Genomic DNA, 122,500 nt, shown 5'->3' with positions numbered 1-122,500 from the left:
TAGAGTGATGGTGGAGGTGGTGATATGGCTCTGGACTAGAGTGATGGTGGAGGTGGTGATATGGCTCTGGACTAGAGTGATGGTGGAGGTGGTGATATGGCTCTGGACTAGAGTGATGGTGGAGGTGGTGATATGGCTCTGGACTAGAGTGATGGTGGAGGTGGTGATATGGCTCTGGACTAGAGTGATGGTGGAGGTGGTGATATGGCTCTGGACTAGAGTGATGGTGGAGGTGGTGATATGGCTCTGGACTAGAGTGATGGTGGAGGTGGTGATATGGCTCTGGACTAGAGTGATGGTGGAGGTGGTGATATTGATCTGGACTAGAGTGATGGTGGAGGTGGTGATATGGCTCTGGACTAGAGTGATTGTGGAGGTGGTGATATGACTCTGGACTAGAGTGATGGTAGAGGTGGTGATATGGCTCTGGACTAGAGTGATGGTGGAGGTGGTGATAAGGCTCTGGACTAGAGTGATGGTAGAGGTGGTGATAGGGCACTGGACTAGAGTGATAGCGGAGGTGGTGATATGGCTCTGGACTAGAGTGATGGTGGAGGTGGTGATATGACTCTGGACTAGAGTGATGGTGGAGTTGGTGATATGGCTCTGGACTAGAGTGATGGTGGAGGTGGTGATATGGCTCTGGACTAGAGTGATGGTGGAGGTGGTGATAGGGCTGGACTAGAGTGATGGTGGAGGTGGTGATATGGCTCTGGACTAGAGTGATGGTGGAGGTGGTGATATGGCTCTGGACTAGAGTGATGGTGGAGGTGGTGATAGGGCTGGACTAGAGTGATGGTGGAGGTGGTGATAGGGTTCTGGACTAGAGTGATGGTGGAGGTGGTGATATGGCTCTGGACTAGAGTGATGGTGGAGGTGGTGATAGGGCTGGACTAGAGTGATGGTGGAGGTGGTGATATGGCTCTGGACTAGAGTGATGGTGGAGGTGGTGATATGACTCTGGACTAGAGTGATGGTGGAGGTGGTGATATGGCTCTGGACTAGAGAGTGATCGGACTCCCTCAGTTGTAGTAAGCAACCATATAGTTCTGGGGAACAACTCGTACTCTGAGAACTAGGAGGGCCTTTCAGACTCAGGTTTGTGGATGACATTCTTGTACTCCAGTGTTGTCAAAGGTCAATAATTGATTGATTGATTGATTGATATTCTAATGAGGATTAGTTCAACAATAAGACAAATGTCTGCTTAGATATTTTCTGTGTTCTATGTTCATGTGTGAATCCATGTTCTTTCACAGGTAGGCATTAATAATACATTGAGTCTTATTGCGTAAGCATTTCTACATTTCAAACTGAATCCATCTTGTTCAGCATTAATTGCATGCTAGACTCAATCTAGACATGTTAGCATATATTTGCTTTTCAAAACAAATATACATCAGGGAAAAAGACGTTTCTTTGTACCAAATCAATCTTTAGATGGATGTCAAGATTGTTTGGAAGAAAAGGTAAATACTACAGTTGAAGGGGCCTGAGGACTTGAATGTAGTGTTTATACTGTAATTAGTCTTTGCAGAATGAGAGTTCCTGACAGAGTTTCAGGGACTGCGTGGCATGATAAAATAAACTCCAAGCGGCACTGTTTCAAGACAGTGCAGACCATAAACCAAGACAACCTCTATGAACCATAACTTTCCCCCACTCATTTTCAGAACGGGTGGTCCACTTCCCCTTTTCCCCCATATCTCTCTCCCTTTCTTTCCCTAGCTCTCCCCCTTTCCCCCCATATCTCTCTCCCTTTCTTTCCCTATCTCTCTCCCTTTCTTTCCCTAGCTCTCCCCTTTCTCTCGCTCCCCTCTGCTCTCTATCACTCCCTCTCCCCCCCCTCTCTCTCTCTCTCTCTCTCCCTTCCCTTCCCTTCCCTTCCCTCTCTCTCTCTCTCTCTCTCTCTCTCTCTCTCTCTCTCTCTCCCATGCCCCCTCTCTCTCTCCCTCCTCCTTTCCCCTCCCCTCTCTCTCTCCATCCCCCTTTCCCCTCCCCTCTCTCTCCCCCTTTCTCCACCTCTCTCTCTCTCTCTCTCTCTCTCTTCTCTCTCTCTCTCTCCCATGCCCCCCGCTCTCTCCCTCCCCCTTTCCCCTCTTCCTCTCCCTCCTCCTTTCCCCTCCCCTCTCCCTCCATGCACCCCTTCATTTGCTTGTTCTTTCTTCTCTGTGTTTGTCCTGCTGTTTCCTGTCATGATCCCACCCACAGTGGAGCCTCCTTCCAGCTCTCTCCTCTCCTCTCCTCTCCTCTCCTCTCCTCTCCTCTCCTCCAGACGCCGACTTGATGAGACAGTTCACAGCCATGCGTACAATGAGAGAGAGACATGTACTAGTCTGTGGTGACCTAAACGCCAGAACTGAACAATAACCTGACACAATAACCTGACACCTTCAGCACACAGGGGGACAAGCACCTACTTGGAGGTGACAGCATTCCCTCCAGAAGATGCGTCCTAGACACAACTACTATAAAAATGTGTCCTGCAGCTCTGTAGTACATAGTCAATGGTAGGCTTCGAAGGGACTCCTACGGTACACCTACAGCTCATCCCTTGGCAGTAGTACTGTACTACTTTATCACTGACCTCCATAGTCAATGGTAGGCTTCGAAGGGACTCCTACGGTACACCTACAGCTCATCCCTTGGCAGTAGTACTGTACTACTTTATCACTGACCTCCATAGTCAATGGTAGGCTTCGAAGGGACTCCTACGGTACACCTACAGCTCATCCCTTGGCAGTAGTACTGTACTACTTTATCACTGACCTCCATAGTCAATGGTAGGCTTCGAAGGGACTCCTACGGTACACCTACAGCTCATCCCTTGGCAGTAGTACTGTACTACTTTATCACTGACCTCCATAGTCAATGGTAGGCTTCGAAGGGACTCCTACGGTACACCTACAGCTCATCCCTTGGCAGTAGTACTGTACTACTTTATCACTGACCTCCATAGTCAATGGTAGGCTTCGAAGGGACTCCTACGGTACACCTACAGCTCATCCCTTGGCAGTAGTACTGTACTACTTTATCACTGACCTCCATAGTCAATGGTAGGCTTCGAAGGGACTCCTACGGTACACCTACAGCTCATCCCTTGGCAGTAGTACTGTACTACTTTATCACTGACCTCCATAGTCAATGGTAGGCTTCGAAGGGACTCCTACGGTACACCTACAGCTCATCCCTTGGCAGTAGTACTGTACTACTTTATCACTGACCTCCATAGTCAATGGTAGGCTTCGAAGGGACTCCTACGGTACACCTACAGCTCATCCCTTGGCAGTAGTACTGTACTACTTTATCACTGACCTCCATAGTCAATGGTAGGCTTCGAAGGGACTCCTACGGTGCACCTACAGCTCATCCCTTGGCAGTAGTACTGTACTACTTTATCACTGACCTCCATAGTCAATGGTAGGCTTCGAAGGGACTCCTACGGTACACCTACAGCTCATCCCTTGGCAGTAGTACTGTACTACTTTATCACTGACCTCCATAGTCAATGGTAGGCTTCGAAGGGACTCCTACGGTACACCTACAGCTCATCCCTTGGCAGTAGTACTGTACTACTTTATCACTGACCTCCATAGTCAATGGTAGGCTTCGAAGGGACTCCTACGGTACACCTACAGCTCATCCCTTGGCAGTAGTACTGTACTACTTTATCACTGACCTCCATAGTCAATGGTAGGCTTCGAAGGGACTCCTACGGTGCACCTACAGCTCATCCCTTGGCAGTAGTACTGTACTACTTTATCACTGACCTCCATAGTCAATGGTAGGCTTCGAAGGGACTCCTACGGTACACCTACAGCTCATCCCTTGGCAGTAGTACTGTACTACTTTATCACTGACCTCCATAGTCAATGGTAGGCTTCGAAGGGACTCCTACGGTACACCTACAGCTCATCCCTTGGCAGTAGTACTGTACTACTTTATCACTGACCTCCATAGTCAATGGTAGGCTTCGAAGGGACTCCTACGGTACACCTACAGCTCATCCCTTGGCAGTAGTACTGTACTACTTTATCACTGACCTCCATAGTCAATGGTAGGCTTCGAAGGGACTCCTACGGTACACCTACAGCTCATCCCTTGGCAGTAGTACTGTACTACTTTATCACTGACCTCCATAGTCAATGGTAGGCTTCGAAGGGACTCCTACGGTACACCTACAGCTCATCCCTTGGCAGTAGTACTGTACTACTTTATCACTGACCTCCATAGTCAATGGTAGGCTTCGAAGGGACTCCTACGGTACACCTACAGCTCATCCCTTGGCAGTAGTACTGTACTACTTTATCACTGACCTCCATAGTCAATGGTAGGCTTCGAAGGGACTCCTACGGTACACCTACAGCTCATCCCTTGGCAGTAGTACTGTACTACTTTATCACTGACCTCCATAGTCAATGGTAGGCTTCGAAGGGACTCCTACGGTACACCTACAGCTCATCCCTTGGCAGTAGTACTGTACTACTTTATCACTGACCTCCATAGTCAATGGTAGGCTTCGAAGGGACTCCTACGGTACACCTACAGCTCATCCCTTGGCAGTAGTACTGTACTACTTTATCACTGACCTCCATAGTCAATGGTAGGCTTCGAAGGGACTCCTACGGTACACCTACAGCTCATCCCTTGGCAGTAGTACTGTACTACTTTATCACTGACCTCCATAGTCAATGGTAGGCTTCGAAGGGACTCCTACGGTACACCTACAGCTCATCCCTTGGCAGTAGTACTGTACTACTTTATCACTGACCTCCATAGTCAATGGTAGGCTTCGAAGGGACTCCTACGGTACACCTACAGCTCATCCCTTGGCAGTAGTACTGTACTACTTTATCACTGACCTCCATAGTCAATGGTAGGCTTCGAAGGGACTCCTACGGTACACCTACAGCTCATCCCTTGGCAGTAGTACTGTACTACTTTATCACTGACCTCCATAGTCAATGGTAGGCTTCGAAGGGACTCCTACGGTACACCTACAGCTCATCCCTTGGCAGTAGTACTGTACTACTTTATCACTGACCTCCATAGTCAATGGTAGGCTTCGAAGGGACTCCTACGGTACACCTACAGCTCATCCCTTGGCAGTAGTACTGTACTACTTTATCACTGACCTCCATAGTCAATGGTAGGCTTCGAAGGGACTCCTACGGTACACCTACAGCTCATCCCTTGGCAGTAGTACTGTACTACTTTATCACTGACCTCCATAGTCAATGGTAGGCTTCGAAGGGACTCCTACGGTACACCTACAGCTCATCCCTTGGCAGTAGTACTGTACTACTTTATCACTGACCTCCATAGTCAATGGTAGGCTTCGAAGGGACTCCTACGGTACACCTACAGCTCATCCCTTGGCAGTAGTACTGTACTACTTTATCACTGACCTCCATAGTCAATGGTAGGCTTCGAAGGGACTCCTACGGTACACCTACAGCTCATCCCTTGGCAGTAGTACTGTACTACTTTATCACTGACCTCCATAGTCAATGGTAGGCTTCGAAGGGACTCCTACGGTACACCTACAGCTCATCCCTTGGCAGTAGTACTGTACTACTTTATCACTGACCTCCATAGTCAATGGTAGGCTTCGAAGGGACTCCTACGGTACACCTACAGCTCATCCCTTGGCAGTAGTACTGTACTACTTTATCACTGACCTCCATAGTCAATGGTAGGCTTCGAAGGGACTCCTACGGTACACCTACAGCTCATCCCTTGGCAGTAGTACTGTACTACTTTATCACTGACCTCCATAGTCAATGGTAGGCTTCGAAGGGACTCCTACGGTACACCTACAGCTCATCCCTTGGCAGTAGTACTGTACTACTTTATCACTGACCTCCATAGTCAATGGTAGGCTTCGAAGGGACTCCTACGGTACACCTACAGCTCATCCCTTGGCAGTAGTACTGTACTACTTTATCACTGACCTCCATAGTCAATGGTAGGCTTCGAAGGGACTCCTACGGTACACCTACAGCTCATCCCTTGGCAGTAGTACTGTACTACTTTATCACTGACCTCCATAGTCAATGGTAGGCTTCGAAGGGACTCCTACGGTACACCTACAGCTCATCCCTTGGCAGTAGTACTGTACTACTTTATCACTGACCTCCATAGTCAATGGTAGGCTTCGAAGGGACTCCTACGGTACACCTACAGCTCATCCCTTGGCAGTAGTACTGTACTACTTTATCACTGACCTCCATAGTCAATGGTAGGCTTCGAAGGGACTCCTACGGTACACCTACAGCTCATCCCTTGGCAGTAGTACTGTACTACTTTATCACTGACCTCCATAGTCAATGGTAGGCTTCGAAGGGACTCCTACGGTACACCTACAGCTCATCCCTTGGCAGTAGTACTGTACTACTTTATCACTGACCTCCATAGTCAATGGTAGGCTTCGAAGGGACTCCTACGGTACACCTACAGCTCATCCCTTGGCAGTAGTACTGTACTACTTTATCACTGACCTCCATAGTCAATGGTAGGCTTCGAAGGGACTCCTACGGTACACCTACAGCTCATCCCTTGGCAGTAGTACTGTACTACTTTATCACTGACCTCCATAGTCAATGGTAGGCTTCGAAGGGACTCCTACGGTACACCTACAGCTCATCCCTTGGCAGTAGTACTGTACTACTTTATCACTGACCTCCATAGTCAATGGTAGGCTTCGAAGGGACTCCTACGGTACACCTACAGCTCATCCCTTGGCAGTAGTACTGTACTACTTTATCACTGACCTCCATAGTCAATGGTAGGCTTCGAAGGGACTCCTACGGTACACCTACAGCTCATCCCTTGGCAGTAGTACTGTACTACTTTATCACTGACCTCCATAGTCAATGGTAGGCTTCGAAGGGACTCCTACGGTACACCTACAGCTCATCCCTTGGCAGTAGTACTGTACTACTTTATCACTGACCTCCATAGTCAATGGTAGGCTTCGAAGGGACTCCTACGGTACACCTACAGCTCATCCCTTGGCAGTAGTACTGTACTACTTTATCACTGACCTCCATAGTCAATGGTAGGCTTCGAAGGGACTCCTACGGTACACCTACAGCTCATCCCTTGGCAGTAGTACTGTACTACTTTATCACTGACCTCCATAGTCAATGGTAGGCTTCGAAGGGACTCCTACGGTACACCTACAGCTCATCCCTTGGCAGTAGTACTGTACTACTTTATCACTGACCTCCATAGTCAATGGTAGGCTTCGAATGGACTCCTACGGTACACCTACAGCTCATCCCTTGGCAGTAGTACTGTACTACTTTATCACTGACCTCCATAGTCAATGGTAGGCTTCGAAGGGACTCCTACGGTACACCTACAGCTCATCCCTTGGCAGTAGTACTGTACTACTTTATCACTGACCTCCATAGTCAATGGTAGGCTTCGAAGGGACTCCTACGGTACACCTACAGCTCATCCCTTGGCAGTAGTACTGTACTACTTTATCACTGACCTCCATAGTCAATGGTAGGCTTCGAAGGGACTCCTACGGTACACCTACAGCTCATCCCTTGGCAGTAGTACTGTACTACTTTATCACTGACCTCCATAGTCAATGGTAGGCTTCGAAGGGACTCCTACGGTACACCTACAGCTCATCCCTTGGCAGTAGTACTGTACTACTTTATCACTGACCTCCATAGTCAATGGTAGGCTTCGAAGGGACTCCTACGGTACACCTACAGCTCATCCCTTGGCAGTAGTACTGTACTACTTTATCACTGACCTCCATAGTCAATGGTAGGCTTCGAAGGGACTCCTACGGTACACCTACAGCTCATCCCTTGGCAGTAGTACTGTACTACTTTATCACTGACCTCCATAGTCAATGGTAGGCTTCGAAGGGACTCCTACGGTACACCTACAGCTCATCCCTTGGCAGTAGTACTGTACTACTTTATCACTGACCTCCATAGTCAATGGTAGGCTTCGAAGGGACTCCTACGGTACACCTACAGCTCATCCCTTGGCAGTAGTACTGTACTACTTTATCACTGACCTCCATAGCCAATGATAGGCTTCAAAGGGACTCCTACGGTACACCTACAGCTCATCCCTTGGCAGTAGTACTGTACTACTTTATCACTGACCTCCATAGTCAATGGTAGGCTTCGAAAGGACTCCTACGGTACACCTACAGCTCATCCCTTGGCAGTAGTACTGTACTACTTTATCACTGACCTCCATAGTCAATGGTAGGCTTCGAAGGGACTCCTACGGTACACCTACAGCTCATCCCTTGGCAGTAGTACTGTACTACTTTATCACTGACCTCCATAGTCAATGGTAGGCTTCGAAGGGACTCCTACGGTACACCTACAGCTCATCCCTTGGCAGTAGTACTGTACTACTTTATCACTGACCTCCATAGTCAATGGTAGGCTTCGAAGGGACTCCTACGGTACACCTACAGCTCATCCCTTGGCAGTAGTACTGTACTACTTTATCACTGACCTCCATAGTCAATGGTAGGCTTCGAAGGGACTCCTACGGTACACCTACAGCTCATCCCTTGGCAGTAGTACTGTACTACTTTATCACTGACCTCCATAGTCAATGGTAGGCTTCGAAAGGACTCCTACGGTACACCTACAGCTCATCCCTTGGCAGTAGTACTGTACTACTTTATCACTGACCTCCATAGTCAATGGTAGGCTTCGAAGGGACTCCTACGGTACACCTACAGCTCATCCCTTGGCAGTAGTACTGTACTACTTTATCACTGACCTCCATAGTCAATGGTAGGCTTCGAAGGGACTCCTACGGTACACCTACAGCTCATCCCTTGGCAGTAGTACTGTACTACTTTATCACTGACCTCCATAGTCAATGGTAGGCTTCGAAGGGACTCCTACGGTACACCTACAGCTCATCCCTTGGCAGTAGTACTGTACTACTTTATCACTGACCTCCATAGTCAATGGTAGGCTTCGAAGGGACTCCTACGGTACACCTACAGCTCATCCCTTGGCAGTAGTACTGTACTACTTTATCACTGACCTCCATAGTCAATGGTAGGCTTCGAAGGGACTCCTACGGTACACCTACAGCTCATCCCTTGGCAGTAGTACTGTACTACTTTATCACTGACCTCCATAGTCAATGGTAGGCTTCGAAGGGAATCCTACGGTACACCTACAGCTCATCCCTTGGCAGTAGTACTGTACTACTTTATCACTGACCTCCATAGTCAATGGTAGGCTTCGAAGGGACTCCTACGGTACACCTACAGCTCATCCCTTGGCAGTAGTACTGTACTACTTTATCACTGACCTCCATAGTCAATGGTAGGCTTCGAAGGGACTCCTACGGTACACCTACAGCTCATCCCTTGGCAGTAGTACTGTACTACTTTATCACTGACCTCCATAGTCAATGGTAGGCTTCGAAGGGACTCCTACCGTACACCTACAGCTCATCCCTTGGCAGTAGTACTGTACTACTTTATCACTGACCTCCATAGTCAATGGTAGGCTTCGAAGGGACTCCTACGGTACACCTACAGCTCATCCCTTGGCAGTAGTACTGTACTACTTTATCACTGACCTCCATAGTCAATGGTAGGCTTCGAAGGGACTCCTACGGTACACCTACAGCTCATCCCTTGGCAATGGTAGGCTTCGAAGGGACTCCTACGGTACACCTACAGCTCATCCCTTGGCAGTAGTACTGTACTACTTTATCACTGACCTCCATAGTCAATGGTAGGCTTCGAAGGGACTCCTACGGTACACCTACAGCTCATCCCTTGGCAGTAGTACTGTACTACTTTATCACTGACCTCCATAGTCAATGGTAGGCTTCGAAGGGACTCCTACGGTACACCTACAGCTCATCCCTTGGCAGTAGTACTGTACTACTTTATCACTGACCTCCATAGTCAATGGTAGGCTTCGAAGGGACTCCTACGGTACACCTACAGCTCATCCCTTGGCAGTAGTACTGTACTACTTTATCACTGACCTCCATAGTCAATGGTAGGCTTCGAAGGGACTCCTACGGTACACCTACAGCTCATCCCTTGGCAGTAGTACTGTACTACTTTATCACTGACCTCCATAGTCAATGGTAGGCTTCGAAGGGACTCCTACGGTACACCTACAGCTCATCCCTTGGCAGTAGTACTGTACTACTTTATCACTGACCTCCATAGTCAATGGTAGGCTTCGAAGGGACTCCTACGGTACACCTACAGCTCATCCCTTGGCAGTAGTACTGTACTACTTTATCACTGACCTCCATAGTCAATGGTAGGCTTCGAAGGGACTCCTACGGTACACCTACAGCTCATCCCTTGGCAGTAGTACTGTACTACTTTATCACTGACCTCCATAGTCAATGGTAGGCTTCGAAGGGACTCCTACGGTACACCTACAGCTCATCCCTTGGCAGTAGTACTGTACTACTTTATCACTGACCTCCATAGTCAATGGTAGGCTTCGAAGGGACTCCTACGGTACACCTACAGCTCATCCCTTGGCAGTAGTACTGTACTACTTTATCACTGACCTCCATAGTCAATGGTAGGCTTCGAAGGGACTCCTACGGTACACCTACAGCTCATCCCTTGGCAGTAGTACTGTACTACTTTATCACTGACCTCCATAGTCAATGGTAGGCTTCGAAGGGACTCCTACGGTACACCTACAGCTCATCCCTTGGCAGTAGTACTGTACTACTTTATCACTGACCTCCATAGTCAATGGTAGGCTTCGAAGGGACTCCTACGGTACACCTACAGCTCATCCCTTGGCAGTAGTACTGTACTACTTTATCACTGACCTCCATAGTCAATGGTAGGCTTCGAAGGGACTCCTACGGTACACCTACAGCTCATCCCTTGGCAGTAGTACTGTACTACTTTATCACTGACCTCCATAGTCAATGGTAGGCTTCGAAGGGACTCCTACGGTACACCTACAGCTCATCCCTTGGCAGTAGTACTGTACTACTTTATCACTGACCTCCATAGTCAATGGTAGGCTTCGAAGGGACTCCTACGGTACACCTACAGCTCATCCCTTGGCAGTAGTACTGTACTACTTTATCACTGACCTCCATAGTCAATGGTAGGCTTCGAAGGGACTCCTACGGTACACCTACAGCTCATCCCTTGGCAGTAGTACTGTACTACTTTATCACTGACCTCCATAGTCAATGGTAGGCTTCGAAGGGACTCCTACGGTACACCTACAGCTCATCCCTTGGCAGTAGTACTGTACTACTTTATCACTGACCTCCATAGTCAATGGTAGGCTTCGAAGGGACTCCTACGGTACACCTACAGCTCATCCCTTGGCAGTAGTACTGTACTACTTTATCACTGACCTCCATAGTCAATGGTAGGCTTCGAAGGGACTCCTACGGTACACCTACAGCTCATCCCTTGGCAGTAGTACTGTACTACTTTATCACTGACCTCCATAGTCAATGGTAGGCTTCGAAGGGACTCCTACGGTACACCTACAGCTCATCCCTTGGCAGTAGTACTGTACTACTTTATCACTGACCTCCATAGTCAATGGTAGGCTTCGAAGGGACTCCTACGGTACACCTACAGCTCATCCCTTGGCAGTAGTACTGTACTACTTTATCACTGACCTCCATAGTCAATGGTAGGCTTCGAAGGGACTCCTACGGTACACCTACAGCTCATCCCTTGGCAGTAGTACTGTACTACTTTATCACTGACCTCCATAGTCAATGGTAGGCTTCGAAGGGACTCCTACGGTACACCTACAGCTCATCCCTTGGCAGTAGTACTGTACTACTTTATCACTGACCTCCATAGTCAATGGTAGGCTTCGAAGGGACTCCTACGGTACACCTACAGCTCATCCCTTGGCAGTAGTACTGTACTACTTTATCACTGACCTCCATAGTCAATGGTAGGCTTCGAAGGGACTCCTACGGTACACCTACAGCTCATCCCTTGGCAGTAGTACTGTACTACTTTATCACTGACCTCCATAGTCAATGGTAGGCTTCGAAGGGACTCCTACGGTACACCTACAGCTCATCCCTTGGCAGTAGTACTGTACTACTTTATCACTGACCTCCATAGTCAATGGTAGGCTTCGAAGGGACTCCTACGGTACACCTACAGCTCATCCCTTGGCAGTAGTACTGTACTACTTTATCACTGACCTCCATAGTCAATGGTAGGCTTCGAAGGGACTCCTACGGTACACCTACAGCTCATCCCTTGGCAGTAGTACTGTACTACTTTATCACTGACCTCCATAGTCAATGGTAGGCTTCGAAGGGACTCCTACGGTACACCTACAGCTCATCCCTTGGCAGTAGTACTGTACTACTTTATCACTGACCTCCATAGTCAATGGTAGGCTTCGAAGGGACTCCTACGGTACACCTACAGCTCATCCCTTGGCAGTAGTACTGTACTACTTTATCACTGACCTCCATAGTCAATGGTAGGCTTCGAAGGGACTCCTACGGTACACCTACAGCTCATCCCTTGGCAGTAGTACTGTACTACTTTATCACTGACCTCCATAGTCAATGGTAGGCTTCGAAGGGACTCCTACGGTACACCTACAGCTCATCCCTTGGCAGTAGTACTGTACTACTTTATCACTGACCTCCATAGTCAATGGTAGGCTTCGAAGGGACTCCTACGGTACACCTACAGCTCATCCCTTGGCAGTAGTACTGTACTACTTTATCACTGACCTCCATAGTCAATGGTAGGCTTCGAAGGGACTCCTACGGTACACCTACAGCTCATCCCTTGGCAGTAGTACTGTACTACTTTATCACTGACCTCCATAGTCAATGGTAGGCTTCGAAGGGACTCCTACGGTACACCTACAGCTCATCCCTTGGCAGTAGTACTGTACTACTTTATCACTGACCTCCATAGTCAATGGTAGGCTTCGAAGGGACTCCTACGGTACACCTACAGCTCATCCCTTGGCAGTAGTACTGTACTACTTTATCACTGACCTCCATAGTCAATGGTAGGCTTCGAAGGGACTCCTACGGTACACCTACAGCTCATCCCTTGGCAGTAGTACTGTACTACTTTATCACTGACCTCCATAGTCAATGGTAGGCTTCGAAGGGACTCCTACGGTACACCTACAGCTCATCCCTTGGCAGTAGTACTGTACTACTTTATCACTGACCTCCATAGTCAATGGTAGGCTTCGAAGGGACTCCTACGGTACACCTACAGCTCATCCCTTGGCAGTAGTACTGTACTACTTTATCACTGACCTCCATAGTCAATGGTAGGCTTCGAAGGGACTCCTACGGTACACCTACAGCTCATCCCTTGGCAGTAGTACTGTACTACTTTATCACTGACCTCCATAGTCAATGGTAGGCTTCGAAGGGACTCCTACGGTACACCTACAGCTCATCCCTTGGCAGTAGTACTGTACTACTTTATCACTGACCTCCATAGTCAATGGTAGGCTTCGAAGGGACTCCTACGGTACACCTACAGCTCATCCCTTGGCAGTAGTACTGTACTACTTTATCACTGACCTCCATAGTCAATGGTAGGCTTCGAAGGGACTCCTACGGTACACCTACAGCTCATCCCTTGGCAGTAGTACTGTACTACTTTATCACTGACCTCCATAGTCAATGGTAGGCTTCGAAGGGACTCCTACGGTACACCTACAGCTCATCCCTTGGCAGTAGTACTGTACTACTTTATCACTGACCTCCATAGTCAATGGTAGGCTTCGAAGGGACTCCTACGGTACACCTACAGCTCATCCCTTGGCAGTAGTACTGTACTACTTTATCACTGACCTCCATAGTCAATGGTAGGCTTCGAAGGGACTCCTACGGTACACCTACAGCTCATCCCTTGGCAGTAGTACTGTACTACTTTATCACTGACCTCCATAGTCAATGGTAGGCTTCGAAGGGACTCCTACGGTACACCTACAGCTCATCCCTTGGCAGTAGTACTGTACTACTTTATCACTGACCTCCATAGTCAATGGTAGGCTTCGAAGGGACTCCTACGGTACACCTACAGCTCATCCCTTGGCAGTAGTACTGTACTACTTTATCACTGACCTCCATAGTCAATGGTAGGCTTCGAAGGGACTCCTACGGTACACCTACAGCTCATCCCTTGGCAGTAGTACTGTACTACTTTATCACTGACCTCCATAGTCAATGGTAGGCTTCGAAGGGGGACTCCTACGGTACACCTACAGCTCATCCCTTGGCAGTAGTACTGTACTACTTTATCACTGACCTCCATAGACCTCCATAGTCAATGGTAGGCTTCGAAGGGACTCCTACGGTACACCTACAGCTCATCCCTTGGCAGTAGTACTGTACTACTTTATCACTGACCTCCATAGTCAATGGTAGGCTTCGAAGGGACTCCTACGGTACACCTACAGCTCATCCCTTGGCAGTAGTACTGTACTACTTTATCACTGACCTCCATAGTCAATGGTAGGCTTCGAAGGGACTCCTACGGTACACCTACAGCTCATCCCTTGGCAGTAGTACTGTACTACTTTATCACTGACCTCCATAGTCAATGGTAGGCTTCGAAGGGACTCCTACGGTACACCTACAGCTCATCCCTTGGCAGTAGTACTGTACTACTTTATCACTGACCTCCATAGTCAATGGTAGGCTTCGAAGGGACTCCTACGGTACACCTACAGCTCATCCCTTGGCAGTAGTACTGTACTACTTTATCACTGACCTCCATAGTCAATGGTAGGCTTCGAAGGGACTCCTACGGTACACCTACAGCTCATCCCTTGGCAGTAGTACTGTACTACTTTATCACTGACCTCCATAGTCAATGGTAGGCTTCGAAGGGACTCCTACGGTACACCTACAGCTCATCCCTTGGCAGTAGTACTGTACTACTTTATCACTGACCTCCATAGTCAATGGTAGGCTTCGAAGGGACTCCTACGGTACACCTACAGCTCATCCCTTGGCAGTAGTACTGTACTACTTTATCACTGACCTCCATAGTCAATGGTAGGCTTCGAAGGGACTCCTACGGTACACCTACAGCTCATCCCTTGGCAGTAGTACTGTACTACTTTATCACTGACCTCCATAGTCAATGGTAGGCTTCGAAGGGACTCCTACGGTACACCTACAGCTCATCCCTTGGCAGTAGTACTGTACTACTTTATCACTGACCTCCATAGTCAATGGTAGGCTTCGAAGGGACTCCTACGGTACACCTACAGCTCATCCCTTGGCAGTAGTACTGTACTACTTTATCACTGACCTCCATAGTCAATGGTAGGCTTCGAAGGGACTCCTACGGTACACCTACAGCTCATCCCTTGGCAGTAGTACTGTACTACTTTATCACTGACCTCCATAGTCAATGGTAGGCTTCGAAGGGACTCCTACGGTACACCTACAGCTCATCCCTTGGCAGTAGTACTGTACTACTTTATCACTGACCTCCATAGTCAATGGTAGGCTTCGAAGGGACTCCTACGGTACACCTACAGCTCATCCCTTGGCAGTAGTACTGTACTACTTTATCACTGACCTCCATAGTCAATGGTAGGCTTCGAAGGGACTCCTACGGTACACCTACAGCTCATCCCTTGGCAGTAGTACTGTACTACTTTATCACTGACCTCCATAGTCAATGGTAGGCTTCGAAGGGACTCCTACGGTACACCTACAGCTCATCCCTTGGCAGTAGTACTGTACTACTTTATCACTGACCTCCATAGTCAATGGTAGGCTTCGAAGGGACTCCTACGGTACACCTACAGCTCATCCCTTGGCAGTAGTACTGTACTACTTTATCACTGACCTCCATAGTCAATGGTAGGCTTCGAAGGGACTCCTACGGTACACCTACAGCTCATCCCTTGGCAGTAGTACTGTACTACTTTATCACTGACCTCCATAGTCAATGGTAGGCTTCGAAGGGACTCCTACGGTACACCTACAGCTCATCCCTTGGCAGTAGTACTGTACTACTTTATCACTGACCTCCATAGTCAATGGTAGGCTTCGAAGGGACTCCTACGGTACACCTACAGCTCATCCCTTGGCAGTAGTACTGTACTACTTTATCACTGACCTCCATAGTCAATGGTAGGCTTCGAAGGGACTCCTACGGTACACCTACAGCTCATCCCTTGGCAGTAGTACTGTACTACTTTATCACTGACCTCCATAGTCAATGGTAGGCTTCGAAGGGACTCCTACGGTACACCTACAGCTCATCCCTTGGCAGTAGTACTGTACTACTTTATCACTGACCTCCATAGTCAATGGTAGGCTTCGAAGGGACTCCTACGGTACACCTACAGCTCATCCCTTGGCAGTAGTACTGTACTACTTTATCACTGACCTCCATAGTCAATGGTAGGCTTCGAAGGGACTCCTACGGTACACCTACAGCTCATCCCTTGGCAGTAGTACTGTACTACTTTATCACTGACCTCCATAGTCAATGGTAGGCTTCGAAGGGACTCCTACGGTACACCTACAGCTCATCCCTTGGCAGTAGTACTGTACTACTTTATCACTGACCTCCATAGTCAATGGTAGGCTTCGAAGGGACTCCTACGGTACACCTACAGCTCATCCCTTGGCAGTAGTACTGTACTACTTTATCACTGACCTCCATAGTCAATGGTAGGCTTCGAAGGGACTCCTACGGTACACCTACAGCTCATCCCTTGGCAGTAGTACTGTACTACTTTATCACTGACCTCCATAGTCAATGGTAGGCTTCGAAGGGACTCCTACGGTACACCTACAGCTCATCCCTTGGCAGTAGTACTGTACTACTTTATCACTGACCTCCATAGTCAATGGTAGGCTTCGAAAGGACTCCTACGGTACACCTACAGCTCATCCCTTGGCAGTAGTACTGTACTACTTTATCACTGACCTCCATAGTCAATGGTAGGCTTCGAAGGGACTCCTACGGTACACCTACAGCTCATCCCTTGGCAGTAGTACTGTACTACTTTATCACTGACCTCAACCCAGAGTCTCTCAGAGCATTCACAGTCAGCCCACTGACACCCCTACCCACAGCAAAAATAACAATCTATTTGAACAGAGCAATACTCAACCATGAGGTATTGAAGCTGAACCAACTGCATGCTATTAAGAAATGCTATAGATAGAAGGATGGTAGTGTAGAAACCTACCAAAAAACTGTTGGCCAACAAAAAATCCAATCCTTACTGTTCAACTTCCTGGAAAACATTTTTCCTGCAATAGTGAAGGTGTGGACTTAGCAGTAGGAAGCCTGAACACTATATTTGACCTATCAGCTATCATATAACATTTTAAACCAACAGCAATGAGAAATGGTTTGATGAAGAATGCAAAAACCCAGAAAACCCAAATGTACACCTTCACAATGGTGAAACACTAAAACAATACAGAAATACACTACGAAAAAAGAAGGAACAGCATATCAGAAATCAGCTCCATGTGATTGAAGAATCCATAGACTTAAATCACTTCTGGAAAAATTGGAACACACTAAACAAACAACAACACGAAGAGCTATCTATCCAAAACGGAGATGTATGGAGAAACTACTTCTCCAACCATTTTGTCCCTTTAACAAAGAACCAAGAACAAACACAGACATAATCACTAGAAAAACTTAGAATCAGCTTTAAAGACTACCAGAACCCACTGGATTCTCCATTTACATTGGATGAGCTACAGGACAAAATACAAACTCTCCAACCCAAAAAGGCCTGTAATGTTGATTATACAGTGTGTGCACCCTGCCCACAAAATGAGGTGGAATCTGAGCTGCGCTTCCTAACCTCCTGCACAATGTATGACCATATTATAGACACGTATTTCCCTCAGATTACACAGACCCCTCCAAAATTTGAAAACTTATCAAATTTTGAGAAACTCCCATATCTATTAGGTGAAATACCACAGTGTGCCCTCACAGCAGCAAGATTTGTGACCTGTTGCCACAAGAAAAGGGCAACCAGTGAAAAACGAACACCATTTTAAATTCAACCCATATTTATGTTTATTTATTTTGCATGTTGTACGTTAACTATTTGCACATCGTTACAACACTGTACACAGCTATAATATGACATTTGAAATGTCTCTATTCCTTTTAAACTTTTGTGAGTGTAATGTTTACTGTTTATTTCACTTTTGTTTATAATCTATTTCACTTGCTTTGGCAATATAAAAGCCCTTTGAATTGAATTGAATTGAGAGAGAGAGAGAGAGAGACCTGGGCCCTGACAGTAAATCTCAGTAAGACCAAAATAATGGTGTTCCAAAAAAGGTCCAGTCACAAGGACCACAAATACAAATTCCATCTAGACACCGTTGCCCTGGAGCACACAAAAAACTATACATACCTTGGCCTAAACATCAGAGCCACAGGTAACTTCCACAAAGCTGTGAACGATCTGAGATAAGGCAAGAAGGGCATTCTATGCCATCAAAAGGAACATAACATTCAACATACCAATTAGGATCTGGCTAAAAATACTTGAATCAGTTATAGAACCCATTGCCCTTTATGGTTGTGAGGTCTGGGGTCCGCTTACCAACCAAGATTTCACAAAATGGGACAAACACCAAATTGAGACTCTGTATGCAGAATTCTGCAAATAAATCCTTTGTGTACAACGTAGAACACCAAATAATGCACGCAGAGCAGAATTAGGCCGATACCCACTAATTATCAAAATCCAGAAAAGAGACGTTAAATTCTACAACCACCTAAAAGGAAGCTATTCCCAAACCTTCCATAACAAAGCCATCACCTACAGAGAGATGAACCTGGAGAAGAGTCCCCTAAGCAATCTGGTCCTGGGGCTCTGCTCACAAACACAAACACGCCCCACGGAGCCCCAAGACAAGAGCACAATTAGACCCAACCAAATCACGAGGAAACAAAAAGATAATTACTTGACACATTGGAAAGAATTAACAAAAAAACAGAGCAAACTAGAATGCTATTTGGCCCTAAACAGAGAGTACACAGTGGCAGAATACCTGACCACTGTGACTGACCCAAACTTTGACAATGTACAGACTCAGTGAGCATAGCCTTGCTATTGAGAAAGGCCGCCGTAGGCAGACATGGCTCTTAAGAGAAGACAGGCTATGTGCACACTGCCCACAAAATGAGGTGGAAACTGAGCTGCACTTCCTAACCTCCTGCCCAATGTATGACCATATTAGAGACACATATTTCCCTCAGATTACACAGATCCACAAAGAATTCCAAAACAAACCCAATTTTGATCAACTCCCTTATCTACTGGGTGAAATCCCACAGTGTGCCATCACAGCAGCAAGATTTGTGACCTGTTGCCACAAGAAAAGGGCAACCAGTGAAGAACAAACACCATTGTAAATACAACCCTTATTTATGCTTATTAATTTTACCCTTGTGTACTTTAACCATTTGTTCGTTGTTACAACACTGTATATATACATAATATGACATTTGTAATGTCTTTATTGTTTTGAAACTTCTGTATGTGTAATGTTTGCTGTAAATTTTTATTGTTTATTTCACTTTGTATATTATCTACCTCACTTGCTTTGGCAATGTTAACACGTTTCCCATGCCAATAAAGCACCTTGAATTGAATTGAATAGAGAGAGAGAGAGAGAGAGAGAGAGAGAGAGAGAGAGAGAGAGAGAGAGAGAGTCGGATAGACAGAGACAGAGACAGAGACAGTGAGAGAGGACGACTTGGGCTCATTTAAAAACCATGTCACTGTCCACCTGAGCAAACAGAGTCCCGGGGAACCAGGGAGGGGGGCAGAGTAGAGGGGGGAGAGGGGTAAGGAGGCGTGAGGATCCAATTGGTGAGGGAGGGCTGGCAAAGTGACAGCCAATGTACAATAACATTAGTCTTCCGCCTTGGCCCAGTGAGTACTCCTTCTGGACATCTCTCTCTCTCTCTCTCTCTCTCTGCTAGCTGCCTTCCTTTACTGTACTCTGAGCCGTTTCTTTCCTTCTCCTTCTGGACATCTCTCTCTCTCTCTCTCTCTCTGCTAGCTGCCTTCCTTTACTGTACTCTGAGCCGTTTCTTTCCTTCTCCTTCTGGACATCTCTCTCTCTCTCTCTCTCTCTGCTAGCTGCCTTCCTTTACTGTACTCTGAGCCATTTATTTCCTTCTCCTCCTTCTGGACATCTCTCTCTCTCTCTCTCTCTGCTAGCTGCCTTCCTTTACTGTACTCTGAGCCGTTTCTTTCCTTCTCCTCCTTCTGGACATATCTCTCTCTCTCTCTCTCTCTGCTAGCTGCCTTCCTTTACTGTACTCTGAGCCGTTTCTTTCCTTCTCCTACTTCTGGACATATCTCTCTCTCTCTCTCTCTCTGCTAGCTGCCTTCCTTTACTGTACTCTGAGCCGTTTCTTTCCTTCTCCTGCTACTTCTTCTTCTTTCTTTTCTTTTTCTAGCGCTGACGGAGTGACTCTCTCCAATGGAAACACATTCCTGTAATGCCTCACTGCTGTTCCCTGTTTAGATTTCTCATTACAAACAGCATTACACACATGGGCTGGAGCTGGCTAGGGCACATCCAGCCAGAGTCAGAGAGAAAGGGGCTGCATACGGACCTCAGCTCTCTGCACGCAGCGAGCCAGGGCCAAGGGGAGAGAGGTAAAAAACTAGGCCCTAGCTATCGCAGACAGACAGCACATGGAGGGGGAACAGACAGTCATCACAACTCACATTTTCCTCTATGTACTCAGTAGGCCCACTGTACTGAGCCAAATATCAATAACTCGCCAAAATAACAGGGATGCCTCTTCCAACAAGTTCCTCTAAGCACGTGGAATTCTTTGACATTATATCCAGGCCTGAACTGGTGTTTAACTTTGCGCTGGCTAGTATTGGTTTTCTGTTATTCAGTTATCTTATTATATAGGGAAACGGAAACCTTTCAAGACATCGGGATGCACTGTATTTCTTCCCTTTAGACATTCTAGGGTGAATGTGATTGATTTCATACTTTTCATACTTTTGAGATCAACTCCTTTGCCAAATATGACCATTTTTTTATTTCTGGGAATTTTCCTGTTGTTATATTGAAAAATGCCCCAAGCGCTGACTCTCGCTGACACGATTTATGCATGTGAAGTGGTTCTATCTCATATAGGACGCCAGGACTTTATGGAAAGCAGACCTTACCTCTCCTCCCTCTCCTCCAGACCCTCTCATCTTGCTCCAAGCCCAGCATCAGTGAGTTTCAGCTCTCATCTCTCCCCAGGAGGCTCTTGGGTGTTGCTGACTGACACCTGACAGGCTATTCCGTATATGGTGCACTACCCCATAGGCCCTGGTCAAAAGTAGTGCACTATATGTCAAAAGTAGTGCACTATATGTTAAAAGTAGTGCACTATATGTCAAAAGGAGTGCACTATATGTCAAAGGGACTGCACTATATGTCAAAAGGAGTGCACTATATAATGAATATGGTGCTATTTGGGACCCAAACAAAGATGGAGGGAGAGGTCTGACTAGTCACGATATCACAGCAGCAGTGCAGGAGACCTGGAAACGCCAGCGCTCTGGTTTACTCTCAGAGGTGTCATATCCTCTTAGAATAAATCCAAATGAGATTTGTTGAGAGTATGGAGTTTACATTCAGCTGTCCCATATTATGGACAATGAAGGGCCGTTCATTTCTTTGTGACTTGAAGAACTCTTTAGGTTGAGAGTCTGCGACTCTGCGGCAGGTGAAACCCAAGCCAACGTCTCACAGTGGGTTCCACCCCAAATAGAAGCAAACATCGTTTACTGTTGTGCTCAGCGTGCCACCTGAAGCCAATCCAAGATACCTTGCACAGTAAGAGGGCTTAGCCCTCATCCAAACACACAGAACACGAGCTCTTCCTGCTGCATTTCCCAGCCAGTAGTGAGGTGTTACAATCCTTTGTCAGAGTCCTCGATGCCAGAGAAAGGTTTGGAGACAATCTGTTATTGATTTTCCCTCAGTCCAAGGAATTGCATCATCTGCTCCAGCCAATTCTATAAATGATAACAACTGTGGACAGCAGGGTCTTTTAAAGATGTGATGACGCCATCTTTACAAAAGAGATGCTTCTGTTGTCTAACAGACAGGAATATACAGACTTAAATAATATCCGAGAGAACAGTCAGAGATCTGTGTTCTCCTTGTGCTCTTCAACACAGGTAACGTTAAGTGTGCTATTCTGAGTTGATCAAGCTCCACAGGTCTGTGCAATCTCAAGATCCAGATTGGGAAAATTGCAAAAATGCTCTCAAAGGATGTTATGACAGATGCATATTATGTATGTTATAGGTTAGTATATTTCACTATCATGCGTTTGACAGGTGCAAGAATCATGCCATTTTAATAGAACAGCGGAAACCATATGTATGGTAATGTAAAGAGTATCTAAAAACACAATGAACAATTCTAAAAACAGTCATAGTCAGTCACTAATATAAAAAGATTTGTAGGAAAGGATTTCATCTTTAGCTCACAATCTGGGGATACTATATGATTAGAAAGGTTAGAAATGTATCTAAAATATCACAGAACAATTGAAAAATATATGGAAACCAATCGAGGGTGGACTATGGTGATAGGTGGGATGGGCTGAGAGTGGCAGAGGGGTGGGATTAAAGAGCTGAGGTCTATGGTGATAGGTGGGATGGGCTGAGAGTGGCAGAGGGGTGGGATTAAAGAGCTGAGGTCTATGGTGATAGGTGGGATGGGCTGAGAGTGGCTGAGGGGTGGGATTAAAGAGCTGAGGTCTATGGTGATAGGTGGAATGGGCGAAGAGAGGCAGAGGGGTGGGATTAAAGAGCTGTGGTCTATGGTGATAGGTGGGATGGGCTGAGAGAGGCAGAGGGGTGGGATTAAAGAGCTGAGGTCTATGGTGATAGGTGGGATGGGCTAAGAGAGGCAGAGGGGTGGGATTAAAGAGCTGAGGTCTATTGTAATAGGAGGGATGGGCTGAGAGTGGCTGAGGGGGTGGGGTTAAAGAGCTGAGGTCTATTGTGATAGGTGGGATGGGCTGAGAGAGGCAGAGGGGTGGGATTAAAGAGCTGAGGTCTATGGTGATAGGTGGGATGGGCTGAGAGAGGCAGAGGGGTGGGATTAAAGAGCTGAGGTCTATGGTGATAGGTGGGATGGGCTAAGAGAGGCAGAGGGGTGGGATTAAAGAGCTGAGGTCTATGGTGATAGGTGGGATGGGCTGAGAGAGGCAGAGGGGTGGGATTAAAGAACTGAGGTCTATGGTGATAGGTGGGATGGGCTGAGAGTGGCAGAGGGGTGGGATTAAAGAGCTGAGGTCTATGGTGATAGGTGGGATGGGCTGAGAGTGACTGAGGGGTGGGATTAAAGAGCTGAGGTCTGTGGTGATAGGTGGGATGGGCTGAGAGTGACTGAGGGGTGGGATTAAAGAGCTGAGGTCTATGGTGATATGTGGGATGGGCTGAGAGAGGCAGAGGGGTGGGATTAAAGTGCTGAGGTCTATGGTGATAGGTGGGATGGGCTGAGAGAGGCAGAGGGGTGGGATTAAAGAGCTGAGGTCTATGGTGATAGGTGGGATGGGCTGAGAGTGGCTGAGGGGTGGGATTAAAGAACTGAGGTCTATGGTGATAGGTGGGATGGGCTGAGAGTGGCAGAGGGGTGGGATTAAAGAGCTGAGGTCTATTGGTGATAGGTGGGATGGGCTGAGAGAGGCAGAGGGGTGGGATTAAAGAGCTGAGGTCTATGGTGATAGGTGGGATGGGCTGAGAGTGGCAGAGGGGTGGGATTAAAGAGCTGAGGTCTATTGTGATAGGTGGGATGGGCTGAGAGAGGCAGAGGGGTGGGATTAAAGAGCTGAGGTCTATGGTGATAGGTGGGATGGGCTGAGAGTGGCTGAGGGGTGGGATTAAAGAGCTGAGGTCTATGGTGATAGGTGGGATGGGCTGAGAGTGGCAGAGGGGTGGGATTAAAGAGCTGAGGTCTATTGGTGATAGGTGGGATGGGCTGAGAGTGGCTGAGGGGTGGGATTAAAGAGCTGAGGTCTATGGTGATAGGTGGGATGGGCTGAGAGTGGCAGAGGGGTGGGATTAAAGAGCTGAGGTCTATTGTAATAGGAGGGATGGGCTAAGAGAGGCAGAGGGGTGGGATTAAAGAGCTGAGGTCTATTGTAATAGGAGGGATGGGCTGAGAGTGGCTGAGGGGGTGGGGTTAAAGAGCTGAGGTCTATTGTGATAGGTGGGATGGGCTGAGAGAGGCAGAGGGGTGGGATTAAAGAGCTGAGGTCTATGGTGATAGGTGGGATGGGCTGAGAGAGGCAGAGGGGTGGGATTAAAGAGCTGAGGTCTATGGTGATAGGTGGGATGGGCTAAGAGAGGCAGCGGGGTGGGATTAAAGAGCTGAGGTCTATGGTGATAGGTGGGATGGGCTGAGAGAGGCAGAGGGGTGGGATTAAAGAACTGAGGTCTATGGTGATAGGTGGGATGGGCTGAGAGTGGCAGAGGGGTGGGATTAAAGAGCTGAGGTCTATGGTGATAGGTGGGATGGGCTGAGAGTGACTGAGGGGTGGGATTAAAGAGCTGAGGTCTGTGGTGATAGGTGGGATGGGCTGAGAGTGACTGAGGGGTGGGATTAAAGAGCTGAGGTCTATGGTGATATGTGGGATGGGCTGAGAGAGGCAGAGGGGTGGGATTAAAGTGCTGAGGTCTATGGTGATAGGTGGGATGGGCTGAGAGAGGCAGAGGGGTGGGATTAAAGAGCTGAGGTCTATGGTGATAGGTGGGATGGGCTGAGAGTGGCTGAGGGGTGGGATTAAAGAACTGAGGTCTATGGTGATAGGTGGGATGGGCTGAGAGTGGCAGAGGGGTGGGATTAAAGAGCTGAGGTCTATTGGTGATAGGTGGGATGGGCTGAGAGAGGCAGAGGGGTGGGATTAAAGAGCTGAGGTCTATGGTGATAGGTGGGATGGGCTGAGAGTGGCAGAGGGGTGGGATTAAAGAGCTGAGGTCTATTGTGATAGGTGGGATGGGCTGAGAGAGGCAGAGGGGTGGGATTAAAGAGCTGAGGTCTATGGTGATAGGTGGGATGGGCTGAGAGTGGCTGAGGGGTGGGATTAAAGAGCTGAGGTCTATGGTGATAGGTGGGATGGGCTGAGAGTGGCAGAGGGGTGGGATTAAAGAGCTGAGGTCTATTGGTGATAGGTGGGATGGGCTGAGAGTGGCTGAGGGGTGGGATTAAAGAGCTGAGGTCTATGGTGATAGGTGGGATGGGCTGAGAGTGGCAGAGGGGTGGGATTAAAGAGCTGAGGTCTATTGTGATAGGTGGGATGGGCTGAGAGAGGCAGAGGGGTGGGATTAAAGAGCTGATGTTTGGTAGTGTATTATTGTTATGTGATTGCTTTATATAAAAGTACCATGTATGTAAAATGTGAATGTAAAATATATGTATATGTAGCAGAAAAGCTGTAAAAAACCAAGAAGATATGTGTCCTCTGAAGAATGAAGATGAACCTGGCCACGACATAATGAATGTTCTGGAAACTTTCACAGAACCAATTTTGGTTTTCTGGGTAGCCACTGCTGCACATTGTTCTGGGGGAATTTCCTCCCTGACTACTAACTTGTCATAGGATGAATGTGGAGGCTTAGAATGGTTCATTATGTTTTCAGAAACTATTTTCATGACCATAAATAGAGTTTGTATTGTTGGGGGTAGGAGAGAGAATGAGACAGAGAAAATGTAAAAACGACCCATAAGTTTATTTATTTTCCCATTTGTACTTGAACTATTTGCACATGGTTACAACACTGTATATATATATATAGCCATAATATGACATTTGAAATGTCTTTATTCCTTTGGATCTTGTGTGAGTGTAATGTTTACTGTTCATTTGACATTGTTTATTTCAGTTTAGTTTATTATCTGTTTCCCATGCCAATGAAGCCCTTTGAATTTTATTGAACTGAGAAAGAGAAGGCCAAAGAAGTAGAGAGAGAGAGAGAATGTGAGAGAGAGAATAATATATATACAGTCAATGGTTTTTCTTTATTTTGAATATTTTCTACATTGTAGAATAATAGAGAAGACATCAAAACTATTAAATAACACATATTGAATCATGTAGTTACCAAATAAGTTAAACAAATCAAATATATTTCTTCAAAGTAGCCACCCTTTGCCTTGATGACAGCTTTGCACACTCTTGGCATTCTCTCAACCAGCTTCATGAGGATAGTGTTTCAAACATATGATAGTGTTTCAAACATATGCTGAGCACTTTTTGGCTGCTTTTCTTTCACCCTGCGATTCAACTCATCTTAATTGGGTTGAGGGCAGGTGATTGTGGAAGCCAGGTCATCTGATGCAGCACTGGAGGTGTGTTTTGGGTCGTTGTCCTGTTGAAAAACAAATGATAGTCCCACTAAGCGCAAACCAGATGGGATGGTGTATTGCTGCAGAATGCTGAGGTAGCCATTAAGTGTCCCTTGAATTTGAAATAATTACTGATAGTGTCACCAGCAAAGCACCCCCACACCATCACACCTCCTCCTCCATGCTTCACGGTGGGAACCACATATGTGGAGATTATTCTTTCACCTACTCTCCATACCTTAAGACACGAAGGTCAGTCAATCCAGAAAATTTCAAGAACTTTGAAAGTTTCTTCAAGTGCAGTCACAAAAACCATCAAGCTCTATGATGAAACTGACTCTCATGAGGACAGCCACAGGAAGACACGGCGGTTGGAACCAAAAATCTACAATTTGAACTCATCAGACCAAAGGACAGATTTCCACCGGTCTAATGTCCATTGCTTGTGTTTCTTGGCCCAAGCAAGTCTTTTCTTATTATTGGTGTCCTTTAGTAGTGGTTTCTTTGCAGCAATTTGACCATTAAGGCCTGATTCACGCAGTTAACTCTAATGTGCAGTTAACTCTAATTAACTTATCTCTGGGTCTTCCTTCCCTGTGGCGGTCCTCATGAGAGCCAGTTAACTCTAATGAACGTATCCTCTGCAGCAGAGGTAACTCTGGGTCTTCCTTCCCTGTGGCGGTCCTCATGAGAGCCAGTTAACTCTAATGAACGTATCCTCTGCAGCAGAGGTAACTCTGGGTCTTCCTTCCCTGTGGCGGTCCTCATGAGAGACAGTTAACTCTAATGAACTTATCCTCTGCAGCAGAGGTAACTCTGGGTCTTCCTTTCCTGTGGCGGTCCTCATGAGAGACAGTTAACTCTAATGAACGTATCCTCTGCAGCAGAGGTAACTCTGGGTCTTCCTTCCCTGTGGCGGTCCTCATGAGAGACAGTTAACTCTAATGAACTTATCCTCTGCAGCACAGGTAACTCTAATGAACCTATCCTCTACAGCAGAGGTAACTCTGGGTCTTCCTTTCCTGTGGCGGTCCTCATGAGAGACAGTTAACTCTAATGAACTTATCCTCTGCAGCACAGGTAACTCTAATGAACGTATCCTCTGCAGCAGAGGTAACTCTGGGTCTTCCTTCCCTGTGGCTGTCCTCATGAGAGCCAGTTTCATCATAGAACTTGATGGTTTTTGCGACTGCACTTGAAGAAACTTTCAAAGTTCTTGAAATTGTCTGGATTGACTGACCTTCATGTCTTAAAGTAATGATGGACTGTCGTTTCTCTTTGCTTATTTGAGCTGTTCTTGACATAATATGGACTTGGTCTTGGTCCAAATAGGGATATCTTCTGTATACCACCCCTACCTTGTCACAACACAACTGATTGGCTCAAATGCATTCAAAAGGAAATCAATTCCACATATTAACTTTTAACAAGGAACACCTGTTAATTGAAATGCATTCCAGGTGACCACCTCATGAAGCTGGTTGAGATAATGTCAAGAGTGTGCAAAGCTGTCGTTAATGTAGAAAATAGTAAAATAAAGAAAAACCCTTGAATGAGTAGGTGTGTCCAAACTTTTGACTGGTACTCTCTCTCTCTCTCTCTCTCTCTCTCTCTCTGACTATATATATATATATATATATATAGTCGGAGAGAGAGAGAGAGAGAGAGAGAGAGAGAGAGAGAGAGAGAGACCACCTGTTCTGCAGTTACTTCCACACTGCTCTCAGCATAATGTGAAGCTTGTTCATGGAGGATTACCACCAGCCCAGATAAGGTGGGCAGTGCCAGCTGAACATCAAAACTGCAGCAGCAGCACAGTGTGGCATCCTGTGCATTTAAATCCGATAATCCCCATACTTGTATATTAGTGGAGACTGCTGAGGGGAGGACGGCTCATAGTAATGGCTGGAACGGATCAAATGGAATGGCATCAAAGACCTGGAAACCATGTGTTGAATGTATTTGAACCGTTCCACCTATTCCGCTCCAGCCATTACCACGAGCCAGTCCTCTCCAGTTAAGATGCCACCAACCTCCTGTGTTGTATCTGGCGATTTCCAGGGTCGTCAAAAGCAAAGCCCTGTCTGAAAAGACTTGTAGTGTCGTGCTCGAGAAGGGGCATACATTCTAGTCCAGGCGAGTCATGCATCCTTACATTAGTGTAGAACACTTGATTGAAACACTGGCAGGGCCATGGCACCAGGGTGAGGGTTGTGTCCAGTAGTAGTCATGCCCACTGTAGTAACATCCACGTGGGTATCTTGGAACAGTGTGAGCCCCTTGGTCATGGAGCTCCTGTTATACAAGCAAATGAAGGCGAACCACTGTTTTTACTCATTTACGTAATTTCCTATAAACTTGCTGCTTGGCTGGCTAACCAGATCCAAACTGATCCAGACAGATTCTCTTGGATCAACAGTGATGCTGCAGCTCCTATAGTCTTCCTAGGCAGACTGTTGCCTAGGGTCGGGTTTAGGAGACTGTGCAGCTCCTATAGTCTTCCTAGGTAGACTGTTGCCTAGGGTCGGGTTTAGGAGACTGTGAGCTCCTATAGTCTTCCTACGCAGACTGTTGCCTAGGGTCGGATTTAGGAGACTGTGCAGCTCCTTTAGTCTTCCTAGGCAGACTGCTGCCTAGGGTCGGGTTTAGGAGACTGTGCAGCTCCTATAGTCTTCCTAGGCAGACTGTTGCCTAGGGTCGGGTTTAGGAGACTGTGAGCTCCTATAGTCTTCCTAGGCAGACTGTTGCCTAGGGTCGGGTTTAGGAGACTGTGCAGCTCCTAGAGTCTTCCTAGGCAGACTGTTGCCTAGGGTCGGGTTTAGGAGACTGTGCAGCTCCTATAGTCTTCCTAGGCAGACTGTTGCCTAGGGTCGGGTTTAGGAGACTGTGCAGCTCCTATAGTCTTCCTAGGCAGACTGTTGCCTAGGGTCGGGTTTAGGAGACTGTGCAGCTCCTATAGTCTTCCTAGGCAGACTGTTGCCTAGGGTCGGGTTTAGGAGACTGTGCAGCTCCTATAGTCTTCCTAGGTAGACTGTTGCCTAGGGTCGGGTTTAGGAGACTGTGCAGCTCCTATAGTCTTCCTAGGCAGACTGTTGCCTAGGGTCGGGTTTAGGAGACTGTGCAGCTCCTATAGTCTTCCTAGGCAGACTGTTGCCTAGGGTCGGGTTTAGGAGACTGTGCAGCTCCTATAGTCTTCCTAGGCAGACTGTTGCCTAGGGTCGGGTTTAGGAGACTGTGAGCTCCTATAGTCTTCCTAGGTAGACTGTTGCCTAGGGTCGGGTTTAGGAGATTGTGCAGCTCCTATAGTCTTCCTAGGCAGACTGTTGCCTAGGGTCGGGTTTAGGAGACTGTGCAGCTCCTATAGTCTTCCTAGGCAGACTGTTGCCTAGGGTCGGGTTTAGGAGACTGTGCAGCTCCTATAGTCTTCCTAGGCAGACTGTTGCCTAGGGTCGGGTTTAGGAGACTGTGCAGCTCCTATAGTCTTCCTAGGCAGACTGTTGCCTAGGGTCGGGTTTAGGAGACTGTGCAGCTCCTATAGTCTTCCTAGGTAGACTGTTGCCTAGGGTCGGGTTTAGGAGACTGTGAGCTCCTATAGTCTTCCTAGGCAGACTGTTGCCTAGGGTCGGGTTTAGGAGACTGTGCAGCTCCTATAGTCTTCCTAGGCAGACTGTTGCCTAGGGTCGGGTTTAGGAGACTGTGCAGCTCCTATAGTCTTCCTAGGCAGACTGTTGCCTAGGGTCGGGTTTAGGAGACTGTGCAGCTCCTATAGTCTTCCTAGGCAGACTGTTGCCTAGGGTCGGGTTTAGGAGACTGTGAGCTCCCTCCTCAGAACCTCTTCAACTGATTCTAGAATGTTTGTCATCACTGCTCCTGACTCTGACTAATGACTGTGGATTGGATGGATTCAGGAAGTGAGTCAGGTTCTGGTTCTGTGTTCTGTCAGGAGACCACTGTTCCTGACTCCGACTAATGACTGTGGATTGGATGGATTCATGAAGCGAGTCAGGTTCTGATTCTGTGTTCTGTCAGGAGACCACTGTTCCTGTAAATCTTCTTTCTGCTTTCTCACACTGAACAGGACTAGACCCAAATAGCAACTATGATGGTGATAATGACGAGAGATATTTTCTCTGCAGATACTGTGTGCAGCTGTACTCTGCTTGAGCCTCACATTTGGCAAGACTCAATGTTTGATTAAACCTCAGAAAATAATGATAGTCAACACCTGTACAATGGGAGCAATTCATTTATAACTCAATTCAAACTCAAAGTTGAACTATGTGCGTTGAATGCCTTGCCAGGATATCACCAGCTCATATGTACATGAACTCATAATCTGAACACACACATATTGGGAACTTGATTAAACACATCTTTAATTCGTATAATGAGCTCTATGATATTCAGCCTTGTCTCATACTCTGGCCTTTCCTAAAGACTAAATAATGTGAAATACTGTTGAGTACATAATCATCACTGCTTTCAGAGGATGGATGCACAACATGCAGGAGAGTAAGGATACTTAGCTCATGGTGAATTGCCTGCCTGTTCCATGTCTCTTAGGGACAGGGATGCTCCAGGGCTCATGGTGAATTACCTGCCCATTCTATGTCTCTTAGGGGCAGGGATGCTCCAGGGCTCATGGTGAATTACCTGCCCATTCTATGTCTCTTAGGGACAGGGATGCTCATGGGCTCATGGTGAATTACCTGCCCATTCTATGTCTCTTAGGGACAGGGATGTTCCAGGGCTCATGGGGAATTGCCTGCCCGTTCCATGTCTCTTAGGGACAGGGATGCTCCAGGGCTCATGGTGAATTACCTGCCCGTTCTATGTCTCTTAGGGACAGGGATGCTCCAGGGCTCATGGTTAATTACCTGCCCGTTCTATGTCTCTTAGGGACAGGGATGCTCCAGGGCTCATGGTGAATTACCTGCCCATTCTATGTCTCTTAGGGACAGGGATGCTCCAGGGCTCATGGTGAATTGCCTGCCCGTTCCATGTCTCTTAGGGACAGGGATGCTCCAGGGCTCATGGTGAATTACCTGCCCGTTCTATGTCTCTTAGGGACAGGGATGCTCCAGGGCTCATGGTTAATTACCTGCCCGTTCTATGTCTCTTAGGGACAGGGATGCTCCAGAGCTCATGGTGAATTACCTGCCCGTTCCATGTCTCTTAGGGACAGGGATGCTCCAGGGATCATGGTGAATTACCTGCCCGTTCTATGTCTCTTAGGGACAGGGATGTTCCAGGGCTCATGGTGAATTACCTGCCCGTTCTATGTCTCTTAGGGACAGGGATGCTCCAGGGCTCATGGTGAATTACCTGCCCATTCCATGTCTCTTAGGGACAGGGATGCTCCAGGGCTCATGGGGAGTGCTGAATTCAGACCTCTTTTAAGCACTTTTCTCTCTACGTGTATTACAACTTTGAACTAAAGCATGAGAATAGCGTGGTATTCACCGCTAATCGGAGATCACTGGAGGTCAAATAAATGAAGGTGTGGCAGAGGTGTGTCTACAGATACGCCCTATTCTGACCTTGACTTAACTCCCTCATAATTACTCCACCTGAAACGGTGAACCTCGTCTACTTGATCTTTTCTGATAGAAATAACAGCATTCTCCATGCACTGTAATTTACAGATTGATAAGAACTATTGATAAGAGCGAGGTAAATGAGTAAGCTGTTTTGGTAAGGAGGTGGTAAATATATATTACAATTGTTTTAGATCTATTTTATCTTATGATCGCTGGAGACAAATGTGAAACCAGTCACATGGCAGCAAACGGATTAACTGAAGCATAGCAACATATCTATCACCTTTTCCACAGTGCAGCTTCTGAAATGCTGGCCTTGTTAACTTGCAGGGATAACATTTGGAGACCCAAGCTATAGGCTTCTGTAGCCAAGCGCAAATGACAGTATAGCGCCAAACCTACCGACTTGATTTGTGATTTTTAGAAGGTCTTCATTATATCCTCAGACTTTTTATTGTATTTTTACCATTTGTATGGTGTTTAATAATAGCCACTATCTGTAACAACAATCAAGTATACCCACATTGATTTAGAACTGTCACTTTAGTGTTAGTTTCCTGACATTTATAACTGTCACTTTAGTGTTAGTTTCCTCATATTTATAACTGTCCCTTTAGTGTTAGTTTCCTGACATTTATAACTGTCACTTTAGTGTTAGTTTGCATACATTTAGAACTGTCACTTTAGTGTTAGTTTCCTTACATTTATAACTGTCACTTTAGTGTTAGTTTCCTTACATTTAGAACTGTCACTTTAGTGTTAGTTTCCTTACATTTATAACTGTCACTTTAGTGTTAGTTTCCTTACATTTATAACTGTCACTTTAGTGTTAGTTTCCTTACATTTATAACTGTCACTTTAGTGTTAGTTTCCTTACATTTAGAACTGTCACTTTAGTGTTAGTTTCCTTACATTTATAACTGTCACTTTAGTGTTAGTTTCCTTACATTTATAACTGTCACTTTAGTGTTAGTTTCCTTACATTTAGAACTGTCACTTTAGTGTTAGTTTCCTTACATTTAGAACTGTCACTTTAGTGTTAGTTTCCTTACATTTAGAACTGTCACTTTAGTGTTAGTTTCCTTACATTTATAACTGTCACTTTAGTGTTAGTTTCCTTACATTTATAACTGTCACTTTAGTGTTAGTTTCCTTACATTTAGAACTGTCACTTTAGTGTTAGTTTCCTTACATTTAGAACTGTCACTTTAGTGTTAGTTTCCTGACATTTAGAACTGTCACTTTAGTGTTAGTTTCCTTACATTTATAACTGTCACTTTAGTGTTAGTTTCCTGACATTTAGAACTGTCACTTTAGTGTTAGTTTCCTGACATTTATAACTGTCACTTTAGTGTTAGTTTCCTTACATTTATAACTGTAACTTTAGTGTTAGTTTCCTTACATTTATAACTGTAACTTTAGTGTTCGTTTCCTTCATTCCATTATTAGTTTACATTTCTTTCCTCTGTCATGTCCGTGTGGTGGTTCCTCAGGATCGCTAACAATAGTGGAAGGATCATAATAGGTTGACGCATTACAAGCCTATTTCAATCATTATGGGATGCAGACCAGAGACACCAGTTTAAACCTGGACCCTGGAGCACGGTTCATTCCCACTGGACCCATTTCATCACAGGTCCATGATTAGTGAGGATTATTAGGGTAGATGTATAGGATTATTTTTCAAATCCCTATTGTGTACTTTTCACAGCATTCAATATTTTATGGATTGAACAATTGAATATGGCAACTTTCAAGATGAATCAAACCACTGTATTTTTTATTCACCAATAAATTCATAAAGACTCTTCAACCCTGTTTTTATTATTATTCATGAATACTTTCCTAACCCTAAATATTAAGCAAGATCAGAGTATTTTTTGTCCACCAATTGATGCTGAAAACGAGACAAATATGCATGTATTGACATGGCTTTCTGTCATTGATCCTAATATTCGGAACGTTCTCTCCATATATTCTAGTGAGCCTGTCGAGAAATTTCAAAGTATAGCCCTTTTCCTGCAGTCAAATGCGGTCTCATGGGTGGATCGTTTCATAATTTTGTAATTAATAAACATTATTGATTTTTTTAAACAGCCGAAAATTCTGTGTTTCTATGTCAAACGGTGTTGATATTTTCAGTCTTCTGTGATGTATATAAAGTGTAATATGGGGATGCAAACTCAAAATTGAGTACATTTCAACTCAATATCTGACATGGTACAGGTGTCTTCATTTTTTAAAGCCCATAACCATGTGTGTGAGGTGTATACTTTTGTTTCCAGGTAGATTTGTTTGACTAAGAAACACTCGGTATGACCCTGATTTAGCCCACTGCAGTAAAAGTGGTACACCAAATTTAAAGAGATGGCTTTATTTAAATGTACTGAAAACCCTATTAAATTAAAACTCCATTATACAATCTGTTGGCCAGCAAGTGGGAGGGTTTTCAGTGGTTGAATGACATTTATTCAGCGAGCGCAAGAGGACCACGCCTGCAAAGCCCATTAGCATCTGCATAAGACTGAATACCAACTACTGAGAAGTACCTAGTAACCGCATCTGCATAAGACTGAATACCAACTACTGAGAAGTACATAGTAAAGGCATCTGCATAAGACTGAATACCAACTACTAAGAAATACCTAGTAAAGGCATCTGCATAAGACTGAATACCAACTACTGAGAAGTCCATAGTAAAGGCATCTGCATAAGACTGAATACCAACTACTGAGAAGTACCTAGTAAAGGCATCTGCATAAGACTGAATACCAACTACTGAGAAGTACCTAGTAAAGGCATCTGCATAAGACTGAATACCAACTACTGAGAAGTACCTAGTAAAGGCATCTGCATAAGACTGAATACCAACTACTGAGAAGTCCATAGTAAAGGCATCTGCATAAGACTGAATACCAACTACTGAGAAGTACATAGTAAAGGCATCTGCATAAGACTGAATACCAACTACTGAGAAGTACCTAGTAAAGGCATCTGCATAAGACTGAATACCAACTACTGAGAAGTCCATAGTAAAGGCATCTGCATAAGACTGAATACCAACTACTGCGAAGTACCTAGTAAAGGCATCTGCATAAGACTGAATACCAACTACTGAGAAGTCCATAGTAAAGACATCTGCATAAGACTGAATACCAACTACTGAGAAGTCCATAGTAAAGACATCTGCATAAGACTGAATACCAACTACTGAGAAGTCCATAGTAAAGGCATCTGCATAAGACTGAATACCAACTACTGAGAAGTCCATAGTAAAGGCATCTGCATAAGACTGAATACCAACTACTGAGAAGTACCTAGTAAAGGCATCTGCATAAGACTGAATACCAACTACTGAGAAGTCCATAGTAAAGACATCTGCATAAGACTGAATACCAACTACTGAGAAGTACATAGTAAAGGCATCTGCATAAGACTGAATACCAACTACTGAGAAGTACATAGTAAAGACACCTGCATAAGACTGAATAATAACTACTGAGAAGTCCATAGTAAAGACATCTGCATAAGACTGAATACCAACTACTGAGAAGTCCATAGTAAAGACATCTGCATAAGACTGAATACCAACTACTGAGAAGTCCATAGTAAAGACATCTGCATAAGACTGAATACCAACTACTGAGAAGTACATAGTAAAGGCATCTGCATAAGACTGAATACCAACTACTGAGAAGTACCTAGTAAAGGCATCTGCATAAGACTGAATACCAACTACTGAGAAGTCCATAGTAAAGACATCTGCATAAGACTCAATACCAACTACTGAGAAGTCCATAGTAAAGGCATCTGCATAAGACTGAATACCAACTACTGAGAAGTACATAGTAAAGGCATCTGCATAAGACTGAATACCAACTACTGAGAAGTACATAGTAAAGGCATCTGCATAAGACTGAATACCAACTATTGAGAAGTACCTAGTAAAGGCATCTGCATAAGACTGAATACCAACTACTGAGAAGTACATAGTAAAGGCATCTGCATAAGACTGAATACCAACTACTGAGAAGTACATAGTAAAGGCATCTGCATAAGACTGAATACCAACTACTGAGAAGTCCATAGTAAAGGCATCTGCATAAGACTGAATAATAACTACTGAGAAGTCCATAGTAAAGGCATCTGCATAAGACTGAATACCAACTACTGAGAAGTACCTAGTAAAGGCATCTGCATAAGACTGAATACCAACTACTGAGAAGTACCTAGTAAAGGCATCTGCATAAGACTGAATACCAACTACTGAGAAGTACCTAGTAAAGGCATCTGCATAAGACTGAATACCAACTACTGAGAAGTCCATAGTAAAGGCATCTGCATAAGACTGAATACCAACTACTGAGAAGTACCTAGTAAAGGCATCTGCATAAGACTGAATACCAACTACTGAGAAGTACCTAGTAAAGGCATCTGCATAAGACTGAATACCAACTACTGAGAAGTCCATAGTAAAGACATCTGCATAAGAAAGACTGAATACCAACTACTGAGAAGTACATAGTAAAGACATCTGCATAAGACTGAATACCAACTACTGAGAAGTACCTAGTAAAGGCATCTGCATAAGACTGAATACCAACTACTGAGAAGTACATAGTAAAGGCATCTGCGTAAGACTGAATACCAACTACTGAGAAGTACATAGTAAAGGCATCTGCATAAGACTGAATACCAACTACTGAGAAGTCCATAGTAAAGACATCTGCATAAGACTGAATACCAACTACTGAGAAGTACATAGTAAAGGCATCTGCATAAGACTGAATACCAACTACTGAGAAGTCCATAGTAAAGACATCTGCATAAGACTGAATACCAACTACTGAGAAGTCCATAGTAAAGACATCTGCATAAGACTGAATACCAACTACTGAGAAGTCCATAGTAAAGGCATCTGCATAAGACTGAATACCAACTACTGAGAAGTACCTAGTAAAGGCATCTGCATAAGACTGAATACCAACTACTGAGAAGTACATAGTAAAGGCATCTGCATAAGACTGAATACCAACTACTGAGAAGTCCATAGTAAAGGCATCTGCATAAAACTGAATACCAACTACTGAGAAGTCCATAGTAAAGGCATCTGCATAAGACTGAATACCAACTACTGAGAAGTCCATAGTAAAGGCATCTGCATAAGACTCAATACCAACTACTGAGAAGTCCATAGTAAAGGCATCTGCATAAGACTGAATACCAACTACTGAGAAGTCCATAATAAAGGCATCTGCATAAGACTGAATACCAACTACTGAGAAGTCCATAGTAAAGACATCTGCATAAGACTGAATACCAACTACTGAGAAGTCCATAGTAAAGACATCTGCATAAGACTGAATACCAACTACTGAGAAGTCCATAGTAAAGGCATCTGCATAAGACTGAATACCAACTACTGAGAAGTCCATAGTAAAGACATCTGCATAAGACTGAATACCAACTACTGAGAAGTCCATAGTAAAGGCATCTGCATAAGACTGAATACCAACTACTGAGAAGTACCTAGTAAAGGCACCTGCATAAGACTGAATACCAACTACTGAGAAGTACATAGTAAAGGCATCTGCATAAGACTGAATACCAACTACTGTGAAGTCCATAGTAAAGGCATCTGCATAAAACTGAATACCAACTACTGAGAAGTCCATAGTAAAGGCATCTGCATAAGACTGAATACCAACTACTGAGAAGTACATAGTAAAGGCATCTGCATAAGACTGAATACCAACTACTGAGAAGTACCTAGTAAAGGCATCTGCATAAGACTGAATACCAACTACTGAGAAGTCCATAGTAAAGGCATCTGCATAAGACTGAATACCAACTACTGAGAAGTACATAGTAAAGGCATCTGCATAAGACTGAATACCAACTACTGAGAAGTACATAGTAAAGGCATCTGCATAAGACTGAATACCAACTACTGAGAAGTACATAGTAAAGGCATCTGCATAAGACTGAATACCAACTACTGAGAAGTCCATAGTAAAGACATCTGCATAAGACTGAATACCAACTACTGAGAATTCCATAGAGAGCATATGAAAGGCGTACATTTATGGAGTCCTGGTCAAAAGTAATGCACTTTATATGGAATATAGGATGCCATTTGGGACAGACTTAGCCCAGGGACTTGGCCAGGAGCCTCATACCGCTCAGAGACAGATGATGACCCTCATAATGGTGTTGGACAGACAGCCTTGCTCCGAGATGTTTGTATTAGATATTGAGTTAAGCACCCTAACATTCCACAGCTCTAGTTTTGATGTGACCTCTCTCTTACTTAGCTAAAGTAAACAATATTAAGGAAAAATAGAACGAGATTCAAACAAATATTTGGTGTAATTAGATTTTATTTCAGAGATAAAAAAATATGTATATTTAAGTGAAAAAGCTGTCCTCCAAGTCTACTCGTCATTCAAATTGGAAACAGGAAACCTCACAGAGTTTGTTGTACATTTTAAACATACTACAAAGAACCACTCAGTTTGGCACAGGCTGCATTGCTTATTTGAGAGTTTGACATTCCCAGTAGCTTGACAGAAACCCCACTCTGTCTATACAGTCTGTCTAATATTTACACCTCCGTACTAAAGATACAAGATATGAAGTTTCAGTACCTCTTGTGGGAACATACTTTTTATGGATATTTTATACACTTCACATAATGTGGAATCCAACATGAGCTATGGACATGGCTCCACAAGCAAGGGCTGCATCCCAAATGACACCCTATTCCATAATAGGGCTCTGATCAAGAGCAGTGCACTAAATAGGGAATATGGTGCCCTTTGGACCAGAAGACAGGGCCTCCTCTGTAATGTATTGGAGTGATGACGCAATTTGAACATTACACAGATGAACAAACATGGCTGCCAGTGACATTAATGGCCGTTGGAGCCCTGTATTTCCCACTGACCCTGTTAGAGGTTAGTCTACATGCACAACCACGCGCCTTACGTATCACCATACAGATGTTCACCCCAGAGATTAGCCCTATAGTGATATAGTGTGTAGCATGAAGGACAGTCAACTCCCCTGCATGCCATGCGGGACGGGGTGGATGCCTGTGGGACCTCTCCTGGGTCCTTTGTTTCATTTTCTCAATATATAGTGATAATGAGGGAATCCTTCACCCCAACCTTGAAAAATGTGCCTCGAGCTGAATTCCCCAGAGCCACTTAATAACATTACTCAAAACCTGTCTTAGATCTCCTCTAGAAGATCTGGAAATAACTGTATCCTATAGACTGAAATGCATTCTTTAGAGAAGTCAATGTGTAAGTGGCTATAGATACATAGTACCAGTGAAAAGTTTAGACACAGCTACTCATTCCAAGGTTTTTCTTTCTTTTTACTGTAAAATAATAGTGAAGACATCAAAACTATGAAAAAACACACATGGAATCATGTAGTAAGCAAAAAAGTGTTAAACAAATCTAAATCTAAATCTATTTTATATTTGAGATTCTTTAAAGTAACCACCCTTTGCCTTGATGACAGCTTTGCGCTTTCTTGGCATTCTCTCAACCAGCTTCACGAGGTGGTCACCTGGAATGCATTTCAATTAACAGGTGTGCCTTGTTAAAAGTTCATTTGTGGAATTTCTTTGATTCTTAATGTGTTTGACCCAGTCAGTTTTGTTGTGATAAGGTAGGGTTTTATACAGATGATGGTGCCGAAGAACATGGCTGACATTTTACATTCTCCCAACCAATTGTGCTATTTTGTTCATTTTTTTGTGTATTGCGTACTTATTTGTTAACTCTTACTTCTACCCCCTCCTTTTTCGAAAATTCTGTTAAAAATCGCGCAACTTTTCAGCGTCCTGCTACTCATGCCAGGAATATAGTATATGCATATGATTAGTATGTGTGGATAGAAAACACTCTGAAGTTTATAAAACTGGTTAAATCACGGCTGTGACTATAACAGATCGTGTGTTTCATTGAAAAACGCAAGAAAAACTGCTCTCTGAAAGCTAAAAATAATTTCCATAAGTCACTTCCACCAGTTGTTAAAAGAGAACAGAATTTAATATCGATCTGCCTGAAATTCATACAAATTCCGCACGATGGCGCCATTGTCCTCATTTTCAATTGAATTAATTGTTGGAAAATCCATCTATCTGACCTCCATTTTCCCAGTCTTCACCCGGATGCAGTTGAAGAAGATATTAGAAGCCATTGTTTTGCAAGTGAAGACCTATTGAAAAGACATCGCCCTGTAATCATTTTGATAGATTATAAACGTTTACTAATACCTAAAGTTGGATTACAAAAGGATTTCGAAGTGTTTTGTGAAAGTTTATCGTCGACTTTTTTAATTTTAAAAAATTACGCAGCGTTTAAAAACTATGATTTTTTCTGAATGACACAGCTTCCATACAAAGCTATTTTGGGTATATATGGACCGATTTAAACGAAAAAACGCAGAAAATGGGGCGCAGGAAATGGGGCCGCAGAAAAGACGCAGGAAATGGGGCCGCAGATCGAGATCCTTCTGAGAATCTGTCGGCGAGCGAGTTAACTCCCACTGCCATCCATTCTTCTTGCTAACGTGCAATCATTGGAAAATAAAATTGATGACCTACGATTAAGATTATCCTACCAACAGGACATTAAAAACTGTAACATCTTATGTTTCACCGAGACATGGCTGAGCGACGATACGGACAATATAGAGCTAGCGGGGTTTTCCATGCACCGGCAGAACAGAGACACTACCTATGGTAAGAGGAGGGGTGGGGGTGTGTGTCTATTTGTCAATAACAGCTGGTGCATGATGTCTAATATTAAACAAGTCTCAAGGTATTGCTCACCTGAGGTAGAGTACCTTATGATAAGCTGTAGACCACGCTATCTACCAAGAGAGTTCTCATCTATATTATTCATAGCCGTCTATTTACCACGACAGAACGAAGCTGGCACTAAGACCGCTCTCAACCAACTCTTTAAGGCCATAAGCAAAGAAGAAAATGATCACCCAGAAGCGGCGCTCCTAGTGGCCAAGGAATTTAATGCAGGCAAACTTAAATCAGTTTAACCAAATTTTACCAGCACATCACATGTGCAACCAGAGAAAAAAATCCTAGACCACCTTTACTCCTTACAGATCCATACAAAGCTCTCCCCCGCCCACCATTTGGCAAATTTGACCATAATTCTATCCTCCTGAATCCTGCTTACAAGCAAAAACTAAAGCAGGAAGTACCAGTGACTCGCTCAATACGGAAGTGGTCAGATGACGTGAATGCTACACTACAGGACTGTTTTGCTAGCACAGACTGTAATATGTTCCAGGATTCATCCAATGGCACTGAGCAGTACACTACCTCAGTCATCAGCTTCATCAATAAGTGCATCGATGACATCGTGCCCACAGTGACTGTACGTACATATCCCAACCTGAAGCCATGGATTATAGGCAACATCTGCATCGAGTTAAAGGCTAGAGCTGCCGCTTTCAATGAACGGGAGACTAATCCGGACGCTTATAAGAAATCCTTCTATGCCCTCAGATGAACCATCTAACAAACAAAGCGTCAATACAGGATTAAGATTGAATCCTACTACACCAGATCTGATGCTCGTCGGATGTGGCTGGGCTTGAAAAGTATTACGGACTACAAAGGGAAACCCAGACGCAAGCTGCCCAGTGACGCGAGCCTACCAGATGAGCTGAATGCCTTTTATGCTTACTTCGAGGCAAGCAACACTGAAGCATGCACGAGAGCACTAGCTGTTCTGGATGACTGTGATAACGCTCTCGGTAGCCGATGTGAACAAAACATTTTAAACAGGTCAACATTCCAAATCCGCTGGGCCAGACGGATTACCAGGACGTGAACTCAAAGCATGCGCGGGCCAACTGGCCAGTGTCTTCACTGACATTTCAACCTCTCCCTGTCCGAGTCTGTAATCCCTACATGTTTCAAGCAGACCACCATAGTCCCTGTGCCCAAGGAAGTGAAGGTAACCTGCCTAAATTATTACCGCTCCGTGGCACTCACGTCGGTAGCCATGAAGTGCTTTGAAAGGCTGGTCATGGCTCACATCAACAGCATCCTCCCGGACACCTTAGACCCACTAGACAAAAGGAACACCTATGTGAGAATGCTGTTCATTGACTACAGCTCAGGGTTCAACACCATAGTGCCCACAAACCCTCCCTCCCTTTTGTACGCTGCTGCTACTCGCTGTTTATTATCTATGCATAGTCACATCCCCCCTACCTACATGTACAAATTACTGACTCAGTACCGGTGCCCCCTGTATATAGCCTCGTTATTGTTATTCTTATTGTGTTACTTTTTACTATTTTCTTGCACTGTTGGTTAAGGGCTTGTAAGTAAGCATTTCGCGGTAAAGTCTACACTTGTTGTATTCGGCGCATGTGACAAATACATTTTGATTTGATTTGATTTGGTAAAATACCACATTTGGTAAAATACCAAATCAAATCAAATGCAACTTTATTTGTCACATGCGCCGAAAACAACAGGTGAAATGCTGACTTAAAAGCCCTTAACCAACAATGCAGTTTAAGGAAAATAAGTGTTAAGTAAAAAATAGATAAGTAAAAAAATGACCAAGTCCATATTATGTCAAGAACAGCTCAGATAAGCAAAGAGAAATGACCAGGTCCATATTATGTCAAGAACAGCTCAGATAAGCAAAGAGAAATGACCAGGTCCATATTATGTCAAGAACAGCTCAGATAAGCAAAGAGAAATGACCAGGTCCATATTATGTCAAGAACAGCTCAGATAAGCAAAGAGAAACGACAGTCCATGATTAATTTAAGACATGAAGGTCAGTCAATACGGAACATTTCAAGAACTTTGAAAGTTTCAACAAGTGCAGTCGCAAAAACCATCAAACTTTGCGATGAAACTGTCTCTCATGAGGACCGCCACAGGAAATGAAGCCCCAGAATTACCTCTGCTGCAGAGGATAAGTTCATTAGAGTTAACTGGCTCTCATGAGGACCGCCACAGGAAAACAAGACCCAGAGTTACCTCTGCTGCAGAGGATACGTTCATTAGAGTTACCTGTGCTGCAGAGGATAAGTTCATTAGAGTTAACTGTCTCTCATGAGGACCGCCACAGGAAATGAAGCCCCAGAATTACCTCTGCTGCAGAGGATACGTTCATTAGAGTTAACTGCACCTCAGATTGCAAAACAAATAAATGCTTCACAGAGTTTAAGTAACATACACATCTCAACATCAACTGTTCAGAGGAGACTGTGTGAATCAGGCCTTCATGGTTAATTGCTGCAAAGAAACCACTACTAATGGACACCAGAGTAGGTGAACGGATGATCTCCGCATGTGTGGTTCCCACCGGGAAGCATGGAAGAGGAGGTGTGATGGTGAGGTGGTGCTTTGCTGGTGACACTATCAGTGATTTATTTAGAATTCATGGCACACTTAACCAGCATGGCTACCACAGCATTCTTCAGCTATACGCCATCCCATCTGTTTCGCGCTTAGTGGTACTATCATTTGTTTTTCAACACTACATTGACCCAAAACACACCTCCAGGCCGTGTAAGGGCTATTTCACCAAGGAGAGTGATGGAGTGCTACATCAGATGACCTGGCCTCCACAATCACCCGACCTCAACCCAATTGAGATGATTTGGGATGAGTTGGACCGCAGAGTAAAGGAAAAGTGCTCAGCATATGTTGGAACTCCTTCGAGACTGTTGGAAAAGCTTTCCTCATGAAGCTGGTTGAGAGAATTCCAAGCGTGTGCAAAGCTGTCATCAAGGCAAATTGTGGCTACTTTGAAGAATCTCAAATATAAAGTATATTTAAATTTGTTTAACACTTTTTTGGTCACTACATGATTCCATATATGTTATTTCATAGTTTTGATGTTTTGACTATTATTCTCCAATATAGAAAATAGTAAAAAATAAAGAAATATCCTTGAATGAGTGGGTGTGTCCAAACTTTTGAGTGGTACTGTATGTGTGCAACTTAGTAGACTTGATGTATGACATCAGTGCTTCATGCTCTAATGGTTTAAGGTCAAATTCTAACTGCGGAACTGAAACCGGACCTGACGGATATTCTAGAATATTACACATTTTTTGGAACATGGAAACAATGCTAATTCTATAGTCATTAAAGGACATGCAGTTTGATGATGGAGATTTAATCAGGGCAGTATATTAGTTTACTCTGTCCCCTATCAGTTACGGCCTTTTTCCCTAACAGATATCATTTAGCATGCCATGTAGACCATGAGGTAGGTCCCGATGCTTCATGATCACACAGGCCACAAACGACTAGAGGAATTGAGCTGGAACTGGAAATGGCTTCTTGGCTTGGAGTTGGAAGAAAAACTCACAAGCCTTACGAGCCCTGGGGGTGTTGTTTCTCCTGGCGGTGCATTCAGGCAACGCTTACAAACACGTCCTGTCCAACTAGCCTCTGAGCCTCCGGGAGCGGGCCCACTTGCTTTATGGGCTCTGGAGCACCGGTGGTGTGAGGGAGGCAGGCACTTAAAAAGTGTCCTGGTCGCTGGAATCAAATAGAGAGGGGGAACAGGAGGCATCTCGGGGATGCCTGAGCCACAACGGTGGAGCTTTCTTTCTTTTAAGAGAAGAGCCCAGGGTTGCCAGTCTGTCCCACTCCCACCCCATCACCCCCAGATCCCACTTCTCTGGGCCACTGCAGTTCCTCAGAATCACCTATCAGCCAGGCCAATCATTGGGCTGAGATAAAGCAGTTCCTGGTGGGGCTGCAGTGTCTTTGAACACGGCAGGGGGATGCCTCCCCCAGGTCTCTTATCTCATTAAACTTGAAAAGGAGCATTAATCCTGGTGGAGCTAAGATAACAGTATGGATGACACCGCTCAAGGAGACAGAGGTATAAACCCCTGGACACTATCTATCTGACTGGCTTTGGGTGTTTCATCTCTGTCTGGAGAAGGAGAATAAGAAGGAAGAGAAGGGAAGAAGAAGAACATGGAAGAGACGAGAAGGTGAAGAAGAAAAGATAAGAAGAAAATAGAACAGAAGAGAAGTTGAAGAAGAAGAGAAGTTGAAGAAGAAGAGAAGGTGAAGAAGAAGAGAAGAGAAGGAAAAGAGAAGAGAAGAGAAAAGAGAAGAGAAGAGAAAACAGAAGAGAAAACCCCTGGTTCATGTGAGAGGAAGACCAGTAGTTACTTCTTGTAGTGATGGTGGTCTTTCAGAATGATTTGGGTTGAAAAGATGTATTTGTTTGATTTGAAAATCATGTTCCAAAATCGCATTAGTTGCAAAGTACATAAACATAACTAAATGTACTTTGAATAGGTATTAAAAAATAGAGAAGCTTTTGATTTATTCTCTTCACACCATATTACATATCTCATCATATATTAAATTACAGTTTGTCTCCAATGATGTCATGCCCACCAGCCCCACTGGACCAAACAAAGCTCAGTAGACAGACCATCAGGCTCAGCCAACTTGGAACAAACTTGAACAATTGGACGGTACTGCGAGTACATTTGGTTTGACGGTCTTGTGAAAATAACCTCAGCCCAAACCCTGGAGAACTGGGCACACAGAGGCCTCCAACATAAATGAGTCCACCACAGTCAGTCCCCAGTCTACCAGAGCACTATTTCTTTAAAGTTCCAGGTGGTCTTTTTGACACTAGCTAGCAGACAAACACAGTGTCTACTTTATTTGCTGCCAGTGGTGTCTCTGCTGTAATGTCAGTGTCCCACACCTCCAGCATTGGTACGAGCAAATGGAAAGAAAAACAGCCCGTTGTATTATAGCTTCCAAGTGGATGCCAACATCGCAAAAATCCCCTCACATCCACACGAGAAAGCTGGAAAACTTCAATGCTGTGCCGTACCATTAATCTGCTTCCATTTCAGCTGTGCAAGTGGCTTTCAAATAGCACAGGGTTTGATCAGACAACGGAGAATAATAAACAGGGTTTTAGTCAGGAAATAGAAACACAGGGTATAAGGTCTTCACCGAACAGCCAACTTTATGCTATCGTTAGCATGACAAGTAAAAACATAGACAGTTATACGAACTGGTACGATTGTGTGGCAATCATGCCTCATCTAGTTGATTTTTCAAATTAATTAATTCATTTTAGTTAACCTTTATTTAACTGGGCAAGTCAGTTTTAAGAACAAATTCTTACTTACAATGACGGCCTATCCTGGGCAAACCCTTCCCTAACCCGGACGATGTTGGGCCAATTGTGCACCGACCTATGGGACTCCCGATCAAGGCCGGTTATGAATCAGGCCGGGATTGAACCCGGGTCTGTAATGACGTCTCTAGTGATGCCGCTTTTAATGAAACCAAAGCTAATCAAATGAACTGAAGTCTCAGCCGCGGTTCGATAATCTTTTCTAACAAACTGACCCAAGGAACTTGGTTCCAAAAAGTTTTAATACAGGGGCCAATGTTTAACATATGTTTTCACACAGTTAGCTAAAACAGTTCTTAGTACCTTGCCTAAAATAAGCAAGAAAATTAACTTTTGCTATGAGTAAATGAAAGGAAATTACAGTAAGGTAATATTAAAACTTATTGATAAGAGAAGAAAGACGGACGGACGGACTGACAGATGGACAGAGAGAGAGAGAGTGACAGAAGCCCTGTTAACATGTGTCCCTCGCCCTGATCTTGTCCTGATCTTATTCGTTTACACTTACAATATCTGATCACAATCAGATCCCAATGCGTCTTTTAATCGTCTACACCGGTCTAAAAATGTGGGCAATATCACGACAAAGGCCTTATGCTAGAACAAGGTATGAACAGGGCTAGAGAGACAGAGAGACTGACAATAGTGTTGTAGTCCACTACTCTGCCTTCCTCCTGACAGCTGGACCTCAACCAGGATAGCCTTTCTCTGCTCCCAGCCAGGCGATGTCCCATGCCCTGCTGCCAGAGCCCCAGGAGGCAGGACTCCTCATGGGAACCCTCCAGATCATCATTTAGGCCTATCTAAGCACAGACAGAGGTTCTGTCCCATATCTTGCTGCCGGAGCCCCAGGAGGCGGAACTCCTCATGGGAACGCTCCAGCTCATTATTTAGGCCTCAGCACAGACAGGAGTTCTGTCCCAAATGGACCCTGTACCCTATATCAGGGATTCTCCAAGTGGGGTACTGCAGCTAGATCTCAAAATATATTACAAATGAATAGATTTTGATTTACATACAGTATATATTTTTATATGAACAGTACTAAGAACAAAAGATTAAACCAATTTTGGCCAAAGGATCAGTGGAATAAGTTTATTATAATACAATGTCACATATTTCATCTAAAATGTATGTTTTAACCCTGGGCAGCATGGGCTTGGGAGGCTCACAGGGATATTGGTATCTACAGTACTCCACCAATTCTACATTTTTCCACTCACTATGTCTTTTTTTATATATACATACATGCAATGTAATTGAAGCTTTAAAACTGCAACATTTTATCTCTGCCCCATAAAAAATTGCAGGATATTATTGTTAAAGCTGCAAAAACCAAAAATCTTTACTCATGACAAAATGTGTAGAATTACAGAAAATTTGCTTGAAAACTACAATATTTTCTCTCTGATGTCAAAAGGCAGGACTTTAAAATGTTCCATCCCAGGGCCCAAGATTTGGTTCGACCGGCCATGCACTGCCGAAGTCAAAGTCAAACGCCTTGTAGTAAGTAGTACACTATATAGGATAGGAATGCCATTTGGGAAGCACTAGGGACCAAATTCTGAGAATTTGAGGTGCTTTGGGAGAGATTAATTGACAGGAAGTGTATCATCATCTATCACACGCACACACACACGCACCCACACACAACATCCCAATCTTTAGAGCACACTATGCTCTCCTAATGAAGACCCCCCTGCACACTATGCTCTCCTTATGAAGACCCCCCTGCACACTATGCTCTCCTTATGAAGACCTCCCCTGCACACTATGCTCTCCTAATGAAGACCCCCCTTGCACACTATGCTCTCCTAATGAAGACCCCCCTACACACTATGCTCTCCTAATGAAGACCCCCCCTGCACACTATGCTCTCCTAATGAAGACCCCCCTACACACTATGCTCTCCTAATGAAGACCCCCCCTACACACTATGCTCTCCTAATGAAGACCCCCCTACACACTATGCTCTCCTAATGAAGACACCCCCTACACACTATGCTCTCCTTTTTAAGACCCCCCTACACACTATAACTCGGTGCGGAGAGGAAATAGGTATGTTTTCTTGCTTCCTCCCCTGCTTGGCCACCCTTTAAAAACGCTTGTTTGCTTTTACAACTGGGTCTGTGGGCACCTTGGGGAGGGCTGGTGCAGATAGATGGGGACTCCATTATTTGTTCTGCCTTTGTAACAGCTCATTTAAAACCACAAGGGCAAGAGGCCCCAAGACAGATGGCATCAACTTAAAAAATAATCAAGTTTTAATTTGACTCTGAATACTTCCTAATATAAGGTAACATTACACCTTTGTGAATGTTCCGGAAGAGGTATCTGGAAGCTTTGAGGGAAGAAGGCTGAAACTGAAAGAAGAAGAAATGGTTGCCCAATATTTACTACATTTGCAGCAGTTACTTTGGCTACAGAAATGTCACTGGAGACAAATAACAACCATCCCAAACAGGCTACCTTAAATTGCAGAAAACTGCTCAAGGGTCTGAGCTGTGATCTTTCCTATTGTCATTATTGCGTGTAGTGTGAAATATATCAAGTCTTACCAGTGCAAGAAAGAACTAAGCCTGGGTGTGAAATTGCTTAAGCTCAGTTTAAGTCTCAGTGCAAGTCATACCTATCACCCACTCCTAGCGTAGCCTCACCTAGTCTTAACTGCTGTAATGCTGCCGCTAGGAGCCTCTCTGCTCATCAAAGAGCTGCTTAGAAAGCCCCTTAAGCTCTCCTTTAAAGGGTTACACAGATCCCAGAGAAATGAGGAGCTGGCCTGTGTTTAGTGGGTTATGTGACTGAGTGTGGGAAAGTGGGCTAATGGTTTAGTTTAGGGGGAGACATCTGAGATGTACAATAACATGAACACAGTCTTGTGTTGGGTCTTGAATGTGAAAAATGAAAATCTATGTCCCAAAATAAGGCTATGAGAAGTTGGAAGTATAGACTCAAGCTGTATGACATGTTAGAAACATCCTCTACAAAGACCAGACAGTTGCACAGTAGGGGAATGAACTTTATTTTATAAAAGAAAGGTTTGTAGCACAAGGCAGAAAAAAAAAGAGAACAAACGCAAACAGCTATGAACAGAATCCAGGGCCCCCCCACGGGTAGAGAAGGGGCCCCGGTACAGCCCAATCAAAGAAGCAAGGGAACAAGACTGACATTGTTCGGATTGAAAGTGGTTTTTACACTACAAACATTAGAATGGGCTGAGCTAAATGTACAGTATGAGTCAGACAGGCAGACAGACATAGTTTATGTCTTTCACAGGAACCCAAACACAGAACCCCATAGTAATATTTTATACATTGACAAGACAAACGAAACAGGAAAAAAAAGTTACAGCTTTACATACATTGATTGACCACTTTAAGACCAGAGTCGACATGTTGCATGGGGCAATTTGAAGAGGGAGTCAGCGGTGGGGGATGGGGAGAAGGAGAGAGGTCCCATCTTGTTTTTTATTTTATTGAAGTAACATCAAACCTGCGTGTGGAGGTAAGCATGTCACTGGGGAGTACGAAGGAAGCGATTCCCTTTAAAAAAGGGTCTCCCTTAACCATATCCCCACTCGCTTTGTAATTCGCCTTGACAGTAAATCAATTCTCAAGCCTGGCCCCTTGGACTCCTACAACCCTGGGTCCTCCTCTCCCCTAACATTCCTGCACACATGAATCATTCCGACTCCTGGCTTCTAGAAGGCATTTCCTGCCCGCCCTCTACTCTCTCCTCTCCTTTCTCTCTCTCCCTCTCCTCTCTCGTTCTCACTCTCTTTCTCTCCCTCTCTCTCTCGCTCTCACTCTCTCTTTCTCTCGCTCTCTCCCTCTCTCGCTATTTATCTTCTTCTATTTCTCTCTCTCACTCTCTCTCTCCCCCCTTCTCTCTTGCTCTTTCTCTTCCCCTCTTTCTCACTCATTCTCTCTGTTAGTGAATCCTCTGCTGAAAGTTGGGTAGGAACCTGGCTGAGCTTTGAATTGGACCCAGATGGGAGGAGAAGGAGGAAGAGAAGGAAGAGGAGGTCGAGGAAGAGGAGAACGAGGAAGATTAGGATGACACGGCATCTCAACACAGGATGATTTTGTTGTTTTGTTCTTGCTATATTCCCTATATAGCACATAACTTTTAACCTGAGGCCTAAGGGATGCCCATTTGAGAAGCAGACCTGGTCCTATGGTCTGATGGAGCTGACTGCCTGCACCATCCATCCATCCATCCATCCATCATCTATCCATCCATATATCCATCCCTCCCTCCATTCATCATCCCTCCCTCCCTCCCTCCCTCCATCCATATATCCCCCCTCCCTCCCTCCCTCCCTCCCTCCATCCATCATCTATCCATCCATCCATCCACCATCCCTCCATCCATCCATCCATCCATCCATCCATCCATCCACTGATTTAGCGTTTGCTCCTCCACTCTGCAGTACTGTACATCAATAAACAGTCTCATTCCCAGTGTAGGCTGGCTGTACTCAGTCGTAAGGGTGGTCTGTGTTGTGTTAAGGTTGAACAATACATTCTCTCTCATACAGACATGAGCATGCTTCCTTATTTTCATGTCATTTTCAGAGACCACTGAACACAGAACATCACAGCTTTTTGGAGAACGGCGGAGAATATGACATTTGAATAAAACAACAACAGTCAGCAAGTCAAAGTTGAAGTGAATTGATGGCATAAATGTTACACTATGGGAACATAAAATGGCATTCATAAATTGTACAACGGTTAAACTTTCCATCCCTTCTAGAATATTCTCTTACGCTAAATCTACTGTATACATACATACTACATTCTGTCAATTGAGCAGAACCTGAAAACAATCAAAGCAGTTCCTTAGAAGTAAAAAAAGAAGGAGCACTCTTCTAGTAAATCTTCTCTTCATGTTATATACAGCACGGTGAAACATACTTTACATTACAGATCACTTCACAAAGTTCACAAACAGAGAGTCAGTCTGGTGGGGGTTTGGGGTGCGGCTGCACTTCACTGAGACAGCGTCACATCTCAGGGCAGGGAGAGGACTGCCTGGGGAGTCCTAGTCGGCTCTGTGTGTGTGTTGGCTGCAGTGTGTGTGTGTGTGTGTGTGTGTGTGTGTGTGTGTGTGTGTGTGTGTGTGTACGTATGCGTCTCTGAATGTCGCAGTGTGTGATCTCCTTCATCTTCTGCCCCCTCTCAGATCATAGCTCTTATCACCAGCTGACCTTTGACCTGGTGGAGTGAGGCCCTCTGCTCCGCCTCTAGGCTCCGACTGGACAGGGACTCGTCCTCGCTGTCGATTGGCTCCTCTTTGACCTTTATGACCCCCAGGCGGTGGTGGGCCTCTACGATGGAGGACAGTTCCCCGAGAGAGCTGTTGCTGCCACTGCTGTTGCTGGAGCGAAGGGTGTGTTTCTGGATCACGCCACCAGGGGGCATCCTGTCCTCCTGCATGTCCATCCTCTCATCCGCCATCCTCCGGGTGTTGTCCTCCTCCTCCTCCTCTGACTCCTGCAGGTGTGGGTTGACCAGGGAGCTGGGCTGACGGAGTTGCTCGATGGACTTGGACAGCAGCTGCAGAGAGGTACAGCATCAGAGGTAATTTAGTTATAATGCTCAACAGACAGATTCATTATTATTTCACAATTCATCTTTACGTTTTATTATGAGTTTGACCTAGCCAGTAGAGAGTAGGGTGTTCTGTGCAAAGCAGCACAAGTCAAATTCATCCAAATTAACACTACATTTCCGCATAAATAAGGCTACACAGAGAATGCAGTCACTGGTTCTTAAGTCCTTTAGAGCATGCCCCAGACAGTACTATGAGGCACTGCTATGGGTTTCATGTCTCAACATCTAGTCAAACTTTATTTGTTAGACAACAGAAAGTGGAGCAATCACTTAAACACCTTAACCATTGACAGCTGGTAAGATAGCACAAACACTTTGGCGTAAGAACGTAGGCCTGGTATAAATATCTCTCCAGCAGAGAATTAGCCTCTTTATCTTGGTATTAGTCAACGCTTTTTATACCTCCCTCTAAAATCCTCTCTAAGCTCTTGTAAATGTCCATTAGTGATTAGTGGCCCCTATTGTTGGTGTAAAAACCTTACAAAATACCAACCTTGCAAAACAATCCTGCGCCATAGTGCTACTGTTATTCCTACCATTACTGGTGCTGCTACTGGTTCCAATACTGCTACTACTGCTGCTGCTGCTGCTGTTACCACTACCGCTAATGCTAACGCTACTGCTGCTGTTATCACTACTGCTAATGCTAACGCTATTGCTGCTACTGTTAACACTACCACTAATGTTAACACTACTGCTACTGCTGCTGCTGCTACTGTTACCACTACCGCTTCTGCTACTACTGCTGTTGCTACTGCTACCACTACCAATACTGCTACTACTGCTGCTGCTGCTACTGTTACCACTACCGCTACTACTGCTGCTGTTACCACTACCGCTAATGCTACTACTGCTACTGTTACCATTACCGCTACTACTGCTACCACTACTACTGCTACTGTTACCACTACCGCTACTACTGCTACTGTTACCACTACCACTACCACTACTACTGCTACTGTTACCACTACCGCTACTACTGCTACTGTTACCACTACCGCTACTGCTACTACTGCTGTTGCTACTGTTACCACTACCACTACTACTGCTACTGTTACAACTACTGCTACTGTTACCACTACCGCTACCACTACCACTACTACTGCTACTGTTACCACTACCGCTACTACTGCTGCTGTTACCACTACCGCTAATGCTACTACTGCTACTGTTACCACTACCGCTACTACTGCTACCACTACTACTGCTACTGTTACCACTACCGCTACTGCTACTACTGCAGTTGCTACTGTTACCACTACCACTACTACTGCTACTGTTACAACTACTGCTACTGTTACCACTACCGCTACCACTACCGCTACTACTGCTACTGTTACCGCTACTGCTGCTACTACTGCTACCACTACTACTGCTACTGTTACCACTAGCGCTACCACTACCGCTACTACTGCTACTGTTACCACTACCGCTAACGCTACTGCTACTACTGCTGCTGCTACTGCTACCACTACCGCTATTACTGCTACTGTTACCACTACCATTACCGCTACTACTGCTACCACTACTACCGCTACTATTGCTGCTGCTACTGTTACCACTACCACTACCGCTACTATTGCAGCTGCTACTGTTACCATTACCGCTAATGCTACTGCTACTACTGCTGCTGCTACTGCTACCACTACCGCTACTACTGTTACTGTTACCACTACTGCTACTACTGCTACCACTACCGCTAACGCTACTTCTACTACTGCTGTTGCTACTGCTACCACTACCGCTACTACTGCTACTGTTACCACTACAACTACTACTGCTACAACTACCACTACTACTGCTACTGTTACCACTACCACTACCAATACTACCACTACCGCTACTACTGCTACTGTTACCACTACTACTGCTACTGTTACCACTACCACTACCACTACTACTGCTACTGTTACCACTACCACTGCTACCACTACCGCTACTGCTACTACTGTTACCACTACCACTGCTACCACTACTTCTACTGCTACTACTGCTGTTGCTACTGCTACCACTACCACTACCGCTACTACTGCCTCTGTTACAACTACCACTACCGCTACTACTGCTAATGTTACCACTATCACTACCACTGTTGCCACTACCACTACTATGTTTGAGATCAATTGACACTCTTTACCATGGCACTTTGAGATTTATTTTAAACTGTTCAGAAATGTGGTGGGTACTCTCTTCGTTTGCTGGACTTTATCCTGCTAACTGTTCCAGTAATGACTTGGTGCTGCCTATCTTGGCCAGGGCGCTCTTGAAAAATAGATTTTATTCTCAATGAGCCCTTCCTGGTTAAATAAAGGTTAAATAAATAAAATAAACTCTTACCACTACCTCTACTACTATCGCTACTACTGCTACTGTTACCACTACCACTACTACTGTTACCACTACCGCTAACGCTACTGCTACTAAATTAAATCAAATCAAAGTTTATTTGTCACGTGCGCCGAATACAACAGGTGTAGACATTACAGTGAAATGCTCACTTACAGGCTCTGACCAATAGTGCAGAGATATTTTTTTTTTTTAACTATGTGTGTGTGTGTAGGTAAGTAAAGAAATAAAACGATAAGATAAGAGTAGCAAGGCTATATACAGACACCTGTTAGTCAGGCTTGTTGAGGTAGCATGTATATGTGGGTATGGTTAAAGTGACTATGCATATATTATGAACAGAGAGTAGCAGTAGCGTAAAAAGAGGGGTTGGCGGGTGGTGGGTCACAATGCAGATAGCCCGGTTAGCCAATGTGCAGGAGCACTGGTTGGTTGGGCCAATTGAGGTAGTATGTACATGAATGTATAGTTAAAGTGACTATGCACATAAGATAAACAGAGAGTAGCAGCAGCGTAAAAGAGGGGTTGGGGGGGGGGGGGGTACACAATGCAAATAGTCCGGGTAACCATTTGGTTACCTGTTCAGGAGTCTTATGGCTTGTGGGTAAAAACTGTTGAGAAGCCTTTTTGTCCTAGACTTGGCACTCCGGTACCGCTTGCCATGCGGTAGTAGAGAGAACAGTATATGACTGGGGTGGCTGGGGTCTTTGACAATTTTCAGGGCCTTCCTCTGACACCGCCTGGTGTAGAGGTCCTGGATGGCAGGCAGCTTTTCCCCAGTAATGTCCTGGGCCGTAAACACTTCCCTCTGAAGTGCCTTGCGGTCGGAGGCCGTGCAATTGCCGTACCAGGCAGTGATGCAACCGGTCAGGATACTCTCGATGTTGCAGCTGTAGAACCGTTTGAGGATCTCAGGATCAATGCCAAATCTTTTTAGTTTCCTGAGGGGGAATAGGCTTTGTCGTGCCCTCTTTACGACTGTCTTGGTGTGTTTGGACCATTCTAGTTTGTTGTTGATGTGGACACCAAGGAAATTGAAGCTCTCAACCTGCTCCACTACAGCCCCGTCGATGAGAATGGGGACGTGCTCGGTGCCTGGCCATGCAGTCGTGGGTGAACAGGGAGTACAGCAGGGGACTGAGCACGCACCCCTGGGGAGCTCCAGTGTTGAGGATCAGTGTGGCAGATGTGTTGCTACCTACCCTCACCACCTGGGGGCGGCCCGTCAGGAAGTCCAGGACCCAGTTGCAGAGGGTGGTGTTTAGTCCCAGGATCCTTAGCTTAGTGATGAGCTTTGAGGATACTATGGTGTTGAACGCTGAGCTGGAGTCAATGAATAGCATTCTCACATAGGTTTTCCTTTTGTCCAGGTGGGAAAGGGCAGTGTGAAGTGCAATAGAGATTGCATCATCTGTGGATCTTTTGGGGCAGTATGCAAATTAGGGTAGGTCTAGGGTTTCTGGGATAATGATGTTACCAGCCTTTCAAAGCACTTCATGGCTACGGATGTGAGTGCCACGGGTCTGCTGTTGCTACTGCTACCACTACCACTACCGCTACTACTGCTACTGTTACCACTACCGCTAATGCTACTACTGCTGTTGCTACTGCTACCACTACTACCGCTACTATTGTTGCTGCTACTGTTACCACTACCGCTACTATTGCTGCTGCTACTGTTACCGCTACCACTACCGCTACAACTGCTGCTGCTACTGCTACAGCTACTGTTACCACTACTGCTACTGCTACCCTTTGCTATTACAGTACAACTCCTATTGCTACTGCTACTTCTACCCCTGCTGCTGCTACCTCTACTGCTACTACTACTACTGTTACTGCTACTGCTGTAAATGAATTGGGCCAATGGCTAAGATCCTTCTAAATAAACACAGAGCTCATCTCTGATTAGTAGACCTTTATAACCTCCTCTTAGTGAGAGAGGTGCTTTGGTCTAAAGTATCTACTGTTATTGACCTGAGTGCTCACATCAGGGGTGATAGGGTAGCTAGGGTTATTTGTTTAGATAAACATCCAATGCCCCTTCCTCCGGTCAATCAAATGCACCTTCAAGCTCAAGGAATGCTTGTGCATAGCACAACCTATTTTGAGTCACTGCATTATTTTTTTTGTATATTGATTAAGAGGGACTAGAATCAGAACTAAGGAAGTGTTTTAAACAGCTTATGGCATCATTGGGAAGTTTGACTGGGGAGACTTAAACTGTGTAGTTAGGGGACTTTTGAGGCCCTTCCTTGTTAGTTTTAAGTGAGATTGCGCGTCTTGTTGCTCTCAGATTCCCATGGCTGTTTGAGGGCTTGTGCATTGGGACAGATCAGTGTGAGAGCAACACAATGCTGCCTTTCACTGTGTCTCTCTGGCTGTGTCTCTGTATGTCCGCCACCTCAACCACTCACTTCCCGTGGCTGAATAATTGCACTCTGCCGATGGCACGGTCACCACAGCCTGCTCACAGAAACACAAATATTGCCACAGAGGAACAAAACCGTGTATTCTGGGGCCATTTGAATTTGGCTGAATTGAATTTCACAGGGTTTGCATGCGAATGCCACTGATGCCTTAAGCTATGATAACAGAATTAGTGCTATGGGAAGCATTTCTTCCCCTATTTGAAGTCAGGCTCAACATGTTTACTTAGCAGAAATAGCACAGGGAGGCTGAGCCGGGTGGAAGGGCTCTGTAAACACAAAGCAGCTACCACAGAAAGTTTGATAAGACTAAATATAGCCTCAGAATTTGTGTGTATAAACTGCTGAAATTAAAATCCCCACTGGGCACACACTTGGTGATTTTAATGTATAGGTTGCATGTATTATTTACAGGCGATATGGGGTCCAGTTACTCTCCGGGGATGTTAGTGTACAGCAAAAGTACAGTAAAGGTCAGTTAGCTGATTGATGTGGATCAGTTTAGTTTTCTACATCAAAATGAATGGACAGGGGGACCTGATCCTAGATACACACTCCTACTCTGCTGCTGGTACTGTTTCTTACCTTATTGATGTGGATCAGTTTAGTTTTCTACATCAAAATGAATGGACAGGGGGACCTGATCCTAGATACACACTCCTACTCTGCTGCTGGTACTGTTTCTTACCTTATTGATGTGGATCAGTTTAGTTTTCTATATCAAAATGAATGGACAGGGGGACCTGATCCTAGATACACACTCCTACTCTGCTGCTGGTACTGTTTCTTACCTTATTGATGTGGATCTGCTGCTGGTATTGTTTCTGCTTCTCCAGGAAGTGCTGGTGTTGCTGCTGGATGACCAGCTGAGCCAGGGTGCTCTGGGGCAGAGGGGCTGACTGGGTCCGGTTCAGGGGCCGGTGCTTGGGTAGCTTGGGTCTGCTGTTGGAGGAGGGCCTGTCCTTCATGGCCAGAGGGGAGTGGGGGTGGGTGGGCATGGAGCCTTGACCTGGAGGGGCAAGACGGCGGCACTAAGATTCAACGTTCTAAATCTACACTAATTCCAACTCATTTAATTCATGATCTTCATGACCACTTCTTCAACTAATTATAAGCAATATTTAATAATTCAATATCTCTCCCATTCAAAGTGGTGTAATTCTATTGCCCAGTAACCTGGTCAGATTGTAGTCTTGGACTGAAAAGTTCCACTGTGATTTTCCATTGAGTATGCTTTTTAGTCCAGGACTAAGCTTAATCAATGTCTGGGAAACGGGCCCTACATCTCGGTTTAAGTCTGTCTCAGTGTAAGGATAAGGACTCACCAGAGGAGGAGAGGATCTTCTGCCGTCTTATCTGCTCCTTCTGAAGGAGGTGTTGGAGCAGGGCCTGATGGCTGGGGGACACCTTGGTCTCCATGGAGGTCACCGTGGGCATGGGCACAGGCCCCAGGAGCTGCCCTGGTAGACCATGCCTGACCTCCCCAGTCTTCTCCTTCAGCCCGATGGCAGCCTGAGAGAACACAGAGACACACAGAGCAGGAGCTTAGAAATACAGCTGAGGACTAAAGTTCTCACAATATAATGGTGCTTCTATATATTCTATTAAGTTTTCATTCCAAAAAAACTGAGAAGGGTTGTCATTTTGTGCAGTCAGTTTTTTTCTGCATTATTTGCCAGAAACACTTGATATAATTTTGTTTTTGACAATCACCTCTTCAAATGGTTACACTCTTTCTATCCAGCTGATGTACCAGACAGGTCTCAATGTAAGGAATGTGTCAGGGAGCTAAAAGTGATGTATCATTTGGCCCTTATCTGGACTGGAGCTAGCTGTACTTGACCGGGCAAGGGGCCGCTGGGACGTTTTAAAAAGCTGTGATTAATGAGGTCATATAGAGAGAGATAAGAGGAGGCCTGACAACAGACTCTTAACAACATCTAACATTTAAGTGGAATAAAATAATCTGGGGTTAAAGGTCGTTGCCCTGCTGCCGTATGTATAATCCTGACAGCCACTGATGCTGAAGTCTTTCAACAGCCAGACAAGGCAGAGAACATCTCTCAAACTACACTTCCCTTTGTTTTTAGTGAAAACCTGACTTTGTTATCTAAGAGTCTATTGTTGGCTAAAACCTTTTTTGAACCACCTGGCTATGTATTACAAACGTGGTTCAATTAAAAGCGTTACAGAATGTTGTTCTACAAATGAAAGACTAGTTGATAGCTATCTACGTAACAAATTAGAAATCCTCTCTCCAATGGCCTGTGTTTGTGAGAAGGTGTAAAAGCTAGCCAGCTAGCTAACCAGGATCAGGTCAAGGGTGGCTGGTTGTACTAGCTAGCCAGGATCAGGTCATGGTGGCTGGTTGTACTAGCTAACCAGGATGAGTCATGGTGGCTGGTTGTACTGGCTAACCAGGATCAGGTCAAGGGTGGCTGGTTGTACTAGCTAGCCAGGATCAGGTCATGGTGGCTGGTTGTACTAGCTAACCAGGATCAGGTCATGGTGGCTGGTTGTACTAGCTAACCAGGATCAGATCAAGGGTGGCTGGTTGTACTAGCTAGCCAGGATCAGGTCAAGGGTGGCTGGTTGTACTAGCTAACCAGGATCCGGTCATGGTGGCTGGTTGTACTGGCTAACCAGGATGAGTCATGGTGGCTGGTTGTACTGGCTAACCAGGATCAGGTCATGGTGGCTGGTTGTACTAGCTAACCAGGATGAGTCATGGTGGCTGGTTGTACTAGCTAACCGGGATGAGGTCATGGTGGCTGGTTGTACTAGCTAGCCAGGATCAGGGCATGGTGGCTGGTTGTACTGGCTAACCAGGATGAGTCATGGTGGCTGGTTGTACTGGCTAACCAGGATCAGGTCATGGTGGCTGGTTGTACTAGCTAACCAGGATGAGTCATGGTGGCTGGTTGTACTAGCTAACCGGGATGAGGTCATGGTGGCTGGTTGTACTAGCTAGCCAGGATCAGGGCATGGTGTCTGGTTGTGCTGGCTAACCAGGATCAGGGCATGGTGGCTGGTTGTACTGGCTAACCAGGATGAGTCATGGTGGCTGGTTGTACTGGCTAACCAGGATGAGTCATGGTGGCTGGTTGTACTAGCTAACCAGGATGAGTCATGGTGGCTGGTTGTACTGGCTAACCAGGATCAGGTCATGGTGGCTGGTTGTACTGGCTAACCAGGATGAGTCATGGTGGCTGGTTGTACTGGCTAACCAGGATCAAGTCATGGTGGCTGGTTGTACTAGCTAACCAGGATGAGTCATGGTGGCTGGTTGTACTAGCTAACCGGGATGAGGTCATGGTGGCTGGTTGTACTAGCTAACCGGGATGAGGTCATGGTGGCTGGTTGTACTAGCTAGCCAGGATCAGGGCATGGTGTCTGGTTGTGCTGGCTAACCAGGATCAGGGCATGGTGGCTGGTTGTACTGGCTAACCAGGATGAGTCATGGTGGCTGGTTGTACTGGCTAACCAGGATGAGTCATGGTGGCTGGTTGTACTAGCTAACCAGGATGAGTCATGGTGGCTGGTTGTACTGGCTAACCAGGATCAGGTCATGGTGGCTGGTTGTACTGGCTAACCAGGATGAGTCATGGTGGCTGGTTGTACTGGCTAACCAGGATCATCAGGTCATGGTGGCTGGTTGTACTGGCTAACCAGGATGAGTCATGGTGGCTGGTTGTACTGGCTAACCAGGATCAGGGCATGGTGGCTGGTTGTACTAGCTAACCAGGATGAGTCATGGTGGTTGGTTGTCCTGGTTAACCAGGATCAGGGCATGGTGTCTGGTTGTCCTGGCTAACCAGGATCAGGGCATGGTGGCTGGTTGTACTGGCTAACCAGGATGAGTCATGGTGGCTGGTTGTACTGGCTAACCAGGATCAGGGCATGGTGGCTGGTTGTACTAGCTAACCAGGATGAATCATGGTGGCTGGTTGTCCTGGCTAACCAGGATCAGGGCATGATGGCTGGTTGTACTAGCTAACCAGGATGAGTCATGGTGGCTGGTTGTGCTGGCTGACCAGGATCAGGTAATGGTGGCTGGTGGTACTCACGCTGATCTGGGAGGAGGTGGCGGAGAGGCCCAGGGTGATGTTGGGTAAGGAGGGAGACGTGTATAAGCTCAGAAGGTTGGACATGGAGCCCTCTGGACGAAATAACCTAGGCTGTGATGGCCAGCGCTGAAATGACAGGAAAGAGAGCGAGGGAGAGATAGAGAGAGATAGATAGAGAGATTTAGAAAATCGGACTATGGAACATTTAAAAGAGCAACAAGAGCACTGTAATAAACATTAATGCACTAAGACGGACGACGTTCCGGCTCCCTGCAGTATAGCAGAAAGATATGCGCTATTACTGACGGATGATCAAAATGAGTGCCACTTAAAAGTGTGTCATCAAATTGTAGGATATTGTGAAGACAACATGATCAGGTATCGTTTAGCATCACCCCCCCGCCCCCATCCACCAGAAATCTACCCTTCTCTTCAAAAGATCTCTGTACCCCGTCCCTGGTCTTCCCATCCTCCAGCCCCAGGCCTCACCCTCCTCAGGCTACTCTCTCTACCAGAGAACATCAGTGTAGCTGGGGCATGCTTCCTGTACCCAGCAGGGCCAGCAGAGCAGCCTAGCAGCATGTGGTTCTGGAAGGGCCGTGTTTATCCTTCCAACCCCCTCTAGTATTCAGTGACCTGAACAGGGATATCCGGCCTGTATTCCACCCCAGGGACCCGTTCCCTCTGAAAAAGGATACCTAATGTAACGGTGCACAAACACGACTTGCTTTTGCAACAGGCATGAGGCCTTCGATTAGCCCCCGCCAGTTAGCCCCCACTAACAGTCCCGCCACAGTACGTTTCATGAGAGAACGAGTCTTAGCTTTGGGCTGATACAATAGCAATCCTGTGTGTTTATGTTGTTAGCATGTGGGTGGGTGTCTTTGGCTACCAGCGCCTGGGATATCAATTAAGCTCCACGGTTCCCCCCTCCTACCCCCCTCCACCCCAATGGCAGGCCTGTTACTCCCCTCTCAATGTCACTGAGGTCCCTGAAAGAGTAAACATCGCTGCTTAAAGAAAACACAGCTGCTCTGTTAAAGATGGTTCAGAGATGTATCATATCTGCCACCCGCTAGAACGCAGTGTTTTGTGAGGCTGGGGTCCTAGGAGAGCCCCTGCCCCCGGCTAGTTACTGAGTCATGAATCTATTGGGGAAGGCCTCAGAAGGAAGGGAACAACTCACAGGGCTGTGGTCAGACAGCTCAGTGACAGATATACTATGACACGCCAACAGAACGCTTAGCTTGGATTCTTTTAGACTGCTTTTGGAATATTTTTGTTGTTGTTGAATATGTGGATTCTATTGTAGCGTAGAGTAGCTAAATAAATAGCTTGCACGAAACGTGTTGAGCAAGGGAAAAAATCAAGAGGTATGAAAATTGTGAATCGAGATACTGGATGAGGCATTTTTAACCACAAAACCATAGGGAAACACACAGGGATCCAAGATGCTTTCTGCCCTGAGAATTTATAGAGATTGAATTGCAACAAAAATGTTGCTGCCAATATTGCCTCACCATAAGAGTTCATGCCATGAATATGCAAACGCTTTGCATTTCACCCTTTATGAAAAATAAGACATAAGAAGAAAAAGGAAAATAAATAGTAAGTAGAAAGAAATAAGTAAAGCAGGTGTGTATTACGTATGTCGACATTATGGGAGAGCTGTGTCTCTTTACCCTCAGTGTGGGGAGTCATTTCTACTGGACTGTAACAGACTGCTTAGAGACAGACGGCAGGGACAACTGACTGTTTTCATAGCTGCACACACACACACACAGACACACACACAGACACACACATACACAGGCAGGCAGGCAGACAGACACCCCGTGTGAGACATGACTTAAGAAGTTAGATTTTCATGATTCAGATTATTTATCTTGAATCCACTTGAATCAATTAAAAGTCACCGTAGTGTGTAGAGGATAAATACGAGCGGTCTGGCTACTGTTCTTTAGCTTTTGCTTTGGTTGCTCCTTGGGGTTTAAGCCGGGTCACTGTGAAGCACTTTGTGACAACTGCTGATGTAAAAAAGGCTTTATAAAATAAAATGGATTGATTGATGGTCTGGGTTCGTACCTCGGTTTTTGTGGTGGTGGGGAGAGAGGAGGGCCCGTTCTCGGCCCCCAGGGCGCTGGAGGCTCCGATGGGAGAGCTGGGTCCTGAGCCTGGGGCACTGTTAGTGACTGTAGAGTCTGTGAAAAGGACAGAGATAATGTTAGGGGCTGTAGAGTCTGTGAAGAGGACAGAGATAATGTTAGTGGCTGTAGAGTCTGTGAAGAGGACAGAGTTAATGTTAGTGACTGTAGCGTCTGTGAAGGGGACAGAGATAATGTTAGTGGCTGTAGAGTCTGTGAAGAGGACAGAGATAATGTTAGTGACTGTAGAGTCTGTGAAAAGGACAGAGATAATGTTAGTGACTGTAGAGTCTGTGAAGAGGACAGAGATAATGTTAGTGACTGTAGAGTCTGTGAAGAGGACAGAGATAATGTTAGTGGCTGTAGAGTCTGTGGAGAGGACAGAGATAATGTTAGTGGCTGTAGAGTCTGTGGAGAGGACAGAGATAATGTTAGTGACTGTAGCGTCTGTGAAGAGGACAGAGATAATGTTAGTGACTGTAGAGTCTGTGAAGGGGACAGAGATAATGTTAGTGGCTGTAGAGTCTGTGAAGAGGACAGAGATAATGTTAATGACTGTAGCGTCTGTGAAGGGGACAGAGATATAGATTGTTATTGGCTATAGAGAGGACAGAGATAATGTTAGTGGCTGTAGAGTCTGTGAAGGGGACAGAGATATAGATTGTTATTGGCTATAGAGAGGACAGAGATAATGTTATTGGCTGTAGAGTTTGTGAAGGGGACAGAGATATAGATTGTTATTGGCTATAGAGAGGACAGAGATAATGTTAGTGGCTGTAGAGTTTGTGAAGGGGACAGAGATAATGTTATTGGCTATAGAGAGGACAGAGATAATGTTAGTGGCTGTAGAGTTTGTTAAGGGGACAGAGATATAGATTGTTATTGGCTATAGAGAGGACAGAGATAATGTTAGTGGCTGTAGAGTTTGTGAAGGGGACAGAGATAATGTTATTGGCTATAGAGAGGACAGAGATAATGTTAGTGGCTGTAGAGTTTGTGAAGGGGACAGAGATATAGATTGTTATTGGCTATAGAGAGGACAGAGATAATATTAGTGGCTGTAGAGTTTGTGAATGGGACAGAGATAATGTTATTGGCTATAGAGAGGACATAAATAGACATAAAGGAGTGACAGGGAAACAAGCTCCTAACACCATAATGCGTCCTTTGGCTGCACCATCACAGCTCTCTCTGTCAATACAGAGTTATTCCACAGCAGAACTGCTACAATATGTGTCAACAATCATACCCATCATTTCTAGGGCCCTCTTCTTGTAGGGGGTCATGACGTTGCTGTCTTTCCTCTTCAGCAGTGGACTACTCCTCCTCTCTGCTACCTTCTGCTTCAGTCTAGACTTCACCTTCAGGTTGGGCTCTGAGGCTGGAGGAGGACAGAGAGAGGAGGGAGAGAGGGGATGGTTTAGTAAGACTCAGGCTAGAGGAGAACAGAGAGAGAGAGAGAGAGAGAGAGAGAGAGGGAGAGGGGGAGAGAGGGAGAGAGAGAAGGGGAGGGAGAGAGAGAGAGAGAGAGAGAGAGAGAGAGAGAGAGTGGTTTCGTAAGACGAGGCTGGAGGGGGAGAGAGAGACTATGGTTCAGCATAGTTCATACTCCATGTACTAGATCTATTTATATGCCTGTAGTGGTTGATGTTGGTGGCCACTGTCACTAACAGAAGACATCCACCAATCAGCTTGAGTTCCCTCAAAGAAATGTTTACCAGTGGGAGGGACTGTAGCTCACGCCTGACAGGATTCCAAAGATGGTTTTGATATATTGTAGACCCGACCAGGACAGAATGACACATACCTCCATATCTTTAAACACAATCCTAAAAATGAGGAACAACTCAGCAAGGTCAGAACAGTGGTCCTGTCAAAGTTGTAATACATTTAAACCTGTAAGCAGAAATATAGACACAGTTCTGGTGGTTTCTCTTCAACCAAATGACACCATTTCAGAGAGGAGAGGAGATTCTGAGCTGTTTGAGGAGATGCAATGAGTCAAGATTGGGCCCATTTCCACCTCATCTGGTCTAAATTAGGTTGAGCAACACACAGGGTCTCTCTAAGTGAAGTGGTCGCTACCTGCTGCCCTGGTGACCACAGCCTGATACAGTAGCAGCAGTTAAACTAAAACAAACGCATGGCAGATGTTTCAGATGCGTTCCTCACACCATCTCCACATTCCTAATGCAAACCAGAGATATCCCCCCCCACAGAGTTACACATAAACAAACATACAGCCAATAACACAAAAGAAAAGAAAAATATAAAAAAAAATGTATGTACAGTGTTTGGAAATGTAGAAGAGTAGGGAGGTAGGCAATACATAGGCTCTAGAGGCGAAAATAATTACAATTTAGCATTAATACTGGAGTGATAGATATGCAGATGATGATGTGCAAGTAGAGATACTGGGGTGCATAAGAGCAAGAGGTTAAGTAATAATATGGGGATGAGGTAGTCGGGGTGCTATTTACAGATTGGCTGTGTACAGGTACAGTGATTGGTAAGCTGCTCTGACAGCTGATGCTTAAAGTTAGAGAGGGAGATATAAGACTCCAGCTTCAGAGATTTTTGCAATTTTCTCCAGTCATTGGCAGCAGAGAACTGGAAGGAAAGGCGGCTAAAGTGTTGGCTTTGTGGATGACCAGTGAGATATACCTGCTGGAGCGCGTGCTGCGGGTGGGTGTTGCTATGGTGACCAGTGAGCTGAGATAAGGAGGGGCTTTACCTAGCAAACACTTATAGATGACCTGGAGCCAGTGGGTTTGGCGACGGATATGTGGTGAGGGCCATCCAACAAGATCATACAGGTCGCAGTGGTGGGTAGTATATGGGGCTTTGGTGATAAAACGGATGGCACTGTGATAGACTACATCCAATTTGCTGAGTAGAGTGTTGGAGGCTATTTTGGAAAAGACATCGCCAAAGTCAAGGATCGGTAGGATAGTCAGTTTTACAAGGGTATGTTTGGCGGCATGAGTGAAGGAGGCTTTGTTGCAAAATAGGAAGCCGATTCTAGATTTAATTTTGGATTGGAGATTCTTAATGTGAGTCTGGAAGGAGAGTTTACAGTCTAACCAGACACCTAGGTATTTGTAGTTGTCCACATATTCTAAGTCAGAACCGTACAGAGTAGTGATGCTAGTCGGGCGGGAGGGTATGGGCAGCGAACGGTTGAAAAGCATGCATTTGGTTTTACTAGTGTTTAAGAGCAGTTGAAGGGCCAGATGTATACAGAATGGTGTCGTCTGCGTAGAGGTGGATCAGAGAATCACCAACAGCAAAAGCAACATCATTGGTATATACAGAAATCTATTGGGAAAAAACCTTTAATATTTCAGTCAAATATCTATCTAGCATCACACAGTACAGACTGCCACTGAGTGTGTTGATATAACGAAAGGTTGTTGTTGTGTCTGAGTGTTTTTGAGGCGTGGCGGTGATGATGAGGATGATCCTGTCATGCCCTGAGGAGGAGTCAGTCAGTAGGCCATGTCAGCCTAGCTCAACTCACCCCAAATGACACCCTATTGCCTATTTAGTGCACTACTTTTGACCAGAGCCCTATGGGCGCTAATAATGTCTCCCTATGCCCCCCCCCCCCCCCTCTCTCTCTCTCTACAGCCCTGGAATCCCCTCCATTCACACTTTAACACTACTGACATCCAGATCAACACAGAGGTCAACCTACTAGTGCTGTAGGAGGAGGATCCAGGTCAACACAGAGGTCAACCTACTAGTGCTGTTGGAGGAGGATCCAGGTCAACACAGAGGTCAACCTACTAGTGCTGTACTAGGAGGATCCAGATCAACACAGAGGTCAACCTACTAGTGCTGTAGGAGGAGGATCCAGGTCAACACAGAGGTCAACCTACTAGTGCTGTAGGATCCAGATCAACACAGAGGTCAACCTACTAGTGCTGTAGGAGGAGGATCCAGATCAACACAGAGGTCAACCTACTAGTGCTGTAGGAGGAGGATCCAGGTCAACACAGAGGTCAACCTACTAGTGCTGTAGGAGGAGGATCCAGGTCAACACAGAGGTCAACCTACTAGTGCTGTCGGAGGAGGATCCAGGTCAACACAGAGGTCAACCTACTAGTGCTGTAGGAGGAGGATACAGATCAACACAGAGGTCAACCTACTAGTGCTGTAGGAGGAGGATCCAGATCAACACAGAGGTCAACCTACTAGTGCTGTAGGAGAAGGATCCAGATAAACACAGAGGTCAACCTACTAGTGCTGTAGGAGGACGATCCAGGTCAACACAGAGGTCAACACAGAGGTCAACCTACTAGTGCTGTAGGAGGAGGATCCAGGTCAACACAGAGGTCAACCTACTAGTGCTGTAGGAGGAGGATCCAGATCAACACAGAGATCAACCTACTAGTGCTGTAGGAGGAGGATACAGATCAACACAGAGATCAACCTACTAGTGCTGTAGGAGGAGGATCCAGGTCAACACAGAGGTCAACCTACTAGTGCTGTAGGAGGAGGATCCAGGTCAACACAGAGGTCAACCTACTAGTGCTGTAGGAGGAGGATCCAGGTCAACACAGAGGTCAACCTACTAGTGCTGTAGGAGGAGGATCCAGGTCAACACAGAGGTCAACCTACTAGTGCTGTAGGAGGAGGATCCAGGTCAACACAGAGGTCAACCTACTAGTGCTGTAGGAGGAGGATCCAGGTCAACACAGAGGTCAACCTACTAGTGCTGTAGGAGGAGGATCCAGGTCAACACAGAGGTCAACCTACTAGTGCTGTAGGAGGAGGATCCAGGTCAACACAGAGGTCAACCTACTAGTGCTGTAGGAGGAGGATACAGATCAACACAGAGGTCAACCTACTAGTGCTGTAGGAGGAGGATCCAGATCAACACAGAGGTCAACCTACTAGTGCTGTAGGAGGAGGATCCAGATCAACACAGAGGTCAACCTACTAGTGCTGTAGGAGGACGATCCAGGTCAACACAGAGGTCAACACAGAGGTCAACCTACTAGTGCTGTAGGAGGAGGATCCAGATCAACACAGAGGTCAACCTACTAGTGCTGTAGGAGGACGATCCAGGTCAACACAGAGGTCAACCTACTAGTGCTGTAGGAGGAGGATCCAGGTCAACACAGAGGTCAACCTACTAGTGCTGTAGGAGGAGGATCCAGATCAACACAGAGGTCAACCTACTAGTGCTGTAGGAGGACGATCCAGGTCAACACAGAGGTCAACACAGAGGTCAACCTACTAGTGCTGTAGGAGGAGGATCCAGGTCAACACAGAGGTCAACCTACTAGTGCTGTAGGAGGAGGATCCAGATCAACACAGAGATCAACCTACTAGTGCTGTAGGAGGACGATCCAGGTCAACACAGAGATCAACCTACTAGTGCTGTAGGAGGAGGATCCAGGTCAACACAGAGGTCAACCTACTAGTGCTGTAGGAGGAGGATCCAGATCAACACAGAGGTCAACCTACTAGTGCTGTAGGAGGAGGATCCAGGTCAACACAGAGGTCAACCTACTAGTGCTGTAGGAGGAGGATCCAGATCAACACAGAGGTCAACCTACTAGTGCTGTAGGAGGAGGATGGAGCACAAAGTTACATAAACGGCCATCTCAGTATTATACAATAACTAAACACCATGTTGTTTCAATTATTTATCCTTTCCTTGAGATCAATTATTGAGAAGGGTTGTTTTTGTGATGCGACCATACGACGTGATGTTGCACAAGGGAGACGAGGGGAGACGAGAACACGAGCGGGGGGGGGGGGGGGGGGGGGGGGGGGGGTTAGGGGGGGGTTGACAGGGCCAGATGCTTCTATTTTGAGAGTCCTGTCAAATACAGCAGCACCAGCCCCTCTCTTTCCCTGTCTATCAGCCATCCGTCCTGTGAGTGAGGGGTACTGAAAGAGAGAAAGAGCGAGAGAGAGAGCGAGACAGAGGGAGAGAAAGCGCTGCAGGGAGTCTTCATGAATCCTCTTCATGCCCCGCTGCCCTGATTGCTTTCTATTTTTAGCACTGCTCCGTTCGCTGCCACCAAGCGCTCCGTCGCCACGGGAACGCCAGACAGCGGCGAAGTGGGAAACGGACAGACTTTGTCACCGTGTTTGTGTTCCAAATAGCACCCTATTCCCTATATAGTGCACTACTGTTTTTAAGGCAAAAGGTACCATTTAGGACGCATGTAATTAGTCTCTGTGGAAAAACCAGCGGTAGCGTTACCTGCCTACGACGCAACAGGAAGGGAAGCTGGCAGCAGACATCTCTAACTAACACAGCTCTCATGTTGATACAAACACCTGTGCCACTTCATTGGTTAACTGGCAAAGTGCCAAGAACACATCACTCAACTAAAACAGGTGGCAATATGAATGAGCCACGATGGGTTTAACATGCCCATACAACAACCAGGTTATTACAGTAGAAAGTCCTGGGTTGGAGGTTGGTGGAGGCTGAATGTGTGATGCCTGTCTCCACTACATTTCAATGTTAACTCTGCTGTCAGTGTGATGCCTGTCTCCACTACATCTCAATGTTAACTCTGCCTGTCTCCACTCCATCTCAATGTTAACTATGCTGTCAGTGTGATGCCTGTCTCCACTACATCTCAATGTTAACTCTGCTGTCAGTGTGATGCCTGTCTCCACTACATCTCAATGTTAACTATGCCGTCAGTGTGATGCCTGTCTCCACTACATCTCAATGTTAACTCTGCTGTCAGTGTGATGCCTTCTCCGTTAGGCTGCCGGACCAAGACAAGGCCAGGTGGCTGGCTAGGGGGACTCTTAGGCTGTGTCCCAAATGGCACTCTATTTCCAATATAGTGCACTGCTTTTGACCAGGCCCAGAGGGCCCGTAGTGCTCTATGTAGGGAATAGGGTGCCATTTGGGACCGAGCCTTACAGAAAGACTATATGCTGGGACACTGTGTTCTGTTGGCTACAAGGCCTTACTGTTATACCCTTTTCATACATACTTGAACTGTTCTGTACTGGCTCAGATATACAGCTGGCTCACCTTGGTAAGCTATACAGCTCGGCTCACCTTGGTAAGCTATACAGCTCGGCTCACCTTGGTAAGCTATACAGCTGGCTCACCTTGGTAAGCTATACAGCTGGCTCACCTTGGTAAGCTATACAGCTGGCTCACCTTGGTAAGATATACAGCTGGCTCACCTTGGTAAGATATACAGCTCGGCTCACCTTGGTAAGCTATACAGCTCGGCTCACCTTGGTAAGCTATACAGCTCGGCTCAGCTGTGTAAGCTATACAGCTGGCTCACCTTGGTAAGCTATACAGCTCGGCTCACCTTGGTAAGCTATACAGCTGGCTCACCTTGGTAAGCTATACAGCTGGCTCACCTTGGTAAGCTATACAGCTGGCTCACCTTGGTAAGATATACAGCTGGCTCAGCTGTGTAAGCTATACAGCTGGCTCACCTTGGTAAGCTATACAGCTGGCTCACCTTGGTAAGCTATACAGCTGGCTCACCTTGGTAAGCTATACAGCTCGGCTCACCTTGGTAAGCTATACAGCTCGGCTCAGCTGTGTAAGCTATACAGCTCGGCTCACCTTGGTAAGCTATACAGCTGGCTCACCTTGGTAAGCTATACAGCTGGCTCACCTTGGTAAGCTATACAGCTCGGCTCACCTTGGTAAGCTATACAGCTCGGCTCAGCTGTGTAAGCTATACAGATCGACCAGATTCTTTCCCTGTTCATAAGTCATTCTACGATACTTATCAAAAGCCACCGGCTTCAAAATCCATGAACCCTTCCATGAACTCATCCAGTCCAGACAAATGTACATCGTTTCACCCGATTCTATTACTATTGGAATGAGCACGGATCATTGTCTCACCATGGGGAGGTACAAGGAGCGGGTTACTTTGCCTCCAGGCATCCAGGCCTTAAAATATCCCCTGGTTTCAGAAAGCAATGTGAAACCCTCCTTCCACTGCACCTGCTACACACGTTTGGTAAGTGGGTCAAGAGTGGAGATGGTGTTGCACCTCTCCTTTCCTCTAAGTCAGGCTGTTCTTACCACGGCCCGGGGCATCACATGATCTGAGACCCGTCTATTCTTGGACATTGCATAAAGAGGATGTACGGCCAAGTAAACAAGTTTATCACGTGGAATTGTATTGCTTTGTGGAATAAAAAGCTTTTTTGGGGGGGCGGGGGGGGGGGGTGTATTCAAGGGACGGTCTTGTGATCAAAGCACGATGACTCCGCTAGGCCTTTTCTGATTAGAGAAGCCTAACATGGACTGATTCCAGAGGAGAGGAAGCATTTGTAATGCTTATGGGCTTAGTTCTTAAACAGCCTTCACCTTAATAAGTCTGTAGATGGAACACCATGAAGAAGAGACGAGGACCCGCTGGACACACACTGGCCTTAATAAGTCTGTAGATGGAACACCATGAAGAGGAGACGAGGACCCACTGGACACACACTGGCCTTAATAAGTCTGTAGATGGAACACCATGAAGAAGAGACGAGGACCCACTGGACACACACTGGCCTTAATAAGTCTGTAGATGGAACACCATGAAGAGGAGACGAGGACCCACTGAACACACACTGGCCTTAATAAGTCTGTAGATGGAACACCATGAAGAGGAGACGAGGACCCACTGGACACACACTGGCCTTAATAAGTCTGTAGATGGAACACCATGAAGAGGAGACGAGGACCCACTGGACACACACTGGCCTTAATAAGTCTGTAGATGGAACACCATGAAGAAGAGACGAGGACCCACTGGACACAAACTGGCCTTAATAAGTCTGTAGATGGAACACCATGAAGAGGAGACGAGGACCCACTGGACACACACTGGCCTTAATAAGTCTGTAGATGGAACACCATGAAGAAGAGACGAGGACCCACTGGACACACACTGGCCTTAATAAGTCTGTAGATGGAACACCATGAAGAGGAGACGAGGACCCACTGAACACACACTGGCCTTAATAAGTCTGTAGATGGAACACCATGAAGAAGAGACGAGGACCCACTGGACACAAACTGGCCTTAATAAGTCTGTAGATGGAACACCATGAAGAAGAGACGAGGACCCACTGGACACAAACTGGCCTTAATAAGTCTGTAGATGGAACACCATGAAGAAGAGACGAGGACCCACTGGACACACACTGGCCTTAATAAGTCTGTAGATGGAACACCATGAAGAAGAGACGAGGACCCACTGGACACAAACTGGCCTTATTAAGTCTGTAGATGGAACACCATGAAGAAGAGACGAGGACCCACTGGACACACTGGCCTTAATAAGTCTGTAGATGGAACACCATGAAGAAGAGACGAGGACCCACTGGACACACACTGGCCTTAATAAGTCTGTAGATGGAACACCATGAAGAAGAGACGAGGACCCACTGGACACACACTGGCCTTAATAAGTCTGTAGATGGAACACCATGAAGAGGAGACGAGGACCCACTGAACACACACTGGCCTTAATAAGTCTGTAGATGGAACACCATGAAGAAGAGACGAGGACCTACTGAACACACACTGGCCTTAATAAGTCTGTAGATGGAACACCATGAAGAGGAGACGAGGACCCACTGAACACACACTGGCCTTAATAAGTCTATAGATGGAACACCATGAAGAAGAGACGAGGACCCACTGAACACACACTGGCCTTAATAAGTCTGTAGATGGAACACCATGAAGAAGAGACGAGGACCCACTGGACACACACTGGCCTTAATAAGTCTGTAGATGGAACACCATGAAGAAGAGACGAGGACCCACTGAACACACACTGGCCTTAATAAGTCTGTAGATGGAACACCATGAAGAAGAGACGAGGACCCACTGAACACACACTGGCCTTAATAAGTCTGTAGATGGAACACCATGAAGAGGAGACGAGGACCCACTGAACACACACTGGCCTTAATAAGTCTGTAGATGGAACACCATGAAGAGGAGACGAGGACCCACTGGACACACACTGGCCTTAATAAGTCTGTAGATGGAACACCATGAAGAAGAGACGAGGACCCACTGGACACACACTGGCCTTAATAAGTCTGTAGATGGAACACCATGAAGAGGAGACGAGGACCCACTGGACACACACTGGCCTTAATAAGTCTGTAGATGGAACACCATGAAGAGGAGACGAGGACCCACTGGACACACACTGGCCTTAATAAGTCTGTAGATGGAACACCATGAAGAAGAGACGAGGACCCACTGGACACACACTGGCCTTAATAAGTCTGTAGATGGAACACCATGAAGAAGAGACGAGGACCCACTGAACACACACTGGCCTTAATAAGTCTGTAGATGGAACACCATGAAGAAGAGACGAGGACCCACTGAACACACACTGGCCTTAATAAGTCTGTAGATGGAACACCATGAAGAAGAGACGAGAGCCCACTGGACACACACTGGCCTTAATAAGTCTGTAGATGGAACACCATGAAGAAGAGACGAGGACCCACTGAACACACACTGGCCTTAATAAGTCTGTAGATGGAACACCATGAAGAAGAGACGAGGACCCACTGGACACACACTGGCCTTAATAAGTCTGTAGATGGAACACCATGAAGAAGAGACGAGAGCCCACTGAACACACACTGGCCTTAATAAGTCTGTAGATGGAACACCATGAAGAAGAGACGAGGACCCACTGGACACACACTGGCCTTAATAAGTCTGTAGATGGAACACCATGAAGAAGAGACGAGGACCCACTGAACACACACTGGCCTTAATAAGTCTGTAGATGGAACACCATGAAGAGGAGACGAGGACCCACTGGACACACACTGGCCTTAATAAGTCTGTAGATGGAACACCATGAAGAAGAGACGAGGACCCGCTGAACACACACTGGCCTTAATAAGTCTGTAGATGGAACACCATGAAGAAGAGACGAGGACCCACTGGACACACACTGGCCTTAATAAGTCTGTAGATGGAACACCATGAAGAAGAGACGAGGACCCGCTGAACACACACTGGCCTTAATAAGTCTGTAGATGGAACACCATGAAGAAGAGACGAGGACCCACTGGACACACACTGGCCTTAATAAGTCTGTAGATGGAACACCATGAAGAGGAGACGAGGACCCACTGAACACACACTGGCCTTAATAAGTCTGTAGATGGAACACCATGAAGAGGAGACGAGGACCCACTGGACACACACTGGCCTTAATAAGTCTGTAGATGGAACACCATGAAGAGGAGACGAGGACCCACTGGACACACACTGGCTGAATCAACATTCAATGAAATTACGTTGAACCAACGTGGAATAGACGTTGAACTGATGTCTGTCACCAGTGGGGAGCTACAGACTGAAACATCCACCATGTCTAGCAGCCAGTCCACTTCTTCTGTCTAAAATAAAATCTATTTTCTGCACGCTAGTAAAGTCACCAAACAGTTTCTGAAAGTTCAGGATAGTAGCGGTACAGTAGATGGAACAACACAAGGGCACCTGGGCTCCCCATCTCCCACTGCAATGTAAATCAGTAGATGGAACAACACAAGGGCACCTGGGCTCCCCATCTCCCACTGCAATGTAAATGCATCAACAACAACAATTCATATTTCATAGCCTGTCAAATGATGCGTGTTTGATCCTTTTCAAATTGTCCAAACCAAGGCAAAGGTTCTGTGGCTTTCAAGGGCATGTGGCTGTAGAAACAAAAAAACGATAGAACTAAAAAAGTTACTATTGTTAATTTAACCAGTACAGTAGCTCTTGACTTATCCAGCAGAGACATCAGGCAGCAGGGCAGGTATGGCATAGGAGAATTGGCTAAGTGGCTAGTTTCAAAGCAAATCATAAAAGTGCTAAAATGGTACAGTTTCACCACAACAACTGCACCCCCCCCCCCCCCCCCCCCCCCCAAAAAAAAGAAGGTGTTAGACCCTACGGCCAGCCAAGCTATAAAACCAGGAAGTCAAACCCCCAGACTGTGTCCCAAATGGCACCCTATTCCCTATATAGTGCATATATAGTGCACTACTTTTGACCAGAACCCTCTGGGGCCTGGTCAAAAGTAGTACACTATATAGGGAATAGGGTGCCATTTGCGACTCAACCCAGACCTGTAAAGTCTTCTCCACTTTGTTTTCAGAAGGCTGTTTTTGCTTAAACAAACAGTGGTGTCTTACTTCATTCTGCCCGGCAACAGTCTTCTTAACGCAGTGACACCTGCCTGTCAGAGTGTCAGCTATCGATGACGGACAACGTGTCCAGGAACAACACTACCTTTGTGTGTTTGCATGCCAATCTCTCAGAGGACTTTAATGAAGACGGACAGGAAATGGGGGGGTGGGGCTCGCACAGAAAATGACCACATATAGATTCTAGAATCCAAAGGATTTTTTTTTATTAAGGGGCTTTTATCAATGCATAAGAATTACTCAGAGAAACAGAGATTATTTCAAGATAATCCAAAAGGAAGATCATAGGGATTATATAGGATTTTGTCCTGCAAAGAATAAGGCAAGCAGAGTTTTGTTAGTGTTAAAAATGGTGCTGTTTCTTTGCAGCTTGCGTCAAAGGTAAACATAGGCTAAAAGCATTGATGGTAAGACTCTGTCTGTCTCGCAAGATAAATTCTAAATCATTTCTGGGAAACCTTTTATTTGGTAGAGGCACATTATTTTACTTTGGCAACTGGTTATTTGGACTTGCAGGCCACTCCTAACCTCCTAGGTTTACAGGTATGTTACCAGACAGAGAGAGAGGGGGTATTTCCTGGTGCGGGATTGTTTTTTCAAAGAGAGACACAATAAACACAATTGTCTTTCATGTGCTTCCCCAATTGTTATTTTAACCACAAAGTCTCCACAATGACTACAAATTAGCTTAAATGTATATTACAAAGTACTACAAAAACTGACACTATAATTCCCCTAGCCTGATCCCTAAAGTGTGTTTATACACAATATGCCAGCTCATGCGGTAAAGTCATTAAACAGGTATTATTGTTTACCGTCGTAATTTGACGAGACACAAAAGGGAAAGAATGTAATGTCATTTCCGTGACCTCACAGCAAAATTATGAACCGTTTTAGCTTGTGGCGCAGCGAAACCAAGAGGGAGGTATAATTCTTATTTATACAGCGTTCCCTAGAGAGATCCTCAGCTTTAAACCGACAAACCTGAGCTGCCTTTTTCTGACAAGTTGTGTGTTTTCAAAAGAGTTAGTGGAGCTCATAACTCTGAAGAAATGAAAGGTGATTTAAGTCGTCCATTAACTGTTCAACTGAGAAGCCCTAACAGTGAGGCCTTGCCTTTTGTCGGTGTATTATCGCTAATAACACAATAAATAACCAGAGATTGTTCTTAGGGAACAGTATTGTGGCCTATGTCTTTGTGAGGAAAATAAGACACAATATATAGCATCATCAACTTACAATACAACAACAAAAGGATTGCATTGGTTTTGTATGATATTGTCGACAGTGTGTGTTCGTGTTCTGTCGGGGTTGCACACGTCTGGCTCTGTGTTAGGAGAGGTCAAACAGGAGGGAAGGATTCTGATAGATATTACTGCTCTGGCTTACCTCGTAACCCCTCCCCATTATTTGAGTAAGGGGTCCCCTGAAGGGGTACGAGGGGTGAGAGGGGCCTTGGGGGCGGGGTGGAGGTTCAAAGGTCATAATAGGCCTAACTGATGTCATTAGCAGGTCATCAGTATGGTCAGGAAATGCTGTGTGGATACACAGAGGTAACCCTGGGATGACAGAGGTCACAGCACATTCATTGTATTAATAACTCATTGATGGAAGGTCATTGAAGCACCCTGCAGACAGACACACACTACTGGTTGAGGACAGTATGTCTGTTGAAGGATTTATCCGCACGTATCTTAATGTTAACACTAATGAGAATAGAAGGATATAAAGGACTTTGGAATGTCCCAATGTTCATTTGGAATGAAGTGTTAGAAATAGTTTGATTGTGGTTGAGTTTTGTCAATTGATGCTGGTGTGTGTGGTTGAGTGTATGCTGGTGTGTGTGGTTGAGTGTATGCTGGAGTGTGTGGTTGAGTGTATGCTGGTGTGTGTGGTTGAGTGTATGCTGGTGTGTGTGGTTGAGTGTATGCTGGTGTGTGTGGTTGAGTGTATGCTGGTGTGTGTGGTTGAGTGTATGCTGGTGTGTGTTGTTGAGTGTATGCTGGTGTATGTGGTTGAGTGTATGCTGTTGTGCGTGAACGTGTGGTTATACCGAACATGGTCGCCGTTTACGAGTTCAGTTCCAACTTTTTTCATGTTTACCTTTCCTTTATTGAACAGAAAGTTCATATTATTATCACCTATGACCGCCAAGCAGTTCATACTATTATCACCTATGACCGCCAAGCAGTTCATACTATTATCATCTATAACCGCCAAGCAGTTCATGCTGTTATCACCTATGACCGCCAAGCAGTTCATGCTATTATCATCTATGACCGCCAAGCAGTTCATACTATTATCACCTATGACCGCCAAGCAGTTCATACTATTATCACCTATGACCGCCAAGCAGTTCATACTATTATCATCTATGACCACCAAGCAGTTCATAATATTATCACCTGTGACTGCCAAGCAGTTCATGCTATTATCATCCATGACCGCCAAGCAGTTCATGCTATTATCATCTAGGATCAGCAAGAAGTTCATACTATTCACCTATGACCGCAAAGCAGTTCATACTATTATCACCTATGACCGCCAAGCAGTTCATACTATTATCATCTATGACCGCCAAGCAGTTCATACTATTATCATCTATGACCGCCAAGCAGTTCATACTATTATCACCTATGACCGCCAAGCAGTTCATACTATTATCATCTATGACCGCCAAGCTGTTCATACTATTATCATCTATGACCGTCAAGCAGTTCATACTATTATCACCTATGACCGCCAAGCAGTTCATACTATTATCATCTATGACCGCCAAGCAGTTCATGCTATTATCATCTAGGATCAGCAAGCAGTTCATACTATTATCATCAATGACCGCCAAGCTGTTCATACTATTATCATCTATGACCGCCAAGCTGTTCATACTATTATCATCTATGACCGCCAAGCAGTTCATACTATTATCATCTATGACCGCCAAGCAGTTCATACTATTATCATCTATGACCACCAAGCAGTTAATGCTATTATCATCTAGGATCAGCAAGCAGTTCATACTATTATCATCTATGCCCGCCAAGCTGTTCATACTATTATCATCTATGACCGCCAAGCAGTTCATACTATTATCATCTATGACCGCCAAGCAGTTCATGCTATTAGCATCTATGACCGCCAAGCAGTTCATACTATTATCATCTATGACCGTCAAGCAGTTCATACTATTATCACCTATGACCGCCAAGCAGTTCATACTATTATCATCTATGACCACCAAGCAGTTCATAATATTATCATCTATGACCGCCAAGCTGTTCATACTATTATCATCTATGACCGCCAAGCAGTTCATACTATTATCATCTATGACCACCAAGCAGCTCATACTATTATCATCTATGACCGCCAAGTAGTTCATACTATTATCATCTATGACCGCCAAGCAGTTCATACTATTATCATCTATGACCGCCAAGCAGTTCATACTATTATCATCTATGACCGCCAAGCAGTTCATACTATTATCATCTATGACTGCCAAGCAGTTCATACTATTATCATCTATGACCGTCAAGCAGTTCATACTATTATGTGTGTGCGTGGGTGCGTGTGTGTGTGGCCGTACCTGTTTTCCTCAGTGGGAAGTCGTCCTGTCCGTCCTGAGGGGAGGGGAGTGTGTAGTGGCAGACAGGAGACATGCCTCCCAGGGGAGAAGAACTCTGGTCCAGAGACGTGTGGTGGGAGGACCTGGACACAGAACACACAGCGCCAACACGTCACAAATCTTGGTTTATTTCTTCTTGCCAGGTGCAAATAGTGATATATATATAAATATATATACATCATTTTGAATGATAAATAGTAACTAGAAAAGTTCATTTTCCTGAAGAAAAATGGTGTGCTTGCTTTAGACTGTCTAGTAGTGGAAGAAGTTACTAGACAGAATCACAACAGTGGGTAGTGGAAGAAGTTACTAGACAGAATCACAACAGTGGGTAGTGGAAGAAGTTACTAGACAGAATCACAACAGTGGGTAGTGGAAGAAGTTACTAGACAGAATCACAACAGTGGGTAGTGGAAGAAGATACTAGACAGAATCACAACAGTGGGTAGTGGAAGAAGATACTAGACAGAATCACAACAGTGGGTAGTGGAAGACGTTACTAGACAGAATCACAACAGTGGGTAGTGGAAGAAGTTACTAGACAGAATCACAACAGTGGGTAGTGGAAGAAGTTACTAGACAGAATCACAACAGTGGGTAGTGGAAGACGTTACTAGACAGAATCACAACAGTGGGTAGAAGAAGAAGTTACTAGACAGAATCACAACAGTGTGTACTTACGTGTACCAGAGCTTGGGGTGGTGGATGAGCATGTGTGTGGCTCCGGCAGTAGACAGGTCCTTGTTTGATTTACTCAACAGAAACTCTTGGAGTTTCTGCTTCACCTCATTACTGGCCACAGCACCTGTGAGACCAGCAGCCAGAGAGAGACAGGGATTGGGGTCACCCTGGGGCTCAGGGGGTACAGACTCAGAGAGAGACCGGGATTGGGGTCACCCTGGGGCTCAGGGGGTACAGACTCAGAGAGGGACCGGGATTGGGGTCACCCTGGGGCTCAGGGGGTACAGACTTAGATACTGTGTCCCCTATGGCACACTATTCACTTTGTAGTGCACTACTTAGGTCAAATGAAAAATATTAAAAAAATAGCACACTATATAGGGTATAGGGTGCCATTGGGGACGCAGGGACTGTTTACCAAAGGTATATCGATACAGCACTGTATTCCTACAGTAGATTTCATCACATCCACACATATTGTTGCATTGAAATGTTAGAGACTGGGTTTAGCTATTCTATAGTATGTTTTCATCACATCCACACATTGTATTGCTCTGAAATATTTCACATTGTATCGTTTTTGACTATATCCATAACTAGCACACCAAATATCATGTATTTTATTTCTCATATAATTGATATTTCTGAGTGGATCCACATGTAATGTAGGAACATCTCCCTCTAGTGGGGGAAGAACATGCAACAATAAAGCCCAAGCTACAGCCTTGGCTAGTGTTTCATTAGTCATCACTAGTCACTACAGCCTTGGCTAGTGTTTCATTAGTCATCACTAGTCACTACAGCCTTGGCTAGTGTTTCATTAGTCATCACTAGTCCCTACAGCCTTGGCTAGTGTTTCATTAGTCATCACTAGTCACTACAGCCTTGGCTAGTGTTTCATTAGTCATCACTAGTCCCTACAGCCTTGGCTAGTGTTTCATTAGTCATCACTAGTCACTACAGCCTTGGCTAGTGTTTCATTAGTCATCACTAGTCACTACAGCCTTGGCTAGTGTTTCATTAGTCATCACTAGTCACTACAGCCTTGGCTAGTGTTTCATTAGTCATCACTAGTCCCTACAGCCTTGGCTAGTGTTTCATTAGTCATCACTAGTCACTACAGCCTTGGCTAGTGTTTCATTAGTCATCACTAGTCACTACAGCCTTGGCTAGTGTTTCATTAGTCATCACTAGTCACTACAGCCTTGGCTAGTGTTTCATTAGTCATCACTAGTCCCTACAGCCTTGGCTAGTGTTTCATTAGTCATCACTAGTCACTACAGCCTTGGTTAGTGTTTCATTAGTCATCACTAGTCACTACAGCCTTGGCTAGTGTTTCATTAGTCATCACTAGTCACTACAGCCTTGGCTAGTGTTTCATTAGTCATCACTAGTCACTACAGCCTTGGCTAGTGTTTCATTAGTCATCACTAGTCCCTACAGCCTTGGCTAGTGTTTCATTAGTCATCACTAGTCACTACAGCCTTGGCTAGTGTTTCATCAGTCATCACTAGTCACAACAGCCTTGGTTAGTGTTTCATTAGTCATCACTAGTCACTACAGCCTTGGTTAGTGTTTCATTAGTCATCACTAGTCACTACAGCCTTGGCTAGTGTTTCATTAGTCATCACTAGTCACTACAGCCTTGGCTAGTGTTTCATTAGTCATCACTAGTCACTACAGCCTTGGCTAGTGTTTCATTAGTCATCACTAGTCCCTACAGCCTTGGCTAGTGTTTCATTAGTCATCACTAGTCACTACAGCCTTGGCTAGTGTTTTATCAGTCATCACTAGTCACAACAGCCTTGGTTAGTGTTTCATTAGTCATCACTAGTCACTACAGCCTTGGCTAGTGTTTCATTAGTCATCACTAGTCACTACAGCCTTGGCTAGTGTTTCATTAGTCATCACTAGTCCCTACAGCCTTGGCTAGTGTTTCATTAGTCATCACTAGTCACTACAGCCTTGGCTAGTGTTTCATTAGTCATCACTAGTCACTACAGCCTTGGCTAGTGTTTCATCAGTCATCACTAGTCACAACAGCCTTGGCTAGTGTTTCATTAGTCATCACTAGTCACTACAGCCTTGGCTAGTGTTTCATTAGTCATCACTAGTCACTACAGCCTTGGCTAGTGTTTCATCAGTCATCACTAGTCACAACAGCCTTGGTTATTGTTTCATTAGTCATCACTAGTCACAACAGCCTTGGCTAGTGTTTCATCAGTCATCACTAGTCACAACAGCCTTGGCTAGTTTTTCATTAGTCATCACTAGTCACTACAGCCTTGGCTAGTGTTTCATTAGTCATCACTAGTCACTACAGCCTTGGCTAGTGTTTCATTAGTCATCACTAGTCACTACAGCCTTGGTTAGTGTTTCATTAGTCATCACTAGTCCCTACAGCCTTGGCTAGTGTTTCATTAGTCATCACTAGTCACTACAGCCTTGGTTAGTGTTTCATTAGTCATCACTAGTCCCTACAGCCTTGGCTAGTGTTTCATTAGTCATCACTAGTCACTACAGCCTTGGCTAGTGTTTCATTAGTCATCACTAGTCACTACAGCCTTGGTTAGTGTTTCATTAGTCATCATTAGTCCCTACAGCCTTGGCTAGTGTTTCATCAGTCATCACGAGTCACTACAGCCTTGGTTAGTGTTTCATTAGTCATCACTAGTCACTACAGCCTTGGCTAGTGTTTCATTAGTCATCACTAGTCACTACAGCCTTGGCTAGTGTTTGATTAGTCATCACTAGTCACTACATCCTTGGCTAGTGTTTCATTGGTCACTACAGCCTTGGCTAGTGTTTCATTAGTCATCACTAGTCACTACAGCCTTGGCTAGTGTTTCATTAGTCATCACTAGTCACTACAGCCTTGGTTAGTGTTTCATTAGTCACTACAGCCTTGGCTAGTGTTTCATTAGTCATCACTAGTCACTACAGCCTTTGGCTAGTGTTTCATTAGTCATCACTAGTCACTACAGCCTTGGCTAGTGTTTCATTAGTCATCACTAGTCACTACAGCCTTGGTTAGTGTTTCATTAGTCATCACTAGTCACTACAGCCTTGGTTAGTGTTTCATTAGTCACTACAGCCTTGGCTAGTGTTTCATTAGTCATCACTAGTCACTACAGCCTTGGCTAGTGTTTCATTAGTCATCACTAGTCACTACAGCCTTGGCTAGTGTTTCATTAGTCATCACTAGTCACTACAGCCTTGGCTAGTGTTTCATTAGTCATCACTAGTCACTACAGCCTTGGCTAGTGTTTCTTTAGTCATCACTAGTCACTACAGCCTTGGCTAGTGTTTCATTAGTCATCCCTAGTCACAACAGCCTTGGCTAGTGTTTCATTAGTCATCACTAGTCACTACAGCCTTGGCTAGTGTTTCATTAGTCATCACTAGTCACTACAGCCTTGGCTAGTGTTTCATTAGTCATCACTAGTCACTACAGCATTGGCTAGTGTTTCATTAGTCACTACAGCCTTGGAGCCACAATGACACACGGTGAGTTAGCTGCCTCCAAGGTTTTGGTTGGTAAACTAGCAGTTAGTTATCGATTAATCTCGTTCACGAGCCCTCTATCTGTCTATATATGCAGTATCAATTGAGTTGGGGAGGAGGTTAGTTATCAGTGATTGGGCAGAGAGTTAGCTGTGGTGAGTGGACTCGGTGGTGAACCCTTACTCTCTCTGGTGCGCTCCTTGCCCCTGAGGCTGAGACAGAGGACATGCTGCTCCCTGCGATGTCTCTCCTGCTCCTTCTCCTGCTGGCTCTGCTGCTGCTGCAGCTGCTGCCTCCTCTCCTTCTCCACCAGCTCCTGCTGCTGCTTCATGGCCTGCAGCTCCTGTTGCAGCTAACACACAGAGAGAGAGAGAGAGAGAGAGAGAGAGAGAGAGAGAGAGAGAGAGAGATACAGAGATACAGAGAGAGAAAGAGAGAGAGAGAGACAGAGATACAGAGATACAGAGAGAGAAAGAGAGAGACAGAGATACAGAGATACAGAGAGAGAAAGAGAGAGAGAGAGAGAGAGATACAGAGATACAGAGAGAGAGAGAGAGATACAGATACAGAGAGAGAAAGAGAGAGAGAGAGAGATAAAGAGAGAGCGAGAGAGTGAGATACAGAGAGAGAAGGGGAGAGAGAGAGAGAGATACAGAGATACAGAGAGAGCAAGAGAGTGAGAGAGAGGGAGATACAGAGATACAGAGAGAGCAAGAGAGTGAGATACAGAGAGAGAGAGAGAGAGAGAGAGAGAGAGAGAGAGAGAGAGAGAGAGAGAGAGAGAGAGAGAGAGAGATCCAGTCAATCAGTCAGTCAGACAGTATGGACCCCAGCCATAGAGTAACAAACTATAGTGGTGAAGGTGCTGTGTAGTGTAGTCCTGGTAAAAAGGGGGAAACCTGTACTGAAAATAACTAGATCATATTGAAGTCACAGCTTTATTCTAAAATGGATCAATCTATACACAATATCCCATAATGACGAAGCAAAAACAGGTTTTTCAACATTTTTGGAAATGTATTAAAAATAAAAACAGGAAATATCACATTTACATAAGTATCCAGACCCTTTACTCAGTACTTTTTTGAAGCACCTTTGGCAACAATTACAGCATTGCGTCTTCTTGGTTATGACTCTACAAACACCTGTATTTTAGGAGTTTCTCTCATTCTTCTTTGCAGATCCTCTCAAGCTCAGTCAGTTTGGATGGGGAGCGTCGCTGCACAGCTATTTTCAGGTCTCTCCAGAGATGTTCGATCGGGTTCAAGTTCCGGCTCTGGTTGGACCACTCAAGGACGTTAAAAGACTTGTCCCGAAGCCACTCCTGCGTTGTCTTGGCAGTGTGCTTAGGGTCGTTGTCCTGTTGGAAGGTGGACCTTCACCCCAGTCTGAGGTCCTGAGCTCTCTGGAGCCGGTTTTAATCTCTCTGTACTTTGCCCTGTTCATCTTTCCCTCAATCCTGACTAGTCTCCCAGTCCCTGCTGCTGAAAAACATCCCCACAGCATGATGCTGCCTCCACCATGCTTCACCGTAGGAATGGTGCCAGGTTTCCTCCAGACATGACGCTTGGAATTCAAGCCAAAGAGTTCAATCTTGGTTTCATCAGACCAGACAATCTTGTTTCTCATACTCTGGGAATTCTTAAGGTGCCTTTTGGCAAAAGCCAAGCGGACTGCCATGTGCCTTTTACTGAGGAGTGGCTTCCATCTGGCCACTCTACCATAAAGACCTGATTGGTGGAGTGCTGTAGAGATGGTTGTCCTTCTGGAAGATTCTCCCGTCTCCACAGAGGAACTCTGGCGCTCTGTCAGAGTGACCATCGGGTTCTTGGTCACCTCCCTCACCAAGGCCCCGATTGCTCAGTTTGGTCAAGCAGCCAGCTCTAGGATGAGTCTTGGTAGTTCCAAATAGCGCTGGGCGATATGACGATATATATTGTGCGACGATAGAAAAACGTCTATCGTTTCATATTATGCTCTATCGTTTATTTAGTCGCAAATCACACTCTTTACGAAAATATATTTCGTAATTTGGAAGTACATTTTAAACAAACAAACAGGGAGGAGAGTGAACGTGACACAGAGCACAGAGACACAGAGCCGTACCTAAAAGAGGGGCTACTTCGGTCGCATGGACGTGGTTTGGGTATGAAAAGTCTGACATGGACCAGAAAACCGTCCTCTGCAAAATATACTACAGGCCGGTCCTGACAACAGGCTCAAACACCACTAACCTCTTTTACCACCTACGCAGGAGTCATGTAGAACAGGCCGGTCCTGACAACAGGCTCAAACACCACTAACCTCTTTACCACCTACGCAGGAGTCATGTAGAACAGGCCGGTCCTGACAACAGGCTCAAACACCACTAACCTCTTTACCACCTACGCAGGAGTCATGTAGAACAGGCCGGTCCTGACAACAGGCTCAAACACCACTAACCTCTTTTACCACCTACGCAGGAGTCATGTAGAACAGGCCGGTCCTGACAACAGGCTCAAACACCACTAACCTCTTTACCACCTACGCAGGAGTCATGTAGAACAGGCCGGTCCTGACAACAGGCTCAAACACCACTAACCTCTTTTACCACCTACGCAGGAGTCATGTAGAACAGGCCGGTCCTGACAACAGGCTCAAACACCACTAACCTCTTTTACCACCTACGCAGGAGTCATGTAGAACAGGCCGGTCCTGACAACAGGCTCAAACACCACTAACCTCTTTTACCACCTACGCAGGAGTCATGTAGAACAGGCCGGTCCTGACAACAGGCTCAAACACCACTAACCTCTTTTACCACCTACGCAGGAGTCATGTAGAACAGGCCGGTCCTGACAACAGGCTCAAACACCACTAACCTCTTACCACCTACGCAGGAGTCATGTAGAACAGGCCGGTCCTGACAACAGGCTCAAACACAACTAACCTCTTTTACCACCTACGCAGGAGTCATGTAGAACAGGCCAGTCCTGACAACAGGCTCAAACACCACTAACCTCTTACCACCTACGCAGGAGTCATGTAGAACAGGCCGGTCCTGACAACAGGCTCAAACACCACTAACCTCTTACCACCTACGCAGGAGTCATGTAGAACAGGCCGGTCCTGACAACAGGCTCAAACACAACTAACCTCTTTTACCACCTACGCAGGAGTCATGTAGAACAGGCCGGTCCTGACAACAGGCTCAAACACCACTAACCTCGTACCACCTACGCAGGAGTCATGTAGAACAGGCCGGTCCAGACAACAGGCTCAAACACCACTAACCTCTTACCACCTACGCAAGAATCTTGTGAGACAGTATGAAGAGAGTCTACGGATGAGACCCAAAAAGAAGGAATAGGCATTTACATGTGGTCATTTTATATGAACTATTTATTCATTGAATTTACAGAAAATGTGCTATATCGTGATATGTATCATTATCGGGATATGAAACGACCTATATCGGGATATGAGATTTTGGCCGGATCGCCCAGCCCTAGTTCCAAACTTCTTCCATTTAATTCCATTTAAGAATGATGGAGGCCACTGTGTTCTTGGGGACCTTCAATGCTGCAGACATTTTTTGGTATCCTGCTACAGATCTGTGCCTCAACACAATCCTGTCTCGGAGCTCTACGGACAATTCCTTCGACCCCATGGCTTGGTTTTTGTTCTGACATGCACTGTCAACTGTGGGACCTTTATATATACAGGTGTGTGCCTTTCCAAATCATGTCCAATCAATTGAAATTACCACAGGTGAACTCAAATCAAGATGTAGAAACACCTCAAGGATGATCAATGGAAACAGGATGCACCCGAGCTCAATTTCGAGTCTCATAGCAGAAGGTCTGAATACTTATGGGGCGGCAGGGTAGCCAAGTGGTTAGAGCGTTGGACTAGTAACCGGAAGGTTGCAAGTTCAAACCCCGAGCTGACAAGGTACAAATCTGTCGCTCTGCCCCTGGCAGTTAACCCACTAGACCGTCATTGAAAATAAGAATTTGTTCTTAACTTACTTGCCTGGTTAAATAAAATAAAAATAAATTATGTAAATAAGCTAACCTGTTTTAGCCTTGTCATTATGGGGTATTGTGTGTAGATTGATGATAATTAATTTAATCCATTTTAGAATAAGGCTGTAATGTAAGAAAATGTGGAAAAGGGGAAGGGAATACTTTCCGAATGCACTTGAAGCATTGTTTCCAGTGAGTATCTGTGACTGTTTTTCTCTTAGCATAGCCTATACTCTAGCAACCTTGCATCAAAGATATCGTAACACACACACAAAAATTATGAACTACTATATATTCACTATTACAATACTATACTATTACTATAGTATACTATGCTACTATTACTAAACTATACTATATTATTGCTACTACTATAATATTACTATGCTAATATTACCATACTAATATTACTATACAATTACTATACTATAATATTACTATTACTATACTGCTACTATGCTACTACTATACTATTATAGTGCTGTAGTATACTATTACCACACTATATTATTACTATGCTATACTATGCTAATATTACTATACCAGTGCTATACCATCACTATAATACTACGATGCTTTTACCATACTATTACTATACTATGTCTATACTATACTATTACTATGACATACTATATTATTACTGTACTATTACAATAGCATTACTATACTATCCTACTATTACTATACTATATTATTACTATACTATTACTTATTGTAATAGTATAGTAATGCTATATTATCCCTATACTATACTATTTATATACTATACTATACAGTATTATTGCTATTACTATAAAATGTCTATACTATACCATGCTAATATTACTATGGCTATACTATTACCATACTATACTATTACTATTACTACAATATTACTACACCATACTATCACTATTGCAATAGTATTACTATACTGCTGTATACTACTACCATACTATACATTACTATTACTATAATATTACTATACGATACTACTTCTATTCTATTTCTATACTATTACTATGCTATGCTAATATTGCTAAACTATTACTATACTATTTCTATTCTAGTACTATACTATGATAATATCACTATACTGCTACTATACAATTCTGTACTATTACGATACTATGCTAATATTACTATACTATTACTATACCATGTTAATATTACTATACGACAACTATACTACTACTACGCTATTGCTATACTATTACTATACTAATTATATACTGTTACTATACTATTTATATACTATCACGATACTATTGCCATACGATTCCTATATTATTTCTGTACTATTGCTATACTATACCATATTAGTACTATAATAGTACTATACTATTACTATACTATCCTGCTATTACTATGCTATACTCTATTATTACTATACTATTACTATATTTGGCTATATTATTACTATACTATACTATTTCTATACTGTACTCTGACTATGCTATACTACTGTTTGTAAACTATTGTTCTGTTTAACCGTGAGGGATTCTGACTTTGATTTACTCATGGAGCTGGGCCTGGTGTCAGGTTCTATACTATACTATTCTTTGCTATACAATACTATACTACTGTTGCTAACTATGCTATGCTATACTATTGTTGCTATACTATGCTATACTATACTGTACTATGCTATGCTATACTATACTACTGTTGCTATAGTATACTGTAGTTGATGTTGTAGTCCTGACCTTGAGGTGCTCCTGGAGCTGGGCCTGGTGCTGGCGGGTCAGATTCTCATGCTGCTTCTGGAACTCGCTGATCAGCAGCTGTTTCTGGACCTGCTGCTGTTTCTGGATGAGGAGCAGCTCCTGCTGCAACTGACGCTCCCACATTCCCGGGTCCGAGCCAGGCCCCAGCATCCTCAGGTCTGTACGCAGGTCCAACGGAGACACGGGATCCAAAAGTACCTCTGGCTTAATGTCCACTGGGAGAGGGAGGGAGGGAGGGAATATGAACTATGAGCACAATCTTTTCCTATTTTCTATTCATATTCATAAACATGCCTACATTAGTCTTAGTGAGTTCCCACTCTGCGTTACTTAACAGTCCTGTTGCAGAGAACAAACTGTACTTTGCATTACATGAGTCCCAATACAAAGTGCATGGTGTTTTCAGCAGAGGAAAGAGGAGAAGCTTTCGAAGGGAAAGACAGCTTATGGGCACAGAGCCAAAAGAAAAAAGAGAGAGACAGGAACCAAAGACAGGAACTTCTCCCTGCCTCCTCTCCTCCCTGCCTCTGTCTCTCCTCCTCCCTGCGTCTCCTCTTCTCGTGTCATCCTCGAAAAGCCACAATTATATTACAGTTTCTATAAACAAACAGCAGATCACTTCCTGACACAAAGCCTTCAAGTCTTCAGGGAGCCCACTTAGGGCAACAGCACAGAGACTCAATGGACCCTTGGCACGACATGTCTCAGTAGTTATTTCAAGTATTTACATGAAAATCCTGTCTGTTCACGGCTCCATAAATAAATAAATAAAGCATCCATTTAGGGGATGTGCTCCCTCTTGACTCCCTCCACTCTGCATCATCAACCAGAACACATCTCTGGTTTACAATTTAATGTTTGAAATATTAACAAAATAAAAATACAAATGTTTTGGTGTTCTCTCTCTCTCTCTCTCTCTCTCTCTCTCTCTCTCTCTCTCTCTCTCTCTCTCTCTCTCTCTCTCTCTCTCTCTCTCTCTCTCTCTCTCTCTCTCTCTCTCTCTCTCTCCCTCTCTCCCTCTCTCTCTCTCTCTCCCTCTCTCCCTCTCTCTCTCTCTATCTCTCTCTCTATTCAATTCAATTTAAGGGCTTTATTGGCATGGGAAAAGCATATGTTAACATTGCCGAAGCAAGTGAATTAGATAATAAACAAATTTGAAATAAACAATAAAAATGAACAGTAAACATTACACTCCAAAAGTTCCAAAAGAATAAAAACATTACAAATGTCATATTATGTGCAAATAGTTCAAGTACAAAAGGGACAATAAATAAACATAAATATGGGATGAATTTACATTGGTGTTTGTTCTTCGCTGGTTCCCTTTTCTTGTGGCAACAGGTCACAAATCTTGCTGCTGTGGTTGCACACTGTGTTATTTTACCAATAAATATGGGAGTTTATCAAAATTAGGTTTGTTTTTAAATTATTTGTGTATCTGTGTAATCTGAGGGAAATATGTCTCTAATATGGTCATACATTTGGCATTAGGTTAAGAAGTGCAGCTCAGTTTCCACCTCATATTCTGGGCAGTGAGCACATAGGTCTGCCTACGGCGGCCTTTCTCAATAGCAAGGCTATGCTCACTGAGTCTGTACAAAGTCAAAGCTTTCCTTAAGTTTGGGTCAGTCACAGTGGTCAGGTATTCTGTCACTGTGTACTCTCTGTTTAGGGCCAAATAGCATTCTAGTTTGTTCAGTTTTTTTGTGAATTCTTTCCAATATGTCAAGTAATTATCTTTTTGTTTCCTCATGGTTGTGTTGCTGTTCTGGTGCTGGGGTCCTTTGTTTTCTCATGATTGTGTTGCTGTCCTGGTGCTCTGTAGGGTGTGTTTGTGTTTGTGAACAGAGCCCCAGGACCAGCTTGCTGAGGAGACTCTTCTCCAGGTTTATCTCTCTGTAGGTGATGGCTTTGCTATGGAAGGTTTGGGAATCTCTTCCTTTTAGGTGGTTGTGGAATTTAACAGCTCTTTTCAGGATTTTGATCATTAGCGGGTATCGGCCTAATTCTGCTCTGCAAGCATTATTTGGTGTTTTACGTTGTACACAAAATATATTTTTGCAGAATTCTGCATGGAGAGTCTCAATTTGGTGTTTGGCCCATTTTGTGAATTCTTGGTTGGTGAGCGGACCCCAGACCTCACAACCATAAAGGGCAATGGGTTCTACAACTGATTCAAGTATTTTTTGCCAGATCCTAATTGGTATGTCAAAATGTTTTCTCTCTGCCCCAGACGAGAGGATGGTTAAACCCAGGTTAGTGTGTCACTGTATCTCTCCTCCTCTCATTTACACCATAGAGGACAAGGCTAGTCCATCTCTCTTCCCCAGAGGAGAGGATGGTTTAACCCAGGTTACTGTGTCACTGTATCTCTCCTCCTCTCATTTACACCATAGAGGACAAGGCTAGTCCATCTCTCTTCCCCAGAGGAGAGAATGGTTTAACCCAGGTTACTGTGTCACTGTATCTCTCCTCCTCTCATTTACACCATAGAGGACAAGGCTAGTCCATCTCTCTGCCCCAGAGGAGAGGATGGTTAAACCCAGGTTACTGTGTCACTGTATCTCTCCTCCTCTCATTTACACCATAGAGGACAAGGCTAGTCCATCTCTCTGCCCCAGAGGAGAGGATGGTTAAACCCAGGTTACTGTGTCACTGTATCTCTCCTCCTCTCATTTACACCATAGAGGACAAGGCTAGTCCATCTCTCTTCCCCAGAGGAGAGGATGGTTAAACCCAGGTTACTGTGTCACTGTATCTCTCCTCCTCTCATTTACACCATAGAGGACAAGGCTAGTCCATCTCTCTTCCCCAGAGGAGAGGATGGTTTAACCCAGGTTACTGTGTCACTGTATCTCTCCTCCTGTCATATGAGGTTATGGAGAACAGCAAGCCTTTTGTTTTAAAGCAACCCATGTCTCATAATACCAGATAGTAACTTATGTTCTCTGGTGACAGGACATTTTGTTCACTGCTACGTTTAGCTTTTTACCAACTCTTAGAGAATATTCTAGTTCTATTCTTGTCATGGCATCAGTCACATTGTGAGAAGAGTTCACACTGTACAGGCCTTATACATGTCTCTTCCATTTTTAGCCTGAAAGAAAATATTCAAACCTACTTAAAATGCCAAAGGCTGAGGGGAGATTTATCGGGTGCATTCACTGCCGTAATCTTCTCAAGGGTCACATTTAGGAGAACAAATACAGGCAGTGTTTCAGGCAGCACCTGTTGTGAGAGTCCTGACAGCGTTCACTGTACCTGTTCACACTATGGGAATCGGTGGCCACTAGAAGCGTGCATCCCAAATGACACCATATTCCCCATATAGGGTTCTGGTCAAAAGTAGTGCACTATAAATGGAATAGGGTGCCATTTGGGACGCAGACTAAGCTTTCCTCACTCGTGCTGCACATGTAAAACACATAAAATGTCAAACCCAAGTTGGTCAGAGTTGAGCCCTACCAGAAAAGGTCTCCATTAGCCCAGTTGTCCGTGAACAACATACCTTCCCTGTTATAGTGTTCACTGATAATGTGAAACATATTGTCTTTCCTCCGCTTGGTGGTGGCGGTGCAAGCAGTTTTTCATTACACCATCCAACCAACCCCTCTGTGTGGTGCAGCGGGCGGCGCTGTCGTTATAAATGATTATAAATAGAAACATTAAAGCAAGTGCCGCAATCCTGGGCTCTGACAACCCCACACCCTTTCCACCACCACTACCACCCTAACTGGCTGCCATGGTAACGTTTGCAGGCGGCGGGCAGGCGTCATAATAATGTCCCTCCTTCCTGCAGAACAGATATCGAGTCTTGTTGCGTGTTTTCTCCTTGTCTCATCCTTCCTATCCTAGCTACAGTTGCTGTGTGACACTGGGGCTTGGGTAGGTAAACTACCATCATCCTATTTAGACTGTTATCGCTATGTAAGAGTTGATACATTGGGAGAAAAAAATAAAAAATTCATACACACATCATGCCACAAACACAATAATAATGATTGCATTGTAACCTGTACCTTGTCTTGAGAAAGGCTACATGAATGGAATCAAAGATACCATCACCATATTTCCTTATCCTCCCAGTTTGTGTTTTGTTTACTTGATGCTAGGGGTTTTCTCATTTCTTTGTTACATTCAGAGAGTGAAGAGAGCAAAGGGGACTCCCCCAAGACTGTACTTCATCTCCCTCCCTCCCTCCCTCCCTCCCTCCCTCCCTCCCTCCCTCCCTCCCTCCCTCCCTCCCTCCCTCCCTCCCTCCCTCCCTCGCCCTCTCTCTCTCCTCTCTCTCTTCTCTCTCTCTCTCCTCTGTGTTCTAAAAACAGCTCATTTTAAATAACAGAGGAACTCCTGTCAAAGAGCAGCCCAGCACCTGTAGCACACAGCCTTCCTCTAGTGACAGGGAATATTCATCTTAGTGGTAAGTACTTGACAAAATACTATCTTGTAGCAGCACCGGAGGTGTTCCAGGCGCAGCGGTGAACCTGTGAACCAATGAAAGGGCTGCGTACGGCAGTGAGTCAGACAGACAGCAAGGACCCTGGCGGTACGGTGCTGCTGCTTCTCTAATGGTATTAAATACAGCCAGAGAAACACCTGCTGGCTGGCTGCAGTGAGTCAGACAGACAGCAAGGACCCTGGCGGTACGGTGCTGCTGCTTCTCTCTGCTGGCTGGCTGCAGTGAGTCAGACAGACAGCAAGGACCCTAGCGGTACGGTGCTGTTGCTTCTCTAATGGTATTAAATATAGCCAGAGAAACACCTGCTGGCTGGCTGAGGGAAAACCCAGCACTATGATGTCTTATTCATTTAATATTTAATTCCCTACCCTCACTGTGACGGGTATTAAGACGCTCCACTTTGATCTGGAGAATCCAGCTGAGGCTCCATCAGAATCATACAGCACAGCTCTGTGACTCCATCAGAATCATACAGCACAGCTCTGTGACTCCATCAGAATCATACAGCACAGCTCTGTGACTCCATCAGAATCATACAGCACAGCTCTGTGACTCCATCAGAATCATACAGCACAGCTCTGTGACTCCATCAGAATCATACAGCACAGCTCTGTGACTCCATCAGAATCATACAGCACAGCTCTGTGACTCATCAGAATCATACAGCACAGCTCTGTGACTCATCAGAATCATACAGCACAGCTCTGTGACTCCATCAGAATCATACAGCACAGCTCTGTGACTCATCAGAATCATACAGCACAGCTCTGTGACTCAATCAGAATCATACAGCACAGCTCTGTGACTCCATCAGAATTATACAGCACAGCTCTGTGACTCCATCAGAATCATACAGCACAGCTCTGTGACTCAATCAGAATCAATCAGCACAGCATTGTGGCTCCCAACCTATCGAGGTTCCAGCAGAATCATAGAGCACAACACAGCGATGTGACTCCTCCCCTTACAGAAAGGAAATGGTTATCACATGAAAGGAAATGGTTATCACATGTTGCTTTACATGTTTTCACATTATTACATTAACTTCACATAAGATCACAAGTGATCACATGACAACATGTGTTTTTGGAACACTTCACGTGTTCACAAGTGAAATTCATGTGTGTTTTTTCGTAAGGGTCCAAGCTCTAAAAGGTGAGGAAAAAGGACACCTTTGACCTTATTTCCTATTTAGTGCACTACTTTTGACCAGAGACATATCGACCCTGTTCAAAAGTAGGGCACTATAAATACAGTTGAAGTCGGAAGTTTACATACACTTAGGTTGGAATCATTAAAACTCGTTTTTCAACATCTCCACAAATTTCAGACTACGGTTTGCAACTGCACATGGGGACAAAGATCGTACTTTTTGGAGAAATGTCCTCTAGTCTGATGAAACAAATATAGAACTGTTTGGACATAATGACCATCGTTATGTTTGGAGGAAAAAAGGGGAGACTTGCAAGCCGAAGAACACCATCCCAACCGTGAAGCACGGGGGTGGCAGCATCATGTTGTGGGGTTGCTTTTCTGCAGGAGGGACAGGTGAACTTCACAAAATAGATGGCATCATGACGTAGGAAAATTAGGTGGATATATTGAAGCAACATCTCAAGACATCAGTCAGGAAGTTAACGCTTGTTTGCAAATGGGTCTTCCAAATGGACAATGACCCGAAGCATACTTGCAAAGTTGTGGCAAAATGACTTAAGGACAACAAAATCAAGGTATTGGAGTGGCCATCACAAAGCCCTGACCTCAATCCTATAGAAAATTTGTGGGCAGAACTGAAAAAGCGTGTGCGAGCACGGAGGCCTGACTCAGTTACACCAGCTCTGTCAGGAGGAATGGGCTAAAATTGATGCAACTTATTATGGGAAGCTCGTGGAAGGCTACCCAAAACGTTTGACCCAAGTTAAACAATTTAAAGGCAATGCTACCAAATACTAATTGAGTGTATGTAAACTTCTGACCCACTGGGAATGTAATGAAAGAAATAAAAGCTGAAATAAATCATTCTCTCTACTATTATTCTGATATTTCACATTCTTAAAATAAAGTGGTGATCCTAACTGACCTAAGACAGGGACGTTCTACTAGGATTAAACGTCAGGAATTAAGAAAAACTGCGTTTAAATGTATTCCGACTTCAACTGTGCATAGGGAATAGGGAATGAGGATGTAAACTTCAGACTTCAACTGTGCATAGGGAATAGGGAATGTGGATGTAAACTTCAGACTTCAACTGTGCATAGGGAATAGGGAATGTGGATGTAAACTTCAGACTTCAACTGTGCATAGGGAATAGGGAATGAGGATGTAAACTTCAGACTTCAACTGTGCATAGGGAATAGGGAATGTGGATGTAAACTTCAGACTTCAACTGTGCATAGGGAATAGGGAATGTGGATGTAAACTTCAGACTTCAACTGTGCATAGGGAATAGGGAATGAGGATGTAAACTTCAGACTTCAACTGTGCATAGGGAATAGGGAATGTGGATGTAAACTTCAGACTTCAACTGTGCATAGGGAATAGGGAATGTGGATGTAAACTTCAGACTTCAACTGTGCATAGGGAATAGGGAATGAGGATGTAAACTTCAGACTTCAACTGTGCATAGGGAATAGGGAATGAGGATGTAAACTTCAGACTTCAACTGTGCATAGGGAATAGGGAATGAGGATGTAAACTTCAGACTTCAACTGTGCATAGGGAATAGGGAATGAGGATGTAAACTTCAGACTTCAACTGTGCATAGGGAATAGGGAATGAGGATGCGAGGTTTACTCTCCACTGCAGATTCTTCCATTTAAACAATGGTAGTTGTTCCAGAAAGGTAAGTGACCCCAGCCACCTTCAGACTTTAAGTAACGTTAAGTAAAGTCCATTTCGAAAGTTAACATGACCAAAGGTAGAGTTACATTGTAAGATGCAACATTTTAAGTCGGCAGGAAAACAATTTTATAAGTTGAAATATTTTTTTCAAACTAGTCCTTACACTTCTTATCAACATAAGCCATCTGTTGTTCAGGTGAAGTGCAGACTGTATAGAGACACAGCACCCTGTTAAACAGAACCCATAGTAAAGAAGGCAGATATTTGCCCCAGATATTATCATCATGTCTGTTTTGAATTAACCAGCATCATACACCGACATTAAAATAGACCAATGTCTATCTGGTTATATCTGTGGCTGCCTACGGCTAAGTTTAGGATTCAGAAATGACTATGTCAAATGTTATACGTGAAACTGAAATCTGCTGTTGATGCACTGCAAATACCAGGAGGAGAACACGGAAGCAGCAGTAACTACGGCTAAATATAACAGACTTTCTGAGCTGCCTGGGTCTTAATATAGACAATGTGTGAAAGACTGTCACGGATGTCAGGATGTCTGCTTAATTTAACACAGAGTTTTGTTTTTAAGCTAAACGCCCTGAAGGAGCACTGAATCAACCTCTTTGGCTTTTTGAAGAAGATACAATAAACTGTTACTACTAGATATTAATTCACCTGCAGTTTTCCTTGAGCGAAAGAAGTGATGGGGCCTCCTCATTGGTGGAGAGGTATCACTAAGCGCCAACGGCAGGGACTGGCGGGTAAAGGAGATTTATGAATGACAGGTCCAATTTGTTTTTAGCACCAGGGAGAGACAAGCAGCACCCTGCCCCATGCCCAAATTCTTCCCCTCCGAGGGCCCTGCCAACAGGGGATAGGGTGACTCATAACCAGTGGCTGCACTCCCACTGCACTAGCCTCCTCTGACACCATGGGCCAACACTACCACCACACAGCTCCGTGACCGCCTGTCCCCAACGTGTTTATTTCTATAACAGATCTGTCTCTCGTTAGCCCCCATGGCGGTTAGAGTGACGATCACAGCCTTCATTTGAGATGTTGGCATGGCAATGGCAGGTGTTTGCTTCCCAATTGGCACCCCATTTCCTATATGGTGCACTACTTTTGACCAGAGCCCATAGGGAATAGGGTGCCATGTGGGACACAGTCCGTGTCTGTTTTTACCTTGAGGAGTCACACTAGCAGGTTTCACCCACCACACAGCAGAGAGAGAGAGAGAATAGAGACAAGTCGTCTGGACTGGTGAGAGTGTTACATGTTGTGACGTCTGTGATGTGAGATATGTGTTCTTGGATCTCTTTCCATTATCTATTTGTCTAATAATAATAATAATAATGACAATAGGCTAGAAGACAGTGCCCATGTTAGATCCTACAGCTACATACCATAGGTGGTGTCCTGCATCATTTGCAGTCAATGGATAGGCTATAGTGCCAGTTTCCCAGACACAGATGAAGCCTAGTCCTGGACTAAAAAGCATGCTTAATGGAGACTCATCATTGAATCACAGGGCGGCACACAATGGACCCAGCGTCGTCCGGGTCGGGGTCGGGTTTGGCCGAGGCCGTTATTGTAAAACAGGAATTTGTTCTTAACTGACTGACAGAGTTAAATAAAGGTTCAATAAAAACGTTCAATAAAAAAGTGACAGACTCTATATGACCGAAGGTTTGTGGACACCTGCTCGTCAGACATCTCATTCCAAAATCATGGTCATTAATATGGAGATGCCCCCCACCCCCCCCCCTGCTTCTATAACAGCCTCCACTCTTCTGGGAAGGCTTTCTACTAGATGTTGGAACGTTGCTGTGGGAACTTGCTTCCATTCAGCCACAAGAGCATTAGTGAGGTCGGGCGCTGATGTTGGGCGATTAGGCCTGGCTCACAGTCAACGTTCCAATTCATCCCAAAGGTGTTGGATGTGGCTGAAGTGAGGGCTCTGTGCAGACCTGTAAAGTTCTCCCACACTGGAACAGGAAAGGGCCTTCCCCAAACTGTTGCCACGAAGTTCTCCCACACTGGAACAGGAAAGGGCCTTCCCCAAACTGTTGCCACGAAGTTCTCCCACACTGGAACAGGAAAGGACCTTCCCCAAACTGTTGCCACAAAGTTCTCCCACACTGGAACAGGAAAGGACCTTCCCCAAACTGTTGCCACAAAGTTCTCCCACACTGGAACAGGAAAGGGCCTTCCCCAAACTGTTGCCACGAAGTTCTCCCACACTGGAACAGGAAAGGGCCTTCCCCAAACTGTTGCCACAAAGTTCTCCCACACTGGAACAGGAAAGGGCCTTCCCCAAACTGTTGCCACAAAGTTTTCCCTTCACTGGAACTAAGGGGCCAAGCCCAAACCATGAAATATCAGCATCAGACCATTATTCTTCCTCCTCCAAACTTTACAGTCGGTACTATGCATTGGGGCAGGTAGTGTTCTTCTGGCATCCGCCAAACGCCAGATGGTGAAGCGTGATTCATCACTCCAGAAAACACATTTCCACTGCTCCAGAGTCCAATGGTGGCGAGCTTTACACCACTCCAGCCAGCGCTTGGCATTGCGCATGTTGATTTTAGGCTTGTGTGCCACTGCTCGGCTATGGAAGCCCATTTAGTGAAGCTGCTGACGAACAGTTCTTGTGCTGACGTTTTCTTCGAGAGGCAGTTTGGAACTGGGTGGTGAGTGTTGCAACCGAGGACAGACAATTTTTGTGCGCTTCAGCACTCGGAGGTCTCTTTCTGTGAACTTGTGTGGCCTACCACTTTGTGGCTGAGCCGTTGTTGCTCCTAGACGTTTCACTTCACAATAACAGCACTTACAGTTGAATGGGGCAGCTCTAGCAGGGCATACATTTGACGAATTGACTTGTTGGAAAGGTGGCATCATATGACTGTGCGCATGGCTGTGTGCTGTCAGCAACGGATGTGGCTGAAATAGCCGAATCCACTAATTTGAAGGGGTGTCCACATACCTTTATATATATAGTATTGTCTTAATTAATCAGTGTCCGAGAAACTGGCCCATAGTGTTTAATGTATCATTCTGAATGGCGATGAGACTGTGGCCGACACTATGACACTAAGTAGACATATCACCACTAGGTTAATTAAGAAGTATTGGGTTATTCATCTTTCTGATGGTACTTTGACTGCTTGACTGCTTACTCATAGCAACACTTTGTGAAGACCATAATATTATTATAGATCTCTGTGAAGACCATAATATTATTATAGAGCTCTTTGAAAACCATAATAATATTATAGATCTCTGTATAGACCATAATAATATTATAGAGCTCTGTGAAAACCATAATAATATTATAGATCTCTGTATAGACCATAATAATATTATAGAGCTCTGTATAGACCATAATAATATTATAGAGCTCTGTATAGACCATAATAATATTATAGAGCTCTGTATAGACCATAATAATATTATAGATCTCTGTATAGACCATAATAATATTATAGATCTCCGTGAAGACCATAATATTATTATAGATCTCTGTATAGACCATAATAATATTATAGAGCTCTGTATAGACCATAATAATATTATAGAGCTCTGTGAAAGCCATAATAGTATTATAGATCTCTGTGAAAACCATAATAATATTATAGATCTCTGTGAAGACTATAATAATATTATAAGGCTCTGTGAAAACCATAATAATATTATAGAGCTCTGTATAGACCATCATAATATTATAGATCTCTGTGAAGACTATAATAAAATTATAGAGCTCTGTGAAAACCATAATAATATTATAGAGCTCTGTATAGAGCATAATAATATTATAGATCTCTGTGAAGACTATAATAAAATTATAGAGCTCTTTGAAAACCATAATAATATTATAGAGCTCTGTGAAAACCATCATAATATTATAGAGCTCTGTGAAAACCATAATAATATTATAGATCTCTGTATTGACCATAATAACATTATAGAGCTCTGTGAAAACCATAATAATATTATAAATCTCTGTATAGACCATAATAATATTATAGAGCTCTGTGAAAACCATAATAATATTATAGATCTCTGTGAAGACTATAATAATATTATAGATCTCTGTGAAGACCATAATAATATTATAGATCTCTGTATAGACCATAATAATATTATAGAGCTCTGTGAAAACCATAATAATATTATAGATCTCTGTGAAGACTATAATAATATTATAGATCTCTGTATAGACCATAATAATATTATAGATCTCTGTATAGACCATAGTAATATTATAGATCTCTGTGAAGACTATAATAATATTATAGATCTCTGTGAAGACTATAATAATATTATAGATCTCTGTGAAAACCATAATAATATTATAGATCTCTGTGAAGACTATAAAAAGTGCAATAATCTTAATATAACAGTGTGATAATGAGAGTTTTCAGTGAATTTATGTAAATTAGGAAGCTCATCTGCATTTCCTGTGGCAAATAAGAATTCTCAGCAACAAAAGAGCGATCAAATAAGATTCTACATCTGTTTTGAAACTTACAGACACATTCGTTAAAAGACAGCAACAAACAACAAGACAATAATGATAATAATAATATAACACTTACAATCCAACAATCGAAAATGATCTGAATATAAGTGAAAAGACATCAACAAACAAAAAATTAGATCACAACAACTGACACTTAATTATAAATACAGTGCAATAGAGTCAATCCAACAATCCCAAACAATACTTTTTCCTGCTTTCCAAAAACATTGTGACATTCAACCAAGCTCTCAGAGCTCTTTCTAACTGGCCTTGTATAAATAGAAACTGGGAGATGCAGAAGATGTTTCAGGGCAGGAATAGCCTGATGCTTGGGTCTGCTATGTGGTGCTGGATCTCTCATTAAGTGCCTTGTTATTTTTGGGCAGCTGGCACGTCTAAAGCAGGAAACAGAGCTTTATTTTTAAGTCCCAGGCGGTCAGGCTCGTCTTCGCAGCTCAAACAGAGCTGTGGCTTGCAGGCTATCATCTAACGCTAACAAAAGGAGCCGAGCCGCTGCCGAGCCGCTGCCGAGCCACAAACCGAACCACTCAAACCCTGGTCATTCACCATAGAGTTTAATGTGTATGTCCTTGAAGGGATACTTGGGGATTTTGGCAATGAGGCCCTTTATCTACTTCCCAAGAATCAGATGAACTCTGTGGTGTGTCTCCGTGTCCAGTATGAAGGAAGTTAGAGGTAGTCTCATCAGCCAATGCTAACTAGCGTTAGCATAATGACTGGAAGTCTATGGTTATCTGCAAGCATGCTAGTTAACAATTGCACTAATAAAAACGATATCCACAAGTTCATCTGACTGGTGAAAATCCAGAAATAGCCTTTAATGTAATGAAACTGTCCAACCATGGGGCACTGCTTTATACAGTCTATAGGACTCTGTCACCTCCCAGAATCACTACCGTTCTGTTCTGTACACTGTCCAACCATGGGGCACTGCTTTATACAGTCTATAGGACTCTGTCACCTCCCAGAATCACTACCGTTCTGTTCTGTACACTGTCCAACCATGGGGCACTGCTTTATACAGTCTATAGGACTCTGTCACCTCCCAGAATCACTACCGTTCTGTTCTGTACACTGTCCAACCATGGGGCACTGCTTTATACAGTCTATAGGACTCTGTCACCTCCCAGAATCACTACCGTTCTGTTCTGTACACTGTCCAACCATGGGGCACTGCTTTATACAGTCTATAGGACTCTGTCACCTCCCAGAATCACTACCGTTCTGTTCTGTACACTGTCCAACCATGGGGCACTGCTTTATACAGTCTATAGGACTCTGTCACCTCCCAGAATCACTACCGTTCTGTTCTGTACACTGTCCAACCATGGGGCACTGCTTTATACAGTCTATAGGACTCTGTCACCTCCCAGAATCACTACCGTTCTGTTCTGTACACTGTCCAACCATGGGGCACTGCTTTATACAGTCTATAGGACTCTGTCACCTCCCAAAATCACTACCGTTCTGTTCTGTACACTGTCCAACCATGGGGCACTGCTTTATACAGTCTATAGGACTCTGTCACCTCCCAAAATCACTACCGTTCTGTTCTGTACACTGTCCAACCATGGGGCACTGCTTTATACAGTCTATAGGACTCTGTCACCTCCCAAAATCACTACCGTTCTGTTCTGTACACTGTCCAACCATGGGGCACTGCTTTATACAGTCTATAGGACTCTGTCACCTCCCAGAATCACTACCGTTCTGTTCTGTACACTGTCCAACCATGGGGCACTGCTTTATACAGTCTATAGGACTCTGTCACCTCCCAAAATCACTACCGTTCTGTTCTGTACACTGTCCAACCATGGGGCACTGCTTTATACAGTCTATAGGACTCTGTCACCTCCCAGAATCACTACCGTTCTGTTCTGTACACTGTCCAACCATGGGGCACTGCTTTATACAGTCTATAGGACTCTGTCACCTCCCAAAATCACTACCGTTCTGTTCTGTACACTGTCCAACCATGGGGCACTGCTTTATACAGTCTATAGGACTCTGTCACCTCCCAGAATCACTACCGTTCTGTTCTGTACACTGTCCAACCATGGGGCACTGCTTTATACAGTCTATAGGACTCTGTCACCTCCCAAAATCACTACCGTTCTGTTCTGTACACTGTCCAACCATGGGGCACTGCTTTATACAGTCTATAGGACTCTGTCACCTCCCAAAATCACTACCGTTCTGTTCTGTACACTGTCCAACCATGGGGCACTGCTTTATACAATCTATAGGACTCTGTCACCTCCCAGAATCACTACCGTTCTGTTCTGTACACTGTCCAACCATGGGGCACTGCTTTATACAGTCTATAGGACTCTGTCACCTCCCAAAATCACTACCGTTCTGTTCTGTACACTGTCCAACCATGGGGCACTGCTTTATACAGTCTATAGGACTCTGTCACCTCCCAAAATCACTACCGTTCTGTTCTGTACACTGTCCAACCATGGGGCACTGCTTTATACAGTCTATAGGACTCTGTCACCTCCCAAAATCACTACCGTTCTGTTCTGTACACTGTCCAACCATGGGGCACTGCTTTATACAGTCTATAGGACTCTGTCACCTCACAGAATCACTACCGTTCTGTTCTGTACACTGTCCAACCATGGGGCACTGCTTTATACAGTCTATAGGACTCTGTCACCTCCCAAAATCACTACCGTTCTGTTCTGTACACTGTCCAACCATGGGGCACTGCTTTATACAGTCTATAGGACTCTGTCACCTCCCAAAATCACTACCGTTCTGTTCTGTACACTGTCCAACCATGGGGCACTGCTTTATACAGTCTATAGGACTCTGTCACCTCCCAAAATCACTACCGTTCTGTTCTGTACACTGTCCAACCATGGGGCACTGCTTTATACAGTCTATAGGACTCTGTCACCTCCCAGAATCACTACCGTTCTGTTCTGTACACTGTCCAACCATGGGGCACTGCTTTATACAGTCTATAGGACTCTGTCACCTCCCAAAATCACTACCGTTCTGTTCTGTACACTGTCCAACCATGGGGCACTGCTTTATACAGTCTATAGGACTCTGTCACCTCCCAAAATCACTACCGTTCTGTTCTGTACACTGTCCAACCATGGGGCACTGCTTTATACAGTCTATAGGACTCTGTCACCTCCCAAAATCACTACCGTTCTGTTCTGTACACTGTCCAACCATGGGGCACTGCTTTATACAGTCTATAGGACTCTGTCACCTCCCAAAATCACTACCGTTCTGTTCTGTACACTGTCCAACCATGGGGCACTGCTTTATACAGTCTATAGGACTCTGTCACCTCCCAGAATCACTACCGTTCTGTTCTGTACACTGTCCAACCATGGGGCACTGCTTTATACAGTCTATAGGACTCTGTCACCTCCCAAAATCACTACCGTTCTGTTCTGTACACTGTCCAACCATGGGGCACTGCTTTATACAGTCTATAGGACTCTGTCACCTCCCAGAATCACTACCGTTCTGTTCTGTACACTGTCCAACCATGGGGCACTGCTTTATACAGTCTATAGGACTCTGTCACCTCCCAAAATCACTACCGTTCTGTTCTGTACACTGTCCAACCATGGGGCACTGCTTTATACAGTCTATAGGACTCTGTCACCTCCCAAAATCACTACCGTTCTGTTCTGTACACTGTCCAACCATGGGGCACTGCTTTATACAGTCTATAGGACTCTGTCACCTCCCAAAATCACTACCGTTCTGTTCTGTACACTGTCCAACCATGGGGCACTGCTTTATACAGTCTATAGGACTCTGTCACCTCCCAAAATCACTACCGTTCTGTTCTGTACAGTAACATAGCAACACAATCAAGGTAATGTACATAAGGGTGGCAGACAGAGAGAGAACTGTACGTTTCCCATTTGTATAGCACTTTACTACCTTCCCAGGATGCCATGCGAAGCCTGTCTTTTTCCTTGTACAGGTCCAAGCATCAGCCCAGTGATGGACGGATGTGGGCCCAGCACATTCAGAGCAACTCAACAGAGCTTCACACCATACAGACACTCTGATAGGCCGTATAGATAACTCTGATAGGCCGTACAGACACTCTGATTGGCCGTACAGACACTCTGATTGGCCGTACAGACACTCTGATTGGCCGTATAGACACTCTGATAGGCCGTACAGACACTCTGATAGGCCGTACAGACACTCTGATAGGCCGTACAGACACTCTGATAGGCCGTACAGACACTCTGATTGGCCGTACAGACACTCTGATTGGCCGTACAGACACTCTGATTGGCCGTATAGACACTCTGATAGGCCGTACAGACACTCTGATAGGCCGTACAGACACTCTGATAGGCCGTACAGACACTCTGATAGGCCGTACAGACACTCTGATTGGCCGTACAGACACTCTGATAGGCCGTACAGACACTCTGATAGGCCGTACAGACACTCTGATAGGCCGTACAGACACTCTGATAGGCCGTACAGACACTCTGATAGGCCGTACAGACACTCTGATAGGCCGTACAGACACTCTGATAGGCCGTACAGACACTCTGATAGGCCGTACAGACACTCTGATAGGCCGTACAGACACCCTGATAGGCCGTACAGACACTCTGATAGGCCGTACAGACACTCTGATTGGCCGTACAGACACTCTGATAGGCCGTACAGACACTCTGATAGGCCGTACAGACACTCTGATAGGCCGTACAGACACTCTGATAGGCCGTACAGACACTCTGATAGGCCGTACAGACACTCTGATAGGCCGTTGTGTATTAGAAATTACGCAACAACAGCTGCTCCTCTGATATTATGTTCCTCTAAATTTCATCAAATTTGTATCAAATTATTAGAGTGAAGAAATAATTGCTTGATACCAAGACTATGCTTATTGTAGTCTTGGTATTATTCATTTTCAAACCGTATATTTGGAACGTTCAACTATTGTTTAACAGCTCAAGAGGAACATCTTGTTACATATTTGTAATGCAGAAGGGGTACAGAGTAACTGTAATGCAATATACAAATCTAATTCACCAATGACAGTCTTTGTTAAGCAGCAGATGATTGAAATGAATATAACGGTAGAGAGAGCAGCAGACAAAGGAGAGGCCATGGTCATATTAGAGCGCATTATAAACACAGTGTTGTTGTGTGTTTTATTATTCTCAACAATCCCACTTCCTGACATTACATTCAGTTAACTAATTAGTCATTTTCTCTTTTTCAAAAAGCCTTTGTGTCTGAGCACTTTGTTTTGGTCACGTTAGAACATGTTGATGTCACTGCTACATGGCTCATCTCATTAAAATCACAAAGACATGTTGTCTTCCTCCCTCTGAATTCATTGAGCTTCTTCAACATGAAAGCCGGAGAGATGAGAGTGTTATTAAGTGAAGTGTGAATTCATGAAGAGCTCTGTGGACAGAAACCTTTATGAATGTTGGTTCTCCAGATAGTGGCAAGGACAGCTTCATCACCACTGAATGTGATTATAAACCCACTCATAACACACCATTTTAGATGGTTTCAGATGTTATGTCTAACATGTGTACTGTCAGGGAATGAATGTATGTGTATCTTTCTGTATGTGAGCTTCACTAGGTCAAATTCCTAACAACTTATGTTTACCCTGTCTACCCTGTCGATCCTGTCTGCCCTGTTTACCCTGTCTACCCTGTTTACCCTGTCTACCCTGTTTAACCCGTTTACCCTGTCTGCCCTGTTTACCCTGTCGATCCTGTCTACCCTGTTTACCCTGTCTACCCTGTTTACCCTGTCTACCCTGTCTACCCTGTCTACCCTGTTTACCCTGTCTACCCTGTCTACCCTGTTTACCCTGTCTACCCTGTTTACCCTGTTTACCCTGTCGATCCTGTCTACCCTGTTTACCCTGTCTACCCTGTTTACCCTGTCTACCCTGTTTAACCCGTTTACCCTGTCTGCACTGTTTACCCTGTTTAACCCGTTTACCCTGTCTGCACTGTTTAACCTGTTTACCCTGTCTACACTGTCGATCCTGTCTACCCTGTTTACCCTGTCTACCCTGTTTACCCTGTCTACCCTGTTTAACCCGTTTACCCTGTCTGCACTGTTTACCCTGTTTAACCTGTTTACCCTGTCTACCCTGTTTAACCTGTTTACCCTGTCTACACTGTTTACCCTGTCTCCATGGTCTTAGTCCAACAGAACAGACCTGTGTGCTGTGCAGCAGTCACTGTGGTGCCTCCCTGCCTCCCATGCAGCCGTCATAAAAGGCATGTGACAAGGCTATTTTTAGAACCGAAAATATAATCGTCAACAAGTGAAACCAGAATAAGAGACAGGCACACACACACACACACACACACACACACACACACACACACACACACACACACACACACACACACACACACACACACACACACACACACACACACACACACACACACACACACACACACACACACACACACACACACACACACACACACACACACTTAATAGATGAATGATAAATGAAGTATATCTCTCCTTCCAAAAGCACTGTTATATCAGGGGTGTGCTGCTGGCTGCTGAGATGGAGTGATAAAGACAGCAAGGCGCCTAATCTTAGCTGGCTAATGCCATAAGCCCAAAATAACACACCTAAGAATAGCTGACCCACAGAATAAGCAAGAAGCCTGAATTTCAGGCACTTAAAATATCTTGTTGTTTGGCAGATAATGTTCTGTGAGAAGAAGAACAAGAACAAGAAGAACAAGAAGAGATGAAATGCTTGGCTTGAAGGAGAGAGAAAAGCAGCAATGGATGTTGGGATTGACCTGGTGTTCTATTGACAGAGCAGAGGAGATAGAATGTGTCATGCTAGAGCCTTATTCACACTTGTTCTGCTCTTCTTGTTCTGCTGACTACCATGGATCATGTACTGTACTACCTTTCAGCTTGTCTACAGGATACAATACAACAGAATAGAATAAAACAGAGCAGAATAGAACAGAGCAGAATAGAACAGAGCAGAATAGAACAGAGCAGAATAGAACAGACCAGAAAAGAACAACAGAATAGAACAGAGCAGAATAGAACAGAGCAGAATAAAACAGAGCAGAATAGAACAGAGCAGAATAGAACAGAGCAGAATAGAACAGAGCAGAATAGAACAGAGCAGAATAAAACAGAGCAGAATAGAACAGAGCAGAATAGAACAGAGCAGAATAGAACAGAGCAGAATAGAACAGAGAAGAATAGAATACAACATAATTGAACAGAGCAGAACAGAACAGAATAGGACAGAATATAATATAATAGAACAGAGTAGAATATCATAGAATATGACAGAATAGAACATAATCGAACAGAGCAGAATAGAATAGGACAGATTAGAACATAATAGAACAAAGCAGAACAGAATAGGACAGAATAGAATAGAACAGAATAGGACAGAATAGAATAGAGCAGAACAGAGCCGAATAGAATAGGACAGAATAGAATAGAACAGAATAGGACAGAATAGAATAGAACAGAATAGGACAGAATAGAATAGAGCAGAACAGAGCCGAATAGAATAGGACAGAATAGAATAGAACAGAGCAGAATAGAATAGGACAGAAAAGAGACATAATAGAACAGAGCAGGATAGAATAGGATAGAATATAATAGAACAGAGCAGAATAAAATAGGACAGAATAGAGACATACTATAATAGAATATAATCGAACAGAGCAGAATAGAATAACAATGCAGTATGTAGTTAATGAGTAGAGATGTGTTAGTTCTGTAGTTAATGAAGTAGAGATTTTTAGTTCTGTGGTTAATGAAGTAGAAATGTGTTTGTCCTGTAGTTAATTAAATAGAGATGTGTTTGTTCTGTGGTTAATTAAGTAGATATGTGTTTGTTCTGTAGTTAATGAAGTAGAGATGTGTTGGTACTGTAGTTAATTAAGTAGATATGTGTTTGTTCTGTAGTTAATGAAGTAGATATGTGTGTGTCCTGTAGTTAATTAAGTAGAGATGTGTTTGTTCTGTAGTTAATGAAGTAGAGATGTGTTGGTACTGTAGTTAATTAAGTAGAGATGTGTTTGTTCTGTAGTTAATGAAGTAGAGATGTGTTGGTACTGTAGTTAATTAAGTAGAAATGTGTTTGTCCTGTAGTTAATGAAGTAGAGATGTGTTTGTTACTGTAGTTAATTAATAGAGATGTGTTTGTCCTGTAGTTAATGAAGTAGATATGTGTTTGTCCTGTAGTTAATTTAGTAGAGATGTGTTTGTTCTGTAGTTAATGAAGTAGATATGTGTTTGTCCTGTAGTTAATTAAGTAGATATGTGTTTGTCCTGTAGTTAATTAAGTAGAGATGTGTTGTTCTGTAGTTAATGAAGTAGAGACGTGGCTGTTCTGTAGTTAATGAAGTAGATATGTGTTAGTTCTGTAGTTAATGAAGTAGAGATTTTTAGTTCTGTGGTTAATGAAGTAGAAATGTGTTTGTCCTGTAGTTAATTAAATAGAGATGTGTTTGTTCTGTGGTTAATTAAGTAGATATGTGTTTGTTCTGTAGTTAATGAAGTAGAGATGTGTTGGTACTGTAGTTAATTAAGTAGATATGTGTTTGTTCTGTAGTTAATGAAGTAGATATGTGTTTGTCCTGTAGTTAATTAAGTAGAGATGTGTTTGTTCTGTAGTTAATGAAGTAGAGATGTGTTGGTACTGTAGTTAATTAAGTAGAGATGTGTTTGTTCTGTAGTTAATGAAGTAGAGATGTGTTGGTACTGTAGTTAATTAAGTAGAAATGTGTTTGTCCTGTAGTTAATGAAGTAGAGATGTGTTTGTTCTGTAGTTAATGAAGTAGAGATGTGTTGGTACTGTAGTTAATTAAGTAGAGATGTGTTTGTCCTGTAGTTAATGAAGTAGATATGTGTTTGTCCTGTAGTTAATTTAGTAGAGATGTGTTTGTTCTGTAGTTAATGAAGTAGATATGTGTTTGTCCTGTAGTAAGTAGATATGTGTTTGTCCTGTAGTTAATTAAGTAGAGATGTGTTGTTCTGTAGTTAATGAAGTAGAGACGTGGCTGTTCTGTAGTTAATGAAGTAGATATGTGTTTGTTCTGTAGTTAATGAAGTAGATATGTGTTTGTCCTGTAGTTAATGAAGTAGATATGTTTTGGTACTGTAGTTAATGAAGTAGATATGTGTTTGTTCTGTAGTTAATGAAGTAGATATGTGTTTGTTCTGTAGTTAATGAAGTAGAGATGTGTTTGTCCTGTAGTTAATGAAGTAGATATGTGTTTGTCCTGTAGTTAATTTAGTAGAGATGTGTTTGTTCTGTAGTTAATGAAGTAGATATGTGTTTGTCCTGTAGTTAATTAAGTAGATATGTGTTTGTCCTGTAGTTAATTAAGTAGAGATGTGTTGTTCTGTAGTTAATGAAGTAGATATGTGTTTGTTCTGTAGTTAATGAAGTAGATATGTGTATGTTCTGTAGTTAATGAAGTAGATATGTGTTTGTCCTGTGGTTAATGAAGTAGATATGTTTTGGTACTGTAGTTAATGAAGTAGATATGTGTTTGTTCTGTAGTTAATGAAGTAGATATGTGTTTGTTCTGTAGTTAATGAAGTAGATATGTGTTTGTCCTGTAGTTAATATATTGTACTGGTGGTTAAATATAGTTCTACAACAGACAACAGTACAATGAGGAGAAATACACTGAGTTTACAGAAACACACTATAAGAGTCATGTTCACAGAGCATGTGGTATCCTTGGTGATCAATGTGAGGATGTGTGAAATGAATCATTTAAGCGTTTATCTCTGATGTTCACAAGTTATTGAGAAATCAATAGCCATAATATTCATTTCCTGTATACAACTCTGCCCACAATACGCAGTACATGACGCAATCTGTGTATTGTCATAACAATGCTGCCCACCAAAACTCCTGACATTTACTGTAGTGTGTGTGCTTTCCCATAATACAATGCTGGTCCCATTAGATGACAACAGCCAAGTGAATGTTCTGAACTACCACAAGTCCAAAAGGCAGAGAATAGCAGAGTGACTCACATTGAGTGAATACCGAAAAACCGACATTACTCAGAATGATGTCAGATTCGTTTGAACCCTGAGATTCATTTCTCAGGTCAGGAATAGAATGTCATTGTGTTTGGTAAACATCCACAGAGACGCAGAGATTATCTTTTGATGTTCATTTCCCTTTGCCTTGTACTGTCTGTATTTTTACCATGGCATTTCCTGCTACTGTTATACCTCAAAAAGTGAAGCCTGACATGGAAGCCTCCCTATCCAAACACAACATCCCTTCCATGTTTTCATGCCATTTCATTGTGGTGACAATGACTGTAAAAAGCACAGTGCTATTAATATGCACCAAAACATTCAGTCCCATATCCACACAATGATAAAACTATGTGTATTTACTAACACTCACTATACAGACCGTTTTAAACATGTTTGTTTTACTCCTTTCAGACTCAAGCAAACAGAGAAACAATGACAGTAAATGAATACAAGGAGGAACTGCCCATCCAAAAGCACTGCACACTGTAAAACCATGCAGTATAGTATCACACATGTAAATACCTGGATACAGAAAGCAGTGCCTGATCATAACGCGTTGCTGTGCTGAGAAGTTTGGAGCCCTCCTTTCACAGAGGCAGACAGATAGAGACTGACTGGGAGAGACCGGAGAGTTGAGAGAATGAAACCGAGGGAGAGGGAGGTAGGGAGTGAGAGAAAAAGAGAGAGAGAGAGCGGCAGACCGCCAGATGAAGAGAAACAGAGAGAGAGGATAAGAGTGCTGTAAAAATCCAGAGGAAAAAGAGAGAGAGAGCGGCAGACCGCCAGATGAAGAGAAACAGAGAGAGAGGATAAGAGTGCTGTAAAAATCCAGAGGAAAAAGAGAAAGATCCCTTTAGGAGCAGAGAGAGAGCATGGTGGGTCTGGTCACCTGAGTTCACGTTGTGCATCTTCTGCTGGTCCAAGAGTCGCTGGTGGACAACGAGCTTGTTTGTTGTGGTGGAGAAATTTGACTCGCTCTCGTAAATCGTCTGCAGCATACTCCACTCAGCGCTCAGGTCGCATCGCAAGTCCTGCTCTTCCTGTCCCTAAAGAGCCAACCCTCTCACAGCAGTGCACTCAGGGGAACGACCACGACGGCGTACGGATACTAGACACAGAAACAGCTCTCCTCCTTTTCCTCTGAGGAAACTCTCTCTCTCTTGCTGTGCTGAAACGCAATACAATAACCACACCACACACTCCCTCTGTGAGGCTTTCCCCAATATACTGTGACTACACAGCACAATAGAACACAGAGCTTCAGTCAAGAAGTCCCTGTTCAGACAGAGTTAGAAGATGACTGGCAGTCTGATTCTCTTCTCTTGTTGTGACACCGAGCTACTACCCTGCTCTTATTCCCTCTGATCTCTCTCTCGTCTGTCTGTCTTCTCCTCTCTGTTCCTCTCTCAGTAATGTCTGAGCGGTGAGAGTGAGCCTGCCTGTGTTTCAACCTTCCAGTGGGGGGTGTACTAGTCAGAGATGAGCTAAGCCGTGCACTGTTTATCCGTCAACCTCTCACAGGAAAGTAATGCTTGAGCCGGAGAGGGTGCAAGCTTCATTTGCATGTGAATTAACAACAGCGTGGCCCACAGGTGACAGAAATAGAACAATGGCCGGCCCCAGCTATAAATAGGAGGGCCGAGGCGAGGGGATTGGAGCAGCATTGATGCGTTTAAAAATACCTCCACCAAACACAGCTGTCTCTTCTACAGCTCTACAGCTAGATTCCTGCCAGAAGGCATGTCTCCTGACTGACTCTCTCCCTCCCTCTCTCCCAGAGCAGAGCCCAGCCAAGCTGCAGATGGAGGCTCACTCTGCTTGATTCCTCTCTCTCCCCCTCTCTCTCTCTCTTGCTCTTTTCTCTCACTCTTTCTCTCATTTCAACTCTATTTATCTCTCTCTCCCTCTCTCATCTCTCTCTCCCTCTCTCTCTACCCTCTCTCAACTGGGATTCTTCATTTCTTTCTCTCGTACAAGATTCATCCTTATATCCCTTTTTCCAAAACATACTATCCAAATCAAATATATTTCCTCATCCGTACAAGGTCTTGCTACTGTTGTTTTTCTTTCATTCTAGTTTATGGTGCCTGTGATATTCTGTATTTTGACAACGTAACTTTTATTTTTATTGGCAGCCCATTTCTGATAGGTTGGTTATTAGTTCAAGCAGCCCATTTCTGATAGGTTGGTTATTAGTTCAAGCAGCCCATTTCTGATAGGTTGGTTATTAGTTCAAGCAGCCCATTTCTGATAGGTTGGTTATTAGTTCAAGCAGCCCATTTCTGATAGGTTGGTTATTAGTTCAAGCAGCCCATATCTGATAGGTTGGTTATTAGTTCAAGCAGCCCATATCTGATAGGTTGGTTATTAGTTCAAGCAGCCCATATCTGATAGGTTGGTTATTAGTTCAAGCAGCCCATATCTGATAGGTTGGTTATTAGTTCAAGCAGCCCATTTCTGATAGGTTGGTTATTAGTTCAAGCAGCCCATTTCTGATAGGTTGGTTATTAGTTCAATCTCAAGATGATTGGTTAGTCATTGAGAGTAACAAACGAGCACCATATTCTGCATGTTAAAGAAACACATGTATTATATAACTAGCTGTGTCAACCCTACCAGATCAAATCAAAATCAAATCAAATAAAATGTATTTATATAGCCCTTCGTACATCAGCTGATATCTCAAAGTGCTGTACAGAAACCCAGCCTAAAACCCCAAACAGCAAGCAATGCAGGTGTAGAAGCACGGATCACCCTGACCTAACCACCTGACCAAGTGGAATAGTAGCTATTATCTCAGACTGTAGGATGGAGAGAGAGCAGGGGTCAGTGTGCATCCAGGACACTGCAGATGTAGGATCTTCATTTCAGCCAGTTTGCTATAACAGGAAACAAATCCTGCAGCAACAAGAAATGTGAATTATTGTGTGGATTATAATTAATGGGTATTTTTATGAAGGCGTTAATACATGTTTCATCAGGGCAAATCAAGTCTTACATTTTAACGTGGAAATGCCAAACTTTAGAACCTTTTTAAAACCCTGAATACACTACAAGTTGGCCTTTCCTAACCCTAACCATAACCCTAACCCTAACCCTAACCATAACCCTAACCCTAACCCTAACCCTAACCCTACAAGTTGGCCTTTCCTGCCGTGCAGGAACATTCTCAGCTACAAAATAGGGTTAACCCTAACCCTAACCCTAACCCTACACTACAAGTTGGCCTTTCCTGCCGTGCAGGAACATTCTCAGATACAAAATAGTCATCAAATTAAGATCCTAAATCTGTACTGCTCTTGAGGAAGCATGCCCTGAGCCAGCCAATCGTGTGAGGAAGCATGCCGTGAGCCAGCCAATCGTGTGAGGGGGCATGCCCTGAGCCAGCCAATCGTGTGAGGAGGCATGCCGTGAGCCAGCCAATCGTGTGAGGAAGCATGCCGTGAGCCAGCCAATCGTGTGAGGAAGCATGCCCTGAGCCAGCCAATCGTGTGAGGAAGCATGCCCTGAGCCAGCCAATCGTGTGAGGAGGCATACCGTGAGCCAGCCAATCGTGTGAGGAAGCATGCCCTGAGCCAGCCAATCGTGTGAGGAAGCATGCCCTGAGCCAGCCAATCGTGTGAGGAAGCATGCCCTGAGCCAGCCAATCGTGTGAGGAAGCATGCCCTGAGCCAGCCAATCGTGTGAGGAAGCATGCCCTGAGCCAGCCAATCGTGTGAGGAAGCATGCCGTGAGCCAGCCAATCGTGTGAGGAAGCATGCCGTGAGCCAGCCAATCATGTGAGGAAGCATGCCGTGAGCCAGCCAATCGTGTGAGGAAGCATGTCGTGAGCCAGCCAGTCATGTGAGGAAGCATGCCGTGAGCCAGCCAGTCATGTGAGGAAGCATGCCCTAAGGCAGTGGTTCCCAAAATGTTTATAGTCCCGTACCCCTTCAAACATTCAACCTCCAGCTGCATACCCCCTCTAGCACCAGGGTCAGCGCACTCTCAAATGCTGTTTTTTTGCCATCATTGTAAGCCTGCCACACTTATACGGTACATTTCTTAAACATAACAATGAGTGTGAGTTTTTGTCACAACTTCCCACAAAGCTCGTGGGAAGTGACAAAGAGCTCTTATAGGACCAGGGCACAAATAATAATATAATAATAATCAACAATTGTGCTCTTTATTTAACCATCTTACATATAAAACTGTATTTGTTCATCAAAAATTGGCAATGACTAAACATGTTGGGTTGTATTGGAGAGAGTCTCAGTCCTAAATCATTTTCCACACACAGTCTGTGCCTGTATTTAGTTTTCATGAGGGCCGAGAATCCACTCTCACATAGGTACCTGGTTGCAAAGGGCATCAGTGTCTTAACAGCAGGATTTGCCAAGGCAGGATACTCTGAGCGCAGCCCAATCCAGAAATCTGGCTTTCCCTTCTGATTAAATTATATTTTCACAGAACCGCTTGTTGCAATTTCGATGAGGCTCTCTTGTTCAGATATGGTAAGTGAACTGGAGGCAGGGCATGAAAGGTATATCGAATTCAGTTGTTTGTGCCATCTGTTTCGGGAAAGTACCTGTGTAATTGCGTACCCAACTCACTCAGGTGCTTCGCTATATCACATTTGACATTGTCTGTAAGCTTGAGTTCATTTGCATAAAGAATCATACAATGATGGAAAGACCTGTGTGTTGTCCTTATTAATGCAGACAGAGAAGAGCTCCAACTCCTTAATCATAGCCTCAATTTTGTCCCGCACATTGAATATATAGTTGCGGAGAGTCCCTGCAATCCTAGATTCAGATCATTCAGTCGAGAAAAAACATCACCCAGATAGGCCAGTCATGTGAGAAACAACATCACCCAGATAGGCCAGCCGTGTGAGAAAAAACATCACCCAGATAGGCCAGTTGTGTGAGAAACTCGTCATCATGCAAGTGGTCAGACAAGTGAAAATTATGGTCAGTAAAGAAAACTTTAAGCTCGTTTCACAATTCAAAAAAACTTGTCAATACTTTGCCCTGTCATCAAGGCAAAGGGTGGCTATTTGAAGAATCTCAAATATGAAATATATTTTAATTTGTTTAACACTTTTTTGGTACAACCTGGTATTTAAAAATGTGGAAAGCATCAGCCTGACTACCATTGCTCAGACTCTGACCAAACATAGAGTTGGAATGAAACAGTTTTACACACTTTTGAAAGGAACAGTGAGCGGGTCAAGGAACTCCGGCACCAATACGTCCAGGTATGATGTCTATCCAATATGTCTAGTTCTATAGTGAGTTTTACACTATGCTACTCTACATGTAAACATAGGTTACAGTACATACAGTAGGACATACTGAAAAGCATTTACACATGCTGTGTTTGATTTCTTTCAGAGAGTCATGGAGGTGGAGGCTAATCAGACCCCATAATGAAATAATGTATGTAGACGAGGCAGGGTTTAACCTGGCAAAAGCACATTGGCGGGTAAGAAACGTCATAGAGAAAAGGGCCACTGTTGACGTGCCGGGTCAGAGAGGAGCAAATATCACAATGTGTGCTTCAACCTCGAGTGCTGGTTTGGTCCTGCAGAAATGCCAGATTGGACCCTGCAACACTGAGCACCTTCTTTTGTTTTTAGATGATCTCCACCAACAACTGGTGCCAGAAGCAGAAAAAGAACAGCTGGGAGAACAGCCCCCCCCCCCCCACTCACCGTTCCGCAACCTTTTTTCTGCCTGGAGGTGGAAAGTGTATGATCATCGGTCACATGACCAAATGTCCCTTCTGGATGCAATGGATGCCGTCTGCAGAGACATTTCAGCTGAAGAATGTCAGGGGTGGATAAGGCAGGCCAAGCGTTTCTATCCAAGGTGCATAGCGAGAGACGACATAAGATGTGATGTGAATGAGAACATGTGGCCAAATGCTGAAGATGGTATAGATTAGAACAGGACGGGGCATTTTACTGTTTTTACCTTCTGTGTCTTTTTTACTGTAATTGGCCATGTATGTTGGATGTGTTGTTGAACCAAAGGTCATGTATGTTGGATGTGTTGTTGAACCAAAGGCCATGTATGTTGGAGGTGTTGTTGAACCAAAGGCCATGTATGTTGGATGTGTTGTTGAACCAAAGGCCATGTATGTTGGATGTGTTGTTGAACCAAAGGCCATGTATGTTGGATGTGTTGTTGAACCAAAGGTCATGTATGTTGGATGTGTTGTTGAACCAAAGGCCATGTATGTTGGAGGTGTTGTTGAACCAAAGGCCATGTATGTTGGATGTGTTGTTGAACCAAAGGCCATGTATGTTGGATGTGTTGTTGAACCAAAGGCCATGTATGTTGGATGTGTTGTTGAACCAAAGGCCATGTATGTTGGATGTGTTGTTGAACCAAAGGCCATGTATGTTGGATGTGTTGTTGAACCAAAGGCCATGTATGTTGGATTTCTTGTTGATCACTGGCAGCAATTTCATGTTGCTAATAACGCTTTTACTGCAGCACTTCCTATTTGTTTCTACTGTACATTCTATGAAGTAAAGATCACTCATTCACTTTTAGATAGTATGTTGCCAAAATTGCATACATTCGACACTCGAAACTGAATTATAAAAAACGATGGATTTCATATTGTCTAATGTCTGCAGGTAGAACCGAAACCTGAACAGTAATGCAGTTTTTGTAATGCCATCAACTGTTAGTCTTTTGAAAGTCGTTGTGCTAAGATTGACTATATGCTCCTCTTGGATAGAAAACATGTGCTAGTGTTTTGACAAAAATGATTAAATATTGAGTCGGGTTTACCGTGTTTTGATAGAGTTAGTGTATGTAGAGAAAGTGTTTTTGTATGTTGAAATGTATTTAATGAACAAAATGTGGTTTTGAGCAGAACATTAACTATTTGGCTAATTGTGCGTTGCTGTATTTAAGAGTTTAGAAAAAGTATCTTAAGTATAGGTAAATGCTTGTTAGCGACTGTAAAAAAAACTTTAACAGCTTTCAGCTTTGCTTCCGTTTGTCCTTGTCTAAAACACAGGACAACACTATCCCTTTCATAGTCATGTGACACAACAGGTTAAACACAAACTACTGCATCAGAACTAGGTCACTAGGGAGTGCTGTGCATTGATAGCATTACAGAGCACAGGAGGTGGGTGGCACCTTAATTGGGGAGGACGTGCTTGTGGTAATGGCTGGATCGGAATGAGTGGAAGGGTATCAAATACATCAAACACATTTCTATGTTTCACGTTTCTATGGTTTCCATGTGCTTGATGCCATTTCATTTGCTCCGTTCCAGCCATTATTATGAGCCGTCCTCCCCTCAGCAGCCTCCACTGGTACAGAGGAACAAAATAGTTCATTGTTTGATAATACATCCACATGATCTGTTTGAATGGCAGGGGGAAGGAAGCAATCGCTTTGGTCTGGCTCTAAAAACAGAACAGTGTATTATTCCATCAGAGCCCCGTAGAGAACCCATAACATGATAATTAGACTCATAACATACACGTCAGGTCGAGTGTTCTCTCTGACCACTGATAGACGCAGGCCTGACTTACTGGCTAAGTGGGCCTGAGATACTGGCTAAGCAGGCTTGAGTTACTGGCTAAGCTAGTGGGCTGAGTTACTGGCTAAGCTACCGGGCTGAGTTACTGGCTAAGCTACCGGGCTGAGTTACAGGCTAAGTTAGTGGGTTGAGTTACAGACTAAGTTAGCGGGATGAGTTACTGGCTAAGCTACCGGGCTGAGTTACTGGCTAAGTTAGTGGGTTGAGTTACTGGCTAAGCTAGCGGGCTGAGTTATAGGCTAAGCTACCGGGCTGAGTTACTGGCTAAGTTAGTGGGTTGAGTTATAGACTAAGTTAGTGGGCTGAGTTACTGGCTAAGCTACCGGGCTGAGTTACAGGCTAAGTTAGTGGGTTGAGTTACAGACTAAGTTAGTGGGCTGAGTTACTGGCTAAGCTACCGGGCTGAGTTACAGGCTAAGTTAGTGGGTTGAGTTACAGGCTAAGCTAGCGGGCTGAGTTACTGGCTAAGCTACCGGGCTGAGTTACAGGCTAAGTTAGTGTGTTGATTTACAGACTAAGTTAGCGGGCTAAGTTACTGGCTAAGCTAGCGGGCTGAGTTACTGGCTAAGATACTGGGCTGAGTTACAGGCTAAGTTAGTGGGTTGAGTTACAGACTAAGTTAGCGGGCTGAGTTACTGGCTAAGCTACCGGGCTGAGTTACAGGCTAAGTTAGTGGGTTGAGTTACAGACTAAGTTAGCGGGCTGAGTTACTGGCTAAGCTACCGGGCTGAGTTACAGGCTAAGTTAGTGTGTTGATTTACAGATTAAGTTAGCGGGCTAAATTACTGGCTAAGCTAGCGGGCTGAGTTACTGGCTAAGCTACCGGGCTGAGTTACAGGCTAAGTTAGCGGGTTGAGTTACTGGCTAAGCTAGCGGGCTGAGTTACAGGCTAAGTTAGTGGGTTGAGTTACTGGCTAAGCTAGCGGGCTTTGCCTTTAAAATTGTCATCTTCTTTTCCTTCATAATTTGACCTGTCCTCCAGCCAGGGGCGTGAAGCCAGCACAGTGCTATTTATAGAGTCCTGCTCAGCGCTTTTATGACTCTACAGGCAGGGGAGAGAGAGAGAGAGGGCGAGAGAGAGAAGGAGAGACAGAGAGAGAAAGAGAGAAAGGAGTTGGACTGTGTTATTTCAGCTGGCCAAACAGTTAAACCCTCAATGTTTTTATTACAACACAACATGGGAAACACATAATAGGGAATGCACAGCTCACAGGCTATACTCAAGTGGCAAAAAAATCTATGTCATTTTGGAATAAAACTAAATGATCATATTTGTTTCTGTTATATTAAACAGCGTCATACTGTAGGCAATACACTGTTTTTTCTTTTTCTTAATAAAGCAATGAGCATTTGGACAGCCTTGGGAATTATCAGCTACCTAAAAGCTTGAGTTACATTTAAATGTTAGATTTAGATTGAGGCAATGTGATTGCAATGTCGGGTTTGCAGAGCCATGCATACTGTACATCACTGTATCTATTCTAGTGAGATTTAAATATATCTATCCTAGTAAGATTTATCTATCTGCCTGGCTAACCTAAAGTACCTACATCATGGAAAACATGGTCTACAATTAGTGATTGTTTTTATCTCCACAGGCGACATAATCCCCAGTAAATTAGAGCAATTAGAGTTAGGAAACTCCTGATCCATCCATCTCTATGTAGTCTATCTAAAGGGGAATTTGGCTGTGGTGCCGCGAGGGGAGTGGGGGATTAAAGATCTGTCAGTCTTGCAATGTAAATAGTAAAGTTGTCTGTCTTTAATATATTTTTTATTGTGTGTATGGACATTGTGGCGTAAAAATTTAATAATAATAAACACAACTGCACCATCTGTCACAGTGACAGACCAGCTCTGATCCTGAAACCTAGAGACCTGGAGCTGTCACAGTGACAGACCAGCTCTGATCCTAAAACCTAGAGACCTGGAGCTGTCACAGTGACAGACCAGCTCTGATCCTAAAACCTATAGACCTGGAGCTGTCACAGTGACCCACCAGCTCTGATCCTAAAACCTAGAGACCTGGAGCTGTCACAGTGACAGACCAGCTCTGATCCTAAAACCTAGAGACCTGGAGCTGTCACAGTGACAGACCAGCTCTGATCCTAAAACCTAGAGACCTGGAGCTGTCACAGTGACAGACCAGCTCTGATCCTAAAACCTAGAGACCTGGAGCTGTCACAGTGATAGACCAGCACTTATCCTAAAACCTAGAGACCTGGAGCTGTCACAGTGACAGACCAGCTCTGATCCTAAAACCTAGAGACCTGGAGCTGTCACAGTGACAGACCAGCTCTGATCCTAAAACCTAGAGACCTGGAGCTGTCACAGTGACAGACCAGCTCTGATCCTAAAACCTAGAGACCTGGAGCTGTCACAGTGACAGACCAGCTCTGATCCTAAAACCTAGAGACCTGGAGCTGTCACAGTGACAGACCAGCTCTGATCCTAAAACCTAGAGACCTGGAGCTGTCACAGTGACAGACCAGCTCTGATCCTAAAACCTAGAGACCTGGAGCTGTCACAGTGATAGACCAGCTCTGATCCTAAAACCTAGAGACCTGGAGCTGTCACAGTTACAGACCAGCTCTGATCCTAAAGCCTAGAGACCTGGAGCTGTCACAGTGACAGACCAGCTCTGATCCTAAAACCTAGAGACCTGGAGCTGTCACAGTGATAGACCAGCTCTGATCCTAAAACCTAGAGACCTGGAGCTGTCACAGTGACAGACCAGCTCTGATCCTAAAACCTAGAGACCTGGAGCTGTCACAGTGACAGACCAGCTCTGATCCTAAAACCTAGAGACCTGGAGCTGTCACAGTGACAGACCAGCTCTGATCCTAAAACCTAGAGACCTGGAGCTGTCACAGTGACAGACCAGCTCTGATCCTAAAACCTAGAGACCTGGAGCTGTCACAGTGACAGACCAGCTCTGATCCTAAAGCCTAGAGACCTGGAGCTGTCACAGTGACAGACCAGCTCTGATCCTAAAACCTAGAGACCTGGAGCTGTCACAGTGACAGACCAGCTCTGATCCTAAAACCTAGAGACCTGGAGCTGTCACAGTGACAGACCAGCTCTGATCCTAAAGCCTAGAGACCTGGAGCTGTCACAGTGACAGACCAGCTCTGATCCTAAAACCTAGAGACCTGGAGCTGTTACAGTGACAGACCAGCTCTGATCCTAAAACCTAGAGACCTGGAGCTGTCACAGTGACAGACCAGCTCTGATCCTAAAACCTAGAGACCTGGAGCTGTCACAGTGACAGACCAGCTCTGATCCTAAAGCCTAGAGACCTGGAGCTGTCACAGTGACAGACCAGCTCTGATCCTAAAACCTAGAGACCTGGAGCTGTCACAGGTCACAGGTCACAGGTGAGGTCAGGCTAAACAGAGGAAGTCTCAAGCGTCCAGGCATTAGGTTTGGGATTATGACAATGCAATTCCTATTTTGAGAAATTAAAACTCTACTGGGTGGAAAGTCCTGACACACAGAAAGCTGGTTAACCAGGCTAGGAAATTCCTGAATGACTAGTCACATAATGATACCATTATCATTTCACAATGAGTTCTAGGAATACTGTGTTACAATATTGCCTAAATATGACCAATTCCAAAAATAATTGCATTTTTCAACTCTGACCTGAATGATCTTTATTTAACTAGGCAAGACAGTTAAGAACACATTCTTATCTTCAATAACAGCCTAGGAACAGTGGATTAACTGCCTTGTTCAGGAGGCGAACTACAGATTTTGACCTTGTCAGCTCAGGGATTTGATCTTACATCCTGTGGGTTACTAGTCCACCGTTCTAACCACTAGGCTACCTGCTGCCCCAGCAGAATCATTTTTAATATTTGCACTGCATATAAACAACGCATGTCTTGGAACGTTGCACGAATCAATCAGTCATATCTAACAAAATCACCCCACTTTCTCCACAGACAAGCTTTCATTGGCAGCTAACAGAGACAACTCATTGGAGGCCGTGAGCAGGGATTAACCTAGACTTTGTATTTCAACCCGTCTCTCCTCTTCCTGAGTCTGATGAGGTGTTGTGTGGCTGGACAGAGTCATGACCAGTACCTGTGGCCTGTTATAGCTTGCTCTCCTGCGTCACCAGAGCCCGTGGTCTGATTTAGGCCGATTAAAGCATTTAACTGTCAACGTCAGCGCGGCGTCTGGAGAGGGAGTCACTCCACTCTGCTCCTGGAGAGACTAGGTGCTAGTGAAGGGGGACTGGGCCTCTGTCACCTCCCTCCCTACACTGTGTGTGTGTGTGTGTGGAGGTGGCCCAGAGTGTTTTCCAATAAAGGCCTTTATAGCTCTTCTCAGAGAGATCAGGGTGTCAACAGAGAAAGGACACTACAAACACACACACACACTACACACTCACACACACACACTACACACACATTACAAACACACACACACGCACACACTACAAACACACACACACACTACAAACACACACACACACACACACACACACACACACACACACACACACACACACACACACACACACACACACACACACACACACACAAGGACACACACTAGAACAGGTTTTCTGCCACCTAAAAC

The 122,500-nt window shown here is 44.5% G+C and overlaps 1 protein-coding gene across 7 annotated transcripts; it reads right to left on the bottom strand.

Moving 5' to 3' along the window:
* Window positions 1-49,130: 49,130 nt before the first annotated feature.
* Window positions 49,131-111,886, bottom strand: LOC139387209 (histone deacetylase 9-B-like). 7 transcript variants are annotated; one of them, XM_071133339.1, is made up of 12 exons: window positions 111,246-111,886; window positions 110,879-110,970; window positions 88,437-88,672; window positions 82,928-83,096; window positions 79,241-79,364; window positions 78,521-78,642; window positions 63,986-64,117; window positions 62,678-62,793; window positions 60,593-60,718; window positions 57,851-58,037; window positions 57,317-57,534; window positions 49,131-51,693 (listed from the first exon to the last, which is right to left on the bottom strand). In XM_071133339.1, the coding sequence occupies exons 2-12, from the start codon at window positions 110,904-110,906 to the stop codon at window positions 51,316-51,318; spliced, it is 1,836 nt and encodes a 611-aa protein (XP_070989440.1). In that variant the 5' UTR covers window positions 110,907-110,970; window positions 111,246-111,886; the 3' UTR covers window positions 49,131-51,315. The 7 variants fall into 7 exon arrangements, with proteins under 7 accessions (XP_070989440.1, XP_070989396.1, XP_070989424.1 ...); XM_071133323.1 differs by having other exon boundaries at window positions 51,102-51,693; window positions 79,241-79,373; window positions 111,246-111,482; XM_071133332.1 differs by having other exon boundaries at window positions 51,102-51,693; window positions 79,241-79,373; window positions 110,879-110,966; window positions 111,246-111,452.
* Window positions 111,887-122,500: the final 10,614 nt, after the last annotated feature.

The sequence above is a fragment of the Oncorhynchus clarkii genome, chromosome 3, assembly GCF_045791955.1.
Source record: "Oncorhynchus clarkii lewisi isolate Uvic-CL-2024 chromosome 3, UVic_Ocla_1.0, whole genome shotgun sequence".
NCBI classification, from domain to species: Eukaryota; Metazoa; Chordata; class Actinopteri; order Salmoniformes; family Salmonidae; genus Oncorhynchus; species Oncorhynchus clarkii.
The sequence above is the reverse complement of the archived record's forward strand: the minus strand, read 5'-3'. Positions and strand labels throughout refer to the sequence as shown.

Coding starts and splice junctions, on each gene's coding strand:
- LOC139387209 (XM_071133287.1), bottom strand. CDS start 111,354: ATGCTGCAGACGATTTACGAGAGCGAGTCAAATTTCTCCACCACAACA. Junction 62,794..63,985: donor GAGGGCCCTAGAAATGATGG/GTATGATTGTTG, acceptor TCCTTTTCACAG/ACTCTACAGTCACTAACAGT. Junction 57,535..57,850: donor GAAGATCCTCTCCTCCTCTG/GTGAGTCCTTAT, acceptor TTGCCCCTCCAG/GTCAAGGCTCCATGCCCACC.